The following is a 144,179-nucleotide window of genomic DNA, read 5'->3' as shown; positions in this document are numbered from 1 at the left end:
TAACATCTAATCCAAAACTCACAGTCACATCAAATCCAACTCTGGCTTGAGGCTGTTGGCCTTTCTTTTGTGTGCTGGCACTGATATATAATCTAACCTGTCAGGTGTGAAGATTAATTCAATCTTCACAAACAGATCTGATGGCAGGAGACCAAACTGAGAAGAGGAAACGAGCACAGTGCTGGAGAAAAGAATGATCTGGAAGGAAGGAGGAAGGAGGGGGGGACTGGGTGACAGAAAACAGCCCGAGGTACAGGAAGGTAAACCACCACAACTAGACACACTTTGTTGTACCCTTATGTGATTTTGTGTTTGTTTTTTTGTTGTTGTTTTTTTCATTTTGTTTCCTGCCGAGTCTGCAAAACAAGGAGAAGATGTGGAAGTGGATCAGGGAGGGGGAAGAAAAGAGAGGGGGGGGTGGACGGGGGGAAAATCCGGAGGGGTGATGAGAACGGGATCTGGGACTGAATGGAACTTTTTCATGGACACGACCCTCAGTACACCGCAGAACGCCCCCAGCGCGCGCGCCCGTGTCATTTAACCTCTGACTTGGTTAATTAACAGCGGAGATAAGGCGCTCGTGCGTCCCCACCTGGCCACATCTCACCACATCATTAGCCTGCTCCTGCGTGGGTTTGACGTGTCTCTATGTTTCTGTAATGAGCTCAGCCTACCGTTAAATCACTCTGTCCTAGCTACTTTAGTACTCATTAAATGTACCTGGGCACTTCGCTCTGATAGTATTATTCATTTTCGTGGCTGTTACCTATTATTTGTTTAGTTTTTTTTTTTTAAAGGTTTACATTGATGACACTCACCACAACGCAATGCGGTCCTTCGGGTAGTTGAGACGCTCGATGGCACCGAGGAACAGCGGCAGAGAGTGCGCCGAGTTGCGGCAGACCAGCGCGATGACGAGCCGGGGCGCGAGGAGCGGAGACTCGGGGCTCCAGCGCTCCTCCGGGAAGTAGCCCCGGCTCAGGCCCGGCAGGAGAACCAACAGCAGGGCGGGCAGCAGCGGGCCGACCCGGGGCATGGCAGGGGACAGGGGACAGGCGCTGGGTGGTGACGCGGCGGACAGAGAAGCTTCAGGGGGATGTGGAGGGAGGCTGAGGGTCCCGCTGTTGTGTTATGCCGACAGTGGATACATGGCGGAGGAGAGGAGCAGCTGAATTAAAGGGCAGGTCTGGGCTGGCTTAAGGGGAACTCGCTGCTCTCTGAAGACCGTCGTAGGCCAGCCTCCGTGAGTTTGCTCCACACGGCAAAAAAAAAAAAAAGCATCACACCAGGCAGCTGCTACCGGGTTTAGGTTCAGGTTAGATTCAGATAGATCATATAAATGACCTTCCGTATAGCCACTAAACCCGGCAATCTGCTGTCCTCCCCTTTAAGAACTGATGCAGCTGTAGAAAGCGGCCAGAGAACCATGGGCGTGTCGGGTTTCAGACTACAACAGGCCTGTACCCCTGAAGATATAAGTTCCCTATTAAAAAGAATGGGGATGGTCTACCTCAACTATACAGAGGTGTTTCAAAGTAAAACTGTTTGCCCCCCTCATAACAAGAGCTGTGGTTTGTCTTTCTTCTCAAATTGCTTTTTCTTTTTCACAAGAAAAAAAAAAGGCAAAACATCAGCAGCCTGGAAAATGAATGACCTGTGTGACAGATTATTTTAAAATTTTCTTCTCAGTTATTTGAATCCTGTGATTCCTTATGACATCATCATCCTCAGGATGAGGAGGTACCACTAAAAGCACTAATTACATCTCTGTGATGTAAAGCAGAGGTTAATCATCTCATATAAGAAGCTGGTATCAAGTGATGATTGGTAGTTCTTATATATTAATTATTGTTGTGTGTATTGACCAATCAATAAGTTGCTTCACATATTTAATTAGCTATTTAACTGCAAAACTAACATGCAGGTGACATGGTTTATGATATGACTTTGTCATTTGAACAAATACACATTTAAAGGGTTGAAATAAATGTAAACCAACATTATTACTTTATGTGGAGGTTGTGGCCCTGCACTCCAGTCAGTTGTGCTGGGCTACCGCTTCTTCATGTCTCAGTGAGACGCACATATTCTCCTGCATCCAGTATTGGGACAATGTGGTTTTCCAAGTTGGTTAAAGTGTTGTCCTGGTAAGGCATGGTGCTTGGTGAAAGTGTCTCAGATCCTGAGATAGAGGCAGAGGTTTGACAGACACTCTGCTCACAGTCACAAGGAGGCAGCCGCTCGTTTGCTGAATCATAAAAAGAGAGAGCAACAGAGCTGCAGGGATGAGTGGGACTGACAGGGAGAGGCACAAAGTGCCATGGCAGGGAGTATCTCATCACTGCAGGGGACAAAAAACACACATAGCAGTTGTTGTTTTGACCCAGCCAATAACAACAACAACAACAACAGCAAAATCACTTTTCATACACTGTACCTGACTGGATGTAAGAGGCCAGGCTGTGTTTCAGGATGGAGTGGAAGATCGTGTCGGGGTGGATGAAGACAGCTTTCTCTGAATTCACCATGGTATTGTAACATGACAAATCCTAAAACCAAGAAATCAACTACAGATGAAAACCAAAAAAGGTCAAACATTTAATGCACAAATACATAAAGACAAATACTGTACCTGCTCACCCACACTGTGTAGAAACGCTGCCAGTGTTATCTGCAGGGTCATCTCCAGAATTAGTTGAGATCGAAGAGCCAACAGTTCTTCATCCAGCTGCTGTGTATAAGAAGGTTTTCATTACATTAAGTGTTAGTTGTACAGTAGCAATCAGATGATCAATTTCTCTCCAGGAAAAGGAGCCTGGTTCAGTGAAGGGTCAGGCTCCAGCAGAGAAAAGTAAAAAAAAAAAAAAAAAAAGTAATATATTAAGTATTGAAAATGAAAGTGTGTGCCATCAGCTAGCAACATTAGTAACTTGTACTTAGTCACATACCTTTTGCTTAAGTTTAAAGCTAGTCAACAATATAGAGATGCCTGAAAGTTTTATCCAGAACCGCAGGAGTTGATAAAGTTAAGTGTATTCAACAAGCTAGATAGTTAGTCACTACTACAGTACATGTACCTACAGTTTCTACACAATGCTTCGGGTCAGGATACGGTCTAAGAGACAAAATAACCACAAGCCTATACTGCCACCATAACGGGAAAAAACAGTTTGAGATGGAGAAATCTGAGATTAGTGACAGCAGCATTTTGAGATGTGTGTTTTTCCCAAGCTCACACTGTTACACACCTTGGTCACTCTGTCTTTGACCCTACACAGCACGGCTGTGAGCTGAGCAGAGTCAGAGGAGCCACATGGATACCGAGAGACCAACCTGCAGAACATCACAGCACACATGTCAACCACCTGGAAGAGAGATGAGAGCAGATGGATGTAAAAGAAAGCACTGTAAAAAAAAAAAAAAAAAAAAAAGATTGCCTTAACCCAGACAATGTGTGCGTGTTTTTTTTTTGTTTGTTTTGTTTTTTAATGACCTTGTAGAGAGCGTTCTGGGCTTTGAGTACCAAAGGTCTCCATGCTCCACTGGGGACTCCCCATGTTTCCTGTAGCCACGCACATCCCTCTGAGCTCAGCTGTAATCTGTTCAGGCACTGCCACATCCTGCCATCATCTGGCCCGAGGCCACTCAGAGGTGTCAGCACCTCGGATACAAAACATCCCATGTTCAATTTTACCAGAGAGTGTTAAGCCACCCTAGATGTTTCCTGTAGGAGACTATCTAACTCTTTGCAAAATCCTTGTATCTGGTGTAAAAATGATGAATTCCATCCTGGTTTAATTGAAGACGGTTCATAAGATATCAGTGTCTATAAAATATTATTTATGTTTCAAGAGAGCCATTATACGAGCTTCCATCAAGGCATTTTACGCCTGAAGCCAAGTGAAGACTTCACATTCCACCACATAGCTCTTGAATTGTATTCCTGCCAGACGAGTAATGAAGTGGGCTAAAGACACTATAAAAACACCTCAGCTGTCACCTGAGGGAAGTTTTTATCACAGATCCTTCCTCTGCTGCTTCTTAGTGTAAAAAACAAACAAAAAAAGAATTGGCAGCCACAACGTTTGAGTCGCCCTCGCAGCCCTTTTTGGACCACACAGGTCGTGAAGTTAGTGTGTCAGTGGTCACCAGTTCCACCAAAAAGAGAGGATGACTTTTCATTTAATGGTTTTCCAAGAATTAAAAAAAATATAATAAAGTATCACATATAAAAAGAAATACAGAAATTAGAAATAAGTCACACAAAACTTAATTCTCTTTAACTGTTGTTTTTCTCTTATTCATTGAAATATTTTAGGACCTCTTGGAGTTTTCCTTGAACCCACTGAGGTCATAATACATAATTTAAATCTAGCAATTTTTAATATTTAATCTTTGAAAAATAATGAAATGAAAGTTGTACTAAGTTTTACCATTACAACTAACCATTGTACCTCTTTTTTAATATCTTTTACTGATATGCTCATTGATCCAAGGTCTATGATGTCATCACATGTCTCCAGGAAGTATTGCCAGGTTGATGCAAACCCATCACAGATGGGCGTGGCCACTTCCTGCACAGTGCGGTCGAGTCTTGGGATGATCACGTGCTGCAAAGACTGTAACATGTGTCCACACATGTCCTCTGGGATGAGAAGAAACAGAGCAGCAAAGACGATCAGGATGACAAGAGCTCCTTTCTGACTTCACGGACAAAAACACACACACACACACACCTGTGATTGTGTGAGCGATGTGGTCGTGCAGCAGACCGGCCTGTTGCAGCCCTGCAGACATCTGTTTTTCCAGATCCAAACGATAAAGTGACAGCTCCTCCTTCAGAGCTGTCATCACAGCTTTTACCTGCTGATTCGCTTTGGTGTAGACCTCAGACAGCAGCTGACAGGCAGAAATACACATACTAGATGTCAAGTGGAAGAAATACAAGTCCACCGGTTTACCTGGGTATAGTTATGTGTTTGCAAATATTTTTTCATCCATTTCACCCACCCTTATCCAAGCTTGCTTCCTGCTGCTGTGATGTACAAGTACGGCAATCCTATGGAAGACTTGATCCTTCAGGTAGGACATCAGTTCTTCCATCAGCATGCACACCAACACCTGAGGAGGAGCACAGAGAGACACAAGTCGAAAGATGAGAGGAGCGGTCAGGCTCCTGTGTCTGGAAAAGAACAACAACAATTCCTTCATATGTGACAGCACACAGACACACAGGGGCGTAGCACTAAATTCTGGGCCCTGTGCACTCGTAATGTCAGTGGGCCCCTATCCATGCCAGTGCACAAAGCGCAGAGTTGTTTTTGAGGTAAATTTATACAAAGCCACCAAAGCGTGTTTCCGTCGGGGACAGTTTTAAGTTTTCCGGAAACAATCTCTTTTCGGCACTATACTGGCTTTGCATTTACCTCGAAAACAACTCGTAACGTTCCATTATTATCTAATATCATATCTGCTGCACAGATAATTGCCCCTTTGGGGATAATAAACACTGTTTGAACTTGAACTTTGAACTGTTCTAAAATTAGCTTGCACAGACAATTAAAGGTAACAAATCGATTTATGGCACAGTTGCTTTCCTTAATTCTTTCTTTTTCTTTCTTTCTTTTACTGATACCCCGATTTATGTTTTTTGGGTGGCATGCTGAAAGCTAGCCTCATTCATGGGCTCACTGACGTTACACTTGTCACTGGCCGCTGTCTATGGATGGACTAAACCATTTTACGCCTCCAAGAGGGGGCCCCCAGAATGTCCAATATGTTGGGAGGACTTTGACACGGAGTTCATTCTCTTGATGTTATCAATATTGGAGGGCCCAGTTCATTCGAAAAAAATAATAATTTCAAGATTTTCATGGGCCCTCTCCCTACTTGGACCCTGGGTAGTCAAGTCCCCTTTTCCCCCCACTACCACGCCCAAGCCGACACACACAAGTAGGTGAAAACAGCAAACCCTTTATCTGATGATTAGTAGATGGTTAAACTCTAAGGACAACACAGAAAGTATTGTGGTTTAAAGTGGGCAAGAGGAGAATCAGAGATTAAGAAGGTGAGAAAACAAGATTGTAATGAGACGATGAAGACACCGATGGCTTTTCTCACCTCTTCCTCGTTGCCCATTGGATGTACGTGTGTCTGACCGTTTTCTCTGAGCTTCTTCAAAGTAAACACGGCATCAAAAAAGGCCCTGGATTCTGGTGAATCTTGGCACCAGAGCGCTGGCGGGCGGCAGATAGCAGATATCAAGTCAATAGACTACAGAAGAATAACTTCAAAGGAGGCTTTGAAGCATAGAGTGATGTATGTACCTGTGCTCTGATGTTGTGTTGCAGCCCGTAGTATATTGGCCCACCGTGTCTGTTCCCGGCGTGATACGGTAGCCAGACACACTGGGGCACTGTAAGGGTGCTGGATGAAGACAGGGAATGCTGTGGGGCAATCCCAACATGTCAATGTTCCACTTGATTTACCTGGAGCACACGGCCACACAAAAGCAACATGCACACACATTATTAAAGTGTGCTTATTGAATAGAATAATTCATCAGCATCAGAAATATGTTGATATTGGCTGTCGGGAAGATGCTGTGGTCTACTGGCGCACACCTGTGATGTGTCGGCACATGTCATCCACTAACTCACGGTGGTCTTCTATGGAGGTACAGATCTGACAGCCAGAGAGAACCAGCTCGGTCTTACACTCCCAACCACCCTCAAATACCTGGAGTGAAGTCACAGAAAAAACATGTATATACATCCAGATCAGGCAACAGGAGACAAAACAGTTCCTGCATGTATGTTTTTACCTGTTTGGCATCACGGCTCTCAACTGTAAAACTGCTGGTGACCTCTAGGTGGCGATGCGTCCAGATCCCATCTAAGTACTGAGGCACAGTCCCCTCCAACACAATCCCAGGATGTGCAACAACATCCTGGATCAGGAGGTCACGCAGGGTGTTAGAACCACAGAACCAACACATGCACCGTGGAGGTTTGTGGCTTATTAAAAAAACATGTAGAGATAGAATATATAAAATCTGATCAAATGATCTTCTCACAGGGTGCTGGATGAGAGGTCGTGGAACAGCGGGCTCCCTGTGTTTGCTCCTCATGTGGGTTAAGAGATTTGAGCTGTAGTGACGTCGATAGAGAGGAGCCAAACTCTCCATCAGGTCAGAAATGTGCTCTGTTTGTTCACATAAGGAAAGACTAGAGTTCACCAATACAGGAACAGCTTGTTTTGGACAGAGAGGCAACAAATTTAAAGCAGAAGTAAGCGATCTGGTGGTTTTGGCTAACTTCTTGTCAGCAGATGGAGTTAGTAGGGGTGGGCGGATCGATTTAAAATATCGATAGTATCGATACTAACGTTGGTATTGGGTATTGATCGATACTTGTGTGATGAGATCGATTCTTAAGTTTCACTTTCTCTTCTGTACAACTCCAGTTATTTACAAAGTGACCGACGGGCCATACAACACCGCTCTTCTCTCACTTCACTCATGCTCAATTAGCCCCTCCCCTTTCCTCCGCTCCCCCCCCCCACTTTCACTCACTGCGAGGCGAGCAGTGCACTGCTGTGGCTTCATGATTGTGCAGAGCGGAAGAGGAGTGACGTTTGGAGTTTTTTTTTTTTACAGCTAATGTTATTTTTCAGTGTAATTGGTCATCACAGTAATTTAGCAGACTGATTAATAGAATAAGACAACTTTGTCCTGTGTTTTATTATCATCATAGACATGATTAATTAAAGGAAAACTTACAAAATAATTAAATAATCATGAAAATTGAAGTTTTTATTCAAATTTGCGAATAGATTATGCATGTAGATGGTAGTAGTAAAAAGTATTGGTATTGGTATCGGAATCGGCAATACTGGCCCTGTATTTACTTGGTATTGGATCGATACCAAATTTTGCAGTATCGCACAGCTCTAGGAGTTAGCAGTCCCCGCCCTCGTCCCTACGTCACCACATTCACGCGCATCCCTTGGCTGCACACACAGAGAGGACTGCCCCTTTATGCCGTTCTCTTTCCTCATTGGATAAAGGTTGTAGGATACAAGGAAAGTTTTCTCCTTGGCTTACAGCAGAGCAGAATGACTGACAGACCAGTGTTTCAGACCAAACACTCTATATAAGTGATTGCTGTCGGAAGATAGAACAATTTAAGACTTATATTAACACAAATATTCCGCTTACTTCTGCTTTAAGTTTAAAAAATGTAGAAAATAAACAGCAAACCTCAATGCTTTGATTGATGAAAATGACTCATATGGTTTAGACTTTTTCAGCATCTCCACCAAACTGAACCCATGTTAGAAAGAGCTCATCACCCAGACGCTGCAGGAATATGTTGGTGCCTTTCTAGTAATATAGTGACAGTTTACATACAAAGTTGTTAAGTGTTTGTTTGGCAAATTGCAGTATTCTAAAGTTACTGAGCACGAATGACAACATGAGGAAGGGAGGGGTTAAAGCAGTGATTTTCAACCTTGGAATCTTGAATTCAAATGGGGTCGCCTGAAATTTCTTTTGATAAAAAATTTACTGATATATATATATTTTAAAGGTACATTGTGTAGGAATTACTCCCATCTAGCGTTGCGGTTGTAAATTGCAAGCAACTCAATCATATTTTTCATGTTGCATTCACCTGAAATTGGGTAGACGGCAGACGGACGGCAGCTGCTGCACGTAACGGCATAAACAAGCCTCTGTAAACAAGTGGTCCGTCAGCACGAGGCAAAACAATACACGTGACAATATGTTGTCATGGCGATGTCGAATCGTTTACCTGACCCACGTTTTACCGGCTTTCTCTCGACTTCTGTGACTAAAATGACATCTGGTTTGTTACCGACGGCCGTCTGCCCGACTGCAGGTGAATGCAGCATCAGTGTAACGCTCCATTCCTCCTCACTGTGTTACCGCGGTGACTTTTCACAGACGCCACCTCGATCTGAGCCGACAGCTCCGGTGTCTCCGCTGAGTTTCCGTGGTTTCCTACCGTCACGCTGCCACTGAACGTAAAAACATGGCGACACCACATGGCAGCCAGCACCGAGCTTACCCGCTCCATGTAGATATGAATGATATGAACGGCTAATTCAGAGATGAAAGGAACACTTCAGTTTGTTGATGGGGGGATTACCAGAGATGGCAAAAGTACCCAGATTCTTTACTCGAGTAGAAGTAAAAGTACCTGTGTAAAAAACGACTTAAGTAAAAGTAAAAGTACTGATCCAAATATCTACTCAAGTAAAAGTAAAAAGTACAGGCTCTGAAATTTACTCAAAAGTATTATTAAAAGTAAAAAGTATTTCCATTGCACGATTCACTGCAAAGCAAATAACCACACGATAATTCATCTTGAATCCATTTCATCAATGTTATTGTTCACATAGCCTAAGTTTACCAGCCGGACACAAAATGTATCCTAATGTACTTCACTATGGTGAATTGTAGGCATTTGTATTGTACACAGAGGTGGCAAAAGTACTCATATTCTGTACTTAAAGCAGAAGTAAGCGATCCGGTCGTTTTGGCTAATGCTGCGTTCCAGGCAGGCTTTTGAAACCGTAAATTACAGCTTCAAGTCACAACTTACGACTTTGTAGCGTTCCAGGCAACCCACTCGTGTTTTTCCAACCTGTTTTACCTGTGAAAGTCACTATAACGGCCACTCGTAACTTCTGACCCGTGAACTCGTACCAGATCGAACTGGTACGACTTCACAGGTCGGAAAAACACCAGTTACGAGTTGCCTTGAACGCACCATAACGTCTTGTCAGCCGATGGAGTTAGCAGCCCCCGCCCTCGTCATGGATCTATTGGTCCTCGTCCCTACATCACCACATTCAGGCGCATCCCTTGGCTGCACACACAGCCCTGCATGCCGTTCTCTCTCCTCATTGGATAAAAATTGTAGGATACGAGAAAAGTTTTCTCCTCGGCTCAGAGCAGAGCAGAGTGACTGACAGACCCGTGTTTCAGACCAAACACTCTATGTAAGTGATTGCTGTCGGAAGATACAACTATTTAAGACTTATATTAACACAAAAAATATCGCTTACTTCTGCTTTAAGTAAAAGTAAGAAAGTACAGGCTCTGAAATGTACTTTCAAAGTAAAAGTAAAAAGTAAAAATGAATTTTTGCCGTTAATGAAACCTACATCATTTGATAATTTTGTTAAACAAAAAAAGTTCAGACAGAATTATCAAGATTGAACTGACCAGAGGCAGTGTTTCCCAACGTTTGGGCCGCCACAGACTCTCACAAAATAATAACAATAAGAATTTTTAAACAGCGTTTCACCACCTCTCATCTCTGCCAGTCAGTCCACCTGCCGTCTCTCTCGCACCACACGTACACGCGCGCACACGCGCGCACACGCGCGCACACGTACACACAGACATGGGCACATGGACAGGTTGCGCTTTGCCGCTCGTAAACGATAAATGCGCTATATTGCGCAGATTGTACAGTGTCCGACCCCCCCGTCGGATAATCCAACCACCATAGCTTCCTTCCTCCATGCTGCTGCCTCCATGTCGCTGCTACAGTACAAGTTGGTAACTCGGTTCTCTCTCTACCGCCCCCCCTCCCTCCTCCCTCTTGTTCTCCCTCTCTAGTTCGTCACGTCTTTTACCGGTGCTTTTACGTCGTGTCAAAAAAAAAAGTAACGAGCCTGTTTTTACAATGTAAGGAGTAGAAAGTACATATTTTTGCGTATAAATGTAGGGAGTAAAAGTAAAAAGTCGTCAGAAAAATAAATACTCAAGTAAAGTACAGATACCTGAAAAATCTACTTAAGTACAGTAACGAAGTATTTGTACTTCGTTACTTGCCACCTCTGGGGATTACTGATGAATAAAAAACAGACTTTTGAACCAAATAATTGATTTTCGTGAATAGATAACAGGAGAAGTTACACAATGTCCCTTTAACTAATTCTTATTCTTTTTTGAAATTATGATTAAAAACACCACACACAGTCTTTAACACCTGTATTCTATACTTTCACTTTCTCGAATATAAATTGAGTTCAAATCAAATGCAGCATCTAAAAATATTATATTCTGAAGGAGCATGCTCTTGTTGTGAAGGAGCGCCTCAGGAAGTGACGCAGTCACCACCAGTGAAGAAGTGAGAGCACACAGGAAAGGTCAAGCTGACAGAGTTTTTTTCTCCTTCCCCTTTCTCACCTGCGTTCACCGTGGACTTATAGTATTTTTTCGCCTGAAACACGGTCGTTTTTTGTTTGACGAGGGTTATTGTGCCACTCCAAATGTTTAAAGCTATGGTCTACGATTTGGAGCATTGGTAATTATTATTAACATTGTTTATACAGTGATTATGGTCCTGTGGTCCGATATACACAATATAAATAGCAAAAAGAACCAAAAAAATCCATTCAGTCTATCAGCCGTGGGCCTGCATAGAAATTGACCAATGGGCGCCGCGCGCCCCGTCCGGCTCCCACTGGCTCGTACCCTCCATCCAATCCCCTCGTCTCTCCTGCTCCTCCTCGACCCGCCTCGTCCCCACCCCCTCCGCTTAGAAACTACAAGTAGTTTGTAACCGCTCTGAGCTGCTCAGACACAGACACATGAACCCACCAATTCAGCCCCTGCTGCCCCCCACCCCCGGTCGGTCTGCCGAAAAAAAGCCCCACTAGGATTCAGAGAAGCACATACAGAAGCACAGAATGTGTTGCTGCCCTTATTACCGGTACCGGTGTCGCGTCGAGTCTCCCTGATCCTCTCCCCGACACACAGCTGCTTCCAGCCGCAGCCTGACCGGGGTGCTCTGCACCCTGCACACCGCGGCCCTGCTGAGCTCCTGGTCTTCCTCCTCTCCCTGTCACACAGCCGCTTCCAGCCGCAGGCAGCCGCAGCCTGACCAGTCTCTCTGCACTGCGGCGCCGCGGAGCTCCAGGCCCCGGTCTTCCTGCTCCTCTTCCCCAGACACAGCACCCTGTGGCCGGTCACCCAGCGCGAGGAGTCTCCCTGTAGCATGAGGCTGTGCTAATGGTTGCTAATGGCGGCGCTGCTCGTACCAGCGGTCGCCGTTGCCGGGGACGGCGACGACGGTACTGGTACCGCCTCGTTACCGGCAGCTGGTGCACAGCGGTGGCGCCAGCCCCGATGCCGCCGCTGTGCACCAGCTGCCGGTAACGAGGCGGTATTAGTGGACTAGCGCCGAGCACAGCCTCATGCTACAGGGAGACTCTTCGCGCTGGGTGACCCAGGACAGGGTGCTGTGTCTGGGGAAGAGGAGCAGGAAGAGTCGGGGCCTGGAGCTCCGCGGCGCCGCGGTGCAGAGAGACCCAGGCTGCAGCAGCGGTGCTGAGTTTATGTTGAACAGGTAATCTTTTTATTCGTTTTATTGTGGAAGTTGTGACTGTGAATATGACATTTTACTCTGCATTCAAAGCCGCGTTTGGTTTCTGCAGGCAGCAGGCTTGTTGCTTGCTCCGCTCTGCTCTGTGAGGGGAGGGGGGGAGGCGTGTCGCGAGGAGGTCCCGAGGGGCGGGCCATACGAGCTCAGAGGGGAGGGGCGGGGGTGTGTGAGAGGTGCTTTTTTCAAATTTTTCTCATCCTCTTTCAAAATGTAGACCATAGCTTTAAGTGAATGAACAAAGTGAGTATCGCTCCATACTGTGTTATACTGTGTTTACTAGCACACTTAGCTAAATATCGTGTGCTTTCTGCCGCCGGACGGTAATGGAGGTCCGTGGTGTTTACATTGTTCATGAATATACTGTGAACGCTGGTAGCCGAGTGTTGTGTGTGTGTCCAGCAAGCTAGCTGTCGGAACGTAATGTCGTTTGGGTCGTTAATTTATCAGCTGTCGGCCGCCATGTGTGCCGAGTGTTGTCTTTGTTTATACCCTGCTTCGCCAGGAGAGGGAGCTATTGACCACTAGTTAACCTATACCTGTGCTCCTGTGGATTTAAATGCATTACTGTTGCATATAAAGAAAAGACACTTATATATTCTGATTGTGTAAACATTTATTATTCCTTTTATTATTTAAATACATTTATTATAATGGCTATGTGGTTTGTTACTATTTTGCAGAACTATATACAACAACATTGAGTGCACAATAAATGCCACCATCAGCGAACCTGCAAGCCTCATTACTGTGTCCTGACCGGCACCTCATCTTGACCGCTGTAACAACCTTAAAAGAGCTAGCGCTACAACTTACCTCTGAAACATTGGTCCTTCGAGCCGGATTTACAGCTTTCAAGATGCTATCAGACGAAGAGCGCTTCGCTGATGCTAGACCCAAGCGTCACACACGTCGACCTGCCAAGCTCCAAGATTTCAACGTGGACTACGTGGAGAATCGTCATCGAGGCTCATCATGGTGGAGACCGCCACCCTCCTCCCCTCCCCCTGAGCTGGCTTCCCCCCTCCCCCAGTACGGTCTAGTGAACCTGAGTCACCATCACTCACCTCAGCCTCCCTCTGGTGGCTTCCCAAGGGATGCTGCTCACCTAGAGACGCCTCAGCTAGCCCAGAGACACCTCCAGAGGAGAAACCTAGCCATGGATATCTTACCTGGAGCTCCCACCTCACAGCTGTGGAGCTCTTATCGGGACCCTGCCTTCCATCCAGATATCCAACGCATACAGGAAGAGAACACAGGACTACTACAGTCTCAACAGGCCTTTCAGGCTACATTAAAGGAACTGTGTGAAGCTCGAAAGGAGATGAGAGAACTAATAGGTGAAGCCCGCTCATTGAGGGAGGATATGAAACGGTCCACTGACTCTGCCTCAAGTCACAGTAGCTACAGACATATTGGGGCCAGTGCTGCAACCTCCCAGCCCAATCCTACGTTTCTACAGCCTGATGAAGAATCCGAGGAGGACTGGCCTGCTCCTCCACCCTGGCCTGAACCGGAGGATAACATGCTGGCGGGTATGAGTGATCTCAACTTAGGGCCACGGGACATGGACCAGAACCTCCCTCCTCGCAGTCAGCCAAATCAAGCCCAGTCGACCTGTTATCCCCCTACTTCAGTCTCTTCACACCATCCCCCCTACCCCACTTATCTTCCCCCCTATGACCAGGCCCTGCCTCATCCCCTGCTTCAGCCCTATCAACCACACCCTCACCCTGCTCCTGTCTACACAGGCTCAAGACCCTCAGTACTGCCCCAAGTAGCCCCTCCCCCAACAGCCACCAGGGTGACGCCCAGCTCTCTCCCCACCAACCAACCTGTAAAGCCCCCTGTGTCCGAACTGGTGTACAGAGGCCCCAAGCCCACAATCCCAAAACTCACTCAGCCAGACCCGAGTGAGTTTGCTCGGCTCCGCCTTGCATTGGAGAACCTGCTTCCACCAGACTCCACAGAACTATTCAAGTACCAGATCCTTGTGGATCACCTGAGACTGGAGGAAGCTAAGCTAATAGCCGACGCCTATTTAAATTCCCCCACCCCCTACACTGACACAATGAGATCCCTGTACGACAGATTCGGCCAGCCTCACCAACTAGCCTTGAGGAAAATAGCTAGTGTCCTGGAAGCCCCTGAGATTAGACGTGGTGACATCCCAGCCTTCCAGAGGTTCTCTCTCCAGATCCAGTCCTTAGTCGGCTTACTCAAGACCTTAGGCCCAGAGGGAGAGATCGAACTGAACTGCGGCTCCCATGTAGTTCGTCTCCTGACCAAGCTTCCCGCTGAACAGAGAGCTGACTTCCGTCGCCATCAGTTCAAGCAGCCTGGGACCTCACACACCCTGCACGACCTGTCAGAGTGGCTCAGCTACGAGTCCTGGTGCATGAGCTTCGACAGCCAAGTCAGCGCCAGAACCAACAGGGAAAGACAGCCTCCTAGACCGGATACTCGCTCTGGGAAACACACGGTGACGGTTCTACATGGTCTCGGAGAGCCGGCTGGCAACGTCTCTGCGTCCAGTCCTGTGAAAAGGACACCACAGAAGAAAGCCTACTGCGCTTACTGTCAAAGTGATGAACATTACCTCAGTCAGTGCAGCGAAGTCGCCAAACTCTCAAAAGAGCAGCTCAAGGAGTGGATTCAAGTTAACAAGCGATGCTGGCGCTGTGCGCGAAACCACCAAGCAGCTCAGTGCACGCTGAAGAAACCCTGCAGCATCTGCCAAGGGAAACACCTCCTCGCCCTTCACGAGATAAACCTGAGGCCTGAGAGAAGCAATAAAGAGCCTGCAAGGAAGGAAGAGAGCTGCCTGACCAGCTCTGCCTCTGACTCCCTCTACCTCGACCGACCTGGAGCCAGCAATCGGGTCATGTTAAAGGTCGTCCCGGTGCTTCTCCATCACGAAGGGCGTAGCTTCAGCACCTTTGCTCTGCTGGATGATGGCTCAGAGCGGTCCATGCTGTTACCAGCTGCAGCCAAAGCACTGGGAATGAAAGGCGCCCCAGAAGATCTCCCTCTGCGGACAGTCCGGCAGGACATACAGGTGCTCCATGGACATAAGGTCTCCTTCCATGTTTCCCCCCCTGCAAACCCCAAGGTCAGCTATAAGATCGACGATGCCTTCACAGCTAGCCGACTCAGCCTAGCCCAGCATACCTACCCCATAGGGCAACTTCAGAAGAAGTACAAACATCTCCGTGGCCTCCCCATACCTGCCTTGAAGGACGCCAGACCATCACTCCTTCTTGGCTCTGATCAGTCGCACCTCATCACACCTGTGGAACCAGTCAGACTCGGACCGCCTGGTGGCCCTGCAGCAGTCCACACCCGGCTGGGCTGGACCCTCCAAGGTCCTGTCCGTTCCATGGGGCGGCCAGCCGACGCCGTGCAGTGTCTCTTTACCTCCTTACCTCCACAGATGGATGAGCTGTACCGCCACGTAGAGAGGCTCTGGCAGATGGACGCTGTACCTCACCGACCAGAAAGAGAAGTGACTAGGTCAAAACAGGACGCCAAGACCGTCCGCACTGAGGTCGACGGGGTGAGGAGATATGCTACCCCACTGCTACGTCATGCAGCCATGCCTCCATTGCAGGCACCCAAGGAGTCAGTCATGGCTCTTTTGCGAAGCACGGAGCGACGACTCCTGAAATATCCTGAGCGAGCAGCGATCTACAGAGCAGAAATGCAGAAGCTCATTGAGGCAGGCGCCGTTCAAGAGGTCACCAAAGAGGAACCACCTGCTGAGTGTTGGTACATTCCCCACCACTTAGTTTCTCACAATGGGAAGCACCGGCTCGTCTTTAACTGCTCTCACCAACACCTCGGCCAAACTCTGAACCAGTACCTACTGCCTGGCCCCACCCTTGGAGCTTCCTTGGTTGGCGTACTATTGAGGTTCCGGGAGCACCCCATCGCAGTGAGTGGAGACATTAAAGTCAAAGTCAAAAGTGTCAAAGTGTCTTTATTTGTCCCAACAGGGAAAATTGGTTTGCAGCCGGGAAGATCCACACATTCAAACACATACACAAATAGACAACACCAAATAACATGTAACATATAACGTATCATCATGGGCAGATTAAAAGGACCTACTGCAAGATAAAATATTATATAATATATTATATAATATATATTAAAGGGATGTTTCATCAAGTCCGCCTTCTTCCTGATGATCGCCCACTACTGAGGTTCCTTTGGCGTGACCTGAAAGTCGATGAGCCCCCAAGAGTGTTTGAGTGGAAAGTCCTGCCCTTCGGCACAACCTGTAGCCCCTGTTGTGCTACGTATGCACTGCAGCGCCATGTTACCGATCACAGCCAGCCTGAAGACATCGTGAGGTTCTCTGTCGACCAGTGCTTCTATGTCGATAACTGCCTGCAAAGTGTACGTACTCCAGAAGAAGCCAAGCAGCTGGTGGATCGGCTTAGAGATCTTCTGTCTTCAGCAGGCTTCGACCTCCGACAGTGGGCCTGCAATGAGCCGAGCGTCCTGAATCACCTGCCAACAGAGGCCCGATCACAGAGCCTAGACCTGTGGTTGGCCCAAGACAAGGCCAACCCTCAAGAGTCCACCCTGGGTCTCAGCTGGAACTGGGAGAGAGACTCCCTGAGCTACAAGCACCGACCGGTGACCTACGACGCTCCGACCCTAAGAAACATCTACAAGGTCCTAGCCTCCCAGTACGACCCCCTAGGTTACCTCCTGCCTTTCTCCACCAGGGCAAAGCTCATCATCCGGCAACTGTGGGATAAGCAGCGTGGTTGGGATGACCCGAACTTACCTACAGCTCTGCTCCAAGCCTGGTCCAACTGGGAAGATGAGCTCCAGCTCTTACCTCTACTTACCTTTCCTCGAGCATATGTACCTGCAGACTCTGACTACGACGCTGTCTCTCGTGAAGTGCACATCTTCGCCGACGCTTCGGAGCAGGCTTACGGAGCTGTGGCCTACCTGAGGACAGCGACCAAAGAGGGCCGGATTCACCTTTCCTTCATCCTCGCTCGTTCCAGAGTAGCCCCCAAACGTGTACATTCCATCCCACGCCTGGAACTGTGCGCCGCTCTGGTCGCAGCACAACTCGCCAGTCTCCTCACCAAAGAACTCACCTTGGAAGTCGCTCACATCACTCTGTGGTCTGACTCTACCACGGTGCTCACCTGGCTCCATTCCCAGTCCTGTCGCTTCAAGGTGTTCGTCGGAGCAAGAGTGGCTGAGATACAGGAGCTAACGGAGGACTGTACCTGGCGCTATGTGGACTCAGAGCAAAATCCCGCAGATGACTTGACAAGAGGTAAAACTCTGCACGAACTGAAAGACCCAAACAGATGGTCCCAGGGACCTCCCTTCCTGCTGAGAAACCCAGACAGCTGGCCAGAGAGGCCCAACGCCGAGCCCCCCGACGATCAAGCAGAGCTCAGAAAGACTGCCTTTTGCGGAGCTACAGTCACCTCACCTTCAGACTGTGGCCCAGGGGATAAAGGATCCAGTTCCTGGCAAGAACTCCTAGAGGACGCAGTCACAGAGCTCCAGGGAGCAACCCCCTCTGACACTCCACTCACAGCTGAGGATTATCAGCAGAGATGGCAAAAGTACCCAGATTCTTTACTCGAGTAGAAGTAAAAGTACCTGTGTAAAAAACGACTTAAGTAAAAGTAAAAGTACTGATCCAAATATCTACTCAAGTAAAAGTAAAAAGTACAGGCTCTGAAATTTACTCAAAAGTATTATTAAAAGTAAAAAGTATTTCCATTGCACGATTCACTGCAAAGCAAATAACCACACGATAATTCATCTTGAATCCATTTCATCAATGTTATTGTTCACATAGCCTAAGTTTACCTGCCGGACACAAAATGTATCCTAATGTACTTCACTATGGTGAATTGTAGGCATTTGTATTGTACACAGAGGTGGCAAAAGTACTCATATTCTGTACTTAAAGCAGAAGTAAGCGATCCGGTCGTTTTGGCTAATGCTGCGTTCCAGGCAGGCTTTTGAAACCGTAAATTACAGCTTCAAGTCACAACTTACGACTTTGTAGCGTTCCAGGCAACCCACTCGTGTTTTTCCAACCTGTTTTACCTGTGAAAGTCACTATAACGGCCACTCGTAACTTCTGACCCGTGAATTCGTACCAGATCGAACTGGTACGACTTCACAGGTCGGAAAAACACCAGTTACGAGTTGCCTTGAACGCACCATAACGTCTTGTCAGCTGATGGAGTTAGCAGCCCCCGCCCTCGTCATGGATCTATTGGTCCTCGTCCCTACGTCACCACATTCAGGCGCATCCCTTGGCTGCACACACAGCCCTGCATGCCGTTCTCTCTCCTCATTGGATAAAAATTGTAGGATACGAGAAAAGTTTTCTCCTCGGCTCAGAGCAGAGCAGAGTGACTGACAGACCCGTGTTTCAGACCAAACACTCTATGTAAGTGATTGCTGTCGGAAGATACAACTATTTAAGACTTATATTAACACAAAAATATCGCTTACTTCTGCTTTAAGTAAAAGTAAGAAAGTACAGGCTCTGAAATGTACTTTCAAAGTAAAAGTAAAAAGTAAAAATGAATTTTTGCCGTTAATGAAACCTACATCATTTGATAATTTTGTTAAACAAAAAAAGTTCAGACAGAATTATCAAGATTGAACTGACCAGAGGCAGTGTTTCCCAACGTTTGGGCCGCCACAGACTCTCACAAAATAATAACAATAAGAATTTTTAAACAGCGTTTCACCACCTCTCATCTCTGCCAGTCAGTCCACCTGCCGTCTCTCTCGCACCACACGTACACGTACGCGCACACGCGCGCACACGCGCGCACACGTACACACAGACATGGGCACATGGACAGGTTGCGCTTTGCCGCTCGTAAACGATAAATGCGCTATATTGCGCAGATTGTACAGTGTCCGACCCCCCCGTCGGATAATCCAACCACCATAGCTTCCTTCCTCCATGCTGCTGCCTCCATGTCGCTGCTACAGTACAAGTTGGTAACTCGGTTCTCTCTCTACCGCCCCCCCTCCCTCCTCCCTCTTGTTCTCCCTCTCTAGTTCGTCACGTCTTTTACCGGTGCTTTTACGTCGTGTCAAAAAAAAAAGTAACGAGCCTGTTTTTACAATGTAAGGAGTAGAAAGTACATATTTTTGCGTATAAATGTAGGGAGTAAAAGTAAAAAGTCGTCAGAAAAATAAATACTCAAGTAAAGTACAGATACCTGAAAAATCTACTTAAGTACAGTAACGAAGTATTTGTACTTCGTTACTTGCCACCTCTGGGGATTACTGATGAATAAAAAACAGACTTTTGAACCAAATAATTGATTTTCGTGAATAGATAACAGGAGAAGTTACACAATGTCCCTTTAACTAATTCTTATTCTTTTTTGAAATTATGATTAAAAACACCACACACAGTCTTTAACACCTGTATTCTATACTTTCACTTTCTCGAATATAAATTGAGTTCAAATCAAATGCAGCATCTAAAAATATCTGAGCTGATGCATCTTGATTGATGTGACTGCATGTGATCGCGGGGTCACCAGAAATTTGTGATGTCAAAATGGGGTCACAAGCCAAAAAGGTCAAGAGTACCCGTATGCAGGGACATGGGCGCCGCCAGTAGCGCAGATCCATACCGGAAGTCACGACCGGAAGTTGCTCTTCTTCATGTGTATCATTTCTATGTAGATAAAAAAAATAACTCAGTAACTCAATGGTCCATAATAAAATATTGTTTTCCAGCGGATATCTTAGTTACAACATGATTGAGCTATAAAATATTTTTTTGCATGGATCGTTTATTAACTCATTGAGTGCCAACCACGTAATTTCTCGTTTTTCGTTCCCATGCGTTGAGTGCCAAAAACGAAATTTTTCGTTTTTTGCTTTTTTTTTAAATTATGAAAATAGACACTTTAATACACATTATATGTAAATTTGGGGACTCTACGACGAGGAGAACTGAAATAGATGACGATCAAAGTCACATGACAGCTCATGATCTGGAAGTTTTTATCATAACTCAGCTTCTGCAAACGGAGGTCTGCATGCAGATGCAGCGCAGCTGCGCCGCAGATGCAGCGCAGCTGCGCCGCAGCTGCTCTGCTCTCACCCGCGAGGCTGCAGCAGCTGGGAGCTGAACCAGGAAGCTCTCAGCCCACTGTCCCGCCCGGTCTTCATCTGGAGCAACACCGTGTCCTCCCCAAAGTCCTCCCGCGGTAAAATCTGATGGTCTCTGGACCAAAGCAGACCGGCACCACCGACCCGTACTACAGACGGACCGCGACCACCGGCGGGACCGGTGTTCGCGAGCCGCTGTGGCCGGCAGAGCCTCACGTTCCGCGGCGAGAGGCTGTGACACGGCACGGTGCGTCTGTGTTATTGCTGTTTAGTGGCGCCCCCCCCGCCCCCGATGGTGGTTTTGTGAATAGAACAACAATTGTTGTGTATATTTATCTTATACGAGCCCTTTGATCCAGAAATGCGAGTGTCAGAAGAGCGACAGACACAAACAGCGCACCTTTCATAAAAGACGCTCTATCTCCTTTTCTAGAAAAAAAGGAGGGATTTTGGTGAAACCCAGCCATGTTTAGCTTGACTTTTCTCAGGAACGGAGGCACGTAGAAACAAACGGTTTGTGGCCATTTGAAGGATAAAGTTAAACCTTTCAAATGAGCTACAGTATGTGTTGGTGGCAATAATATAGAATACACTATGGCTCTAAAATAAAAAGTCAAATATGGTCTAATTTGCCGGTACACTTGACTAAAACTTTGGAAAGGAGCGCGGCACTCAATGAGTTAAGTTATTGAGTTATTTAAAAAACGCTGCTAACGGCTAACGGCTAGCGCCGAACGGCTAGCGGCTAGCGGCTAACGGCTAGCGCCGCTCCTGCTGACAGCAGACCAGGAGAGAGAGAGAGAGAAAAGATAAATGAAATGTCGTTGGTTGGTGCTTTGGTTAGGGTTAGGCAATGAAGAAAGGAGTTGGTTAAGTTTAGTAAAAAGAGCAGGTAGAGGCTAGACAGGCCAGAGAGAGACGAAGAAGAGCAACTTCCGGTCGTGACTTCCGGTATGGATCAGCTGGGCTAATGGCGGCGCCCATGTCCCTGCACACAGGTCCCTCTCAAAAAGGTTGGGAACCACTGGGTTAAAGCCTGAACACTGAGCACACTGAGAGGGAATATGAGGATTACAGTAAATTGTTGAGTTTCTATCTGTGTGTGTGTGTGTGTGTGTGTGTGGATTGTATTCAAGCAGATGTAGTGTATTATCCACCTGAACTTTTTGCTTTAACATCATGTATTATGTTCTTCTGTTTTTCTTGGAACTGAAGGAAAGTGTTTAGTAACGGTAATAGATGAGACATGAGTGACCCTTGTGAGATGCACCCTAGGTGAATGTGTTTTTGTTGTTCAGAGCCTTAAGCTGATGTTCAGCCTTGTCCGAAGCATGAACTCAAGGTCGTAAAATTAAGCAATATTACCCGAGAGGGTGTGCTTTAACGTCATTTGAGCACGACGGTGATGCGGTCAGGACCGAGGCGCTTGCACCGAGGTCCGCAAGCATCACCGAAGTGCTCAAATTACGTTTAAGCACACCCTCTCGGGTAATATTGCGATTATACAACAATTACCAACAAAATAAAGCGTATAATTAAATAAATATTCATGTTGATGGACATTTTGCTCTCAAAATGTAAAGTTTTTTGCGAGTGTGCTTCCCGTTTCCATGGAAATAAATGGGGTCTGACTAATAACTGAAACACAATCAGTCACGTCAGTAGACTCCTATGTGTAATGGAACCTAGTTTACCTCTACAGCAAATAGTCCGAACCTTAGTAACGACCTAGCAACAGAAATGATTTTCTAGTCCCAGATGAGTGAACTCTGAGCTGACGTTCATGTTTTAACGCGGTCTCGGACTTTCCCGAACTAAATCAACACTGCACGAACTCGACCAAGTTATAACAAAGATGCCGTTTTTTTCTTTTCACAGATGTAGCTTCTACAACCGCAAACTCTACATGTAAATGAAGTTATAGCGCCGTGTCGCTGACACAGCTGATAGAGAAAGCCAAACGATTACTCCAGATTATATAAAAGCCCAAAAGGCGCAAGCGAGAGAGAGGGAGAGAGAGAAACATACAGGTAATCACCTCCGTTTTATCCAATGAAAATATTCAGCTCCAGGCCATATTTTAAAAAAACATATTCACCGCGATCACAACTCGTGTCTCTCCGACTTTGTAACGTTACACACATGGGAGGGAGACAATCCTCTCGGCTGTAACGGGGAGGTTTACAATATATTAACAAAAAATAAAATAACATAATTGTTCTATAAATGTGACTTTGGCAGCTGTCAGGAACAACCTACAGGAGGTCAATGTAGTTTGTGATTTATTTTCACGAGTAATAAATGACGTTTCTGAAAATAAAAGGGGGAAAAATCCATGTTGCCATGGAGATGTGTAAACAACATGACATGGCGAAGTAATATTTTCAGTGATGAGTCAGCCGTGCTGTAATGCTGATTTGAGCACGTTCTAAATGTCTTATTGACCAATCAGATTGCTTGGTCGGAACTACTTGTTGTATAATTATATATAGGTTAGATCCTGTCTTGTGTTTATGAACACAATACATTAACTGTGTATGTTAGACAGATACAGCTAGGCTATTGTTTGGATTTACAGAATGCTTCCATTAATGTCGAACAGTTAATGCCTAATATGGTAAGCTATATCCTTATGTTGGGAGAAGGTGGAGTTTTGGAGTTAGAAAGTATATAAAGATTGTGGTTTTGAGCCATAGAGAGAGATCTCACATTGGCACCATGAGATGCTCCAAGATTCGACATTTTTTGTACACTGATTCTTCTTCTTATTAATAAACTACTTTTTGAATGCAAGTGAAGACGTGTCGGCGGTGATCCCTTCTTTTCATCAACACATCAATATACCACACAGACCAAACCAAAAACAAGTGTAACAAACTCCATTAAAAAAGTGAGATAACTCTCATCTTGAAAGAGTAACATGCAGCTGGCCTGTTGGTCCTGTCATTAGAGCTCTGTTAACATGCTCCAAAATGCTTCACACTGCTTCTGTTTCCCTCCAGACTTACCTGAGATGTAGCGCTGTTCTCTGGAGCTGAGGTGATGGGTGAGCTTCCCTCCCATTCTCCCCTCATTAATCCCTCTCCTCTCGTTTCTCCCCTGTCACGCTCAAACCTCCTATTCCAATCAGTCGTGATGGTTTATTCTCACCCTTTGCATCACCCTTTCCACACCTCTTCCTTCCCTCGCACGCCATTCCACTGTGTTGGACTCAACAAATATGATTCGTGTTGACAGTCAATAGCCGAGACAAACGTGGCAAAACAACAACTAACCCCGCTGATGCCACCATCCTCTGGTTTATTTGCAGCAACATTTAACAATGGAATCAGGACAGGAATAACAGGGAGAGAGAGAGAAGACCTTTCTCAGTAGCTCTGATATAGTGTTGCAGATTTTAATAGGCAAATATAGTCACATCAACAGCATCCGGGTCAGTGTATCTTTTGGTCATTGGATTTTCTTTTGAAGAATGTGAATTAAAAAACAAAAAAAAGATTGGTTTATTTGAGTTTCATGTTGAAATACAAGAAATAAAATGAAACAACACAACAAACACAAAGAATTCTTCTTTTTGAGTGTCAAAGAGCAATTAACTACATTTTAAAAACAGTTTGATTTTCTTATTCTATTTCATATAACAAAAAATAAAATCACTAGACAACAGAAACTAAAAAACAGACCAAAAACAACCTTTTTTTTTCATGTTCTGACACCAGAAGTTGTCATTTTCAAGACTGTGGGATGGACTGGATCAGTTATGACTTTTTCCACCTCTAACTCCAGATATGTTGGGGACTCCCATCAAGTTTCTGCCATTTTCAGCTCAAAATCTCCTCAAATCCTCTTCTGCACCCACTTTTGTGTGATATTATGCACACAGATTTCTGTAGATGTCAGGCCTTGTTTTGCCATGTCTAAAATCATATCTGAGGAGGGCTCCAAAGACCTTTTTTGGCCTACAGGTAGGTTTTTGGTCTGTTTTTTAATTTCTGTTGTCTAGAGATTTTATTTTTTTAGGGTCCGGGCAGCTAAGCTGCCGGGACACTATTGTATTCCTAGGAATTCTTCTTCTTTCTTTCTTTAGGGTCCGGGCAGCTAAGCTGCCGGGACACTATTGTATTCCTAGGAATTCTTCTTCTTCTTCTTCTTCTTTAGGGTCCGGGCAGCTAAGCTGCCGGGACACTATTGTATTCCTAGGAATTCTTCTTCTTTCTTTCTTTCTTTCTTTCTTCTTCCAAGGAAGTCATACTTCCCATGGGCGAAAACTCACCAAACTTTGCACAAAGGTTCAGTCCCATGCCAGATTCACTCACCTCCAAGGACATGTGCCCCCCCCTCCTAGGGGGGGCACAATAAGCGTTTAAATTTAAAAACTTTAAAAATTCCTACCAAACCAACGGTAGATGCTACAGTGTTGAAACTTCACCACAATGTCGCCTCAATACTGCTGAAACTTTTGTCCACTTAAACTTATTACAAATTATGAAGTCCATCACTCTGTTTTTTTCAATAACTGTAAAACTTTTAAAATGTATCTCCTCCCACAATTTTTGCTCAATTGACACCAAACTTGCTACAGAGCATCTCCAGACCGTCCTCCACAAAACTTGTTTCTCGGATTTTTGATTAATCAAAAATTGAGCCTACAATGCATGAAAACGTTTGACTGTAAACAGTACTGTAAACATATACCATCAAATTCTTGATAAATACATTTTCAATCTTCCTGAAAAAAAATGACAATATTCTGGAGTCATGGTTGATGAAGTTTAGCAAATATCAGAATTTTAATTCAAAAACTGAATTTTCTAGAATATTTTGAATTCTGCTCTCATGGGAACAACTGCAATCAATGTGAGTGTGGAATTTATAAACATCATATTTTCTCTTATGAAGCAAAACACTTATCATTAAAAACAAATCACCAACATTTCCATGCTGTCAAGATGCAATTTATGTATTATCAGATTTTTGTTTAGATGACTGAATTATTGACATTTTGACCATTTCATCACAACAGCTGCCCGGGCACTGGCTCACCTGAGTGGATAAATGAAGCTACACAGCAGGTCTCACTACCAGCTAATTAGCTCAGTGGGTTAAGAGCTGGTTCTTGGTGTCAGAGATTGTGAGTTCGAGACCCAGCAAGGGTGATGATGACAGATCAAGATGTCACATGTCCTCAAGCTGTTTTGCTGTCTAAATGCAATTTATGTATTAACAGATTTTTGTTTAGATACTTTTTGAAATCTGCCTTGACAACAGCTGCCCGGGCACTGGCTCACCTGAGTGGATAAATGAAGCTACACAGCAGGTCTCACTACCAGCCAATTAGCTCAGCGAGTTAAGAGCTGGTTCTTGGTGTCAGAGATTGTGAGTTCGAGACCCAGCAAGGGAGATGATGACGATGATGATCCAAATAGCTGGGACTGGACCATGTGCGAAAGCTCTTAACATCTTAGGCTCATAGTAGATGTTTGACAAATACATATCATTATTTTACCTCAAAAACTGATTTTTCTTTTTACTGTGGTTTCAAATCTGCCTACACGACAGTGAATGGCTTACTCAATTTGTGAAGCCACTGTTGTATGCCACTTGTCAAGTAGCTCAGTGCGATAGACAACAGTCTTTGGTTCCCGAGGTTGTGGGTTCAATCCTCAACTAATGCAAATTGAACATTATAAGGACAACTGTCCTGTCTTCCTATTCTCCTGTTTGTTGCTCAGAATTGCCTAAATTTGCCCAAAAGTAGCCCGGACCCGACCCATCGCTGCGCAGCAGCTATAATTAGGGTCCGGGCAGCTAAGCTGCCGGGACACTATTGTATTCCTAGGAATTCTTCTTCTTTCTTTCTTTCTTTCTTCTTCCAAGGAAGTCATACTTCCCATGGGCGAAAACTCACCAAACTTCACAGAAACATCCGACCCCATGCCAGATTCACTCAACTCCAAGGACATGTGCCCCCCCCTCCTAGGGGGGCATCATTGCTAGCAGAGCAGCAGAGCAGCAGAGCAGCAGCAGAGCAGCAGCAGTCAATCTACCAGGAATCCTCGCAATCCTGAGAAGTTTAACATACAAAACTTCACCCTACGGTTGATAAATGTACGCTTATACTACAAACGGGTAGATTCCTGAAAAAAAAGTGGAGATTGTGAACTTAAGTGAATTAAGAAGCCAACAACCACCGGGCTACGACTAGGCTCAACCAAGAGCCAGGCCCAGGCTCAACCACCACAACCACCACCAGCAGCAGCAGCAGCCAGGCCCAGGCCCAACCACCAGCAGCAGCAGCAGCAGCAGCCAGGCTCAGGCCCAGGCTCAACCACCAGCAGCAGCAGCAGCAGCAGCCAGGCCCAGGCTCAACCACCACCAGCAGCAGCAGCAGCAGCCAGGCTCAGGCCCAGGCTCAACCACCAGCAGCAGCAGCAGCAGCAGCCAGGCTCAGGCCCAGGCTCAACCACCAGCAGCAGCAGCAGCCAGGCTCAGGCCCAGGCTCAACCACCAGCAGCAGCAGCTGCATCAGCCAGGCTCAGGCCCAACCACCAGCAGCAGCAGCAGCTGCATTAGCCAGGCTCAGGCCCAGGCTCAACCACCACCACCACCAGCAGCAGCAGCCAGGCCCAGGCCCAGGCAAAACCACCATCACCAGCGGCGGCAGCAGCGGCAGCAGCAGCAGCAGCAGCAGCCAGGCCCAGGCCCAGGCTCAACCACCAGCAGCAGCAGCAGCAGCAGCAGCAGCCACCACCACCAGGCCCCGACAGCAGCCACCACCACCAGGCCCCGGCAGCAGCCACCACCACCAGGCCCCGGCAGCAGCCACCACCACCAGGCAAGGAGCAGCCACCACCACCAGGCCCCGGCAGCAGCCACCACCACCAGGCAAGGAGCAGCCACCACCACCAGGCCCCGGCAGCAGCTACCACCACCAGGCCAGGAGCAGCTACCACCTGGTTAAAGGAGCAGCCACCACCACCAGGCCCAGGCAGCAGCCACCACCACCAGGCCCAGGCAGCAGCCACCACCACCTGGCCCAGAATGCCTCCAAAAAAGCTACCAGGGTCTAGTGAGGAAATGGAAGAGATCAAGCAATCTCTAAATTTCATGTCAGATGAAATTTCTAAAGTGGCAAAACAGCAAACACAACTGCTTGGATTAATGAAGGAAGTGCGTGAATTAAAGAAAATGATCAGGGAAAAAGAAGAGAAAATAAGCTACTTAGAAAGACGAGTTGATGATCTGGAACAATATTCGAGGATGGATGATGTGATTGTGAGCGGGCTCAACACCAGACACCGCTCATTTGCCAGAGTTACAGCTGGAGCCAGTGGCCACAGCGGCGAGGATGACACGCAGGGGGAAATACACTCCTTGGAGCAACAGGTACTTAAGTTCTTTGCATCCAAAGACATTGATATTGATAGCAATACAATTTCAGCCTGCCATGCACTTCCAAGAAAAGACAAGGCCAAACCAGCTATTGTTATCCGGTTCGTGAATAGGAAAGTTAAGATCAACTTGTTGCAACAGGCCAAAAAACTGAGAGGAACCGATGTATATCTTAACGAACATCTAACTAAGAAAAATTCTGACATTGCTAGGCAAGCCAGGGTTCTCAAGAAACGAATGAAAATTCAAGCAACCTGGACGAGGAATTGCAAAGTGTGGATTAAAACAAATGGAACACCAGAGGAAGCAAAAGTCAGCATAGTAAGAGAGCTCGCAGAGCTGGACAGGTTTGAGTGAGTGAGGGATGTTCACATCTCAGTACTACTCAAGTGAGTGAGGGATGTCTATATCTCAATGACACACAATATAACCACAACAACAGGGCTTGACAGTGACGATACCTTTCCATTTAGCGACACAAGTGATGATGAATCAGTTGAAGTACCACCAATAGACTGTGTGAGTAGTGATCATCAGAACTTTGAACAATTGAACTTATAAACCTTTGAATACACGGAACATAAAATGTATGAAATGGAGAATGGCATTGACCCAGAAAATCACCACTACAACAACATCAACTGCAACTGTGAGTACTATACAGATGAACAATTTATAAGAAAGAAAATAATGGACAATACATTTTCAGTAATACACTTCAACAGCAGAAGTTTGAATAGAAATTTTTCTAAAATCAAGGACTATGTAAAAAAATTCCCCACCTTTAATGTGATTGCAATTTCAGAAACTTGGCTGGACAATGAGAAGGAAGTTGATGTTAACCTGGAGGGCTATGAGCTATTCACCACCAACAGAGTCAATAAGAAAGGAGGAGGAGTGGCACTATTTGTAAATTGTGATTTAAAATGTAAAAAAATAGAGAGTATGTCAGTACAAATTGAAAATATTATGGAGTGTGTCACAGTAGAAGTAGACATGGATAAAACCAAGAATATAATAATAAGTTGCATCTATAGAACACCTGGATCCTGTATTGAGTTATTTAAAGAAAAAATTATTGATATGTATGATAAGATGAATGATAAGAAAACGATTTTTGTTTGTGGGGACTTTAACATAGACCTGTTAAACTCACATGACCACAGTAAGACAAAGGATTTTATTGACACATTGTACTGTGTAAACTTATTCCCTACCATTTTAAAACCAACTAGAATAACAACTGACAGTGCAACGTTAATAGATAACATCTTTACCAATACAATTGAGCAAAGAATAGTAAGTGGACTGCTTCTTAATGATATAAGTGACCATCTTCCTGTTTTTACAACGGTGCAGTATTCATATGAGACTCAAACCCAGACAAATCCTGATTCTCACAAGAAGATTCGGTATAGAACACCCAAAGCCATTGAAGCTCTTAAACGGGACTTAGGGGAGCAGAGATGGACAGACATTTATTTAAATAAAGATCCAAACAAAGCATATGAAGAATTTCTGTCTGTTTTTACCACCTTATATGATAAACACTGTCCCATAAGAACAAAAAAGAAGAAGAAATATGATGACAAACCCTGGATTACGAGGGGATTAGAAAATGCGGTAACGCTTTATATTAAGGTCCTTGTAATAAGCATTAGTTAATAGGTAATAAGGCCCTTATAAGTGATTACAAGATGCTTATTAACATTATTATGCATTTATAAGACTATATATGCATTAATAGACTCATTATAATATAGTTAATAGCAGACTATAAGAGATTTATAATAACTTATAATAAACTTAGTTAACTGTTTGTTGATGCTTATGAACATTAATAAAATCCTTATGAGTATCTTATAATTGTTCATAATAACATTACAAACACATATATTGACTCAACTAGCCCAATCATTATGTCTTTATTAGTCTTAAGGTCTGTGTAATAAGCGTTAGTTAATAGGTAATAAGGCTCTTATAAGTGCTAACAAGTATTAATAGTCTCATTATAATATAGTTAATAGCAGACTATAAGAGATTTATAATAACTTATAAGAAACTTGTTAACTGTTGATGCTTAAGAACATTAATAAAATCTTCATGAGTATCAATCTAACCCAACCATGATGTCTTTGTCATGCCTTTATTAATCTTTTTTTTGTTTGATTTATTAACATTATACTTTATTGCTCATCTACGTATTATAAGTTTACTTGTTTACAGTAAACTGTGCTTTTTGCAGGTACTGGATCTAAAGCGAGAACAATGTCTTATTAAGGCTGATAAATCTTTTATTATGCATTTGATTTTGGTTTTCAGAAAGGTGCGTCGGAGGAGAAGAGTAGAGTTTCTTCTCACTTGAAACAATTTACCCTTTCGCTTTTATTTTGAAGGCAAACAGCAAAACCGGAAGTTCCGGTTTAAGCTAGCAGCTGATAGCTTAACACATGCCCATGTGTAAAATGGAGGTAGTTGCCCAACATTTTTGCCCCCGAGTAGAATTCAAACCCATTCTGGGCCTCGAAAAGAAGCAGCTGACAAGAGGAAGCGTTGTGAGACGGAGGATGACTCTTCTGGTAAGTTTAACTGCTGCTAACTAGTTAGTACAAACTCAAACATGCATAGCTAACGTTAGCCGAAGCTAGTGTAGACCTAGCCGCCTCAAGACTGTTGCTGCCCTACGGAAGCGCTTCTCTGTGTATCAGTGAGAACGTTTTTATATTAAAATGTAGTTTATTTTGTCTCCAGCTAGGCTTATATACATACAATGTACATTGTCGAAATATATAACTTCTCTCTTTCGTTGTGCACCGTCTGATATGTTCTTGACACTTTTCTGTACATGATAGCCTACTTACTGCTGTGTACATTCAGCACAGTCATTTGAGTTTGAGTTTGAGTTTAATGAAATGTGCTACATTAAGACTCTATTTAAAATGCTTGAAAATTAAACTGTAAAGTGTTATTGCAGGATATATCGAGACTTTTATTTTTTATGTTTTTACATTAAAAAAAAATGTCATTATGAAAACTCAGATGTAAATTTCCTCTATCCTCATTCTCTCCCGACCCCTCCTCAGACTCCTCAAGCTCCTCAACCTCAGATGATGGCAAGAAGAAGAGGAAGAGGGAATTGCTTTTGATGCAAACAAGAGTGCAAAAGAGCAGCTGCGTTAAATGTTCAATGGAATTAAAAATAAAAAAAAATAAAAGTGTACTTTTTTTTCAAAGACCTGTTTTAGGTTATTTTTATACATTTTAAGTACTATAAAAATCATGTTGCACTTTGCAAAATTGCACTTTTTTGAGTTAAATTATTTGTATAATATGCCTAAATGTTTTAAAGGGGCTTTCTACCTGTTTTAGGTGATTTAGATTTTTATACATTTTCAGTAAAATGTCTCTTTACTTGACAGCAATGAATAAAACAATGTTGGGCTTCACTGTTGAAACATTTGTATTACTATGCAATCTTTTCTTTACATTTCATCAACCTTGACCACATGTATTGTTCATTACAGATGTGGAAGTTGTGAAAATCATTGTTAACCATTAATGAATGCATTACAAAAGATTTATTAGACTTAATAAGGCATTGTTCTCGCTTTAGATCCAGTACCTGCAAAAAGCATAGTTAACTGTTAACAAATGCATAGTTAACTGATAATAAGGGCATAATAATGCACAATAAAAGATTTATCAGCATTAATAAGACATTGTTCTCGCTTTAGATCCAGTACCTGCAAAAAGCATAGTTAACTGTTAACAAGTGCATAGTTAATTTATAATAGATGAGCAATAAAGTATATATTAATGTTAATAAATCAAACAAAAAAGATTAATAAAGGCATGACAAAGACATCATGGTTGGGCTACACTCAATGTGTTTGTAATGTTATTATGAACAATTATAAGATACTCATGAAGATTTTATTAATGTTCTTAAGCATCAACAAACAGTTAACAAGTTTCTTATAAGTTATTATAAATCTCTTATAGTCTGCTATTAACTATATTATAATGAGACTATTAATACTTGTAAGCACTTATAAGAGCCTTATTACCTATTAACTAACGCTTATTACACATACCTTAGGATTAATAAAGGCATAACAAAGACATAATGATTGGGCTAGTTGAGTCAATATATGTGTTTGTAATGTTATTATGAACAATTATAAGATACTCATAAGGATCTTATTAATGTTCATAAGCATCAACAAACAGTTAACTAAGTTTATTATAAGTTATTATAAATCAATTATAGTCTGCTATTAACTATATTATTATGAGTCTATTAATACATATATAGTCTTATAAATGCATAATAATGTTAATAAGCATCTTGTAATCACTTATAAGAGCCTTCTTACCTATTAACTAATGCTTATTACAAGGACCTTAATATAAAGCGTTACCGAAAATGCTTGTAAAAAGAAAAATGTACTTTATAAACAGTTTCTAAAATTGAGAACGAAGGAAGCTGAAAATAAATATAAAAAATATAAAAATAAATTAATAAGCATAATGAGATTTAATAAAAAGGACTACTACCACAAACAACTAGAAGAGCATAAAAATAATACACAGGGTATATGGAAAGTGCTTAACAGTATAGTTAATAAAAGTACAGGAAAATCAAATTACCCAAATTATTTTATTAAAAAAAATCAATCAATTACAACCAAAACAAGGGAGATTGTAAATGATTTCAACAAGTATTTTGTGAATGTTGGTTATAATTTAGCCAAGGAAATTGTGAACCCAGTAGTAAAAAATGATGTAGACGAAAGCACTATTAACATAAACCCAAATACCATCTTTCTTAAAAAGATAACTGAGAGGGAACTAATTGATGTGGTAAAAACATTTAAGAATAAAAAATCTACTGACTGTATTGATGTTGATATGGCATTAGTAAAAGATATTATAGATAGTATAGCTAGACCTCTGACCCATATCTGCAACCAGTCATTCCAAACCGGTATATTTCCCAACCAAATGAAAATAGCAAAAGTCATTCCAATATACAAAAATGGAAATAAACATCAATTTGAAAATTACAGACCAATTTCTCTACTTCCACAGTTCTCAAAAATCTTAGAAAAATTATTCACCCATAGACTCGATCATTTCATAGAAGCACAAAACTTACTAAGTGAACATCAATATGGGTTCAGATCCAATCGATCCACCTCAATGGCTGTAATGGAACTTACAGAAAAAATATCATCAGCAATAGATAAAAAGGAATACACAGTAGGTGTGTTCATGGACTTACGAAAAGCATTTGACACCATCGATCATAATTTGTTAATGAGGAAGCTGGAAAGATATGGGATCAGGGGCATAGCATATACATGGCTAAAAAATTATTTAGACAATAGAAAACAATATGTGCAATTAAATAATGAAAAATCTGACTTGTTGAGGATCACATGTGGAGTCCCACAAGGTTCTGTGCTGGGTCCAAAATTATTTATTATGTACATTAATGATATTTGTAATGTGTCCAAGTTATTACATTTTGTTTTGTTCGCTGATGACACCAATTTACTTTGCTCTGGTAAAGATCTGAGGCACCTTCTGGACACAGTGGAGAGAGAACTAGGAACGATAAAAAGATGGTTTGACATTAATAAGCTCTCACTAAACCTAAATAAAACTAAATATATAGTATTTGGATACCGAAAAAATTTAGATCAAATACAAATTATGATAAATAATATTGAAATAGAAAGAGTTAATATAAATACATTTTTAGGAGTTATTTTGGATGACAAACTAAGTTGGAAACCACATATAAATCATATAAAGAACAAAATATCAAAATCTATTGCAATATTAAATAAAACAAAATACATCCTCAACAAATGCTCATTACATTTATTGTATCGAACATTTGTTGAGCCATACATTACTTATTGCATAGAGGTCTGGGGGCATGCGTATAAAACAATTACAAAACCAATTTTCATATTACAAAAGAGAGCAATAAGGATAATCAACAGGGCCGATTATCGAGACTCAACAAACACATTTTTCATAAACCTACAGATCTTGAAATTTAATGATCTTGTGGACTATAAAACTGCTCAAATTATGTATAAAGTAAATAATAATCTGCTTCCAGATGGTGTCCAGAGGATGTTTCAGACCCGAACCAGTAGATATGAACTAAGAGGGACTCATGTGTATACAAAAGCAAAAGTACGAACAAATGTGAAACAGAGATGTATATCAATTACAGGAGTCAATCAATGGAATAATCTAGAATTAGAAATCAAACTGTGCAACACACTTAATAGATTCAAAAAGTTATTTAAAAATAATATTATTAATAAATATAAAACTGATTTATAAATACCAGTGTGCTTATAAACTGCTGTATGTAGAATATGCGTTTTTTGTTTTTGTTTTTTGTTTGTTGTTGTTGCTCTGTAAAAAAAAAAAAAAAAAAAAAATGTTTTAAATTGAGTGAACGAAAAATGTTAATTTAAGAAGGGTAGGCAAAATGAGCTGATGCTTCAGCCTACACCTTTTCGGTCACAGTAAATTGATTTGCTTGTTGTGTTTTTTGTTCTGATTTATTTTGTTTTGTATTTATACCTTTATATTTGTCTACTGTATTTGTTTTTATGAGACCGAAATAAACATACTAAACTAAACTGATGATGATGATGATGATGATGACAGATCAAAATGTCACATGTCCTCAAGCTGTTTTGCTGTCTAAATGCAATTTATGTATTAACAGATTTTTGTTTAGATAACATAATTTCTGACTTTTTGACCATTTTTGAAATCTGCCTTTACAACAGCTGCCCGGGCACTGGCTCACCTGAGTGGATAAATGAAGCTACACAGCAGGTCTCACTACAAGCCAATTAGCTTAGCCAGTTAGGAGCTGGTTCTTGGTGTCAGAGGCTGTGGGTTCGAGTCCCAGCAAGGGTGATGATGATGATGATGACAGATCAAAATGTCAGTTGTCCTCAACACGAAACACAAGACAATTGTCCTAATGGTGGCACCACAGCAAGCTTCTAATTTTAAAAATCCAAATAGCTTGGACTGGACTATGTGCGAAGGCTCCTAACATCTTAGAGTCACAGTAGATGTTTAACAAATACATATCATTACCTCAAAAACTGATTTTTCTTTTTACTGTGGTTTCAAATCTGCCTACACAACAGTGAATGGCTTACTCAATTTGTGAAGCCACTGTTGAACTGCCACTTGTCAATTAGCTCAGTGCGATAGACAACGGTCTTTGGTTCCCGAGGTTGTGGGTTCAATCCTCAACTGGTCCAAATTGGACATTATAAGGACAACTGTCTTGTCTTCCTATTCTCCTGTTTGTTGCTCAGAATTGCCTAAATTTGCCCAAAAGTAGCCCGGACCCGACCCATCGCTGCGCAGCAGCTATAATCTTCTTCTTCTTCTTTCTTTCTTCTTCCAAGGAAGTCATACTTCCCATGGGCGAAAACTCACCAAACTTTGCACAAAGGTTCAGTCCCATGCCAGATTCACTCAACTCCAAGGACATGTGCCCCCCCCTCCTAGGGGGGGCACAATAAGCGTTTAAATTTAAAAACTTTAAAAATTCCTACCAAACCAACGGTAGATGCTACAGTGTTGAAACTTCACCACAATGTAGCCTCAATACTGCTGAAACTTTTGTCCACTTAAACTTATTACAAATTATGAAGTCCATCACTCTGTTTTTTTCAATAACTGTAAAACTTTTAAAATGTATCTCCTCCCACAATTTTTGCTCAATTGACACCAAACTTGCTACAGAGCATCTCCAGACTGTCCTCCACAAAACTTGTTTCTCGGATTTTTGATTAAGCAAAAATTGAGCCTACAGTGCATGAAAACGTTTGACTGTAAACAGTACTGTAAACATATACCATCAAATTCTTGCTAAATACATTTTCAAACTTCCTGAAAAAAAATGACAATATTCTGGAGTCATGGTTGATGAAGTTTAGCAAATATCAGAATTTTATCTCAAAAACTGAATTTTTGAGAACATTTTGAATTCTGCTCTCATGGGAACAACTGCAGCCAATGTGAGTGTGGAATTTTTAAACATCAGATTTTCTCTTATGAAGCAAAACACTTATCATTAAAAACAAATCACCAACATTTCCATGCTGTCAAGATGCAATTTATGTATTATCAGATTTTTGTTTAGATGACTGAATTATTGACATTTTGACCATTTCATCACAACAGCTGCCCGGGCACTGGCTCACCTGAGTGAATAAATGAAGCTACACAGCAGGTCTCACTACCAGCCAATTAGCTCAGCGAGTTAGGAGCTGGTTCTTGGTGTCAGAGGTTGTGGGTTCGAGACCCAGCAAGGGTGATGATGATGATGATGATGATGATGATGATGATGACAGATCCAAATGTCACATGTCCTCAAGCTGTTTTGCTGTCTAAATGCAATTTATGTATTAACAGATTTTTGTTTAGATAACATAATTTCTGACTTTATGACCATTTTTGAAATCTGCCTTTACAACAGCTGCCCGGGCACTGGCTCACCTGAGTGGATAAATGAAGCTACACAGCAGGTCTCACTACCAGCCAATTAGCTCAGCGAGTTAGGAGCTGGTTCTTGGTGTCAGAGGCTGTGGGTTCGAGTCCCAGCAAGGGTGATGATGATGATGATGACAGATCAAAATGTCAGTTGTCCTCAACACGAAACACAAGACAATTGTCCTAATGGTGGCACCACAGCAAGCTTCTAATTTTAAAAATCCAAATAGCTTGGACTGGACTATGTGCGAAGGCTCCTAACATCTTAGAGTCACAGTAGATGTTTAACAAATACATATCATTACCTCAAAAACTGATTTTTCTTTTTACTGTGGTTTCAAATCTGCCTACACGACAGTGAATGGCTTACTCAATTTGTGAAGCCACTGTTGAACTGCCACTTGTCAATTAGCTCAGTGCGATAGACAACGGTCTTTGGTTCCCGAGGTTGTGGGTTCAATCCTCAACTGGTCCAAATTGGACATTATAAGGACAACTGTCTTGTCTTCCTATTCTCCTGTTTGTTGCTCAGAATTGCCTAAATTTGCCCAAAAGTAGCCCGGACCCGACCCATCGCTGCGCAGCAGCTATAATCTTCTTCTTCTTCTTTCTTTCTTCTTCCAAGGAAGTCATACTTCCCATGGGCGAAAACTCACCAAACTTTGCACAAAGGTTCAGTCCCATGCCAGATTCACTCAACTCCAAGGACATGTGCCCCCCCCTCCTAGGGGGGGCACAATAAGCGTTTAAATTTAAAAACTTTAAAAATTCCTACCAAACCAACGGTAGATGCTACAGTGTTGAAACTTCACCACAATGTAGCCTCAATACTGCTGAAACTTTTGTCCACTTAAACTTATTACAAATTATGAAGTCCATCACTCTGTTTTTTTCAATAACTGTAAAACTTTTAAAATGTATCTCCTCCCACAATTTTTGCTCAATTGTCACCAAACTTGCTACAGAGCATCTCCAGTCCGTATATTCTGGAGTCATGGTTAATGAAGTTTGGCAAATATCAGAATTTTAATTCAAAAACTGAATTTTTGAGAACATTTTGAATTCTGCTCTCATGGGAACAACTGCAGCCAATGTGAGTGTGGAATTTTTAAACATCAGATTTTCTCTTATGAAGCAAAACACTTATCATTAAAAACAAATCACCAACATTTCCATGCTGTCAAGATGCAATTTATGTATTATCAGATTTTTGTTTAGATGACTGAATTTCTGAAATTTTGACCATTTCATCACAACAGCTGCCCGGGCACTGGCTCACCTGAGTGAATAAATGAAGCTACACAGCAGGTCTCACTACCAGCCAATTAGCTCAGCGAGTTAGGAGCTGGTTCTTGGTGTCAGAGGTTGTGGGTTCGAGACCCAGCAAGGGTGATGATGATGATGATGATGATGATGATGACAGATCCAAATGTCACATGTCCTCAAGCTGTTTTGCTGTCTAAATGCAATTTATGTATTAACAGATTTTTGTTTAGATAACATAATTTCTGACTTTATGACCATTTTTGAAATCTGCCTTTACAACAGCTGCCCGGGCACTGGCTCACCTGAGTGGATAAATGAAGCTACACAGCAGGTCTCACTACCAGCCAATTAGCTCAGCGAGTTAGGAGCTGGTTCTTGGTGTCAGAGGCTGTGGGTTCGAGTCCCAGCAAGGGTGATGATGATGATGATGATGACAGATCAAAATGTCAGTTGTCCTCAACACGAAACACAAGACAATTGTCCTAATGGTGGCATCACAGCAAGCTTCTAATTTTAAAAATCCAAATAGCTTGGACTGGACTATGTGCGAAGGCTCCTAACATCTTAGAGTCACAGTAGATGTTTAACAAATACATATCATTACCTCAAAAACTGATTTTTCTTTTTACTGTGGTTTCAAATCTGCCTACACGACAGTGAATGGCTTACTCAATTTGTGAAGCCACTATTGCACTCCCACTTGTCAATTAGCTCAGTGCGATAGACAAAGGTCTTTGGTTCCCGAGGTTGTGGGTTCAATCCTCAACTGGTCCAAATTGGACATTATAAGGACAACTGTCTTGTCTTCCTATTCTCCTGTTTGTTGCTCAGAATTGCCAAAATTTGCCCAAAAGTAGCCCGGACCCGACCCATCGCTGCGCAGCAGCTATAATATTTATATTTGAAATAGAACATGAAAATCAAACTGTTTTTTAAAATTTAGTTAAAGTAGTGGGGCAGATAAGCTCATATATGGAAGGAATTGTGCGTTTTAATGACTAAAGCATGAAACTTTCAGCATTTCATCTACATACCCCAAGGTTTAATTTCAGACGTGGAACCACTTTGGTGGCTGACCTTTAGGGGTCTTTAGGGGTCTTTTCCCACATTATTCCATTATTCTCCATTGGAAACCTATGAAAATCTGGGAAGTAAATCTTTACCAATAAATTTCTTCACCATTGTGTTTAGGAAGGTGTGTAATATCATGTAATAAAATGTTGAAATTCAACTCCAGTGGGAAACCCCCTAAAAAACTACTCAAAGTTGGGGTACCGTAACCAGATTTTGCGAAAATTCCGAAATGTTAAATTTGGCCTTAAGTATCTATTGAGGGGTCAAACTAGGGGTTTTTCGTGATTCTGAGTTGATCGCAAACATTAGTTTTTCAGCCAAAACACTCCTTGTTGGAAAAAAACAGCCACACCCACTTTTCCTGCTCATCGGAACCCCCCCACCACCAATAGAATGTATTACAGAGAAGCCATTCCTTAGCGTGGCAGAGGTTGTGTTACATATGTGAGGTTGTGTTACATATTACGCACAATTATTTTGCTTATCTGCCCCAGTAAAACAGAAGTAAGCGATCCGGTCGTTTTGGCTAACTTCTTGTCAGCCAATGGAGTTAGAAGTCCCCGCCCTCGTCCCTACGTCACCACATTCACGCGCATCCCTTGGCTGCACACACAGCCCCTCCTCATTGGATAAAGCTTGTAGGATACAAGGAAGTATACAAGACGTTTTCTCCTCGGCTTAGCAGAGTGACTGACAGACCCGTGTTTCAGACCAAACACTCTATGTAAGTGATTGCTGTCGGAAGATATAACTAAGACTTAAATTAACACAAACATTCCACTTACTTCTGCTTTAATTGCTCTTTGACTCTCAAAAAGAAGAATGCTTTGTGTTTCAATTTGACTTTTTGTATTTCAAAATGAAAATCAATTAAACCCAATTGTTTTCTGTTTTTTAATTCCTATTCATCAAAAGAAAATCCAATGACCAAAAGATACACTGACCCCCCCCATCTGATGCAACAGTTAAAAGAACTGCAGGCAAATATTACAGTAAAAGTGGAAGAGCAGGTATCTTTGTCCTTCACCCTCCTCTTTTCGCGTCTCATCACTCATCACGTCTCATCAGATCCTCATTTGTCTCTTCTTGTAACATATAGCTTTTCATTTTCACCACTGTAAAAATGTCAGAACCTCTCTGAACCGCGACCTCCTCCGCCTTCATCGCTTCGACCCTGTCTCGCAACAGAAGATGAGTTAACAGATGGAAGGAAGTTGAATCTTATGCTAAATGAGTGTGTGAAGGAGCTGGTCATGTTTTACACCCCCTCAGGTCACAGTCTGCACATCTGCAGCTGAGAGACCATATGGACTGTGTGGGAGATGTCACTGACCTGGCAGATATGGAGGGATGGTAAAGAGGACACAGGGGAACTGCTGTGTTTCACCCATTCTCTAGTGCTTCACCCTCTCATCACCTTGGAGTCAAGCCATAAAATCCATTTTGCGAGTATAATGTGACCCGTGTTAAGTGGCGCAGCCCCGAATCAGCTGCTGTAATTGGGCAGACTGATGACAGAGCTGTGGAGTCAAGAGAGGAAAATTGTGTGCTCCAGCAAATGAACCAATCGTAGGAGCAGTACACTGCAGAGGAGGGGGTGACAGATAGAGGTAACACTCAGCTGTCAGAGGATTATTGGAGCTGAGAAAGAGGAGAGCGGAGACAGAGCTGACAGAGCAGAACAGGCAACACGCTGCTCCGTGAAAGCTATAGGAAATGCATGCAAACACATGCAGAGACACCTACTGGTGCGTGACGTGTTCCATCTTGTCTGAGCCATGCAGCGTACAAGAGGCCACTGCTCTGGCATTTGGCCAAATAAATCACCAGATTAGCTTTGTGTTGCAGCAAATCATTTACAGTTAAAGGCTAGGTCCACATTTTTTCCTTTATCATTACTCTACGGTGTCACACAATGTTTTGTTCTTTTTTTCTGTCCCAGCCGGAAACCTGGTGCATAATATGCAAGGCTGTTGTTACTGCTCATACCTACATCTATTCTGTCAAGTACCCATGAAAAGACAAACATGCATATCTATACACATATCAACACACTGCACCTCCAAACATGTGCATATTTAAAAAGAAAAACATAGGCCTAATGAAAGTATATTTTAAAAAGTAGATAATTAAATAATTTAAAGTAAGTAAAGTAAAACATTTTAGTATTGCGTGTTTTATGTTACCATTTGATGTAAACTACATAGGCTACATGATTCAGCTGATGCTTCATTGATTTTTTTTAGTAAGGTTCTGCCTTTCACACTCCCATATAAACATTAAATCAATTTGTGCTTTTTCTGTGGAATAATTTATTTAAGGCTTCAGTAGCTCCGGCTACTCAAACAGATTGGAGGTTACAGCCTCTAGTACAAAATGAGCTCCCTTTGTGTTGCACAGATAAGAAACTGTCCAGTGCATGACGCAATAATAGTGTATAAAAATTGACCACACTTTGGAGGGTGCCCACTTATTTGGACCAGACCACCTTTAACTGGACTAACTTTTTTTTTTAATATTCATATCTCTTATGAATGTATAGATTAGAATGTATCGACAAATTTGTGCTTTGATGCCTTGCCGATTGGCGTTAGCAGAAGTCTTTTAGTTTAGTGGCTGTCAAGGACAACACAATAAACTAAAAGACTTATTTCAACTGACGGTGTAAAGGATTATATTGCATGTCTAAGATTAATGGTGACATACTTAGGGTCATATCCATCTATATCTGTCTCAGCATCACTTTCATCACTTTGAATCTCTCCACATATTTACCAGTAAGTCTGACATACCAAAGGCTGAGACTGAAGACCTGTTAATAGTAGTACATTTACAGTTTTGATTGTGTGTGTGTGTGTGAGTCTCTGGACAAAGCACCTGGTCAGTCTGAGAACTCAGAATAATCAGGTTGCATGTGACCGATCTATTTCACTTGAGGTCACATGATTCAATGAAATATGACTCAACTGTCAAAACCGATCTGTTCTACATGTGCTCCGAATCTGAGCAGCTCAAACTGTTAAAGGGCAATGAAACTGGATCCATTTAACATAACTCAGACTTGGCTTTCAGTACTGTATGCAGGGTGTTACTTTCCCATTCTTGCTATTAAATCCTAATTCAGACAAAGATACGATAAGGTTTTAATTGAATGTAATTGAATTGAATGTAAAAAAACAAGTTCTGTGTAGTATGTGCACATTTAAAAAAAAAACTTCAAAAGTAAACCACAAAATATCACTAGAAGCCAAATACACCTGACTTTACTCATGCTCGTAAAATATTCCATTCAGTGAAAGAACTGCTGCACCGCCGTGAGGGGAAATGGGTGAAGTAGTAAAAATCACAGGCTAAGGCACAGGAATGAATTTGGCCTCGGGTCGTTTGAATATCCCATAAATCACAGGGTTGTGAAAGTCAGACTGACACTGCAGGTGATGTATGGCTACATCTGGTGTGGGCACATGCACATCGGCTGAGCTTCAAGTTTGAGTCTGTAAGCAGATCGGCCCTCAACTCGCTCCTAGACTGATGTATGGCAACAGCACATGCAACACCAACACCAAAACGCATGGATGGACACACACTTTATGCAGTCTCTCCTCTGACACGGTCTGACACAAAACCAAACTGGCTTCACAGATGAAAACTCCGACCACCAGCAGCCGCTCCATGAGCTGCCAATCCCCTCTCCCTGAATCCCCTCCCGGACCAGAGGCAGAAGGCCTTGCCTCGGCTCCCTGGTCAGCCGACTCTCCAGACCGGTGTGAGGAACATGAAGAGAGCCTGTCTCTGTTCTGTTTGGATGACCTGGAGCCTTTATGTAAACAGTGTGCAGCTGTGAGCCATGCAGGACACAGGGTTTACCTCTTAACTGAGGCTGCAACAGACTGCAAGGTAAGGAATCATGTATCACAAAAACTAAGACTCCAACACATTTTCATTGACTAAAAACATTCATTTTGCTATAAAGAATGTCATTATTTGAGCCCTTGAGAATATTATTGTAAAGGAGTAGGGAAAATAAAGTGCATAAAGACCAGAAACACTTAATGATTAATGTACTTTTCTTGTGACAGACTCTTGGACTTAAGAGCTAGTTTAGTTAATACTGCATCTGTTTACTATCGATCTTCAATCCTCTGTTGGTTCTTAAGTCTTTAAATCTGTCATGATGAAAATATTATGTGACCGATTCATCTACACGTTTCTCGCAGTTTACTTACTCTACTTTAAATGCATGAATCATCCTTCTAAAATGTATCTGCTATTTTTACTTAAGTCAAACACTCTTTTTCCAACGTTTTTCTTGTGTATATAGAACTCAAGAGACTCCTGTCAGAGTTGTATTTGTCCATGAGTCATGGGCAGTTCAAGCAAAAGTATTTTCCCTTGTAGTTTAAACTGAGTTTTGACCCTCAGTAAATAAAACTATACAATAAAAAAAAAGAATAATTGATGAGAAATCAGGGAAAGCAAGTTTTTTTTTGGTAGATGAAAACTTTTTTTTTTATTCTTTCCTACCCCATTAATTATCTTGACCTCATGAGTAACAGACCTGGAACAGGCCACCCTTCACTGAAAGCCTTAAAGACTCATACTGACGGATCAGAGCAGCTGGCAGGAATTCACTGTTTTTCTCAAGGACGCTACAGCAGGGCGGACGAGTGCCAACAAGAGCGCTTGAATGCCGGTTTTCCAGTTAGAGTCGCCCTGCTGCCGCAAAGCCAAACCAAACAGTAAGCACACAGACATCAAATGACAGCAGAGCTCTCGACAGCGAACGCTTCTCCAAGATCTTAAGCCTATTCATTTCACCATGACTAAGGGGGCCCTCTTGTGTCTGTTACTTTTTCATTTACATGCCTGCTGTGACCACAGTTAGAAGACATTTAGACAGAAGGGCAGTCAGGCATTTTTTCTGCCTCTGTAAATATTCATTTTCCTGCTCAAACAGATGCCGCCTTGTGTTAATCCAAGATTAGTTTATCCGAGCAGCATTTAGAGTAGGTTTTAGAGGCACCATGCTGAAAGCTAAGCTGCTAATTACTGCTGCTATCCTCGTATCATACATGTTAAGATCTCACATCACATGATATTTGACCTACACACACACACACACACCAAAATGCTGATGTGTGATGTGTGTGTTGCGCATATGAATACTGTCTGTATACATGGGAATATGCTGCATGCAACTGTATTAGTCGTATGTTGTTAGCCAGTGTTTAAACATTATTTAAGCAAAAGTATGAGTAGTGCCACACATTGCATAGTAATATTATTTATTTGTAATATCAACACACACTTAGAGTATCATGTTGTAGCATGTAAGGATTGTAACTGTTTTGTTCAGTATCTATGTATCTTCCTGCCAAGTGTAACTTAAAACTGCTCTGTCACATTTAACTTTAGTATTAATATGTACCAAGTCATGTGCACTGATGGATTTAGTTGTGAAGTCATATGGAGCATGTGCAGGATGACTGATACCAGGTGAAGTGCAGTCCTAAGCCTCTGTAATGTTTTCTGTATGTTCTCAAATGTAATTCTGCCTGTAACAACTAGGAGGAGCTCAGACCACTGTTAAATGGACTCAAGAAAAAGCTGCTTCACGTTGAGAAAGTCACACAGACGTGTGAATATGCATCCAGACACAACCAGGTAGAACTGCTGAACTGAACTGTTTGTCACTTACAGTATGATCTCTTCTTCTCCCATTATCCTCACTGTTTCCTCACATTGCCCATCTTCTCCATGCAGGCTGAGGCCAAACTGACCGAGGAGCAGATGAAAAAGGAGTTTGAGAGTCTTCACCGGTTTTTGAGAGAGGAGGAAGCAGCCAGGATACTTGAACTGAAGAAGGAAGAGGAGGAGAGGAGGAGAGAGGCTGAAGAACGAGTGGACAGACTGAACCAGGTGATAAAGTCACTGGAGGAGAAGATCCAACTGGTTGAAGAGGAGCTTGACGCAGGAGGAGATGGAACTGGGTTCTTACAGGTCATAGCAATCAAATGATATACTGTACATAATCAGTCAATGAGGTGTTGATGTATAAATCAATAAACACATAATGCTTGTCTTTTACAGCGGTATCAAGACTTTATGAATAGGTAAGTGACTTTTCTTGTTGATTTTTAACTCACCAGCATAAGATGCAACACGTGTGACTGTTGGCCTGTCCATATTTATTTCCTGCAGTGCCTGGATAAGTCACAGGAAACCAAAGAAGCTTTGCAAGCCTTTGATAAATGTGGCCAAACACCTGGGTAACCTCCACTATGCTGTCTGGGAGAAGATGAGAAACATCACCCCCTACAGTCAGTTTATTCCCTTGCATGTGTTCCCCCTGTTCACCGTCTCCTCACTCTCTCCTTCAGTTGTTCAAACCTCCGTTGTTTCTTCCAGCGCCAGTGACCCTGGATCCCAGAACAGCTGGTCAGTCTCTGAGGGTGTCTCCTGGGTTGAACAGTCTCCAGATAACTCCTGGGCCCTCGCAGAGTATGGCTGAGGTTGTCCCTGTCCCTGTCCCAGCCAACCCGGAACGTTTCCACCCTTATTCCTGCATTCTGGCAAGAGAGGGCTTTGACTCAGGAGTGCACTGTTGGGATATTGAGGTATTTGCATAATGTTTATATACCAAAGCAGCTTATATCAGTAGCACAGTTTCAATTGCACTTTTGCACAAAATATTGCCCGGATTACCATTGAGACAAATTTTAACTATCATGAGACAGAAGATGTGCTTCTATTAACCTGCTTGAAATTTGACAATATGAATCTAACAATGAGTAGGTATAGATTGATAGGATGGATGGAAGCACATGATCACTCAGATCATTTGTAATTGTGTTTTGTTGACTTTTGTAAAAAAAAAAAAAAAAAAATGCTTGTTAGTGATTAAAGGTTGAATATGGAGAATGCTTATTAAAAGCCATTAAAAATATATATTAGCCTAAGTCTGAATTAAAGCAGAAGTAAGCGATCCGGTCGTTTTGGCTAATGCTGCGTTCCAGGCAGGCTTTTGAAACCGTAAATTACAGCTTCAAGTCACGACTTACGACTTTGTAGCGTTCCAGGCAACCCACTCGTGTTTTTCCGACCTGTTTTACCTGTGAAAGTCATATAACGGCCACTCGTAACTTCCGACCCATGAAGTCGTACCAGATCGAACTGGTACGACTTCACAGGTCGGAAAAACACGAGTTACGGGCTGCCTTGAACGCACCGTAACAGTCCTCGTCCCTACGTCACCACATTCACTCGCATCCCTTGGCTGCACACACAGCCCTGCATGCCATTCTCTCTCCTCATTGGATAAAACTTGTATACGAGAAAAGTTTTCTCCTCGGCTCAGAGCAGAGCAGAGTGACTGACAGACCCGTGTTTCGGTCCAAACACTCTATGTAAGTGATTGGTGTCGGAAGATATAACTATTTAAGACTTATATTAACACAAAAATATCGCTTTCTGCTTTAAATAATTGTAGAAATTTTGACGGGTTTACCAGTCAGTAGCCGGCGTTAGGGGTCAGTCCTCCGCTGTTTTGCTAACCCTCCTCCCGGTCGTGTGCATTTGTTTTCAATGAAGTCTTTTGTAATCAATCGGTGGATCGATGGATTATCATATACATGTCACAATGTGTTTATTAATGTAGTCTTATCTGTCATAAACAAGAGATTACGGTTTATGGGGCACGTTTGTGTCGCGGACTCGTGGTGCCACCGAGACGAGAGCTGTGACGGTCCGAGGCTTTGATCATACATAGGTTTGGTTTTCAGCCACGATGTAGAAGGGAGCCTCCACTCTCAAGTTACAAGTCATTTATCTAACCCTAACCTCACAATTAGTCCGAAGCTGCTTAATGAAATAGGTAAATATCCTGCATCGTTCTTCTCCTCTGGTCCTCTGATCAGAGTGGCATCCCTAATACCTAATACGGTCTGGCAACCGACTGCAGGAATTATTTTTCTTTTCAGTATGCAGTTCCTATCAATAGATGGTGGTAATTGCTAAGACACATTTCTTGAAAGCTGCTCACCTTTTCTCTAAACTGTGAACACAAACCCCAATTTTCAAGCTACATTCATAAAACCTCAGACTCTTCTTGCAAAACCAAACTTTCACCTCAAAACAGTTTAATCTGTTCTCAAAACTGAACTCTGTTGTCAAATCGTGCCCCGAGTCAATCAAAATTAAAAACACTACTGAGCAGTCACTAAACACTACATAGAAAAATAGAAAACACAATGCTCAGCACATGAAGCTGTAGAAATAAATGTTTATTGTTCACTGTAGGCTAAATGCATGTTGCAAAACAAAAAACCTGTGCATTTAGCACTTCTCTCCTTCCCTTTCTTTCACCTTCCTCCTTCCCTCCCCACGTCCATTTCGTCCCCTTTTCCTTCCTTCTTCTTTTTTCTTCCCAGTTCATCCCTCCTTACCTCCCTCATCCTCTCTTCCTTCACTCTGTTGTCTCTCATCTTCTCCTCTTCTCCCTCCATAAATGCATGTTGCAAAACAAAAAACCTGTGCATTTAGCACTTGTATATAGTACTGTAAAAAAACAAAACAAAACAAAAAAACACAAATCCTGTGCATTTTACACGTAGCACTTGTACAGTACAAAAACAAACAGAAATCTTGTGCATTTAGCACTTGTATGCAGTAAGCCTACGTAAAAAATAAAGTACAAAAATATACAAATGAGAAGTGCATAACTCAGCCACAGCATCATTTCTCTGTTCTGTACTGGATCAGGCCACAGGACTTCATCCTCAACTGGCTTACTGTATATATGTTCCCTCACATCATTAGCCACAAGTGTGATCAATTTTGAGTTGTTATGTTCAACTGGTGAAACTTGTGCTTTAGTTGTGTTTGACTTTTGCCACTTGTGCTCAGCATTATGCAACACAGGTGCATCACAATGAAAATGTGTTGGCAAGTTGTGTCTAAACAGGTGAAAAGTGCTGATGGTTTTGCCAAAAGAGTGACTGATTCAATCAGTGGGTTCAGACAACTGATAATTTGGTTCAGACAATAGGGTTTAGTGTTTTAGAAATTGAGAAAAACTGTAATAAAGAATAATTGTAGTGTTACAGTAAACGTCCTACCTAAGGCTAGCTACCAATTTGTCACAAATCTGTTATGATAAAAATTTAAATATATATATATATATATATATATATATATTACTGAGTACTGTAGAGATAATAATATGAGCCAAAATGTACATGCATGCCTTTCTGAGTCTTGAAGGCATTTGTTCTTACATCCACTTTGCCTGACAGACTCTCTGTTGACTTTAACAGGTTGGTGACACCAATAACTGGACGCTTGGTGTGGCTGCTGAGTCAGTATCCAGACAGGATGAGTTTGAGGCCTGTCCAGAGGAAGGACTCTGGTGCATCAGCCTCAGAGACAGCAAGTACCAAGCTCTGACCACTCCCTCTCAGAGCATACATTATGACAACTCACAGCACCTCAGCAGGGTCCGTGTGAGACTGGACTGGGACGAAGGGACGGTAGAGTTCAGGAACACTGATACTGATACACATCTTTTCACATTTAGGCATCGCTTTGCTGAGAAGGTGCACCCATATTTTGAGAGTATCTCTGTGTGTGGGGGTCTTACTGTGTTATCAGAGAGCGTGCACGTCAGCGTGGGTCCCGAGTATGTCCCTGTAAATGGCATTGTTATCACTGATGATCAATTGATAAAGAGCGAACCTTCCGCTGAGGGAGACGTTAACGCTGCATCGCCATCGACTGATGCCAGCAGCAAAATACCAGAAGACTGCACAAGTGTGACAGAGCAGAAAAATACAGCAATTTGTTCTCCGGGAGAGGAAATGAAAACCAAACCTCCGAGATCCACGACAAAGAACCAGCTCAGTAAAGCTAAACCAACTAGAAAGGGAAAAACAACAGACAGTAAACCAGCAGTGAAAAAACAGAGCAGCAAGACCAGGTTCAGTTTGACCTACCATGTTTCACTGAATAAAACCTTAAACATCCTCAACAAAGAATCTGCCAATCACAAGCAAAAGGAAATGGATGTTGATGATCTGAAACATTCTACTTGCAAAGAATAATTGTATAATAATAAATTATACTACGCAATTTTTTTTTTACATTTGCATTTGTGTATGTGGTAACACTTTATTTTAAGGGGTCCTTGTTCCTGTGTATCTACCTAATTAATTACAGTGTAATTACCTATGTAACCGTATGTAATAACATGTACTTACATTGTAAATACATAGTGTATTTTGGTGTACTTACAGGTCCTTGTTACACTTGTAATAAGAAATGCCAAAGTGGCCTCTCTCTTTGCACAAGCATGTCTTATTACAAGTGTAACAAGGACCTGTAAGTACACCAAAATACACTATGTATTTACGATGTAAGTACATGTTATTACATACGGTTACATAGGTAATTACGCTGTAATTAATTAGGTAGATACACAGGAACAAGGACCCCTTAAAATAAAGTGTTACCGTGTATGTTTTTTGCTTTATCTGTGCCAGTGGTTTGGCCCTAGTTATACTTGAGTCAGTCCACTTTGTTCCACACTAAAGTAGCTCAACAACTGTTGGACAGATTGCCAGGAGATGTTGTGCATGCATCCCATGATCCTTGACTTTTTCTCCAGCACTGTGTGGAGTTCATATTTGTGGTTGTGAATTTTTTTTATTATCTCAGCTCTCAATTAGATGATTATGAAACTTGGTTCAAACATGTCTGAGACTAATAACCAATGAGTTTCACTCGAAGGTAAAGGCTGAATTTTCTTTTCATGTCTTCTGAGGTAAAACTATTGATGTTGTCCTTAAATTACATTTACTGGGAGAGGTTTTAGAGTTTTCTTTTTTAATTAAATGTATTATTTACTTATTACAGGATATTGAGTAACAAAAAACACTAATGCAATAGGTATAAGAAAATGTATTAAGCTCTGTAAAGAAATAGTTTGTTTGATAATAACAACAGCAGGTTATTATAGGGATATAGTCGTTACTAAAATCCCTAGAAATACATCTGCGTATATTCTTTCATTCTTTTTCATATCCTCTTCAGCAGGCTCTGTGTTCCACTTGTCCTCCTCATAGACACACTTTTCCCTCCACGATGGCATCATGCAGTTCATGAGTAACAGGCTTGTAACACCCAGCACGACTGTCCAGAAAATAAATATTTTCCCTGGGGTCTTGTGGCTTGTATCCTTCTCTCTGCAGTCGCATCTTCTGAATTTTGAAAGTACCTGAGGGCGAAGGTTCAGAAAGAATTTGACACAACAGCAACAGCAACTTTTTAAAATGCGTATGTGGTTGCATGTCCTTGTATTGCTGTCTCACCTGTAGTGTCAACAGATGGCATGAGTCGAAGGAAGACTGGGCGTGCGTAGGATGGCAGGGCTTTCTGTACAGCAGTCAAGAATGCATCTAGGTCAAACCGGCCTCCTGCATGAGCTATCGCTGCCATCCCAGCCTTTCCTTCCACACCTGCACACAGACAGGCAGGAAACGTAATAAGCATAGAGGACATAATGTCACGCCCAACACTGAGCTGTTAGGATCCCGAATCTCATTCCCACCTGGTACAGAAACCCCGTAGACGGCTACATCAGTGTGTCCCAGCAGGCCACTGAGGACTCCCTCCACCTCCGTGGTGGAGACGTTCTCCCCTCGCCATCGAAACGTGTCTCCACTGCGGTCCCTGAAATAAATGTATCCATAGTCGTCCATCACCAATATGTCACCTAAAAAGACAGACAGAGGGAACCAGACAGAGACAGACAGGAATGATAACAACCATCAGTGCCATTGCATCATCCCTGCAGCGGGTTGTAGAGCAAGTAAGACCAACTTTACGTCTGTAGTGATGGTGATTCACCAGGACTGTTTTGACTTTGTTATTAAATGATGCTGAGTCACTGTGCCCTCTATGTCAGACAGGGCAATATAACAAATATTGTGTAAAAATGGCTATTATGGAAGATTATCAGGAACAAAAACTACTTTACTTTACTTTACTTTACTTTATTGTTTTATTGTACGTGGACAGTCCCAATTAATCAACTGCATTAAATACAGTAAAAAGGGCAGCTTTAGCCAGCATGGCTAATATCCTGCTGTAGTCCCCGGCCAGATGACAATGGGCATCCTAAAAAAACAACAACAACAATATATTACAACACAATGATTAAAAAGAATCAATAGGGAAAGGATAGAGCAGGTAGGCATCAGTACAATCATGCAAAGACAGCACATACTGTAGAAACATACAAGAGCAGCACATGCAATATACCAGTAATCACACACAATAGGCTACATCAGCACATACTACACATTCTGGGATGCAGACAGACAGGGGTGCATGCAGACATCACATAGACAGATAAAACACAGACAGGCAGCATGATCATGACGCAAATAGCACAATATCTTAGTGGGTACAGGTGTAATTATGAGCGAGCCATGTTTTTAGTTTGGATGTAAAAGTACAGTATGTATGTATTTCTTTAATATGGGTGGGAAGTGAGTTCCAATTTTGTAATGCTTTAACAGAAAATGATAGCTGGCCAAATGTACTTTTCCTGAATGGGACTGTTAAGTCACCACGAGTGGCGCTTCTAGTGATCTGACTAGTGTTACTGCGTTGGTTTATGAATGAGTTAAATGGTGGAGGAGCTAAACCATGCAGGATTTTAAAGACCAGACAGATGTTCCTATATTTTATGATATCCTCCCAGCTCAGAAGCTTATGTTTGTGTAAGATGGTGCAATGATGTGAGCTGTTTGGTTTCTGGTCCAAAACTTTAAGAGTTTGCTTGTACAGCGTTTCCAAAGGCTTCAGTGTTGAGCTGTTGGTTTGTCCCCAGCTTGTGAGGCAGTATGTTATGTGCGACATGATCATGGCATTCACATATAATTTGGCAGCATTAAAGGTCATGGTATTTCGAATATATTTAAAATTTGCTAAACTAAACCTAATTCTTTGACTCACTGTTTGAATGTTAAATTGGAATCAATAGTGATTCCCAGATATTTTACCTCTGACACAATATCAATATTATGACCCGATATAGTTATGTTCGGCACAATGTTGCACTGCCTTTTAGTAAAGAGCATTCCCACTGTTTTATTTAGATTAAGTTGGAGGCAGGAGCAGTTTAACCACTTCGAGATCTGCTCTAACGCTGACGTAAGTTTAGCAGCTGCCAACTGCTTTGTTTTAGCATGCACATACATTACAGTGTCGTCCGCATATAACAAGGTTTCCACATCAGGACAGACTGATGGCAGGTCATTAATATATAAAGAAAACAGTAGTGGACCGAGGATTGACCCTTGTGGTACTCCAGTGTACAACTCAAGAGCTGGAGAGAGTTGGTTGTTAACAACAACATGTTGACATCTACCAGTCAGGTAAGATTCAAACCACCTGCTAATGGGGAAAAATTGAAGGAAGACAGTTTGCACAGGAGCACCTTATGGTTGACTGTGTCGAAGGCTTTGCGCAGGTCTAAAAACACTGCCCCAATAACACCTCCTTTGTCAACCATAGCTCGGACCTTGTCTATGAAAGTAGGATGAAGTAGGATGTAATATTTCCTGCATCAAGGGAAAAGCAGGGTCATCGTCTCCATTAATCACCAGTCATCATTTTTCCACTCATAGGAACCTGCAATGCAAAAGCTCAGAATCTTACCAAGAATATTTGTCTTATTTCCAGTCAAGACAAATCTCATTTTACTTAAAATAAGACTCATCACATAAAAAGTAGCTTGTTTTTAGACACTTTTTACTTCTTTCAAGCATATTTTCACTTGAAATAATCTGATAGTGGAGCAAGTTTTTATTTCTTATTACAAGCACAAGAAAAACTTGCTTTCACTGGCAGATTTTTCTACTTATTTCAAGTGAAGATTTGTTTGAAACAAGTGAAAATGATCTAAAAACAAGTTAATCTTTTGTGATGAGTCTTATTTTAAGTGGAAAGAGATTAGTTTTGACTAGAAATTAGACATTTTGACAAGAAATAAGACAAATATTCTCGGAAAGATTTTGAGTTTTTGCAGTCTGGAGTTTATTCCGACACTAAATATCCGTATATAGGAAGGGTAACTTCACAGAATGGTTCCCAGTTTGTCATGGGCAATAGTGAATTACTCTCATTCACCTCTAAGCAGCTTACAGCCTCCACTTCTATTGTTTTATACAGTCCATCGTCAAAACAGTCCTGACTGAAAGTAATGGAATAACACATACCTGAGACATAAGCAGAGTCTCCCATCTTGAAGACATTGTGAGCTATTTTCTTTTTGGTAGAATCCTGATTAGCGTATCCATCAAACCTCCTGAGTGGGTCTGTGTGGTTGATGCGTCCCACTAGCATACCTGGCTCACCTGTAGAGAGAGAGCCACGGGAGGAGAGTAAAGAGATTATTGTATTTCATTTATAGGATTTTTTTTTTCTTGCTAGTTTGCAGCTCTGTGCGTGTGTGTCCTCACCAGGCAGACATGGTATACAGAGTCCCTGTGAATTCCTGAGCAGCTCTCCGCTCTCCTGCTGCACCCTCACCAGTCTGATGGGGTAGAAGCCTGGGAGGATGCGACTGTTGAACCCACAGGCCCCCACCTGGATATGTGAAGACAAGTGTATATACAGTAGTACTGTACGTATAATACAGGATACAGCTGAAAGAAACTTCTCTCCAATCTGTACTTAAAGGTACATTGTGTAGGAATTCCTCCCATCTAGCGTTGTGGTTGTATATCACAAGCAACTCAATGGTATTTTTCATGCTGCATTCACGTGAAATTGGGTAGACAGCAGACGGACGACAGCCGCTGCACGTAACGGCATTAACAAGCCTCTATGTAAACAAGTGGTCCGTCAGCACGAGGCAAAACAATACAAGTGACAATATGTTGTCATGGCGATGTGGTATTGTTGACCTGACCCACGTTTTACCGGTTTTCTCTGGACTTCTGTGACTAAAATGACATCTGGTTTGTTACCGACGGCCGTCTGCCCGACTGCAGGTGAATGCAGCATCAGTGTAACGCTCCATTCCTCCTCACTGCGTTACCGCGGTGACTTTTCACAGACGCCACCTCGACCTGTGCCGACAGCTCCGGTGTCTCCGCTGAGTTTCCGTGGTTTCCTACCGTCACGCTGCCACTGAACGTAAAAACATGGCGACACCACATGGCAGCCAGCACCGAGCTTACCCGCTCCATGTAGATATGAATGATATGAACGGCTAATTCAGAGCTGAAAGGAACACTTCAGTTTGTTGATGGGGGGGATTACTGATTAATGAAAAACAGACTTTTGAACCAAATAATCGATTTTCGTGAATAGATAACAGGAGAAATTTCACAATGTCCCTTTAAATCATTAAAGATAATGCATATAGACATACTGTTATGTATTAGACTATGTTTGGGGCTATATGAATAGTCGCCTGTAGGTGGCGCCTGTGCTATGTACCTGGTTGAGTTCTGTGTAATAAAGGAAGACCAGAAGAAGTGGTTTAACAGCAATAAGTGTGTCAGTGTTGCTCTGTGTTAGCATATGTAAAAGTGTTTGCATATAGACAAGTAGCAGCGACATAACATAAATTGGCGACGAGTTGTGTAGTCCGGAAGACTTTTTCTCACTATCTGCAAGTGAACTGCCAGTGTGGGTAAAGTATGGACGTAAAAGATCAACCACGCGCTGCACTGCACGGCACGGCTAGCTAATGAGCTAATGTGAGCTGTTGAAAAAGGATGAGCCATTCTTCCTCCGACGGGTCAGTAAAACCCACCGAAAGACACACCATGGCTGGAATAATCGGACATGTGGATTCTTTTGATGAGACCAGAGAACAATGTATATTGAACGTTTTGAACATTATGCCCGGCTAATGAGATCCGGTCCGCAAAGAAAGTGCCCGTGTTGTTTAGTGTGATGGGACCCAAAACGTATGGACTACTGCGCACTTTGGTTGCTCCTTCCCATAGGCGGCCTTACCTATGTTTCAACCGTTTCAATTGAAACGGGCCCCAGCCACCAGGGGGGCCCCCAGCTGCCAGCCACCAAGTAAAAGACAGTACAATAATTCATAGGTTTCACCTTATCATACACACACACACACACACAGGCCTACATCCACCACACACACAAACAGCTCTGTCCACCGTGCGGTTACACACTCGACCCCTGATCCGCTCTACAACGACTGATGCGCGCATCATGCCACACCGCGACTGTAGCCTACTAGCCCCTCCTGGGGTCATCCCTATGTTCCCACAGCCCTATGTTCCCTCAGCCCTATGTTCCCTCATTTCTAACTTTTGTCGTCACTGAAAATTAGGCCCTGTGTTCCCTCAGCCCTATGTTCCCTCATTTCTAACTTTTGTTGTCACTGAAAATTAGGCCCTATTCCCACAGCCCTTTGGTCCCACCATTGGTTGGGTTTAGGCAATGAAGAAAGGAGTTGGTTAAGTTTAGTAAAAAGACCAGGTAGAGGCTAGACAGGCCAGATAGACAGAGTCCAGATAGGTAGAGAGAGTCCAGAGGGAACATAGGGCTGAGGGAACATAGGGCTGAGGGAACATAGGCACGCTCCCTCGCTCCTAATTAATAATACGGCAGGAAATAGCTATCAATAACAACGTAGGCTATTACCTTTGAAAACGGCCCGCAAACTATCAATAGACCCTCGTTTTCCTTCTCCCAGTATTATTCCTTTTCTCTTAGTGTTTGTTTTTCCTGCTTTCCTCCTGACGTGCGCCCAGTTGCGTAACCTGATGATTGACGTCTGTCAATCACTTTCCTCCTCTTTCCTTTTTTTCCTCGGGTTAAAATGCCTCCAAACAGGCGATCTATGAGTACGTCCTAACTTAACAGAGAAATAAAACACAGCGAGAGCACAACTAAAATGTGATATTATTGGCAGCTTATTTACAGATTGTAATAATGGAGGAGACAGCTGTCTGTCTGCTGCTCCAGCACCGCAGCACCGACAGGATCAGCGCCTGTAGACGTCTGTCTGTCCGCATGTCTCGTCCTTTCCTTATCCGTGGTCGTGGTGCTGAAATAACGCGGAGCACTTTGCTCTCATTACTTTTGTTGCCAATTTAAATTCAGAATATTGTTAAAGCCTGTAGTTTGTCTGAAAATGTACATAATGATTTTGCTTTTTGATGAAAACCAACTTCAGTCCTCGTTTTTTCTGCGAAGTCCTGGTTTCTTGCCCTGATAGTGATTGTAACACTTAGGCTAATGTGTTGTGCGTACCTGGGATGCATGGATAGTGCGTTTACTGCGTCCTTTCAGGGTTTAAAGCATCAGCGACACATGGGCACATAGCTGGCAAATAATTTTATGTTTAACAGGGTAGGGCCTCATATGAAATATTGAAACGGGCCCCCAGATGTCTAAGGCCGCCACTGCTCCTTCCAAGCCTGGGGAGCTGGATTATGACTTTGTTGTTGCCGTTTTGCAAGCCCATTTCGCTACGAAACCACTAGTGATAGCGGAAAGATTTCGGTTCCACAAGCGGAATCAGGGGGAAGAGGAAACGGTGGCACAGTATGTTGCAGTATTAAAAGGACTGTCGGAACATTGTGAGTTTGGTGCGTATTTGGAGGACGCACTACGGGACAGATTCGTGTGTGGACTAAAATGTGAAACTGTGCAGAAGCGTCTTTTGACTGAGAGAGACCTCACGTTTCAGAAAGCGGTGGATTATGCAGTGTCGGCAGAGACGGCGGCAGAGACGGCGGCACGCGACGTACAGCAGCTGAGCAGCTCGCTTAAAGTGAACGCGGTGTTTTCACAGAGAGGGGACAGATGCCGCCGCTGCGGGAAGACAAATCACTCCGATGATGACTGCTGGTACAAGGATCGTGATTGTCACCAGTGTGGGAGGAAAGGCCACACCAAGCGCATGTGTAGGAGTAAAGACAAAAGCAACCAAGACAGAGAACGGAAACTGAAAGTGGAGAAACCGGAACACTAAGGTAATGCAAAGAAATACAGAGATAAAGATAAAAAGAAAAGAATTTATCATGTAGAAGCAAGAGCAAATGAAAGTGAAAGTGAGGAAACTAAATCTGACACAGACTGTGAGTTGGGACTGTATTCCTTGCCTCAAAAAGGTAAATATTCACGTATCTCTGTGCTGCCTGTAGTAAATGGAAAGAAAATGGAGATGGAATTGGATACAGGGGCTGCGGTTTCGTTGATTCCTTGGGAACAGTACAGAAACACGCTGAGCAAATTGCCTCTACAACCCACTGATGTCATGCTAAAGACGTACACTGGAGAACCTCTAGCACCAGAAGGGGTCATCAAAGTGCAAGTAAAATTAAATAAACAATGTGCTAACTTGCCTTTGTACGTAGTGAAAGTAAATGCACCTCCATTGTTTGGCAGAGAGTGGCTGAGAGGGATTAAACTGAACTGGAAAGACTTAAAGACTGTGTATGCCACTGAGCAAAAAGAGAAAGAGAACCTGGAGACAGTGTTAAAGAGACATTCCGCTGTTTTCTCTAAAAAGCTAGGCACAATGAAAGGAATTCAAGCAAGATTGACTTTGAGACCCGACAGTGTACCCAAGTTTTGCCCTCCACGCAACGTGCCTTATGCTCTTCGACCACGAGTTGAAGCTGAGCTGCAACGCCTAACTGATCTGGGTGTGATTTCACCAGTGGAGCATTGTGATTGGGCCACGCCTGTGGTGCCAGTCAGCAAAAAGGATGGTACAGTCAGACTGTGTGGGGATTTTAAGGTCACCATCAATCCATCCCTCTGTGTTGATAAATATCCCCTTCCACGCATCGAGGACCTTTTTGCCTCACTGGCTGGAGGTCAACATTTCAGTAAACTGGATTTGTCAAATGCATATCTACAGATGGAGGTAGAAGAAGAGTCGAAGAAACTGCTGACTATCTCTACTCAAAAAGGACTTTTCCGTTTTAATCGTTTACCATTTGGTGTAGCATCATCACCTGCTTTGTTTCAGAAGGCTATGGACCAAGTGCTACTGGGACTGCCATATACTCACTGTTACCTGGACGACATCCTCATCAGCGGTCCTGATGAACAGACTCACCTCAAAACGCTGGATGCAGTCCTGGGCAGGCTAGAAGAGTTTGGCCTGCACCTCAAGCAAGAAAAGTGTCTGTTTTTCCAAGAGTCTGTGGAATATTTGGGCCATATCATTGATGCAGCTGGTCTCCACAAATCCCCAGACAAGGTACGTGCAATTGTGGAAGCACCAGCACCACGTGATGTCAGCCAGCTACGTTCATTTCTTGGGATGTTGAACTATTATGGTCGTTTCATTCCTGACCTAGCAACTGTCCTGCAACCACTAAATGAGCTACTCAACAAAGAAAAGAAATGGCAGTGGACGTCAGCCTGTGAGTCAGCGTTCCAGAAAGCTAAAACACTGCTTGTTTCACAGGAAGTGCTGACCCACTACAACCCTGAGCTTCCCCTGCATCTTGCGTGTGATGCTTCACCCTATGGGGTTGGTGCGGTGCTCTCGCACATCATGCCTGATGGTACGATGGTAAGACCTATTGCCTATGCATCACGAACTCTCAGTAAAGCGGAACAAAATTATGCTCAGATAGAGAGAGAGGCACTAGCGATAGTCTTTGGAGTACGTAAGTTTAATCAATATCTCTACGGTAACAAATTCACCTTACTCACTGACCATCGTCCACTGACCTCCATCCTGAGCCCGCTAAAAAGTACACCAACCATGGCTGCAGCTCGGATGCAGCGGTGGGCGCTTCTTCTGTCAGCGCATGATTACACTATCCAGTACAGAAAAGGTTCATCACATGCTAACGCCGACGGACTTTCGAGGTTACCACTTCCTCATGTTCATCACGAGACGCCAGGTGCAGTAGAGGTGTTCTACACTGCACAGCTGGACACACTACCAGGTCTGATCCCATTTTGTCGCGCATCCTAGAAATGGTCTCAACTGGCCGTTTTCCAGCTGCAAAAGACACAGATGTGGAGCTGTCACCTTACCTGCTGCGCCGGCATGATCTCACAATTCAGCAAGGTTGTCTCATGTGGGGTGTGAGAGTGATTGTGCCCCCTAAACTGCGCCCCCGAGTGTTGAAGGAGCTACACACAGCACATCCAGGTGTGGTGAGGATGAAGTGCTTGTCACGCAGTTACGTGTGGTGGCCTGGCATTGACTCTCAGATTGAGCTACAGGCTAAATCCTGCCACTCATGTCAACGAGTACAAAAAGAGCCTGGGCTGGCACCTCTTCACCCTTGGATGTGGCCCTCCAGTCCTTGGGAAAGGATACATGTGGACTTTGCGGGTCCATTTGAAGGACATATGTACCTGGTCGCTGTGGATGCACATTCCAAGTGGCCTGAGGTGCATGTCATGGACAGTACCACAGCCAGTAAGACTATTCAAGTGCTTCGGGGCCTTTTCAGTCACTATGGCACTCCTCACATTCTTGTAAGTGACAATGGACCTCAGTTTTGTTCAGAAGAATTCAGTGCATTTCTGAAGTCAAATGGAGTCAAGCACATTTGCTCCGCGCCATATCATCCTGCCACCAATGGCTTGGCTGAGCGTTTTGTGCAAACATTCAAACATGCTTTGAAATCCTCTAAAGGTACAGCGCCAGTGCAACAATGCCTGGATACATTTCTCTTGACCTACCGCAACACCCCCCACGCCACTACAAAGGAAACGCCGGCTATGTTGTTCCTCGGACGCAGGCTGCGCTCTCGCCTGGACTTCCTGAAACCCAATGTTGCAGGGATTGTGCACAAGTCACAGGAGACACAACAACTACAGCGCCAACTGCACTCTAAAGACAGACAGTTTGTTGTTGGTGAGTCGGTGTTGGTTCGTGACTATAGGAGGGGGGAGGAAAAGTGGTCACAAGGGGTTGTAACAGAAAAGACTGGACCAGTGTCATACAGGGTAAATGTGGGAGAACAAGGAGTATGGAAACGACATGTGGATCAAATGTTGACACGCCCTGATCCAAAGCCTCAGTTCACCACAGTGAACCCACCTGTAAACCCCCCAGTGTTACTGCCTCAGAGTGGTAGTTGCCCGCAACTTCACACTACAACAACACACTCAGAAAAGAATGATGATCAAAGTTCTGATTAGGGCTGGGTATTGTTAAGAATCTCACGATTCGATTCGATTTCGATTCGGTAGGCCACGATTCGATTCGATATCGATTCGATTCGATATTGTTTGAAATGCTTTGATATCGATTCAGTATCAAGTAGAAATACACAAAAGATATTTTTTTTTATTATTATTATTTATTTTGTTTCATCCCCTAACTCGGGAGTAATAAAACATTAGCTCAATAATACCAGTACATGGTGCAAAAGTAAGACAGTGCTGTATTAGCACTAAACTAAAGTGCAGCAGCAGCAGCAGCAGCAGAAGCAGTAGCAGTCAATCCGTCAGAAATCCTCACAATCATGAGTATTTTTCCTTCAGTGTTTTGATTATTTTGTTAACAAGTGTCATCTGCGTCATACAAGAACTGAATTCTGACTGAAAATGTGTAATTAGTGAATATAGCCCAAGATCCAACTGAAATAGGCCTGCTACCACCAGGCTAAGCTTAAGCTCAAGTAGCAGCCAGCTCAGCAGCAGCCAGCTTCCACCAGGCCAGGCTTAGGCCCAGGCTCCAGCAGCAGCCAGCTTCCACCAGGCCAGGCTTAGGCCCAGGCTCCAGCAGCAGCAGCTTCCACCAGGCCAGGCTTGGGCCCAGGCTCCAGCAGCAGCCAGCTTCCACCAGGCCAGGCTTAGGCCCAGGCTCCAGCAGCAGCAGCTTCCACCAGGCCAGGCTTAGGCCCAGGCTCCAGCAGCAGCAGCTTCCACCAGGCCAGGCTTAGGCCCAGGCTCCAGCAGCAGCAGCTTCCACCAGGCCAGGCTTAGGCCCAGGCTCCAGCAGCAGCAGCTTCCACCAGGCCAGGCTTAGGCCCAGGCTCCAGCAGCAGCCAGCTTCCACCAGGCCAGGCTTAGGCCCAGGCTCCAGCAGCAGCAGCTTCCACCAGGCCAGGCCCAGGCTCCAGCAGCAGCAGCTTCCACCAGGCCAGGCCCAGGCTCCAGCAGCAGCCAGCTTCCACCAGGCCAGGCTTAGGCCCAGGCTCCAGCAGCAGCAGCTTCCACCAGGCCAGGCCCAGGCTCCAGCAGCAGCAGCTTCCACCAGGCCAGGCTTAGGCCCAGGCTCCAGCAGCAGCAGCTTCCACCAGGCCAGGCTTAGGCCCAGGCTCCAGCAGCAGCAGCTTCCACCAGGCCAGGCCCAGGCTCCAGCAGCAGCAGCTTCCACCAGGCCAGGCTTAGGCCCAGGCTCCAGCAGCAGCCAGCTTCCACCAGGCCAGGCCCAGGCTCCAGCAGCAGCAGCTTCCACCAGGCCAGGCTTAGGCCCAGGCTCCAGCAGCAGCCAGCTTCCACCAGGCCAGGCCCAGGCTCCAGCAGCAGCCAGCTTCCACCAGGCCAGGCTTAGGCCCAGGCTCCAGCAGCAGCCAGCTTCCACCAGGCCAGGCCCAGGCTCCAGCAGCAGCAGCTTCCACCAGGCCAGGCCCAGGCTCCAGCAGCAGCCAGCTTCCACCAGGCCAGGCTTAGGCCCAGGCTCCAGCAGCAGCAGCTTCCACCAGGCCAGGCCCAGGCTCCAGCAGCAGCAGCTTCCACCAGGCCAGGCTTAGGCCCAGGCTCCAGCAGCAGCAGCTTCCACCAGGCCAGGCTTAGGCCCAGGCTCCAGCAGCAGCAGCTTCCACCAGGCCAGGCCCAGGCTCCAGCAGCAGCAGCTTCCACCAGGCCAGGCTTAGGCCCAGGCTCCAGCAGCAGCAGCTTCCACCAGGCCAGGCCCAGGCTCCAGCAGCAGCAGCTTCCACCAGGCCAGGCTTAGGCCCAGGCTCCAGCAGCAGCCAGCTTCCACCAGGCCAGGCCCAGGCTCCAGCAGCAGCAGCTTCCACCAGGCCAGGCTTAGGCCCAGGCTCCAGCAGCAGCCAGCTTCCACCAGGCCAGGCTTAGGCCCAGGCTCCAGCAGCAGCCAGCTTCCACCAGGCCAGGCCCAGGCTCCAGCAGCAGCAGCTTCCACCAGGCCAGGCCCAGGCTCCAGCAGCAGCAGCTTCCACCAGGCCAGGCCCAGGCTCCAGCAACAGCCAGACCCCACCAGACCAGGGTTAGTGCAGGTTCCAGCAGAAAATGGGACCAAAGCAGCAAAAAAACACTGTGGAGGAGGAGTATGTATCGCTCACACAGGTAAATGACTTGCTGAATCAGCAGAAAGACATGTTCACTGCTCTATTACAACAACAACAAGATATATTCAAAAGTTTTGTCAAAGTCATTATGGACTCAACAAACTCCAGAGTGGATGCAATAACTAAAGAAGTGCAGGATCTGAAATCTAGCATACAATACACACAAAAAGATGTTGATGAACTGAAAATCACTCAAGCCAAACAGTCTGATCACTGCAACACAATTCAAATGGACATCATGAGGTTATGTGAGAGTTTGCAGGTCATCCTGGACAAGCATGAATACCTCGAGGGTCAATCAAGGCGGAATAACATCGTGATTGATGGAATACCTGAAACCCCAGGGGAATCCTGGGCGGACTCAGAGGAAAAAGTAAAGGACATGCTGAAGCAGAAGTTGCAGCTACAGAGGGAGATTGAGGTGGAGCGTGCACACCGCACAGGTAAACCTGAAGCGACCAGAGAAAGACCAAGATCTATAGTTGTTAAATTCCTGCGTTTTAAGGATAAGGCTGCAGTCTTGCAAAGGGCCAAGAACCTCAAGGGCACGAAGATATTCATCAATGAGGACTACACGGACGCTGTAAGACAAAAAAGGAAAGAACTGATGCCAAAGATGAAAGCAGCACGTGAAAGAGGAGAGATAGCCTATCTCAGACATGACAGGCTGATCATCCATCCTCGCACCAGCACCCCATGTTAAGTGGGGTATGAATGAAGGTATGCCTACATAAAATACACTTTTAACACATTTAGGACTAATTAACACAATCATGTCACAACACAAACAACCAAAGAGAGGCCTAAGTATTGCACATATTAACATAAACAGTCTTAGGAACAAAATAAATGAAGTCACTGAAATGTTATTTGAACATAAATTGCACATTCTTGCCATCTCGGAAACTCACCTGGACTCTTCCTTTGAAGATACGGAGCTAGAGATTAAAGGTTACAACATTTACAGAAATGATAGAAATAAATATGGTGGGGGAGTAGCTTTTTATGTTCGGGATCACGTGCCTGTGAAAATATGTACTGATATGATGCAATACAACATTGAAATATTATGGTTACAAGCATATCTACCTCATCGAAAGCCTATACTGTTAGGATGCTGCTACAGACCATCCAGCGCTAAGAGTGAATATCTTGATACAATCTGTGATATGTTAGATAATAATGCTGTTGTGGGTCAGGATATTTACTTCATGGGAGATTTTAACATTGACTGGTTTGCTAATAACTGCCCTTTGAAGAACAAGATGCAAACTGCCACAAATACATGTGGACTTACTCAAGTTATAAATAAACCTACGAGAATATGTGTAAAGCAGGATGGCACTAAAACATCAACGTGCATAGACCATATTTTTACAAATTGTCCAGACCTGTGTAATAATATATTGTCTGTGCCCATCGGCAGCAGTGATCACAACCTGGTCATAGTTGGAAGAAACATTAAAGTAAGTAATCCTGGACCCAAAATTATTTTTAAAAGGTCATATAAACGGTTCAATCAAGATGTATTTGTTAATGATGTGAAAGAAATCTGTTGGTCTGAAGTCTTAGCAGCCAATAATCCTGAAATTGCTCTATTGAAGTTTAACAATTTATTTTTGCCTCTAGTGGAGAAACATGCACCACTACAGAAGTCCACTGTCAGGAATGCCAAAACACCCTGGTTAGATAAAGAAATTAAAGATGCTATGAGAATGAGAGATCAAACGAAAAAAACTGCAAGTATAACAGGAAATATATGTGACTGGGACCTCTATAAGAAAATGAGAAACTCTGTTACCAAATTTAACAGGAAAAAAAAGAACATTTACTTTGAAAAACGAGTTAAGGAGGTAGGAAATGATAGTAAAAAACTATGGAACATTTTAAATGATCTGACAGGGAGAAAAGACAAAACGAATCCATCCTTTATGGAGGCAAATGGCAAGTTCATCACCAAGTCAAATGAAATTGCAAACTATTTAAATGATTATTTTATTAGCAAACTAGAAAAAATAAGAGGAAACATGTCTAATCTAAGTAATGATATATCTCACCTATTAATAAGAAATAAAATCATGAATGGAAAAAACCCCAAGTTTAAACTGGAGAATATAAGCACTAACAAGGTAAAGGATTTCCTAAAAAATTGCAAAGACAAACCATCGGGTGTTGATGGCCTTGACAGCAGGCTTCTCAAAATAGCTGTTGATCAGATAGCTCCTGCATTAACCCATATAATTAATTTAAGTTTTATGTGTGGTACATGTCCACAAGCATGGAAGCAGGCGAAAATAATCTCACTGCCAAAAAACAAGAGAATGCCCTTTTCCAGCTCAAATAGCCGTCCTATAAGTTTATTACCAGTATTAGGAAAAATAATGGAAACGATTGTATTTGAACAAATTAATAATTATTTATCTGCTAATAATATTATCTGTAACTCTCAACATGCTTATAGAAGGGCTCACTCCACGGCAACGGCGCTGACTAGCATGTCTGATGATTGGCTTAGAGCAATTGATAACAAAAATATGGTTGGTGTTGTATTTCTGGATTTCTCAGCTGCTTTTAATGTAATTGATCATCACTTACTACTAACAAAACTGTCCTGCTATGGCTTTGAGCAATCTGCACTTAATTGGTTTTATAGCTATCTATCAAACAGGACACAAACAGTATTTTTTAACGGCAGCTACTCAGAAACCAAAACCACGACATGTGGAGTACCTCAAGGGAGCTGCCTTGGTCCTTTATTATTCAGTATTTTCACAAATGATTTACCGTATGTATTAGAGAAGGCTAACACAGTTATGTATGCGGATGACGCAACCATATATACATCAGCATCTACTAATAATGTATTAGAAACTATTATGAATAAGGAACTAGAAAGTGTGGCTGAATGGGTTAAAGAAAACAAGCTGGTCCTGAACATATCTAAAACCAAGTGCATGATTGTAGGCTCAAATCATAATATTGATAGAAATCCTGTATTAAATATTAAAATCAAAGATATCACTATAGACCAGGTACATGAGACCAAATTGCTGGGAGTGACAGTTGACAACAAATTACCATGGAAAAAACACATTAATAATATGATTGCAAAGATGGGTAGAGGTATATCAATTCTAAGAAGACATGCAACTTTTATAAATATAAACATCTTGAAAACAGCAATCCAATCGATAATATTATCACATCTCGACTATTGCCCAGCAGTTTGGTCAAATGCCACTGGAGACATGTTAAATAAACTACAATGTATACAGAATAGAGCTGCCCGCACAATACTTAAGTGTGACTACAGGACAAGGATAATTTCTATGCACAAGAAACTTAACTGGTTACTGGTCAAAGACAGACTATTGTACTCACTGTTTGTTGTTATTAGAAATATATCTGTCCTAAAAACACCTGTTATCTTGTTTAAAAACCTCGCTTTTAGTGCAGAGAGTCATAAATATATCACCAGACATGCAGCTGTAGGAAACTTTACATTACCTAAAGCAAGATCTAACGCCATCAAGCGTACGGTGTTGTATAGAGGTATGAAAGAATGGAATTCACTGCCGAAAAATATCAAACTCACCACGAACACAAAGAAATTCAAAATATTAATAAAACAGCATTTATCAAAGTAAGACAACATGGTATATTTATATATGGAGTATATTTCGATGGATATAGGATATGTGTTATTATAATGTATATTCGGTAGAATGAATGTATATACAAGTATGATGTGTGATGTGTAATGATGTATACATATATGATATGTAGAAATGTGGGTAATCGGATTAGTATGTGAACAATTAATATAACGAAGAATGAATGAAGCACAGTTAAGAAATGTAAACACTTATTCTGTTTTTGTTTTGTTAGGTTAAGCATATCGCTCACTTGTTTTTTTTTTTTGTTTTAAATTTTTATAATGTTTATGTTTTGTGTTTTCAACTGTATATTTGATACTGTTGGACCCCAGGAAGAATAGCTGTGGCGTTGCTGCAGCTAATGGGGATCTTAATAAACAAATAAACAAATAAACAAATAAACTTAAATTATGTATATATTTCCACTTGGAAACTGTAAATAAATAACTCACAGCATTTGGGGAAAAAAAACAAAATATGAAAATATAAAATCAGCACAATAATACCAGTATGGTATACAAAAGTTTAAAAAAATATATGGCAGTGCTGTATTAAATATAATGTATTTATACTTAAATCATGTACAGTATTTCTTTCTTTCTTCTGAGCTAACAGTAACATGGCATCCTTGAACAATAACACATAATGGGTCGTTCAGACCAAAAGCGTCAAAACCGTCGAAAGACGCTCTTGACGCTTTTCCGCGACGCTGGTGGTCTGAACACCCTGGCGTTTTTGACGCGCGTCAAAGAAGTTGACGTCGGTTGTGGTTGGTCATCCATTTAAAGGGGCCGCGACATCTACACTCTGATTGGTTGCCGCTGCTCCGCATCATCGCTCATTAGCATAAAGTTCAGGAGATTTCAACTTTCTCCTGACGCTCTCGCCGCCAAAACGCGACGCCAACGCCTTTGACGCTCTTCAACGCTCCTCGACGCTGGTTCTCATTGAAAATGAATGACTTCCGGCCACCGCGACGCTCTCGACGCTTTCGGTCTGAACGTACAGTAAGACCCAGGTGCCTTAATATCTGGTTACAAACTAGATGTGTATACAAGTAAAACATCAGCACAATAATAAAACCAGTACAAGAGTAAACAGATAAATGTGCTGTATTACATGAAATGCAATCTACTGTAGGCCTATGTAAATGGGACGGCGACTTCTGTCATATGTTTGCGTGTTGGTATGGCGTATCGTGGTTCGATGGGTTCGAGCGTGTTTACCATCTTCTTAAAACCCTCGTTTTCGACGACACTGTACGGCCGCAGGTCCTTGCATATGAAGACAGCCACTGACTCTGTTATCTTCTGTGCGCGGGCAGAACCTGGCGCCAGTTTGCACATAAGGGCTCTGTCGAGTTGTGTTTGTTTTGAATCCGCGGATTTAGCCATGGGTTGCTGCAGAACGTCTGCATGGTGTCGGCTCAGGTGATTCCGCAGGTTCGTCGTGTTGCTACAATATTTCAGAACCGCCTGGCAAATTTTGCACACCACCTTACTTTTATCTCTTTCTTTTGTTCCAGGTTTACACGGGAATACAAAATGAATCCACACGTCTGCTTTGTGGTTTGAAGGTGCTGGCTTAACGCTGCTGCTGCTACTCACTCCGGTCGCCATATTGTTATGGTTTGATTTAGTGCGGCCGCCGTCCGTACAGCGCGAATCACACGAGGATGTTGCTCACAGCGCCCCCACTGGCCAGGGCTTGAATCGATTCATAAGATTGCTGAATCGATATCGAATTGCAGGGAAAATAATTGCAATGCATTGCTGAATCGATATTTTTACCCAGCCCTAGTTCTGATGTCACTGAATCACCAAAGATCAGTCAGTCTAGTGAAACACCTACAGAGGTAACACAGACAGTTAGACGTTATCCTGTGAGGATTACTAAACCTCCAGTTCGTTATCGTAATGAGTGAACACATTGCATAGTTCAAATACAGATGTAATGTGAGTTCTGAGAAATATTGTTTTCAACATACAATTTACAAGTTGAATAACTCCCGTGTTATTGGAAGTAAAAAAAAAAAAATGATTGTGGTGCTAAGAAAAGAAAAGCATATCTGATGTTGTGTTAAAGAAAAATATATTTTGTTATTGACAACATATCGTAGTGGGGAGGAAATGTTATGTATTAGACTATGTTTGGGGCTATATGAATAGTCGCCTGTAGGTGGCGCCTGTGCTATGTACCTGGTTGAGTTCTGTGTAATAAAGGAAGACCAGAAGAAGTGGTTTAACAGCAATAAGTGTGTCAGTGTTGCTCTGTGTTAGCATATGTAAAAGTGTTTGCATATAGACAAGTAGCAGCGACATAACACATACCTTTCCATCTATGTTGATCAGGCTGCAGTTGCACTCTGTGGCGCCATAAAATTCACCAATTTTTTGGATTCTGAATCTGTGGACGAACTCTTGCCACACACAGGGGCGAAGGCCGTTACCGAGGGCGATACAGACCCTGTGAATGGCCTCGGATGGCCGGACTGGCTGGGCTAACAGGTAACGGCATATCTCGCCTATGTACTGGATTACCTAGACATGTACACAAACACGAGGACAAAGAGCAGGTCAATATGATATTCTTTATTACTTTTTTCAAAATAGAGATCAGTCAGTGTTGATGAAAAGAAAATCAATAGTGACACATTTATGACAGCGAGTACTCACAGTGCAGTTGTGTTTGACACAGTCATCCCAGAAGCAACTGGCTGAGAACTTCCTCCTGACTACAACAGTCAAACCAAAGAGCAAACACTGGCCCACACCCATAATGGTACCTGAAGGCATCCACATGAACACACACACAGCATCTGTTTAGTTCTCTCTAAAGCTTAACATCTTTGACTAGTGTCAGTCAGGATATTGATCCAGTCATTATGATGCAAACATGAGTAACAGGAAGAAGACACAGTATATAATACTGTATATAGTATATATAATAGCCTAATGACTTTAATGAAAAAGCGGATAATACATACGTAAGTTACACCCTTTCGGTCACAAATCAAGTTTTTAATTCTGTTCTTGTTAGCCTACTTTGTTTGGACCAGAATACATTTTCATCTATTCATCCATTCAAATTTAAAACATAACAAAATAAATTAGGGAGGTGAAACAGTGATATACCTGCAGAGTGATACAGGGGAAGGCAGTTGTAGATGATGTCGTCATGTCGCAAGCCAAACGAGTGGAAACCAAAGGCAGCGATGCGAAAATACCTGACAAGAAAGATCTCATTATGAGACACTGATGGTCCTGACTCGGCCTGAGACACTTTACTGTTAGAACAATTCTGTCACTCTGATGTTATAACTTTCCTGTTTTTAATTATCCCTAATGTCAGTATGAGAATGGAAAAAAAAACAAGACAAAACAGGAAATTAAACAGTCTTGATAAAATCGCTTAGGCTTTGGACCATTACCATTGCTCTGGTTTCCGCTAAGTGTCATTTAAACATGTGTAAGTTTCCTCCCTAAATAAACATAGCAGAGTCAGTTCAGATTATGACAGATAAACTCACCGACTGTGCACCACCACAGCTGCCTTTGGCATTCCTGTCGTACCAGAGGTGTAGATGTAAAAGAGTCTGTCTGCAGGGACAAAGCCATAACACTCAGGTGAGTTTTTACAGGGAAACTTAAACATTCTTTTCACGCTAATGCTTTGTCTTTTGTTTATTTGACAGTGTTTCAAGTGTGTGGTGCTTGCATCATCACATTTCTGTTTCTGATTCCATAGAATGTATGACAGGCTGTGCAAGCAAAGACTTGAAAAGTAATAACTTAGGAATGTCATGTGATAAAATAATACAAATAAGCACTCCAATAAGAGAAAGATTATTGCACAAATATGGCAGTTTAGGGTGTTTAGATATTGAAGTCTCTTAGATCAAATAAAAACAAAAGTCGCTTTCACACTTAATGTACGTGATTCTATATTTCTTGATGAATTTAGCTGATGATTTGATTGACAGTAGTGTGTGTTTCTTGTGCTATCAAGCAGATTAAGTCTCATGAGAAGATAAGGGAGGGAAGTCTGGCAGTTTTCTCTGACAGGCAAAGACTTGCTAAGCAGAGGGAGGAGGTGTTGCAATCAAATCTTTTTTATATGTAACATAAGAGCATGTTTTGGCAGCAAGGACGTATCGACGGCCTCGTGCACAAACAACAACACCACAGGGCCTCACCGTTGAATTCTTTCCTGAGTGTGTAGTCTGTCGGGTGCACGGGTGAGGCAGCCAGCAGGGCGTCCAGGCTCTGAACACGGCGGCTGCCCAGCTTCACCTCATTCTGCTGCTCACCACTGCCGAACAAAACCATGCTGGGCTGCAGGGAGCTGCTCACTTCTGACAGCGCTGAATGTTACAAATATAGAACAAATACAATGGTACACAGACAATACATTCATCATTTGCTGCACTTTTTATACTTCTTACACTGCAAAAACTTAAAATCTTATCAAGAATATTTGTCTTATTTCTAGTCAGACAGACAGACAGACAGACAGACAGACAGACAGACAGACAGACAGACAGACAGACAGACAGATAGATAGATAGATAGATAGATAGATAGATAGATAGATAGATAGATAGATAGATAGATAGATAGATAGATAGATAGATAGATAGGTTTTATTTGTCATTCTTATGCATCACATAAAACAAAATTATGTTTCACACATCCACTGTGTGAGATCAAGATCAGTGCATTAATTTCAACAATAAATAAGTAAAACATTAAACATTAAAAACAAAAAAACAACATATAAAATGAATGATCATAAATAAAAGAGAATAAAAATGATCATTAGATAAACACTCTAAAAAATCAGTTTATGCTACTTAAAATAAGACTCATCACATTCAAAAAGTAGCTTGTTTTTAGAGACTTTTCAACTTCTTTCAAGCATATTTTCACTTTAAATAAGTAGAAAAATCTGGGCAAGTTTTTCTTTCTTATTACAAGCACAAACATTTGCTTTCACTGGCAGATTCTTGTACGTATTTTAAGTAAAAATTTGTTTGAAACAAGTGAAAACTATCTAAAAACAATACATTTTTAGGTGATGAGTCTCATTTTAAATGGAAAGAGTTTAGTTTTGACTAGAAACGAGACATTTTGACAAGAAATAAGACAAATATTGAGGTGACTTGATTTTGAGTTTTTGCAGTGTATGGGTTAATATCTTCTGCTAATACAACATTCTGTCTCTCTGTGGTCTATGACCTGCTCCCACCTTCAGTCAGCTCTGTCCCAAAGACCATGGCCCGAGCACCTGACACGCTGAGACAGTGCAAGAATGAGTTTTGTCGAAGGTTGTGGTTGATGAGCGCTGCCTCTACACCAACCATGGCAAGACCCAACCACAGAGCCACTACTAAAGGCTGGCTTTCCATATATAAAGCCACAACATCGCCCTCTGCCCAGCCTTGTGCCAGCGCCCAGTGTGCCACAGCATGGCATCGCTCCTGCAGCTCCCTGAAACTCCAAACCTAATAGAATAAACATAGAAATAACTGTTTTGCGTTTCATTTTCAATTCAGCAAAGGTGCTGATGCTGCTTTTTTTTTCTTTAAAAAAAAAAAAATCTGGGATACGTCCTCACCTCCCCTGTAGTTTCATAGATCAAGGCAGGTTTGTTTGGGTGCTGTTTCACCATTTGGGCAAACAGGGCAGGGATGGAACTTTTATTTCTCAGATTGCGATACATGGAAAACCTGACTCGCACTATAACAGCCAGACACCTTAGGGAGGAGTAGAGGTTAAAAATAAAACTGGAGAAGAAACCAGCAGGAGAAACACACACGTGCATCCATGTCCGTACAACCTACTCACATCAGGTCTCTTTTAATGGTGCGTAGAGCTACATGAAGGAACTTCCAGGAACCCCTCCAGGCCAGGCAGAGCCCCAGCCCCGCTGGCAGGCTGCAGAGCCAGGGCAACGACAGCAACTTCACAGCCCCCAAAACACTGAGGCACACTATGACACCACTCATCAGATACATAATGTGATCTGTGGGAATACAAACAGTGGCTTCACTGCACCAAAACAAACAGAAAATGGCATTATGATGTGGTGAGCGGAGGCTTACCTGCACAGGAATTTCAATCCTCATCCAAAAAAAAGGAGTTTCCAGCAGCAGGCAGCTCTGAAGCTCTGAAGCTCTGAAGCTTCTCTGCAGGTCCTGAGCAATGCCAGTTCACTTTTGAGTGGCTCAGTGTGGCCAGAGCAGCTCAGTCAGATCAGATGCGCCCAGCACGGCCGTTGAAAGTGAAATGCCTGATAAGCTTGAGCACGCAGCAGCAGAGAGCAGCACAGGTCTCAACTCACAATCGCATGCGTCGGTGAGGTAGCTGCTGCTGCTGCTGTTGGTCTGAGCAACAAAGAGTGATTCACTAGCCCACGGCCAAAATGTCAGAGTCTGGGTTATAAAATCATCAATGTCTGATAGAGACAATTTGTTCATTTTATGAACAACACTCAAAAATCACAGAATAGTTGTTGTTACTCGTTGTTATATAACTTGCTTAAATATCATTAAAATACTTTCAGTGCAGTGAGCAGATCGTCCAAGGAAATGTTAAATACTTCAGCTGTATTCTTTTTTTCTCATGTTTGTGTCATATTGTGTGTACAAATAAGACTTTTATGTTCTTTGGCACTACACCCACCTTGAGTTGACTTGTTGCTGAAATGTGCTATTTAAATAAGTTTGCCTTGCCTTGTGTGTATGGTAAAATTTCAAGCGAGCTGTCAATTAAAAGTGGTCGAATAAAGATCACCTTTATTTCCCATTAAAGTATAGATATATATCATTGATACAAAAAGTACCTCAAATATGACTTGTGAATGAATAAATGTGAATAAATCTGCTAATAAACCACAGACAGACGTTTAGATGAAGTAGAAGCTTTAATAAAAATTTGTGTTGCATAATCTTTAAAGAAAACAGTACCAGTACAACAAAACAAAGTAGAAAAATAGGCTCATATACCTTCAAGCTAGAACACATAGTATATTCTAACAATATTACATTCACAATATGCTGCACATTGCATGTAGCTTTTTCACATAAAAATACATTTTTCAATGCATGAATCAACATTATTGATGGTCGCGAAATAGTGGGGGCCCGCTTAAGAACCAAAGAACAGTTTAGTTGTTAAAACAAAATCATACAGTAATCTGAACACATTGAAAAGGAGAAACAAAACAACACCAGTACAACAACAGTCATATGAATGTTCTGTAGATCAGTGTCTTTTGACCTGATCTACATCTATAAACAGTAGGTTTAGCTCAAGTAAACTGTTCCGGTTCTGTACGTGGGACTTCTCAAGTCTTCTTGATTACCCCATGCACCCTCTGGGTGAACATGTGCTGGACTATCATACTGACAAACTGAAAGTGCAATAGAATAATAAAACTCAAATCTGTACAACTCCCAGTAGACCTCACTGAAATGTTCCAAATTGTCATTTTAGGAATGTGATACCTTACAGTCTCTGACAATGTATTGAGGCACAGGTTAACGGCTATATAAAAAAACAAAAACATGAATGTACTCTTATTCCATAAACACAGTTTGATTGCAGGAAGCTGCTGGCTTATCAGAGGGGTGGGTCTGTTTTTGTGAACTGTCCAAATAGTCTTTTCAGACCAGATCTCTTGTCTCGATTTACATTTCTATTCTAACAATAAAAAACTTCACATGATGGTGAAAAAAGGCACAGCTCGATATCAAACCAAGATAGATTCTTAAGAAATAGCCACAAGTGCTTTGAAAAATCACTTATTTTGTTCAAAAAACAAGAAACAACATGCTGCAGATTCCCACATGAGGTTTGCAGGAGGAACATGAGGGACCACCACAGGCAATCCATGGGTGATTTGCTTCCACATTTGTTTCTTACCATTACCACATACTGTTAATACAGTACATAGGAACATCTGTTGTGTGAATCTCCCACCAAAAAAAAGCCCCCGCCCCCCCCCCCCCCCTTTTTTTTTTTTTACATTAAACCTCTATATAAAATACAGCACAAATTGTTGCATTAAACATCAAGAGCATTGCTCATATTTTCTTGTAGTCTACATAGACTTTATATTCTGCACTTGAAAATAAATAATGTAGATCTTTATCACTTTTAATCACTTCAAAGGGAATACAGCTTATATGATGACTGTGATATGTTCTGGCAGAACTGATGAGCTACTAAATTATTTTCACTTTCACTTACTGAGTTCCTGGACAAAGTGCAGTGAAGAACTGTATATTTTTGCCCACTTTAACAATAACATGTTACAGGATTACACATCACATCTATATAAAAATTCAGTCATTATCGATACTACTTTAGAGGGCTGTATAATATTTTGTATGAAGAAAAATAAAATGGTGTCAAGCAACTGCATGGTTATGCTTGGTTACAATGTTTGGTTGGATTCAGATGAATGGTTTTAGTCAGAATAACTAATCCCATTAACTCCAATTGGGTCTGAAAGGTCAGAGATTTAACTACTGACTACTGGTGTGTTGAATGTAGCGGTTTCCAGCCTTTTTGTCCTGTGACTCTTTAAAGCCAAGACATACAGTACTGAAGCCTGCTGGCACAGATCATATACTGCATGTCCATGGGCTTTAAGAGTTCAACCAGGGAGAGATGTGTTTGTTTGATGAATAAAGAGGCCTGAACTTATTAAAGTCCCCATGTATTTCACAAGAAACAAAGGAGAGAAAAATACTCCCAAAACATTAACTTTGTTAAAATTCCTCAGATTTGAAAAACCATGTGTAAAAAAAGTGCACATCATTTTAATTTTGATTATGATAATAAACACAGTTTAAACTGACTTTGAGGTAAATATGTGATGACTGAATCTTTATTTTAGGTGATTTGAAGCTTTTAGATCAGGGCTTAACTTAGCTCCCTCAGGCCAAAGAAGTGAAACTCTGTCTCTGGGGGTGGGGAAATAAAAGACGCAGCTAGCTCTTCATATCTGGGATTCACCGGTCTGGTCCCCACTCCGAGAGGCCTGCACAAACACAAACAGACAAGTGTTATTTGAAAGATGGTAAGATGATGTGTATTTGTTACTCAAATAAAAGTAGCAAAACCTCAGTGTAGAAATAATCCTATTATTCAGTAAAAGTAAATATAGTTTCAGCTAATTATATTAGTACTAAATAATCAGTGTTTTTGAAGCTGATTGTCTGTTTTGTATGTTAAGTTATAATCTAGTTTTATTATTATTATTATAACCTTTATTTAACCAGGTTTGTCCCATTGAGATCCAAGATCTCTTTTGCAAGAGAGACCTGGCCAAGAATGGCAGCACATAGTTTCAACACATAGTCACATTAATTAAAAACATAAAACAAACAAACAAACAAAACAAAAAAAAAATGAATTTTCAAAATTTGTTAAAATAATTTACAAGATTAGTCAAACATTTGCACTCATTTAAAACATTTGCACTCCTGAAGCCTGGATGTGATGGAATTTATCATGGACTTGAATACATTCAGAGATACCAGACTTTGGAGTTTGAGCTCTGACTGCAAACTGTTCCATGTACTCGGAGCAGAGAATCTAAAAGCTTTCTTCCCCAGTTCTGTTCTCACCTTAGGAACAGTAAAATGACAAAAGTCCTGAGAGCGGAGACTGTAGGCCCTGTTAGTCAAGATTAGAAGGAATGATAAATAAGATGGAATCATCTCAAGAATGGCCTTGTAAATCAGCACATACCAATGGCCGAGCCTGCGCACATATAAAGATGGCCAATTTACTTTACTGTACAAGACACAATGATGAGTTAGAGCTCCACAGTTTGTAATAAACCTAAGAGCATCATGATACACACTATCCAACATGTGGAGGCATTGAACGGAGGCATTCATATATAATAGGGGTGTAACGGTACACAAAAGTCACGGTTCGGTACGTACCTCGGTTCAGGGGTCACGGTTCGGTACGGTTTCGGTACAACAGACACTAATTGAATGTAAAACTAAAATCTGTCTTGTGTTATAAAAGTTAAAAGAAAAAAGAATACAAAATAAAACAAGTGCATTAGGAGTGTTATAATGCCATTCATTAATTCTAGAGGGAAAAAAACGTGCACTTGACAACTGGCAACTATTATTCGAATTATTAAATTATTATTATTATTTAAAAAATATTATTAAAAAAACAAAACAATAAACTGACATCAATGTTGGTTTACACAGTTAAATTAGACTAGCAGTTACTTTGGTGATGTTTCTGGTCCTGCCTGTGTTCATAAAACATATTAGGCATCTACACGCACATCCCCCAAAAAACTGAAGACTAGGTGCTGGATCACCAAGAAAGACACAGGTAAGGAAAAAAGGAGACCGCTCACTAGTTAAAAGCTCCCGTCTGACAGTTTAATGTCACTCACGTTTCAGGCGTCAGCCCTTCATCAGACAATGTGTCTGATTATATATAGTGTGCGGTCTCCTTTTCTCCTAACCTGTCTGTGTTCATGTCAAGAGGCTTAAAAGCTGCGGGATAAGTTGTTGCACACAACTTGTCTTTTTACTTGCACCAGTGATTGACATATCGGGTTGAACATGCGCTACGTGTTTGATACGTTTCTAGCGACGCAGCGCGCATCCGTGAAACATCGCCGACGGACTTTGTCCGGTGGACCAGTCGCGAGCATGGATGTATTATGGTCGCGAGCCGCCGCCGCCGCCGTTTGTTTCATTGAGAAGCCACAGTGACATGAATGAAGCAGACAGCTCTCCTCCTCTAACTTCACTCTCTCATCACTTCTCTTCTTCGTCTGTTATGACGGTTGTAGCAGCTTCGAGGCTGATTACCGCCACCTGGATTCGAGTGAGGACTCGACTTTTTTTTTTTTTTTTTTTTAATATTCATTCAGACGTATTCGTCGTGTGACTGTGTGCACCGAACCGTGACCCCCGTACTGTGACGGCACGGGACGAATACATATACCGTTACACCCCTAATATATAACACATCACCGTAATCAATAATCGGAAGAAAGGTTGACTCCACCAGTTTCTGTTTCACCCTAAAAGAAAAGCAAGACTTATTTCTAAAATAAAGTCCAAGTAAAAGCTTCAGCTTCTTTACAGTATACTGAATATGTGCCTTAAAAGACAAGTGGTCATCAATCAAAAACCCCAGATATTTAAAAGTAGATACAAGTTCACACTAGTAAGTGTGTGGCTGACTAAATGTGGTTGTGACCTATAGTCACAGAAGACTAGAAGTGAGATCAGCTCATACTTACTTGTGACTGGCTGCTGGAGGGATTGGTGGTACTCAGGTCTGAGTATCTCTTCTTGGGTGTTGTGCAGATACAGGAGAGGAAGTGAGCGTACTCCTCTCTCACCTGCAGTGGGCAGCAGAACATCAGGAAACTAAATCCACAGCTGGAAACTCATGCTGATGTACACAACTAGTCTTCTATCATCACTCATTCTTGTCTTTGTATGTGTAACAAACGGAACAATTTTATCTCTTGTGTAAATCTCTGTCTGTCATAGCCTGACGCATTCAGTCCCAGTTACACATACAGACACACGCACACACAGACACACACACACACACACACACACACACACACACAGACACACACACATAGAAGTACCCACTTAGCTACTGGATCCTACCTGTTTAGACAGGAGGCAGTGCATGATGAACACCAGCGCCCCTTGCAGGCTGTTGAGAATAGTGAAGATGTATGCGACCCCCATGTTTGGTCCTGACTGCTCAGTAAACAGGAAAGCCCCAAACACCCACATAAGCCCCAGTATACACATCTGGGCTATAGCTGTCACTGTGAACGCTCTGCAGAGGAAAAAGGGGAGGAGAGAGGGAGGGGTTGGGGGAGGGGAATCACAGAAAGGGCAACAGATAGAGAATGAAAGAAAAGATTAATGCGAGCTGAAACACACCGATGACTCAGTTACCGCTGCAGTGTCTGGAAAACCCCTGAAGAGAGGAGGATGTAGAAGAAAGGTCATGGATGATCAAGAGAGCAAAGTTGAGGTAACAGATGAGTACTCTATATAAAAAGGATTGTTAGAAAGAAACCAGAGAAGCACAGGTTTTGAATCAGGCTTCTCATAATTAATGACTGTTTCTTTCTACGCTCACCATTTCACCAACATTTATCACTCAGACAAGGAGAGAGTTGTGGATTGGAAGAAAACCTTTTTCCACAGACAGAAACCACATAAAGGGGGAGAGAAACCCACATGCTGTTACAGCAGTACGCTCACATCATATTCCCAATTCCCAGAACTAAGCAGCACATCTGATTGTTTATACAGTGATGTCTACAACTGGAGTAAAAAGTGAGACCGAGTTGATGGCGGATGGCAGTGTTAACCTATTAGAGAGCAGAGTCGGGGCTACGAAAACATTCCCCAAGTTTTTCCCTCACAAAACTCTCACATTCCTTCCATCCATGCATTTCTCCCAGCTCCCAGATCTGCCCCATTGGACCAAAATACATCTCAAGTCTGTGTCTGGTTGTGCAGGGGACTGAGTGAGGTGATATTAGAGAGGACACACATAAAACAACACAAAAAAATACACTGTAAAACACAGGAAAACCATGGACTGACCTGATTTTGTGTAGTTCGGAGAGATCTGGGTTGAGGCTGGTGAACTTCTGGGCGAGCTTCCAAACAGTGATGATGAAGAAGTAGACGTTGAGAATGATGATGAAGCACACAGGGCCAAAGTAACTCCAAATGAGGCCGTCGTCTGTAGACAGCCAGCAACTAGGTAAGAGGAAAAAAAAACATCATGTCAATGATAGATATTTAACAGCAGGTCTGTAGAATCCACTGATGCAACCGCTATCACATAAGCTAGTGTGCTGACACAGTTTTTTTCTTATATTTATGCAGATAACAATGCCATGCAGCGCTGCATGGCATTGTTTTCTTATTTCTTATCTTTTACTGATATAAATGCTGATACTTTGTCTTCTTTTATATTTATGCAGGCTGCTATCTGTTTTCTTATTGTTGTAACTTCTGCTAATACTATGCTTTTTCAAACTTATGCAGGTAGCTTATACTGTTATCGTTTTGTATGGTATGTCTGTCCATCTTTAATGTGAGGACTATGGATGGAAATTAGCTTTGAGCTAAATCCGGCACTTTTACATTACGTGATGTGCGCATCACAAATTGTTCATTAATGTGCACTGTCCTTGTCAAATAAACAATCAATTAAAAAAAAAAACATGTTTGTATGGCTGTCTTTGTGAGGACACTCATTGACATAATGTTTTCCCTAGCCCCTTACCCTAACCTTAACCATCCAAAACAAATGATAACCTTAACCTTAACCTTAATCATTACTCTTAAACTAACTTAAACCTAATTATAATAACCTAGTTATTGTAAAGTCTTAACCCTCATGCTTTCTTCACACACTTACTGCTTGTCAGTGCCATATCCCTGTGGTCTGCTGATGGCCGATATGATGACGATAACAAGAGGTGTTCCGTAACCGGTGAGGAACAGGTAGAGAGGCCGTATGGTGGCATTGAAGACCCGGACCACCATACGGTACAGCTGCATGCCTTCCAACAGCATCCAGGTGAACACCCCCAAGAAGAAGTAATGGAGCATCGCTGCAACAAACCTGCAGCCGCCCTGTGGTGCGACATGACAAGATCAGAGAGGAGACAAGTCAGATTACATTAAGACCAAGGTTGGAAGAAGTTAGAGGCTTTATTTAAGGGATATGTCAAATCAAAGTCCCACATGGCAGAATGTTTTGAGCACAAACATAAGCAATTAACCCTATGTAAGTCAGTCAAATGTAAGATATACATCTATCAGCCCTCCATCTATCCATACAGTGTCACTGGATGCAGGACATACGTATGTTGTAGGTTGAATTGGAGCTAAATCACATCACATCAATATTGGAATAAAATATTTAATAATATATTGTAAATTGGTCACATGTTTAGTGTGTGAAATCGTATCAGCAAACTAAAATAGAACTAGAAAAAGCATTTCCAAGAATGGAAATGGTGTGACTGCTGATAGCAACTGAACGCTGTTGCAGAATTAGCAAATAGTGCAAGCAGTGATCACCATACAAATGTTTGCCCAAGGTCGGAATCGAACACACAACCTCATGGTCATTAGACTTCCACTCTGCCTCTAGGCCACGGTGCACACAGAGTTAACATCAAGAAAGCTTGAGAGTCAAGCTTGAATGACTTAGAATGAAAATTTCTGTGAATTTCAGGCTGAGAGCAGCAGTTTCAACATGAAGCAAGTTATCAGAAGTCAACAGAGGACGACTGGGAAAATAATTCACTATAATTGTTGTTGAGGCAAGATTTGAACCAGCAACCTTCAGGTCTCCAGACCAGCAAGCTAACCACTAGGCTACAGACAGAGACAGTATGTGAGAGGTAAAGAAAACCTTTGATAAGAGGATCACTGGCTTCTGCTTAAAAAAAAAAGTAAGGAATCGTGGCAGAAAAAGTTAAATATTTGAAAAAGTATAAATAGTTAAAAAGAGAAAAGTAATGCCGATAAAGTTCAAAAAAAGCTGCACGTTTTGATATATGAATTGTTGAAATAGCACAACACCTAACACACTAACCATATGGCCACAGAGAACCTGAGTTACAATGAGCTTTATACTATGAGGAATCAAAGACTGTCCAATGACAGCTGAATAATTGGAATCAAAAGTCAAGCAATGATGTGAAATGACTGAGGCAGGAATCGAACCCATGACCATATGATCACTAAACCTTTACTCTGCCACTCGGCTACAGAGAGCACACTGCTGTCAAGACTGTTGTCATTCATTGTAATGTGATGATGTGCTGCAAACTGGTATGAGTAATCAAGGAGATAACAAACACCTGTAACCAATTGAAGGCGGGGGAGGAGAGCAGAATTCAACATAACATAACAAGAGTTCTTCCCTTGGATTCGAACCAGTGACCTTGGGGTTGGCAGGCAGTTACACTAACCCCTACACTACAGTGGAGTTGTGGAGAAGAGAGGTTGAGACTTTGATGAATGTGAGATTTTTCAATGATTCTTAAAATAAAGAGAAATTAGTATAAATTAGCCACACCAGGCAAGAAGAGGACTTTTTTGTGACCTGTGACTATTTTTTGGTGAATTAAAATGAATTAAAAAGCACTTAACAGCAAGTTACAAAGTTCAGCTCCTTCTCCTGCTGCTGTGAAAAAAATACATTGAGCTGAATGAGAGCAGAGAGCTCCCTGGCTGCATTTAAAAAATATTTAAAATTATTATCTAAGTCTCTTTGCATTTTTGACCAGAATTTTAGCCAGAAGACAAGTGTGGCTACAAAACTGGAGAAAATAATTTGTCTAGAGTTTAATTTGTGGCCGTGCTGACAGTTTAGCCAGAAAAACTCTAGAATGTTTTTTTGCCTCTATCCACTCTGACACCACTCTGGCTCTGCTCGTTAGACGCAACACACACACATTATAAAGCTGAAAAAAATCAGAAAAAGTTAAATATTTTAAAAAGTATAAAGAGTTAAAAAGAGAAAAGTAATGCCGATAAAGTCCAGAAAAAGCTGCACGTTTTGATATATGAATTGTTGAAATAGCACAAAGTATGAAGGACTAGAAGAAGACCGTAAAAAGGCGGAAGAAAATGGCCAAACAGAAGAACAATAGTGTGACTGCTTCAGCAGTCACACTAATTAAATTTAAATACTCTAAAGTAATACAGACTTTTCTGACACATAATTATTTTCCACCACTGGATGAAACACAGATGTTGTGTTGTTCCATTGTCTGTCTTGATGTTTTTGTTCTCCATTACTTGCCTATACAAACAAATGTCTCATTTGGAAATTTTGGAATATTTAGCTTCGCTGTCTGTGCCTCCTAATGATCTTTTCAGTATGTTTCATTTTCATTTTTGCGACTCTAGATAAACAGAGGGATTTTTCACTGTATCATTAGGGCCGCGGGCAATCGCACCGGGCACTGGTCCCAACAGCTATGAAATAGCTGCAGTGTGTGGATTTTTTCAGCATTCACACTATTGTTATTCACTCAACCTTTCAGCATTCACACTATTGTTCTTCTGTTCGGCCATTTTCTTCCGCCTTTTTGCGGTCTTCTTCTAGTCCTTCATACTTTGTGCTATTGCAACAATTCATATATCAAAACGTGCAGCTTTTTTTGAACTTTATCGGCATTACTTTTCTCTTTTTAACTATCTATACTTTTTAAAATATTTAACTTTTTCTGCAAATTAAACTCTAGACAAATAATTTTCTCCAGTTTTGTAGCCACACTTGTCTTCTGGCTAAAATTCTGGTCAAAAATGCAAAGAGACTTAGATAATAATTTAAAATATTTATTAACACTAGAACGGCCATGGCGGTCATTTTGACCGTTTTGATATTTATATGTGCAATAACTTTGTTGAAAAAAAAACATACAATCCTGCTGGTACCTGACTTTTCCTAAAAGTGTCTGTATTTTAATTCAAAATGTTTTTTAAATAAATCACACAAAAGGCAAAGAAAATATGGTAACTTTTACCTATTTCGGCCATACGCGGTCATTCTGACCGCACGGATTTCCCCGCGATTAATGTTACAATTTTGGTTGCTCGGCAACTAGCCTACCATTGTTTATGTCAAGTGCCGGTCTCGAGTGATTGTATTTATCAACATTGGAGTGACTTCAGACAATGGCTGCAAATAAAGAGAAGAGAAATATGACGGCTGCATGACGCACCAGGTGAGCTCCGCTGTCCTGTCCTGATCACCAGCTGAGCTGCATAATGTCCCACTGATAGATTCTGTCCTGTATAGGGCTGTAAAGTCGACTGGTCGATATTTCTGGCTCATCTTCATCTTCCTCATATCACATGCTCTCCTCACTGTGCTGTCGGACCCATGTCTATGGTCGGACCTGGCTCTGTCTCCGTTGCGCACGCTATAGCGCTTCATGTCAGAGCATTTTCACGTTGTGTGCTCCAGTCCGTCCGGTCCCGACCGGGTTACGGACACGTGTCCGGGTTACGGACACGGAGCACGGAGCAGAGACCAGGTCCGACAGTGCAAGGCTGTCCCTCTCTGAAGCAGAGGATCAAGTCTGCGTCACTCCCGTCAGTCTTCACAGACAGTCCGCAGACTTGAAAGAGTTTCTGATCATATCGTTGTCAGTTTGTTCCAGGCGACAGAGTTTGTTCTTTGTTGTAATGTGAATTAGTTTAAGTTATTACCTTTTTGAAATATATGTGTTGGTGTTATGTTGTTTAAAAAAGATATCACAACACAATAAATTAATTAACTTTTCAACTTGGTATTTTTTGTGAGAGATGACAAGGTTTTGAATCAAACGGTCATTTTGACCGCTTATGGCCGTTCTAGTAGGTTTGGAATTCTGGCACTTCTAGTGTTAAATGCAGCCAGGGAGCTCTCTGCTCTCATTCAGCCCAATGCATTTTTTTCACAGCAGCAGGAGAAGGAGCTCAACTTTGTAACTTCTCCACAACTCTGTCTGTAGTCCAGTTGGTAAGGTCGCCGCTTGCCAACCCCAAGGTCACTAGTTCGATTCCTGCCTCATTCATGTCGTACTTTCTGCTAGAGACTTCATTCAAATTCTGATTTGTAGACAAACTTCTAATGGCTCATTTGTGATGCTTTTTTAAGCATCATTGAAAAATCTCACATTCATCAAAGTCTCAACCTCTATGTCATCAGAAGTGTTGGAATGGCCTAGTGGATAAGGTTCCTGCCATCCAACCACAAGGTCACAGGTTCAAATCCAACCTGAGCAGTCTTCTTAGTGTGTCAGCCACTTTGAACTTTAACCAATACCACTTGGTCTGGTCACATGATCAAACTTGATAATGCATATGCGGCGCGCCCCCACTTATTCTCTTTACCTCTTTCAATCTTGGTTTGTGTTAACATGTTTCTTGTTTATACCACTGCACTAAGATTGATTTGCACTGGAACTACAGCTTTGGGCTCGTTAACTTCAGAGTGAGACAGAGTGCAGTTCATCAACAGACAACAGTCTCTGCAACTGTGTGTACACTGTGGCCTAGAGGCAGAGTGAAAGTCTGCTGACCATGAGGTTGTGGGTTCGATACCTACCTTGGTCAACCATTTGAATGGTGATCACTGCTTGCACTATTTGCTAATTCTGCAACATTCACACGCATTTCCATAGGGTAGGGTGGCTGCTTGCCAACCCCAAGGTCACTGGTTCGAATCCAAGGGAAGAACTCTTGTTATGTTATGTTGAATTCTGCTCTCCTCCCCCGCCTTCAATTGGTTACAGGTGTTTGTTATCTCCTTGATTACTTGTACCAGTTTGCAGCACATCATCACATTACAATGAATGACAACAGTCTTGAAAGCAGTGTGCTCTCTGTAGCCGAGTGGCAGAGTAAAGGTTTAGTGATCGTATGGTCATGGGTTCGATTCCTGCCCCAGTCATTTCACATCATTGCTTGACTTTTGATTCCAATTATTCAGCTGTCATTGGACAGTCTTTGATTCCTCATAGTATAAAGCTCATTGTAACTCAGGTTCTCTGTGGCCATATGGTTAGTGTGTTAGGTGTTGTGCTATTTCAACAATTCATATATCAAAACGTGCAGCTTTTTTTGAACTTTATCGGCATTACTTTTCTCTTTTTAACTATTTATACTTTTTAAAATATTTAACTTTTTCTGCAAATTAAACTCTAGACAAATAATTTTCTCCAGTTTTGTAGCCACACTTGTCTTCTGGCTAAAATTCTGGTCAAAAATGCAAAGAGACTTAGATAATAATTTAAAATATTTTTTAAATGCAGCCAGGGAGCTCTCTGCTCTCATTCAGCCCAATGCATTTTTTTCACAGCAGCAGGAGAAGGAGGTCAACTTTGTAACTTCTCCACAACTCTGTCTGTAGTCCAGTTGGTAAGGTCGCTGCTTGCCAACCCCAAGGTCACTAGTTCGAATCCAGGCTGAGCAATCTTGTTATGTGATGTTGAATTCTGCTCCCCTCCCCCACCCTCAATTGGTTACAGGTGTTCGTTAAGAGACGCATTAATTGCTTCTGCCACCGTTTGCAGCACATCATCACATTACAATAGCAACATGCTTATGTGTGTGCTCTCTGTGGCGAAGTGGCAGAGTAAAGGTTTATTGATCATGAGGTCATGGGTTCGATTCCTGCCTCATTCATGTCGTGCTTTCTGCTAGAGACTTCATTCAAATTCTGATTTGTAGACAAACTTCTAATTTTTTTTTTTAAAGACCCACTCCCGTGAAAATCGTGTTTTTTGAGCTTTTCACATGTTCCTGTGGCATTTTTCTTGTGTTAGAGCACATATCAGCAGAAAAGGAAGTGCAAAATTGCATTTCTGAGTTTTTCTGCCTTCAAACTGCTGTGAACCAATGGCAGACTCAAACTGGCAGTTTCAGGGAGACTGGAGCTGACGTGTCACAGCTCCAGGGGAGGGCACTAGTGCTACTAGTGCCCGTTCTTCATCTGGCTCAGAGGTGAAAGCCTTGGGAGCTCGGTGTAGCTGTCAAGGTATAATAGGTATAGCTCACCTGGTAGAGCAGCTTGCACTGTGAGCAAGGACTATGCTCCAGTCTGGGATCAAATCCCAGTGTGGAGTTGCTTTCACACTAGCCTTGTTTGGTCCAGACTTTAGGACTTTTCCGTTTGGTCCAAACCAAAATTTCATGTGTAAACACTCCCCCAGACTTTTGTCGGACCAAACAAGCGGACCATGGTCCCCCAAAAAAGTCAGGGCTCGGTCCGGTTCGAAGTGAACCATGGTCCGGTTCACTTCAGGTGAGAACGTAATCGGACTTTTAATAGGACCAAATACAGGAAGCAAACCAAAACAGCAGTGTTTCCCACAATAAATTGCGTCAACCACGAATAGATTTTTCGGCTTTTGGCTCGACCAACGCAATATCGTTTCATTCATTCATGTCCGCATAGCACTCTTTCTCCGTTATTGCCGTACACAGAGAGAGAGAGAGAGAGAGAGAGTGTGCGCTTGCAGGACAGCAGGGCGCGGTGAAAGCCTGCCACAGTGTCAAAGCTGCTGCTCCCCATTGTTGATGAATAGGAAAAAAATGACAGAAAGTGATTTTCCCTCACAAATTTTCTGACCAATAGCTGAACGACCTGTAGACCACGTGTCATTTGTTTACAAAAAAGGTGCGTTTTGACAAGGGACAGTGTGAACACAGACCGGACCAAAACTTAATTGCAACAATGTATCATTTCTTCCCTCTGGGAACAAAATGCGCTGAATCTGTAATTGTACAATGTCCAGCTGTCAGCAACCGGGGGGTGGGGTGCAAGGAGGTGGCTGGGCGGGTGCAAAACAGCGCAGTCTCCGCCCACCCCCCAGAGGTGAATTGCTAATGTGCATGGCTAATGAGCGGGTTTTAAAATGGCCGAAAAGGGTCGCGGGAGTGGGACTTTAAGCATCATTGAAAAATCTCACATTCATCAAAGTCTCAACCTCTACTCCATCGGAAGTGTTGGAATGGCCTAGTGGATAAGATTCCTGCCATCCAACCACAAGGTCACAGGTTCAAATCCCACCTGAGCAGTCTTGTTAGTGTGTCAGCCACTTTGAACTTTAACCAATACCACTTGGCCTGGTCACATGATCAAACTTGATAATGCATATGCGCCCCCACCTATTCTCTTTACCTCTTTCAATCTTGGTTTGTGTTAACATGTTTCTTGTTTATACCACTGCACTAAGATTGATTTGAATTATTTTCCCAGTCGTCCTCTGTTGACTTCTGATAACTTGCTTCATGTTGAAACTGCTGCTCTCAGCCTGAAATTCACAGAAATTGTCATTCTAAGTCATTCAAGCTTGACTCTCAAGCTTTCTTGATGTTGACAGTGTTTCCAACAGGTGCAGCTTTGGGCTTGTTAACTTCAGAGTGAGACAGAGTGCAGATCATTAACAGACAACAGTCTTTACAACTGTGTGTGCACTGTGGTCTAGAGGCAGAGTGGCCAGTCTACTGACCATGAGGTTGTGGGTTCAATTCCAACCTCAGTCAAACATTTGTATGGTGATCACTGCTTGCGCTATTTGCTAATTCTGCAACAGCGTTCAGCTGCTTTCAGCAGTCACACCATTTCCATTCTTGGAAATGCTTTTTCTAGTTATTTTTCATCTTCCAGACGCTTTTTCGGTCCGCTACAAATTATATATCAAAACGTGCGTCCTGATCGGGATCGCTGTGCTATTACTTTTCTCAACAGTGTACGAATTTTTCGCGACGTAAGTCGCGAAAAACTGCGCAAAATTTTGCATTGAAGTTAATGGGACGGGCGGGAAAAAAAGAGCGAAAAAGACCAATCATTGGAGTTTAACAAACGTCTACTGCTCAGGCATACTTTCACCTAGAGACTCCATTTAAACTTTAAACAGTAGACACAAGTCTTGTGTATTGGTGTATTACTCCACGTTTTGATAGGTCATATAGTTTTTGATCAATCCCCGATCAATGACCATGATCATTTTTGGAGAAATTATGAGATTATAATGTGTGTGTATTGCACGGAATGTTCGTGTCAGAGTGCGTGACATCATCGGTTAGAGTGGGAGAGATGCCAGAAAAACTCCAAACGGCCACAATTTACACTCTACACACATAATTTCCGCCACGTTTGTAGACGAGCTCATCCTCGATCTCATCATCTGCTCAAAATATCAGAGTGACTTACAGAATTTAAACTCTGAGCCTCTAAGTGCGGCCACGTCTGTCTCTGCTCCTCATTGACTCCAATACAAATATTTTCTGAGAGAAGCAGAACGGCCTGATGTTTTAAAACTGCCAGCGTCGCCAAAATATTTACTGTAGAAACACCAAATCGTACCAAAATTTTCAGTAAGTCCTTAGAGGAACGTTGATCTGTGTTTTGTTCTGATAGGAGTTACCATTTTGTCATGCTAAGCCTAAATGTGAGACCGGTGCAGAGGCAGAAAATGGCTCTTTTTCTCCACGTTTCTGTCTGTCTCAGCCTGCGGGGGCCCCTATCGCCGTGGTAACCTCTGTGATCCTCAGGCCAGAGCTCGTTAACTTCATAAACAATCCACCTGGCGCTCGTTTAAATGTTTATAAACACCGACACAGCTAAATCAGACTGACACAGGATGCAGCTACTAACTAACTATGTGTCAAGTCAGTCACACACACACACACAGACTCTAGAGCCAGCTTCATGTGATTACAGTCACACACACACAAACACACACACATTCATGTGATTAAAACACAGTTAACGTGCAACAGAATTTAAACTTAAACCATGATTTAATCTGGTTTTAAAGTTAAACCTTGTTGGTGTCAAATGCGTCAAATGCCTCTCGTGGGAGCAGCTGATAGCGTCCCCCCCCAGCTGAAAGCAGCCCACCCCACCAGCCAGAGGGTCCAGGACCATAGGGACTGCAGTGGAGGAAGGCTGCCTTAACACCCTGCACAATGGCACCCAGTACACAGAAGTTAGACAGGACCAGTCAGCCCATCACCTGGTCCGTTCAACAAATCAGTTTATGCTACTGTGATTTATGTAGCCTAGTTAAATACTACAGTAATCATCATAGTGTATTGGCAGGAAAGACCATTTAAATCTGTATCAAATATCGATTAATGAATTAATCGATAATTTGCATGTTGGTCTTGGTTAAGTACCACCTTGAAAAAATAAACAATGTTTTGTTGCTTAAGCTATTCAGTCATTCAATGGTATACTAAAATCCATGTGAAAAAAATGCTTCTCACTGTTCTCAGGTCAAATATTTATATGCGATTAATATGCAATTAATTAATTACAAAGCCTCTAATTAATTAGATCAATTGTTTTAATTGAGTCCTGGCCCGATTACACAAGATACACACACACACACACACACACACACACACACACACACACACACACACACACACACACACACACACACACACACACACACACACACACACACACACACACACACAGTTAACCTAATGTGGTTACAGCTCCTCCATATCAGTGCTTATAGAAAGATGATCATGTGTCTGTCTGATCAGCTCTGTCTTGACCTTAAGATCGTGGGTTTGATTCCCATGTTGACAGAGATGGCACAACCGGCAGTAGCCCCGTGGCCCATTCAAAATTTCCCGAGAGGAAATTTTCTAGTTCACTTTGCTGTTGCAGCACAACAGGAAGCTAAGTGAAACAGCTAGGTCATCTCACTGTAAACACTTTAATGAAATTACATTCTTGTTCACAATGAGGTCAACAGTCAGATCACTGCCCTCTGTCTAACTGAAGTCATGATTCGCTTTCACAAACATACCTCAGGTTTAGTTTTGTCAATTCCGGCCAGGAAGACGACGTCAGCCACAAAGAGGCAGATGCAGAGGTGCAGGTGGATGGTGGTGCGGGTGCCTTGAATGGAGCGGCAGAACTTGAATGTCAGGATGCTCAGGATCAGACACAGTATGGAGATGATCAGGCCTATCTTCGTCAGCAAAACGAGCTCAAAGGGGTGCTGGAAGAGAGGACACGGCAGATCCTGACATTAATGACTACACACATATGGGAATCATTTACACAATTATGTGAATGTGTTTACAGGGACATGTATACAGTAGGGGAGCGAGGGAGTAAAGCTCATGCAGCAGGTTTTGTTTGGATAGGCACACATAAACTCCTGAGGGAAATATCTATCTTTTACATACATTTTATTGAAAACACAAAAATGGAAACAAGGTTAAAGTGATAGTTCACCCAAAATTCAAATTTCACTCATTATCTACTCACACTCATGTCGACTAAGGGCTGTGAGAAGTTTCAGAGTCCTCCGTTCCTTCTCGGAGTTACGGGGGCGTCCATATATGTCCTTATAATGGTTGTGAATGGATACCACTTTTCTTCGTCCAAAAAGACACACCAAAAAACATCCAAATACCTCCATACTACTCGTCTGCAGAGGTGGCAAGTAACGAAGTACAAATACTTCAAATTTAACGAAGTACAAATACTTCGTTACTGTACTTAAGTAGATTTTTCAGGTATCTGTACTTTACTTGAGTATTTATTTTTCTGACGACTTTTTACTTTTACTCCCTACATTTATACGCAAAAATATGTACTTTCTACTCCTTACATTGTAAAAACAGGCTCGTTACTTCTTTTTTTTGACACAACGTAAAAGCACCGGTAAAAGACGTGACGAACTAGAGAGGGAAAGAGGGAGAACAAGAGGGAGGAGGGAGGAGGGGGCGGTAGAGAGAGAACCGAGTTACCAACTTGTACTGTAGCAGCGACATGGAGGCAGCAGCATGGAGGAAGGAAGCGATGGTGGTCGGACTATCCAACGGGGGGGTTGAACACTGTACAATCTGCGCAATATAGCGCATTTATCGTTTACGAGCGCAACCTGTCCATGCGCCCGTGTCTGTGTGTACGTGCGCACGCGTGTGCGCGTACGTGTACGTGTGGTGCGAGAGAGACGGCAGAGATGAGAGGTGGTGAAACGCTGTTTAAAAATTCTTATTGTTATTATTTTGTGAGAGTCTGTGGCGGCCCAAACGTTGGGAAACACTGCCTCTGGTCAGTTCAATCTTGATAATTCTGTCTGAACTTTTTTTGTTTAACAAAATTATCAAATGATGTAGGTTTCATTAACGGAAAAATTCATTTTTACTTTGAAAGTACATTTCAGAGCCTGTACTTTCTTATTTTTACTTAAAGCAGAAGTAAGCGATATATTTGTGTTAATATAAGTCTTAAATAGTTATATCTTCCGACAGCAATCACTTACATAGAGTGTTTGGTCTGAAACACGGGTCTGTCAGTCACTCTGCTCTGCTCTGAGCCGAGGAGAAAACTTTTCTCGTATCCTACACAATGGCGATTCTGGGGGGTGGCCTGGGGTGGCACTGGCCACCCCTGAAAACTCATTGGCCACCCCTGTGGCCACCTTAAGTTCGTCAACACAAGAAACAAGAGGAACGCTGTCACACACTCCTCTACACACAGTCACTGTAGCTGTGCCTCGCTCCGCTCTCTCTCTCTCTCTCTCTCCCTCTCTCTCTCTCTGTCACACACACACACACACATACGGGCGCATAGGTCGCGCTTGACCGCTAATAAACGGTAAATGCGCTATATCGCGCTAAATGTACAGTGTTGAAATGAACACACTTTATACAGAGTGCAGTCAAACACCAGGCTAAAGAGAGAGGAACAGCAGATCCTCTGACTGCGCAGTCAGCTGCAGGTGAGTGACAGACAGGTGACTGTGAACCAGCGACACCAGTGAGGCACAAGTTAACGTCCGTTTGTGGTCAGACCTTCCGTCACGGGGTCGGGGACGAGCTGCTGCATAACTGACACACATCAGGCTACTGTAGCCTAGGCTAAGTCCTCCTGTTAATATGTTTGCTGTGAAATAGGACTAGACTATATAGCTGTGCAGTACCTATTCTTAGTAGACCGGAAAGCAGCAGATGATAGAAGCAGGAGACAGGAGATTTTTATTTTGTAGAGAATTGAGACTTGACTTGGATTTGGTAAAAAAAAAAAAAGACTTGTGAACATCTCTGGCCCCCACTACTTAACTTTAGTTTTCATTCTTGCATTAGAGCATGGCATTTAATGTTTTAATGTCATGCTGTAATTTTCTGTCATGTTTGTACATTTACTAGCTATACATAATGAATATTGCACTGAAGCTTGATTTTAAGAAAATCGTGAATCAAATCAGAATTGTAATATCTGCCCGAACAATTGCAATTAGATCTTTTCCCAAAATCGTTCAGCCCTAGATGCACTTAAGAATATCCATGTTCTGTGTTTCTAAGAAACTTGTTCTGTAAATTGTTTACTTGTGATCAAAAATCTGAAGCTCAGTGCTGATGCTTTTCTGTAAATACTATAGTTTTCTAATAATAATAATAACAGCAACTTCTTCCAGTTTTAGGCTTACAATTACAGGTTAAAGTCCCACCCACTCCATAGGCTGCATACAGATAATTTTTATATGGTTGAAGAGACAATGGTGTAGCTACTTGCTCATCCCTAGCCATCTGGCCACCATCTGTGTCACCTGTATTGTTACCTACGTTTGCTTTACTAATTTAGGCAGCATCTTGTGATTAAACAAAAACACACGTGTGCTGGCAAAAAACAAACCAAAAAATCAAATTCCAGTATCTCCAACAAATTTAGATGTAAGATAAATAATAACATAAACCAAGCATGTTAAGAGCAATTTCAGTTACTTTCTTACTTTCTTACAAGCATAGTTTATCTTTTGCTTACAGATAGGCCTTCACTTTTTAATGAGGCCTATCTTTAAATATTAAGCTTTAATTTGAGTTTTTGGGTTTCTTCTGTTGCCTAGATTGCTGTGTTTATTTAATCACTAGATAGGGCTTCAATTAGTAAAGAACACACAGGTAACAATACAGGTAATACAGATAATGAGCTAATGACTGATGAATGTTATTCTATAGGATGAGTTAAGAGCAGGTGAATTTTGCTACCCTGATACAAATTGTGAAGAGGTGAGGACTTTTATCCACTACAAGGCTCTTAGAAAAGCTGTACCCTATCCTGAACAATTACTGATTAAAAACCGACATGTTAAAACAACCAGAGAGTACCAAGAACTGTGAAAAAAAATACTGTTTTTTAAAAGTTTTTTTTTTTTTTTTTTTTTTTACCAGTAAACCTTTCTTCTTGACATTTATGAGACAGGAAATCATGGGCGAGAGAGAGGTAATGTGACATGCAGTAAAGAACCTCCAGCCAAGATTTGAACCGCGGTCGGCTGCGTATATCACAATAGTTTTGTTATGCCATGGCCACCCCACACTAGCTTTGTGTCCCATCTTGGCCACCCCAGTAAAAATATCCTGGATACGCCACTGATCCTACAAGTTTTATCCAATGAGGAGAGAGAACGGCATAAAGGGCTGTGTGTGTGCAGCCAAGGGATGCACCTGAATGTGGTGACGTAGGGACGAGGACCAATAGATCCATGACGAGGGCGGGGGCTGCTAACTCCATCGGCTGACAAGACGTTATGGTGCGTTCAAGGCAACTCGTAACTCGTGTTTTTCCGACCTGTGAAGTCGTACCAGTTCGATCTGGTACGAGTTCACAGGTCAGAAGTTACGAGTGGCCGTTATAGTGACTTTCACAGGTAAAACAGGTCGGAAAAACACGAGTGGGTTGCCTGGAACGCTACAAAGTCGTAAGTTGTGACTTGAAGCTGTAATTTACAGTTTCAAAAGCCTGCCTGGAACGCAGCATTAGCCAAAACGACCGGATCGCTTACTTCTGCTTTAAGTACAGAATATGAGTACTTTTGCCACCTCTGTGTACAATACAAATGCCTACGATTGACCATAGTGAAGTACATTAGGATACATTTTGTGTCCGGCAGGTAAACTTAGGCTATGTGAACAATAACATTGATGAAATGGATTCAAGATGAATTATCGTGTGGTTATTTGCTTTGCAGTGAATCGTGCAATGGAAATACTTTTTACTTTTAATAATACTTTTGAGTAAATTTCAGAGCCTGTACTTTTTACTTTTACTTGAGTAGATATTTGGATCAGTACTTTCACTTTTACTTAAAGCAGAAGTAAGTGGTCCGGTCGTTTTCGCTAATGCTGCGTTCCAGGCAGGCTTTTGAAATCGTAAATTACAGCTTCAAGTCACAGCTTACGACTTTGTAGCGTTTCAGGCAACCCACTCGTGTTTTTCCGACCTGTTTTACCGGTGAAAGTCACTATAACGGCCACTCGTAACTTCCGACCGGTGAACTCGTACCAGATCGAACTGGTACCACTTCACGGTCGGAAAAATACGAGTTTCCTTGAACGCACCATAACAGTCCTCGTCCCTACGTCGCCACATTCACGGCGTTCCTTGGCTGCACACACAGCCCTGCATGCCGTTCTCTCTCCTCATTGGATAAAAACTGTAGGATACGATAAATGTTTTCTCCTCGGCTCAGAGCAGAGCAGAGGGACTGAGAGACCTGTGTTTCAGACCAAACACTCTATGTAAGTGATTGCTGTCGGAAGATATAACTATTTAAGACTTATATTAACACAAATATATCACTCACTTCTGCTTTAAGTCGTTTTTTACACAGGTACTTTTACTTCTACTCGAGTAAAGAATCTGGGTACTTTTGCCATCTCTGCTCGTCTGTAATGTCCCTCTTGTATTGAAGCCCCAACATGAGAAATTGTTCCGAAAAAAATTAAATAAGTCTATATTTTAAGCTTGTTTGTAGCGCAAGCTCCCAGTGTCTCAGTTCACTGCTCTTCCTGTGTCTGTGCAAATCTCGCGTGATTTGCATTGACCGGCGGAACAATTTCTCATGTTGGGGCTTCAATACAAGAGGGACATTACAGACGAGCAGTATGGAGATATTTGGATGTTTTTTGGTGTGTCTTTTTGGACGAAGAAAAGTGGCATCCATTCACAACCATTATATGGACAAATACTGCTGCGCGGACCCCCCATAACTCAGAGAAGCCACGGATAACTCTGAAAATTCTCCCAGCCCTTAGTCGACATGAGTGTGAGTAGATAATGAGTGAAATTTGAATTTTGGGTGAAGTATCCCTTTAAGAGTGAAACAATATCTAGAAATAAGAGGAGGTCTTTTGGTTTAATTTCTATGAGTGAACCCTGGTTATTATTTTGTAAAGTCAGGATTTTATTTATGGTGTGCGTATTTATGTGTGTGTGTATGTTTGTTTGTGTGTGTGTGTGTGTGTGTGTGTGTGTGTGTGTGTGTGTGTGTGTGTGTGTGTGTGTGTGTGTAATTACCTCCATGGGGTACAGGGCCATGAGCACTGCAAAGCTGCTCAGATGTTCACATGTACACACAGTATATGAGGCATTGGAGTGCTGTTGATAACAACCATCTGTGGACCAGGCGCCTCTCTCGTTCCAGTACGCACAGATGTAGTTCACCTCGTCGGACTCCTCGATGTCCTAATGCACAAAACAAAAGCAACATGTCACACACAGACTGTGATTCATATTCCATCACCGATAAAGAACTTGAATAGTACGTTTACAATAAGTTACTGATAGAATGAGGACAAGACTACGGGACAGGCTGGACTACCTCTAGATGCCTGAGTGTGATGTTAACAGAGCGGTTCAGATGTTGAGTGGAGGGGTTAGAGACCACAACAGACACGACTCTGGAGGAGACGTTGAAGGTGGGGGGGTCCGCACCATCTTTTTTATAATCTGTGAGCTCCTCAAAAGAGCCGTCGATTGAGGGGTCAAGGTTCTTGTAGCTCAACAATGCAGCAAGAGCAAAACCTTTAAAAGACAATAAGAGATATGATAGTATTTCATCCACATGAAAATTGTGATCTATTTGTCAGAAGAGCAGGAGAAGAGCTTACCAGGATAGGTTCCTGCACCGGTTGCCGTTGCCCAGTCAGTGTCAAGTTCTGCGTTCTCATTGGTCAATTTGATTGGTCCAGTGGGTGGGGTCTTTCCCTTTTCAACAGCGATCGCTACCTCTGTTCAAGCAAATTACTCATTTCTTATTTTCTCACACAAAATATTTCCACTGTCATTCATTCATTATTATCACTGAGGGACAAGAACACGTACCTGTCTCAGAGGTCTCCAAATTGGAGACCCCTACTTTAAGCTGAGGACCAATGAACATAATGGAGTTTTCCATCGTACTGAGCAAGTTGCTCACATCTTGGCTGCTGCTCAGGGGACCAGGGGACAGGATGGCATCAGTCGCTGTGAAAAGTTTCTGCCCAAGATATAGCACAAAGAGGGAGACATTATGAATATTGCCATTGCTCTCTGAGCCCTCTATTAGTTATAGTCTTTGTTGAGATACTGACTGTCAGTATTAGGAGGAAGGGGAATCAAGGGAGTAGAGAGTGGTGGGATCTTTTTTGGACCTATTCAATAATAATAATAATAAACTTTATTTATATAGCACCTTTCAAAACAAATGTTACAAGGTGCTGTACAACAAAATAACAAAAATTAAAATGACAACCAGAACAAGTAAATAAAATCAAATAAAATCAGGAAAGGCTTTCCGATAAAAATGAGTTTTGAGGAGTGATTTAAAACACAACCATAGAGAACACAACACTGAAGAAGCTGTCCTCCGGTAGATCATTCCAGAGCCTTGGGGCCCGAACTGAGAATGCTTTTTCCCCCTTTGTCATCAGTCGGGCCCCAGGGACAGCTAAAAAACCTTTATCTGAGGATCTCAGAATGCGAATATATAAGGAACTACAGTATGTTCAGGGGATCAGAGACTGAATCATCTCAACTCTTCTGTTCTATTGTTCTATTGACTTCTTTTTTATTTACTTTATATTAATTTCTTACTCCCACATGGGATCTATTTCTTATTTCCTTTTCATTGTGTGTGTGTGTGTGTGTGTCTTTCATATCTGATTTTCTAACCTCCAGTAGCGCCTCTCCATGAGCCTTCTGATCGCCAGCGGCACTTGGATTTAACAGATCCAGACAGCTGGTTCTCATCATGGACAGAATGTCTGCCAAGCCTCCAAGTGCCTGCAAGACAGAGAGAGAGAGACAGAATAATGACACTATTCAGCTTCTCCTAAATTTAAGTTCCTATATGCTAAACCCTGCAGGGCTGTTGGATGGTTTGGTAAATGGAGGTAATGAGTTGTAGTTTTCTTCAATGGACACTGGTTTAAGAGCAAAAACAATAAAAAAATCTATATATAATCTTAATATAATGTTTTATTAATGTTGCTGTTTGTCTATTTTGTCAACAATCTTGTATTTAATCATGCAGCTTACCGGTGCAGGCCGACCCTCATCACTGAATTCATCACATTTGAGCTCTAGATGGAACAGAACGGAAAATGACATTATCATCAAACCAAACGAGTTCCATCGCACTATGTGGTAAATGAAAGATGAGTGTTGATAAAACAGCAAGATTGCAAAGCAGCAACACTGAACACAAGTCATCTATCTCTGTGGGCTTGTGAGAAATACAGATCAAACAAGTCACTGTGGAAAGTAGAGTGAAGGCAGAGCAAGTATTCACTGCCGCAACAGGAAATGGAGACCAATAAGATAAACAGACAAGATTCATATTCTGTGTGTCTGAGTATGAGTGTGTGCCAACTCGCTCAACATAACAACATGTGTCAGAATTCTTAAGTATAGCCTTAATGAGAGGATTTAAAGGTTGTGAAATGCACACTCAATGTAAAATATGTCATTCGATGAACAGTGTATGCCCACACTAACCTGCACATGGCAATGTTTTGTTGTCATAATTGGTGGATCCTTTTTGACACTTGCACCAGTAACTCCCCTCGGTGTTCTTGCACGTGCCTCTCTCTCCACAGATTTCCTCTCTGTTCATTTCAGCTTGCTCACATTCATCTATATCTGTGTACAAACAAGGGTGCAGACACATAAGTAATGACTGACCAGGCAGATTCACATCTGAAAATAGCTGGTGGTGCCTTTAGTTTAAAATGGAACAAACATGTCTGCAATGTAACTGGGCCACGGTTGTGTGTGTCTGTGAGTAATGGCAGTAGGATCTTAAAAACAGGTTCGGATGTTCCTGGTAAACAGTGTCGTGAGATTTTGACATTTCAAGTTAGTTAAGAGCTACAATTAGAGCCAGCATGAGACAGGAGATGGCTTTGTGGTTGAGGTCAGAGGAGGTGGAGTCGTAATAGCTGAATCTTGATGGAACAAAAACACGCAGGAAGACCTGTTCATAGCCAGCGGACGGTAGGCAATGAGAAAAATGTACAACTTCCATGTGAGATCAGTAAGAGTATTGTCCGAGCAGTTGTTTCTGTACTACTATGTACTGAGTAGCTCCAGATTTTTTTCACATGACATGACCAATGTGCTGCTGCTATAGTCATAATGAGTCTGATATGACCAGAAGCTTGTGGTGTCCAACATTAGCTCAAACCTTATTTAAGTATTATGTCTTGGTAGTGGTGTGCCAAATAGCAATATACATGTAAGCTGTTACCATACAGTAGGCCAACACTAAATTATCCATACAATTTAGAGACAACATTAGTGTTGTGAATTATTAAGAGTTAATGGAGTGATACATGTAGTTAAATGGCCCAGTGCTGCAGTAGTCAAATCAAATGACTTGGTCAAAACTAACTGTTGTATAAAGGTATATATGACTCAGGATCTCACACCATACAAATTCCACAGTACAACATGTAGCAGCTGGTTATACAGGCTATCAGATGGGTTGTATTAAAAAGTGACAAATGTTGTTGGAGGCTTGGTGTGCCAATTTTCACTGATTGCTCATCGATGATTCTATTGAACTCATGTTGTTTTGTTATTTCAGCACAGCACAACCCCACTTTAAGGGAAAAGACAAAAAAACTACAAAAAAAGGCACTGCTCACCTTTGCAGTCTTCAGGTTCATTGCCGCTTTTGATGTACCCACTACGACACGTGCACTGGTAGCTCCCAGGCAGGTTTCTACAGTCAGATGTGTTGCCACAGATACCAGGAGACTGGATACACTCATTTAAATCTGTCAGAAGTTCAGAGGGCAGTTAAGAATGATCGGACAGAGTCACAAGTTACAAACACACACACACACACACACACACACACACACACACACACACACACACACACACACACACACACACAGGCACTGTTCAGCTGTCATATCAACATGCCCAAAAAATGTTTTGGTGCCCAGGCTTGGACTATAACTTGAGAGGTGTAGCGAATATGAGCACATTTGTAATTCACTAGTACCAACAATCACAGCTGTTACCTCAGGCCATTGAATTATCCTTGTATGATTTAATATATTAAGACACCGATCTAATTATTTCTGGATTTTATTCCGTCTTTGTTACAATTTAAGAGAGATAACAACATTAATGTAATGTGAATTAAGAGTTAACTGAAGCAGAGTCATACATGTAGTTAAAAGGCCCAAATCACTTGGTCAGAGATTTAGATTTAGCCTCAGGATCTCAGCATATACCATACAAAATCCCACTGTATAACATGTAGCAGTTCGTTATACAGTCAGGCTGTCACATGGGTTGTATCAAAAAGTGACAAATGTTGTTGGAGGCTTGGTGTGCCAATTTTCACTGATTGATCATTGATGATTCTATTGAACTCATGTTGTTTTGTTATTTCAGCACAGCACAACCCCACTTTGAGGGAAAAGCGCAGACAGACAAAACAAAGGCACTGCTCACCTCTGCAGCCTCTAGGTTCACTGCTGTCAAAGATGTACCCACTATGACACATGCACTGGTAGCTCCCAGGCAGGTTTTTACAGCCAGGTGCATTGCCACAGATACCAGGAGTCTGGATACACTCATTATAATCTATCAGAAGTTCAGAGGGCAGTTAAGAATGATCGGACAGAGTCACAAGTTACAAACATGCGCGCACACACACACACACACACACACACACACACACACACACACACACACACACACACACACACACACACAGGCACTGTTCAGCTGTCATATCAACATGCCCAAAAAATGTTTTGGTGCCCAGGCTTGGACTATAACTTGAGAGGTGTAGCGAATATGAGCACATTTGTAATTCACTAGTACCAACAATCACAGCTGTTACCTCAGGCCATTGAATTATCCTTGTATGATTTAATATATTAAGACACCGATCTAATTATTTCTGGATTTTATTCCGTCTTTGTTACAATTTAAGAGAGATAACAACATTAATGTAATGTGAATTAAGAGTTAACTGAAGCAGAGTCATACATTGTAGTTAAAAGGCCCAAATCACTTGGTCAGAGATTTAGATTTAGCCTCAGGATCTCAGCATATACCATACAAAATCCCACTGTATAACATGTAGCAGTTCGTTATACAGTCAGGCTGTCACATGGGTTGTATCAAAAAGTGACAAATGTTGTTGGAGGCTTGGTGTGCCAATTTTCACTGATTGATCATTGATGATTCTATTGAACTCATGTTGTTTTGTTATTTCAGCACAGCACAACCCCACTTTGAGGGAAAAGCGCAGACAGACAAAACAAAGGCACTGCTCACCTCTGCAGCCTCTAGGTTCACTGCTGTCAAAGATGTACCCACTATGACACATGCACTGGTAGCTCCCAGGCAGGTTTTTACAGCCAGGTGCATTGCCACAGATACCAGGAGTCTGGATACACTCATTATAATCTATCAGAAGTTCAGAGGGCAGTTAAGAATGATCGGATAGAGTCACAGGTTACACACACACACACACACACACACACACTCACCTTGGCACTGTCCACCTAGGCCTGTGAAGTTATTACTCCCTCTAATGTTGTGGTACCCACGCTTGCACACACAGTAGTAGCTCCCATTGGTGTTGACGCAGTCTGCGTTGTGGCCACAGTACTCTGAGGCAAATTCACACTCATCTACATCTGTAAATGTGAATATGAAATATGAGAAAAGATATAACATTTGCAGTGACATTGTCTCTCATTGAGTAATTAGTATTTTGTCACTTTAAATCTTATGAGCTCTTCCAGCTCCTCTGTCCACCAAGCATTTCTTTGAGCCAGTTGCTTGAAACTGCGGTGATCTAAGAATTCTACTACTGTTGTTTTCACCGCTATCCGACCTGGACATGAGCAGTGCTAAAGTGCCTAAAATGGAAAAAGCTAGTGTGTCAGCTACTTTAGTAGAGGGATGTGTAAAATCAGGGTATTACCAACACATTGTTTTTTGTATCTGCTGAAGCCCGGGTCACAGTCAGAGAGACATTTCCCCAGCATCAACATTAACCCTGTGGAGACAGAGAGTGAGGCCAGTTAGTGCAGTTTACAGTCAAAGCAAATGAGGAAGACACAATAACCACGTGAGACTTTGTGCAACCAGGGGGGCCCCTATTAGAAATGCAGTGACCATTTCAGCCAAGTAAAATCTTTCGAGAAGTTACTCTCAGGTTGGCCCATGGTGCTACAGTAATTTACAGATCAGCACTAACACTTCTTGACTCGGCACATTAGAGTGTCTGCACACCCCTGCACTAATTGCAAGATATAACAAATGTCCCATGATGTTTTGCTGTTTTTCTTCCAAGCTATTCCTTTACTAAAAGCAACACCACACCCACTGTATAGATATAGATATTTAAATGGATAGTAGCATTTTTTTTTAAAGTGGGATCTACAAATAGCCCCTAAGTACTTAAATTGCAGTACTGTAGAAGACTCTCTGCACTCCTCCCGTTAGCAACGCCAGCCCATAACCCTGCCTGGTTTTTCCTGAAAAAAAAGCCACAGTTCCATTGTTCACTATAATATAATTTTTTCCAGCAAAGTGCAGGAAAAACGCAGTTTTTATTTGGACCTAACCAACTCACGTACTGTATCCCTCCGCCCAGGGTTAGCGCTCGCCGATCAGCAGTTGGTCCAAAAACTGCGATTTTCCTGCACTTTGAGGGGCTGGAAAAAATTATATTATAGCGGACAATGGAACTGTGTTTTTTTTTTTTCAGGTAAAACCTCTTTTAGGCCACGAAAATAGGCTGTTTCTTTGGGTCCATTCACAACACTGTATGTTAAGGGGAGCACAATACAACAAAGCTCCCCAGCCATTCTCAAATTGAGGTCATTCATTGTGAATAACTAAACCCCCGCTTGCCCACAAAGTGGCCCCCAAAAAGCAGTCTGTATGAACCACTGTAGCTCTCTGAAAAGTTTGTAAATTGATTCTTCGCTGAGGAGGGTAACTGTCGTCATCTTGGATTCACTCCACACCACTAAACACTATATTTATATGTATTGCCTTCTCATAGCTCCAACCTCCTCTGGATGATTGATTTGAGTCACTACATGCAGAAAATACAAAAAGAGAAATAAAAAGAGAGAAAAGTAAACTTTGTGAGTGTTTTTCTCACCCTCACTTTGCGTGGCCATTGCAATCCACTTTACGTGCTGTGACCTCAAGATGAATTCATTCAGCCTCCCATTCCATTTGTTGGGCTGTGAGCTCACATTGCTTACGCAAACCTTAGTCGCATTTCTTTGACTCAGGAGTCACGGTTGAGGCAGGAGTCAATGTGTCGCCCCCCTGCCAACCCCCCCTCACACACACACATACAAACACACACACATATGGTGTTTGTCAAAAAATACTCCCAGCTCCCAGTGCTTCCCCTCCCTCAAACACAATGAACCCTCTGTTGTTGTGTGATGAGCCTGCAGCTCCCACAGTAACGCCACTTAAGAAAGGCCAGGCAGAGTTTGACAGCGGCAGCGAGTGTATGAAACACTGTGACTGAGTCTGAGTTTATGACTAAATCACTGCAGACAGGAACAAGGCCGGACTTTATGCACAGCTGACTTCCATTCACCAGTGAGCACAGTGGTGAATAATAGTTAGTCTGTCACAGAAACTGTCCTGTCTGTATCTCACTTCTGCCTAACTTATCTTTTTCTGAGCTGTAAGACGCGTTGCTCTCTGTCTGTTTCTCCTCCTGTTGCATATTTGAGCTCGACAGAAAGTGGAAGTCGTACATTCAAACGAAGCGTTTGCTACTCTCGCTCAGCAGTTCTCACACTTCCATTTTGCATATACAAGTTGTTGCTACTGTTCACTGTTCTGGCTAGTTTTAACAGTTAGGCTAACAATCGCAGGGTTGCCAACTTTTGGTCCTGGGCTGGAGTGAGATTCTGTTGGCGGGGGGGGGCTGTCTATAATAATAATAATAGTTATGTTTATTGTAGTTTTTCTCTCTGTCTCTCTCTCTCTTACACACACACACACACACACACACACACACACACACACACACACACACACACATTATACCTGCAAACTGAGTAGGCTAGAGGTGTAATAGGTGACAAAATATATCCCTCTAGGGGGGGTCTGGGGGCACCCCCCCAGGAAAAAATTGTGATTTTAACATGTATTTGAAGCATTCTGGTGTACTCTGAGAAGAAAATAAAGGGAAAACACAACATTTGCTACAGATAAGAGGGAAAAAAGCAGATCTGTGGTTCCTATCATTGTATGGCTGGAGTGTATGAAACTGGTCTAGTGAGGAGCTGTGGCTTTTGGCCTGGACCAGCCTATTGAGCCTATTAATGAAAGGACAGAACAGACATGTCCTGTTCAGTCTTCTATTACAGCCTGATGATACAAGTCAGGTCCTGAAATGTGTGTTTCTCTTCTGTAATAAACATTCTACATACCCATTCGGAGTTTGCAGGTATGGCCCACGTGCATGCATGCGCAGTTGCGCACACACGTACACACAGACGTACACACAGACGTACACACACACACACACACACACACACACACACACACACACACGTCGCACTGTCAATGACATCACAACGCACAAATGACCCCTGATTGGTTGGTTATAACAGTGCTCCTGGACGAACAACTTGGACATTGATCCTGGGCTGTTAATTACTTGGTGATATCAGATCGTGCTTGTTGGCACACCATAACACAATGTACCCTAACCCTCACTCATGTGAAAGCAGCTGCAGTTTCAGATAATACAGTTAGCCATTCAGTTATTTCCTGAAAACTAGTCACTTTATTCTGATAAGTAAAATTTAATCATTTGTCGTCAATATAAGTCTCATGTTTATTGTTCAACACCTGTTTCAAACTCATGTCATGGGCATTTTTGCTACAGCTGATCTAAGGAAATGCAGCACTGAAAAAAAAACTGTTCCTTTTTTTGCACGTGCGTCTTTGTTGCTTGGAAACCTGGGTGTGTGTTCAGTAAACAGAGACAATATCAATGAAGATTTGATTTACTGGCAAAAAAACAACAACACAGCAAACACACACTATTTCAGACTTGAAGTAGAATAAATCAGGATGTAAGTGTTGAGTTCGTGTTTGTGATAATATCATTGTCATTAATAATTAAGATTAGCTTGTCTTGTCCCGATAACCATCTTAAACCTGCATTCATTATAATTACTTCATGGTGTGTATGTGTATGTGTATGTGTATGTGTATATGTGTTTGTTGTTGCTGTTACCAAGGCCCAAGGAAACAAGACCTTCATGGCGGTCGGTGGTGAGGAAACCAAACTGTGATATGATCATTGAGTGGGATAGCCTATATGTGACAATTTTTGCGACAGATTTCAGATAATACAATATTATCAATGTACAGTGCTATATGGTAGTTCATTTACAATTTAACCTATAACATCTCTACCAAGGGGAATACTGTCACCTGTGGTATACCGGTTGAACCACTATGGCTTTTTATGGTGATGCGGAAATCTGCCAGATGTAGATAGATAAACCACAAATACTCCCATCCCCATCGACACCATTGTGGCATATTCAAAAAGGTGACTGTGGCTCATCAGACTCTGTTCCAACCAATTCAGGCTTTGGGTTTATTTAACTCTGAGAGCTGGAGGAGCCGCTCTGACTGACCACGGTCTGACCAGGTCTGACCTCTGTCCACACATCACAGCAGTAAACACAACTGGACAGCGTTCACCTTCTGACAGCGTGAACATTACACATGTTGAATTAAAGCTTTCTAAAAATGTCACACCCTCTGTTATCAAGTTTACAAGCTGTTGCCTGTGATAATAGTGACCGTATTAGCCAAAGCTGGAAACAAATACAATTAATTATTTTCTTTTTCCTTCCTTCCTCTACACCTACGGCTATAAAGCTGTGTAGCAATTGAGTTAAAAAGGTGAAGTTCCCAACTTAAGTTTTACACAATAGCTAAACTTCCCTTTATTTTGTGCCTTTTTCCCTCTAAAGGTTAACACACCCATTCTGTCTCTTTCTCTCTCACACACATGAATTGCACTTCCATTGACTTACCAAGAAAAAGCAGCTCCTTATTTCCAAACCCCATGTCCAAGGCAAAAAAAAAAAAAAACAAAGCAGTGAAATTCAATAAAATTACTGGTTGATGTCCAGAGATTAAAGCTTAACTCATCTCACAAAAGTTCAGAAAAGATATTGGATAGATTTTTCAGACTTTGGTGTAGTAGGTTGACAAAATCCACGCAGTAAAATGAAACAAAAAATGAATATGGAAAAGATCTTTTAAAAAAAAATCCCTTTTGTTCAGTATGTGTGTCAGGAAAAGTAACAGTGAACCTTCACCAGCCTGGTTCAGACTCAGACTCTGAGCATGCCTCTCTCTCGCTCCTTGACACTCCCCGCCCCTCTCTCTCTCTCTCTCTCTCCCTCGCTCACTCTCTCGATCTCTCTTGCTCTCCCCTCCCTCTCTCTCTCTCTTTTCCTCCTTTTCACTCATTTGTGTGGCCTTGTCTTCCACACCACACACTCGCCTCTTTTCTTCCACTCCATATCTTTCCATGTGAACACATTTCTCACACTGGCACCGTATCACATTGCAGGCACAAACCCGTCTTTCACATTTTCCTCTACGCTCCAGTGGGCTCTATTTCAGGAGCTATTCACAACACTCTCATGAGAGACAGAGAAGAGAGGATAAGCGAGGCGGGAGAGGGTGGGGGTGAGGGTGGGGGTGGGGGGCGATGACTAACACTCGGTCTAAACAGCTGCTGCTGTACTTGAGTTTTGCCAGTAAGTAATCTTATATCCGCTCCCCTACTCCCCCAATTCCTACTCCATCTCCTCCTACGTTTTCCTCTCTCCTCCCTTGATATTTAGCCCTTCACCAAATTCAAGTGACAAGTCTTATGAATATAATGATTACAGATTTACTGAAGAAATGATTTGCATTTCTCAAGCAGTGGTTTCAGACAGTGGCAGAAAAACAAACAAGCTTCCTCTGTATAACCTTAAAGGGATAGTTCAACATTTTGGTAAATAGGCCCATAATCCCTACGCTCTGGACAAATTGTGACCTGCACATTCACCACGCTATGAGATAATAACACAACCACAAATACCAGACGGACTTGTTTTTGAGGCAAATGCAGTATCTCATATGGTGAATGTGCAGGTCAGAACTAGTCCACAAGAGCGTTTTGGAGTTGTTGGATTGTGTATTTGATGAGGGAAACCAAGAAATCCCATGAGCCTCCGTAGCGTAGCTCCGAGCAGCTCACGGCTCGGCTCGGCTGTTCTAAAAGTAGCTTGCACCGACAATTAAAGGTAATGAAACCACTCCAGTGTTAAAGGAGTCACCAATGTTAAAGGATCACCCGGAAATCACATTTTTCCTTGTTACAGTAAAACATGTATATTGGTGTTGGACCTCAGTGGAAACTTGCCTGAAAATCTGGAGTTTGAAAGTGGCTGAGTTTTTTCGTTTGGGCTCTTTGTTTAAGCCAGAGTAGCTCATGAGGCTGCACACCGCAAAATTACCAGATTCTGACTCTGCTCCTATGGTGACGCCACCGTGGAGACTGCTTTCATAAACACACCTCTCTTCCACCACCCCGACTTCTGCCGCGCCGCCATTACTTAATGTTTTATTTCCCACTGTAGCGCTGTTATTTTGTCACTTTATTAAGTTTTAATCATTTTTCATGCGAGAAAGTAAGGGTTTGGATCCCAAATGTGCGGTTAGTTTATCCAAATGACGACTGTTTAGAAGTTTGCTCCGACGTTGGGAGAAGTGAAGCTCCAGCAGCTGCAGTGAGCACCAGAGGAGCGGAGAAGTGACTGTCAGCAACCCGTCTGCAGTGCTCGTTTAGCCGGCCGAACGACATCGTCATGCCGCCGGAGGAAACGATCGTTAATATTATTACGTTTTAATTTAATATTTTTTCATGCGAGAAAGTAAGGGTTTAGTTCCCCAATGTGCGGTTAGTTTATCCAAATGACGGCTGTTTAGGAGTTTGCTCCGATGCTGGGAGAAGTGAAGCTCCACCAGAGGAGCGGAGAGTGACTCGTCAGCAACCCGCCTGCAGAGCTCGTTAACCGGTCAAACTACGTCGTCATGCCCGGGGGAGGAAACGATTGTTAATTAACTTACCCGCAGGTTTGTAGAGGTTTACCGACGACTGGTTAAATTCTTTTTAGGAGATAAATGTTGGTCTCATTGATGAAATCTAACATTGTGGCAGTCGTATTAGTTTGTTTGAATGAAAAGTGAAGCTTCACACAGAGCAGCAGCAGCTTTGCCCCGGGGCTCTGTAGCCTACGTACAGAAATCACCACATTTGCATCAATAAATACATGTTTTACAATGAACCGATTAAATTTTGTTTTATTTTATTACAGTAAGTTATATAACATGGTGACGGTACACAACAGAGAGCAGCATAGTATGCGGTTTCCAATGGGCTCTATGCACAGCTCCACCACTTCCTGAATTTAAGGCAGGTCCTTCATTTCCTGTCTTACATTATTGGACACACTGATTAATCCAGGTGTGTCTGAGTAGTCACAATGGTCAGACACACCTGGATTAATCAGTTTGTCCAATAATGTAAGACAGGAAATGAAGGACCTGCCTTAAATTCAGGAAGTGGTGGAGCTGTGCATAGAGCCTGCATGTCGCCCACTGGGCCAGCCACCATTCCTGTCCTTCCTGCGTCCAATCAATGCGCGCCTCATATTAATACAATGAACATCCAGACCAGTCAAAACCTTGCGCTTACTCGCATGAGAGAAAGTTGCCGTATGAAAAAGTGTCAGAACAAGCTCTATGTTTGATTTTTTAATTTTTTTTTTTATGTTTCTAATAAATTTTAAGAATCGATTCAAAGCAATTCAAGGGGGACTGGATACGTAAAAAAACAGGTGATGACTCCTTTAAGTTCACTTTCTGGGTGTGACAGTGGTGGTCCTGTCACTATGCCTCCAATTGATCATTTGCCCTGGCTACTTGGCCAAGGAGATGTCCCTTTTGGGTGACTGGCAAGCGCGCATGACTCTTACCCGGGAGGTGTGGGTTCAATCCCCGCCCGGGCCCTCTTCACCTTGCCACATGGGAATTGAGGGGCTGCCATATTGTAGAATGTTTTGATTGGTTGCTTGGTTGCCCTGCCGCTTTAAAATGTGACGTGAGCGGAAGGAGCAGGAAGAGATCCCTGGGAGAAAGCGAACCAGCAGCCTCGTGGACTGACGCAGAGAGAGATCTGCCGAGAAGGAGAAACCCCTCAACCTCCAGAGTCTCATCTAAACCCAACAAATGAACTGACTAAAACCCTAACCCTAACCCTTGATTAGCTTTGGGTAGCTAGACGAAGATGCGTGAGTTGGTAGAAGACCAGCTGCTACACAGTGAGGAAATATGAAAGTGGATATTTCTTAATATCACCTTTAACCCCAGGGAACCCCGTTCTCTGTGTTTTTAACATGTAGAATGACAAATAAAGAATCTGATGTGGGCCTGGGTGGGCTTCGGACCCCAGACGCCCAGGTAAGAGTCACGCGCGCTAACCACTTGGCCAAAGGGACATCCCCTTGGCCATGTGGCCAGGGCGCATGATCAATTGGAGGCATAGTGAGAGGACCCTCAACTGTCACACCAAGACAATGTGCATCTTGGCGCTCTGATTTGAGTAACACTAAGTTACTGTTGCAGAAGAGATCATCATCCCATCCAAATACAATGACAATTGTTCCACAGACAAGTTCTGTAAAACTTTGACGCACCACTACAGTAGAAACAACCAACAAAGATGTAAAATGCAACATCACAGTAGGCTACAACAAAGCATGTGACACAGATAACGGGCAGAAGTTACAGTATTTGGTGGTTGATATGCAACTCCTTTCTATTACCAGTGAGTAACACAATGTAGCCACAACATAGCTGTTGCAAACAGCCTCAATAATCTTCATTACAAAGCTGATCATTTATCATCAGCCATCATCATACACAGTGAGAGAAAAGCTATAGCTCATTTGACCTCTTTTCCTCCCTTCAGTCTCTCTTGGAGAGGGCCAGACATGAGGAGACAAATGAGCAGACACATGGAGGCAGGAAGAGGATGAGAGAAGTTCATGTCCCTTCAGCATCTAGTAAACAAAAAGCTAAATAAAAGCAGATACATCTTGGTAATAAGGCGCCGGTGTGCGTGTGTGTGTGTGTGTGTGTGTATCTGTGTGTATGTTTGTGTTTATGTGTGGCATGTATCCACCAATCTCTCTTTATTTGTTTATGTCTGTGTCTCAGTGAGCGTGTGAGGCTGTGAAAAACAACATCATCTGCAAGTGTGCCATTAAAGAACTTTGGTGTTTCCATATGGAGAGGTCCGCTGTGTGTGTGTGTGTGTGTGTGTGTGTGTGTGTGTGTGTGTGTGTGTGTGTGTGTGTGTGTGTGTGTGTGTGCAATCACGTTGGATGCCACTGAACATTCATCCCTCATGCATTTGATGGACGTCTGCCCATTGTGACCATCAGTCATCCAAGAGGAAAAACTTGCATGGGAAAAATGTGATCTGTCATGGGGAGTGTTATTTATTCAAAGGCTAACAAGTAGCAGTGAGCATTCTAGTTATGAGGAAGCTGAACTTGTGGTCACAGTAAGCCCTCGGTTTACTTTCTAGTTGTGACATGCATGTGTTCATGAGAGAGCATGACACACATTAACTGAACTGGAAACCCCGACCTGACCACCATTGGATCCCAATGCAATAGGAAGTGGTTGATCAATGTGCTCACTTACGTAAGCAACTGGCTGGAACTACAGACTGTAGGCTAAACAAAGATAAACGTAGCCTGTGAGACTTCACCTTCTGATGTTCAGTTTTGAAGCTCAGAGTGGGCCATCCTGCCATCCCGCCGTCTCTATGTTGCCAGTAAAGAAATTGTCAAAGGGGAGCGGCACATGTGAAGCTGACACTTCAGTGCATGCCAACTAGGCAACTAGTTGTTGATAATATGCTCTGTGTTGGTATATTAGCCGCCTATGGACTGGTGGTGTTGAAAATTAGCACATGTGCTAAACACACCCAAGCAAAGCATCTGGTCTGTCCACTGGAACAGTCTCAATGTATTTGTGATGTCCATATCAAATAAATAAACATAACATAACATAAGTGGCATGCTGTATATTATGCAGAACATTAAGCCTCGATAAAATGTAATCTAGTGAGTTACAGAAAATAAAATCACTCCACGTACCGTTGTCATAGTCATAGAGGCCAAAACATATTCAGCACCAGGCTGTAAACATTTTCATTTCTGCTGTAAATCTGGATATTTTAACAAGGAAGACAGTTTCAAGCGGCTATTTGAAGAAGTGGTTTGGTACTTTGTTGTACTGTTGGATTCATTTTACAGCCAATTGGCTGCAACACCCCAGACATGAACACATGGGCCCTAGTTTCGTCGACCAGGTGAAGTCTAACATCAGCGCAGCTTCGCCACGCCAACGGGGTGTGGCCCAGGTCCATTTCGCAAGATTGGTGGGCCGCGCAGTCAGACTTAGACCAGCGCAACCCCTCCCCTCGTCCCTCCCACCGGCGCAAACGGCAAAGAGGGAGGAGACAGGGCGGGAGGGAGACAGGAGGAGGAGAGAAAGGCGTGGAGTGGGTTTGACACAGCCGAGTCAGATCTTCACCAATCAAAGGAGCTCCTCTCCTCACCTTTAACTGCGCGGCGGGTGATGCGTGCTGCAAGTTTGTCATTTTATACTTGGACATGGACGGAGGAAACAGCGACGCCAGAGGCCGAACCTCTCCCAGGAGGAAACAGCTGTTTTGGTCCGGAGGTCCGAGCTCAGAGTGACCAATAATGAGTTTACTAATATACTTAACCAGGATTGATCTGATACACTGAGAACCCCTACGCAATCTAAGAAACAACAACTAATAAACTAATAAAGAAACTCACATTTATTCAAATCCTGTGTAACCAAGATGAGAGGTGTAGGCTACACTAATCACAACATAAACAAAGACCATGTGGATGAAATCAGCGTAAAGGACGCTCTCTCTCTCTCTCTCTCTCTCTCTCTCTCTCTCTCTCTCTCTGTCCGTCTCTTTTTTTCTCTTTTTTTTCTGTGATAGAGATGCTGAGTATACTGTAGTAGGCTATATACTGACTATCTGATACCGAGGCTGTTGTGGTGGACTAAGAGAGATGATGATTTGTGTTTTGTTTTTCATTAAGGCTGCGTGATGCGGTCGCACGCGCTACTGAATTAATAAGTAAATAAATAAATACAGCGATCATCACGAGGGCAGAGTGGTATCTCAACACGGCAGCGACATGCAGTCATCCACCCTCACAGTCCTGCTTTTGGGACATCCACAGCTGCTTTTCAGTGCCAGTTCGTCCCTGCTGTGTTAATTCAGGTGGAGTTTCCATTACGCGTGCCACAGCCTTTGATCTCTGCTTTGATCTGACGTCAGATGTGACGGGACAATCTATATAGATATAAATTCACGTGTTGATTCCGTTAGTTGCATTAAATAGTGGTTATTGTGGATATTTATTGCATTGAAATGTGTCTGGAACTGTGGAGATCTGCCTGTGAGGTCTTGGTGACGTGTGTGCACTGCAGGTCAGTCAGCCAAACTTGCACTGCACCTGCTGCGCTCCGCCCTGCGCTGAGATTAGACCTGGTTGGAGGTGGCGAGCTTTCAGCGCAACCTCGGCGGGACATTTTCGCACAAAACTTGCACTGCACCAAGCTGAATCTGTGACGCCTCCCCCTGCTGCGCGGCCACGCCTATCTCAGCGCAGCGCGATCTGCCAATCTTCCAATCTGACTTTGCGCTAGGCTGCGCTGGTCGAAACTTGCATTAGACCGGCTGCGCTACCTTGCGCCACCTGCGCTGCGCCAGCAAACTAGGGCCCATGTTGTGCAGATTTGTCTTTGAGAAATAAAATAAGGTTTATTTTATCCTTCTAGTTTGTGTCCTGATCTAAACCTTGGAAACACCCGTCCACGTGTCCTCAAACTAAAAACCTTCTCCAACTTTGTAAGATCCATTCTTCATGATCATATGTTGCACATATGTTACACAATTGTGTACATACATACTGCACTAATCCTTACAAGCTTTACATCACGAGATGGACATTTCCAGGTGGTGACACAGGCACTTCAAAATGATACCGTAAAAGAGGAACTTTGTTCTCAAAGCCCCTTAGTGCTTCTTTATAAAAGTTGCCTCACACAAGTTTCGTCTTTACTCCATGAATGTGAGTCATATTCAGCCTGTGAAAACAGATGTGCTTCATACTCAGTTTACAAACAGAAAGTCTGTGTTACAAACTGGGGTCAGAACATGGCATTGTGGGAATTGTAGGAGACAATAGACTTATGACTGTAAATCAGACTATCTCTTGCAAATTCCTAAGACAGTACTTCTTTGTTATTATTTGAAGCATAAAATAGCTATATGCAGTGTTTTTACACTTCTTTGGTAATCACATTATTTGCCATGTTATGGTTAAGTTTGCTCACTTGTCAAGCCCTCAAAGTACTGTGTGAAAATTCATATCAAGTACTGAGCTCACTTGTCAGAAGATCTTTCTCTAATGGAAAGTCAAACCACAGATGAAGACAGTGTGATAGGTCTGAAAGGATCGCAAAAAGCTGGTAACATAGCGATATGAGACAGAACAGGACATCAGAGTTTCTAGATAATCAATGTGGCCTCGTTTTTAGTTGATGTTGTTTTAATCTGTTTGAAGGCTTTATCAAGTCAAGCATCACTTGAGCTCTGCAACAGCACAAACTTCAATCAGAAATATCTGATCAGATTAACATCAGTGTGTTGACTGTGAAGTCAGGACACAAGGCAACAGTAATGCAGAAATGTGACCCATAGTTTGGCAGTGTGTGTGTGTGTGTGTGTACTGTATGTGCCTGTGACTGTAAATTAAAGCAGATATCAGTGGAATGTTTTTGTTAATATAAGTCCTAAATAGTCCTATTTTCCGTCAGCAATCACTTACATGAAGTATTTCAGCCTAAACACGAGTCTCTCCGTCACTCTGCTCTGCTGTAACCCGAGGAGAAAATTTTCCTTGTGGGATACAAGTGTTATCCAATGAGGGGAGAGAACGGCATGAAGGGCTGTGTGTGCAGCCAAGGGATGCGCGTGAATGTGGTGACGTAGCACGAGGACCAATTGATGCCTGACAAGGGCGGGGGCTGCTAACTCATGGTGCGTTCAAGGAAACTCGTACTTTGTGTTTTTCCTTCCTGTGAAGTCATACCAGTTCGATCTGGTACGAGTTCACGGGTCGGAAGTTACGAGTGGCCGTTATAGGGAACTTTCACAGACAACAGGACGGTAAAAACACGAGCTACGGGTTACCTGGAACGCTACCAAGTCGTAGTTGTGACTTGAAGCTGTAACTTACGGTTTCAAAAGCCTGCCTTGAACACAGCATTAGCCGAAACGGCCGTGCCGATGATATCTGCTTTAATATATAATTAGTCAAGATGTTTTATGTATATTACAACTGTACAATCAAAGAATAAGCAGTGTTTCATGTCACTACTTTTTAAAATAAGGGTCACAGCCCTTCCCCTGGGTCATGGGAGAATTTAAAGGAATCTCTAAGGGGTCACAAATAAATGAGCTGGAAATCAGCTGTCGTCAGCAACAGACAAACTCTCAGAGAAATATTTCCCTGCAGTCCCTCAGCTGCCCACATATTTACTGTTACTTTGCAAGAGATATTCTTTGTTTATTCCTCAATCTCTGGACGAGGATAAAAGAATTCATGGCCATGGCGTAGTAGCGTGTGTGTGTGTGTGTGTGTGTGTGTGAAAGCTGCTTCACTGTTGCATCACTGGTGGAAAGTTTCAGTACTGTCTTTTAAAACTTTAGGATACTGACAGATGCACAAATGTTAGTGCCAGGAACCACTGGCACACACACACACACACACACACTCAGACAAACAGGATCTTTCCATATGGAAACGCAGTCAGTGGATCATAATCACACAGTTGCAGTTGCTGTTTACATCCTGAGACTCGGGCATTGAGACAGACGAGCAGTGGAAAAGAGCTTTGGAGCTTTCAATGGTTTTTCACCAACTCTGGTCAACTCTCATATTTTTTTTTACTTTCCAACAGAAGTGGGGAACATCTACAGTAAGTAGATTCAACTTTCTGTGTCACCATCCACTCAAGTGCCACATCCCCTCTCTCTCTCTTTCTCCCCCTCTATTTCTCTCTCTCCACACAAAGTTTTTGTCTTTACTTCTTTTTCCTCGCAAGTGTCATCACCCTGCATTCCGTCCAGCTCCTACTGCTTTCTACCCCGTCACAAGGATGTTGTGTCTATCTCTGCTGTCCCGCTCCAATGGTCTTAACTCTTCACTTAATACAACTTTGTGAAACCAAAGAAAACTCAACACATTACAGAGAGTTCATGGCTGTGCAGGCTCTTGCTCTCAGTAAGAATGTACAGAATTGACTCAGCATTCCTCATGCTCATGTCTTTTCTAGTTGAATTACTGTAAATGGGCAAAAAATGAATCATGTTTTCCTATGTCATTATTATTGATGGTGGGTCGCTACAAAAACATTATTAATCCTAATAATAGCAGTCAAAATTGCAAAGAAAATAGCTTGTTATATGCACTATGTTTTGTCGTTGATAGCATTTTGTTTTACATTCTACACTCTGTAGCACTAAAAACAGAGGAAACAGGACAGCATGTTGCTGTACATCATGTCATGACAACCATGTGTTGTGATGTGTTGTGTACATGTTGTACTAGGCTTGCTGTGCTGCTGCGGCTTTTCGATCTGAATCTGAGCGAGTCCCTCTCTCTTCTGCTTTTATACCCTGTATTTTTAACCTGTAGCTTTGCTCAACCTCAGCTTTTCCTCCGCCCCCAGTGGCTTTTTTTTGGTACCACAAACACCACTGACATAATGTCAAAAGGAAGAAGTGGGCTAGTAAAAGTGTGCTTACCCTATGTGTGATTAACGGAGCCGCTTTTGTGGTCTGAGTTTCAGGTGAAGAGCTCCGAGCTATGATGATGACAGAACATCCTGACACTGGCTTGTGTTTATGATGCCCAGCATAGCAACAACCAGCAGCAGCTTCTTTGTGGCCGGATAGATCTGGCTGTGTTACAACATGCAGCCTTACTATTAACTTTGGAAAGCAGTTATAGAAAAAGACACGGTAGAAAACATATGAAAGTCATGATTAGTCTTGCTGAAGGAAATCTGTGGCCGGCAGATGCTGAAAAAGGTGTGAAAATGATGCACAGCTTTACAGCAAAGGAGCCAAAGTGAGGACGCTTGCAGTGCATGTGCAAGATTCAAGTATCAGACGGACATTTATCTACAATATGTTCATCCCTATGTGTCTCTATTCTATCTTTTTACAACAGGTCTTTCAAAGTTTACACAAGTACATTGGTTACATAAGTACAAAACATCTAAATTAAAAACCTATTTCAGAACCTCTTTTTCATCTACACGAGAACTCATGTCACAGGTTTTGATGGATCACAACCATATAGAGGTCTCTGATGTGTTTGAAGTACAAAAATAAAAACAGTTATTTACTTCCGACTGGCAGTGAGTGACACAGAGTAAGTGATTGTGCCAATGCCAGTTCTTTTCTGACAAGATTTTAGGTTTGTTTTTACCCGCCCCCATCCATACAAGTCAACAGGATTGGTCATGAAGGTTATATGACACGTGAATGCCTGGCTGTCCGAATCGATTATTTTACTGCAGTGTTATATAGAAACCCTGTATGCTCTTGTTACAAATGTTTAAAAAAGGGGGGGGAAAATCACATTGAAGTGAATCTTTCTGTATAAATATTTATGATTATGAAAAAACCTTTTTTTACACAGTAGAAAACATATGAAAGTCATGATTAGTCTGCTGAAGGAAATCTGTGGCAGATGCTGAAAAAGGTGTGAAAATGATGCAGCAAAGGACGCTTGCAGTGCATGTGCAAGATTCAAGTATCATTTATCTACAAGACGTTCATCCCTATGTGTCTCTATTCTATCTCTTTACAACAGGTCTATCAAAGTTTACACAAGTACAAACATCTCAATTAAAAACCTATTTCAGAACCTCTTTTTCATCTACACGAGAACTCATGTCACAGGTTTTGATGGTGTGTTGAACAAGTATAAAAATAAAAACAGTTATTTACTCTGTGTTATGAATGTCTCACTCATTTTAGCTACTCTCTACCTTTCTCTGTCTGCTGATTTGCATCTATCCAGCTCCAGGAGAGAGAAATAGTCCTTCAGTTGACCATTATGCACCCCATAGTATTTCCTTCCTCAGGGATCTGTTTGCCACTGGGCCACCTTTAATGAAGGCCTTTCCTGTCAGAAGTTAAACCCTATTTTCACACACTCACTTCCTCTTTCATTACAGCATATGACTAAACCTTTTATTGACAAAGTCCAATCAGTTTAAGCAAAGTAAGCAAAGTGTGTGGCTTTATGCTGACACAACAGGCTGCTCTGTATCGCCCCATCAGCCTGCCTTCCTGAAAAAAACCCCAAAAAACTCTTGTTTCTGCATACCACTGCCGCACCTCAGTGTATCTGAGTTCACCGAGTGGAAACCATAGCAACAGACTTGACAGGCGCCCCTCTTCCACCTGTCACATCCTGAGGAAGCTCTCACCTCATTGGTCCCTTCCTGAATGATCTGGTTTTCCCATATTATTACTGCAGGGACATGACGCAAGTCTTTTAACAAAAGCAATAAGAAAATTTCATCCCTCTTTGTATGCTGACTTGATACGGCCCAAAAAACTGACCTTTTGTTCTTTCTAGCCTCTTAAGCAACGTGTGGTCCAGAGTAAATGTAGCGCTGTTGTGTACTCCTAGTAATATAAACGTAATGCTTCTAAAATTGTGACAAACTATCTGTGTGAGTGTGTGCACAATTCCTATTTCTGGAGCGTCATCTGAACTCTTATGAATCTCCTTGTTTATATCAGACTCCATTAGAGAGCATATGTCTACGTCTGGTTAATATGTATACAAAGGCCCACAGAGAAGAAAAGGGGCGGTTTTAATGAATTACGGCTTCCTCTCTGTCACTGATACTCCCTCTGTCTTTAACACCTCAGTGGTTCTTGACCTTTTTAAATTAGAAACGTATGTGTGCTTCCCTCCCCTACCATCCTCCGTAGTGCATTTGTTTTGTCTCCTTCATCTTCTCTCCGTCTGTGAAGTGAGGGGGTGGAATGAGGTGACAGAGGGCAGATGTTTCCTTCCCAGCTTTGAAGATGCTTGTTAAGATAGAGGGGGGGGAATAGTGGAAAGGGTAAAAGCCTGTTACTCGTTGGAGGTATTTCACAAGGGAGGCCCCAATGACACGCAGGCTCACTTCTGTAACGCTCTCTTTCCAGCCTTCTGCTGCAGCCACAAACCCTAAATGTCGAGCTAACACCTCATTTAAGTGGAGCTGCTCGACATTCTTTTTAACCAGTTTAACCTCAGTGCCTCATTTTGCAACACATTTGTCTAATCAAACTGAACTTTGTCTGTTCCTGAGTCTACAGTTCATATGGGCCTGCAGTGATCAGCCAGATTTTTTGCTTTGTTATTATTATCATTATTATTCTAATTAAGGATGACATGCAGTCATTTGGAAAGCAATAACTTGCTTGACTGTGCAACACAACTGTCCCTAGTTGTTAAGGGTGTGAGGGCTCAAATTGCTTTTCTTTGGCCTGAAGACAACGTGTGTGCTGTAAAGCTGCATATTGCCACCATGTGGTTAAAGTGATGCTCAGATGTGACTTCAGCTGGACACGATTTCATTATGCACATGGGGAAATTTAAACATAAAGGGACCATGTGAAAATTACTGAGGGTGGGGGAGGGGTGTCTAAAAAAACAAGGACTTTCTCAAAATTATGTGTTGATTTCAAGTTCCTCATGTAAAATAAAAATAAAAATAAATCTTTTTTAAAGATCTTTTGTGACCTATTGTTTTATTCCGACTGGCAGTGAGTGACACAGAGTGACTGTGCCAATGCCAATTCTTTTCTGACAAGATGTTAGGTTAGAAACCCTGTATGGTCTTGTTACTAATGTTAAAAAAAGTATAATATAAATATTTATGATCATCAGTACTGAAAGGGAAGACTGAAAAACACCATTCCATCCTTTAGCCTAAAGAAAAGGTACATCAACCTCCCACTTCTCTGACTCCCCTTCCCTACTAATAAGTTTTGTACAGTCCCTAGTTTGGATGTACAATAAAGAACAATTTTGTAATATATCAAAATCATCTTTATTGAGTTTGCAAAGGTTATTTTCGGTAAATCAGGTTTTGTTTTGGTTTTGCGCCCTTCTTTTAGTGTTGAAAGTGCAACAGTGTAAACTCAGCAGACAACATGAAGGGAGGAAGACATGGAGCAGAGGCATTCCAGCAGAAGAGACAACTCCCACACACACTGTGAGAGCTCCAGAGAAAGACACCAGACAGGAGCAACAATGGCAACAGTGTCAATTTTCTATAAAAGTACAAAATTAACCCTCTATGCACAATAACAACAAACAATTGAAACTGCTGTATCAATATCTTTCACCTTTATACATATATATGAATTTATTAAATATAATTTCATCTGTTCTCAGTATTAACCATGATGGATCCAGGCCTGTGGAAATTGTGAGCGCTGTATAAGTCAGACACAGTGTGATCACACTGGATTAAGCTGTAAAATAAAAAGAGAAGAAACACAATTAGCGGATAAAAGAAAGAGGAGAAAGTCAGACCTGTCTGAAGTATAGAGCTCACCCTTTACGATGACTTTGGCTGTTGCCTCACTGGTGCCGATGTGATTGGTGGCAACACACTTGTATGTTCCACTGTCACTCAGCTTAACGTGGGCGACCAGCAGCCTTCCATCCTTGGTGGTCTGGGCTCCTGCGGGCATGTTCCCCCTGCCCACCCGGCTCCACACGAACTGGATGGGGGGAGAGCCGTGGGCCAGGCACTGCAGCTGCAGGGCGTCACCGGGCCGCAGCCTCACCTGGTCGGGCAGGCAGGTGGCGTACGGAGGAGCTGCATGGAGGAGAGGATGGTGGCCGTCAACCAAATAGAAGTGCAAAAATGTAGGTACAAACCCTTGTCGCTCCAGGCGTACCTTTTTTAGAGACAATTTTGTACCCATTGGTGCCGGTACATTTTTGTACCTTTTCAAAATGTACCAGTTTAAGTACAATTCTGCACCTAGCATCTAACGGGTATATATCAAGGGGGCAGTTGTTGGTCTGAGAAGTGAAGCTCACTTCCGCGTTCAAAAAACTGCAATCACCTCGGCTTCCTCTGGGGGCTGGTGTCAGAAAGCAGCATTCTCCATAGACCCCCATGTTAAAATCGCCGACTTTACATCCTCAATAAACATGATCAAAGCGTGGTGTCAGAACGTTTTTTGGGCTCAATTGATAGTTTCTACCCCCGCACACACTCTGAGGGGGTTTAACTCTACCGTTTTACTGTTATTAGGTTAAAACTCTGGCCAATTAGGGCGCGGAAACGTTGAGTGACAGGTCCGAGCAGCTCCGTGGACAGCTGCTTCGAGGCCAGTGGGCGGGTTCTCGGCCGGCCAATCCAACATGGCGCTGTTCAGGCCACCATATTTGAGTCACGAAAACGACTCCCCCAAACCAATGGGTGACGTCACGGACGCTGCGTCCATTCTTTTTACAGTCTATGGCAGGGGTCTTCAACGTTTTCCAGGCCAAGGACCCCCAAACTGATGGAGAGATGGAGCGGGGACCCCCTACTTATATTGTATAAAATTGTGTTTTATATTTAACGAGTCCTGTATTGCCAGGAAATGATAATACATACGTAGTCTATGAAAAAAAGTGGAAAAGTCAGGGGGCAGGGGCCCACTTTAGTATTCTTTCAGGGGGCCCAGAATTCCTAGCAACGGCCCTGGTGCCATATGCCAAAAGTGCCATATTCTCGACTATAAATCACGCTTTTTTTTAGGAGTTTAGTCAAAGGGACTTATATAAAAAATATATGCCATGCCATGATCACAACAGGTCACAACTATGCTTGTGGTAACTGAATGCTGCTACTGCACCAATGAAAGAATTACTAAACCATAAAAAGACAGAGAAAACAAAGCAGTGTTTCCCCTACTGTTTTTTTCTCTGGCTTTTTATGCATTTATTTTGAAAGGGCAGCTGGAGAAGACGGGGGCGCGGAGAGAAAGTGAGAGGGGGGATTGACACGCAGCAATGGGACAGTCGGAGGGTCGCTGCAGCGGCCGTGCTCTACCAAGACTCGTGACTCACCTCCAACCGTCAGCGCCGCGGTCATCGGAGCTGATTCTGGGAACATTTACACCAGGCCCGCCGTGTCATGTCTCGGTTCCACGGAGCGTTTCAGTGACGGCCTGACGCTGCTTCATTGTCGCTGCGCTATGAGCAGACGTGGCGGCGCGCGTTAATGTCACCGTCGTATGAGTGTGTGCTGTGAATTAACGAGTGTGTATGGAGAATGAAAACTAAAGTCCCATCGTTGTGTAGCTGACGGTTCAGGGGCCAAGTGTCACACAACACCACTGACAGCGGTGTGTGTGTGTGTGTGTGTGTGTGTGTGTGTGTGTGTGTGTGTGTGTGTGTGTGCGTGCGCGCGCCCGCCATCGGGCTGATTTTAGAGGGGGGTGGGGGGGAGTGAGCGAGAGAGAGTGAGAGAGAGACGGTGCGCCGTGTTTGTATCAGATACAATACAAAGTCTCGCCTGACACCTATATTATAGGAAAACAAAGGACTTGTATGTAAAAATCCGATGTTCAGCAGCAGGGAACGCCCCTATGGATCTTTTTTTCATAACTTCCATATCTTTTGTCATATTTCTTTTCCCTCAACCAAAACTTTCGCGACCCCCCCTGTTGAAGACCTCTGGTCTATGGTATATATGTAACTGGTGTGTGTTTGCTCTGCAACCCACCCTGAGCAAGGATCGATCCCACAACCTCCCGCATCGGAGGTGATGATGCTAACCGCTTCGCCAAGACATTGACAACCACTTGACAAATTGGTTAGCACGTCTTTTATGGGTGAGTGAGTTTACTTCCAGTACCGCTACCGCCACAACCTGTCACTTCTCCTGACTGGTACCTCGTGACTGTGGAACACCTGCGGACCTCCATTACATATATTTAAAAAAGAATTACTAGTTGAATGTTTAATTATTATCCCAATGTTAAATCATTATTTAATCACAATTACTTAGGCTACTAATTTTTTCTAACACACTGTCTCTGATAATGTACCTTTAGGGGGTAAATACGTGTACCTTAGGAGTACATATATGTACCTTTTGCCATTCTGGAACATTTATGTGCCTTTTCTACCCCCAAAAGGTACACATAGGTACTCTAGAGTACAATAATTGGCCCTATAGGCTACAGTAGGACAGAGCTGTACTTTTAAGTAGGCTACAGAAATGTCCCCCTTCTGTAGCCTATTTTTCTCTGTGTGTGATGAACAACATGGATGTGCAGTGTCTGTCTCTGTCCACTCACTGTCCACCTCCATCTGCGTGTACGCCTCGCTGTAGCCATGCACGTTGGTCGCGTTACAGATGTACTGCCCCGAGTCTTGGCGCCCCACGCTGGTCAGTGTCAAAACACCGCCAGCCACTGTGTGCTTCCATGGCAACGGTGCCCGGAGCTTGGACCAGGCAATGACAGGTGTAGGAGAACCTGGAAAGAGGAAGAGAAAGTAAGGATGAAAATGAGAAGTGAGAGCACCACTGGGACATTTTTAAGCATGCTGATATCTCACCAGTGGCCTGACACTCCATTATGACAGTTTGTCCCTCCACTACTGTCATCTCTGTGTTGCTCACTGTAGCTACTGGTGCTCCGGCGCCGCCTTCAACAATCACTTCAATCTTGACCTCTGTCACCCCTTCATTGTTCTCAGCCTGGCAGATATAAACTCCTGAGTCCTCTGGACGCACCGCGGCCCACTGGAGACGGAGATGGCAACTATAATGTTACATTTATTCACTTCAAATGTGAAAATACACTGCAGCATTACTTAAAGGGATAGTTCACCCAAAATTCAAATTTCACTCATTATCTACTCACCCTCATGTCGACTAAGGGCTGGCTTCTCTGAGTTACAGGGGGTCCGTGCAGCAGTATTTGTCCATATAATGGTTGTCAATGGATAGCAACTTTCTTTGTCCAAAAAGACACACCAGAAAAAACATCCAAATACCTCCATACTGCTCGTCTGTAATGTCCGTCTTGTATTGAAGCCCCGACATGAGAAATTGTTCCGCCGGTCAGTGCACTGACACAGGAAGAGCAGTGAACTGAGACACTGGGAGCTTCCGCAACAAACAAGCTTAAATATAGACTTATTTAATTTTTTTGGGGACAATTTCTCATGTCGGGGCTTCAATACAAGAGGGACATTACAGACGAGCAGTATGGAGGTATTTGGATGTTTTTTGGTGTGTCTTTTTGGACGAAGAAAGTTGGTAATCATTCACAACCATTACATGGACAAATACTGCTGCGCGGACCCCCCCGTAACTCAGAGAAGGAACCGAGGACTCTGAAAATTCTCACAGCTCTTAGTTGACACGAGGGTGAGTAGATAATGAGTGAAATTTGAATTTTGGGTGAACTATCCCTTTAAAATATCCATAATTCACCTGTATAGTGTTGACATCATTTGCTTCCACGGTAACCAGCTGCAAGGTGGAGCCCTGGCGTTTCCATGTCGTGGTGGGGCGTGGCCTGCCTGTGGCACGACACTCCACTGACACCGAGGCCCCGATCCTGACTCGCAGGGGCCCCGCTGGGGTCAGCCGCACTTTAGGAGCATCTTAGAAAGGGACACGGGGATGTGACTGATACATCTAGCTATGCAGTTCAGTTTTATTTGTATGGCACCAAATCATAATACACATTATCTCGAGGCACTTTATAAGACCTAACCCTGAAGAGACTCTACTTTGCCTCCTTAGGGCAACAGGAACAAGTAGTAAACACAACACTGACCTGTCCGTCTTTCATAGTAAGATGAGATAGTTACTTCACACACCCACTTGGAGTTGTATTTGTGGACATATATCAAATATCTTTGGGCTCTGTTTTGCCTCAGAGAAATATCTCTTTTGCTGCGAAATGTGTCACTTTGTTCACCATCTAATACCCAGCTGTGTTCACCTGTTGTTGTCTATTCCAGCAGAAAAAGACCCAATGAAATAATAAACAATAAAGTTACACTATGCTGAAACTCACTATATAGAGCTCTGTTGGGTGATAATTCTCTCTATGTTCATCACTACAGAGACACCTTTCACACTGTTTTCATATGGTCACACGTACAGTATGCATAGTTTAGGTTAAAAGAACTTCAACCAAACACAAAACAATATCAGGTGTACTTATACACACACACAGTGCACTACAGCTGGAGGCGGGGTTTGTGGGAATTAATATTGCTAATTTTGTCAACTCCTTTTAAACCTATAATCTTTGTCCATCAATCAAAATATTAGTGTTGGTGATATTTAGTCACCTTCATCCTTTTTATTATTAGTCAGTTTTATGTTTATTTTTATTCATAAGATGATAAATTGGTTGCCAGTCCAATCATTTTTTTCAGTCTTGTATTGCTGTTCCATACTGTGTCATTCTCATACACTAAATATGTGAAGAATATATTTTAAACAATAAAACAGATTAAATCAAATCAATACAAATTAAAAATAAAAACCTTAACTGAAGAACAAAAATCTAATAAAAAATTTAAAAATCTATTTCTCTGATTTTGCTTTTGATAAAAACAGATTCCAGCTATGCAAGTGCACTGACATACAAAGCTGCTGAAGAGATACTAAGATATAAAGACAAGCTCACGTTTGACATTGAGCACAGCTGTGGCGGTGCTGCGGCCTGCAGAGTTGGCCGCCACACAGCGGTACTGGCCCTGGTTCCCAGGTCGAGTGTTAGCCACCGTCAGCACAGAGCCATCAGGGCCCGTCTTAGCATTGTCTGCAGGAAAAAACAGAATGAACTCCACAGTTTGTGATAATGTGACAGCAGGTCTTGTGTTTAGATGTTTCTCCTCCTGACCTGGTAGTGCATGGTTGTTGGCTTTCTTCCACTCCAGCTGGACTGGCTGTGCACCGCTGCCCACTTGGCACCTGAAGCTGACAGACTCCCCTTGGCGCACAGTAGCAGCCCGGGGCTCCACGGTGACCACAGGAGCCTGGCCAGCCACTGCACAGACAGACACACACACACACACACACACACACACACACACAGAGATGTGTACAGTGCAAGTCTGTGGACCTTTAGACAGGCCTGGGTAAAATACAGTGTAAACAAACGCCACCCCAAAGCAAACAACTTGAGCAAATACATGGATTGAACAGAATCAGATGACAAAGCAAAAAAATAAAATAAAAGGAAAGAAAATGAACCAAAAGCAACTACAAGGTTCTGTTAAAAGAAAAATACATATCTCTCTATGACATGATATGTCTGAGAGGAATATGTATTTTCTTTTATAGATATATATATATATAAAAAAAAAAGGCTTTTATAATATATATATATATATATAATATTAAAGGGTGGTTTGAGATATGGTGGTCCTGCTGATTGTTCCGGTTTTGTGATTGTGAGTTTTCTACTTTGTTTGTGGGGTTTTTGATTATCACCATTATTCTGGATAATCTAGGAAATGCACTTTCATGGGAACTTTTTAGTATTGAGTTGTTCTAATAATAATTTTTTTTAAAAACCACTAACCCTAACCCTAACACACACAAGCAGCAAGGCAAAGGGATTATCCAGGGTAATGGAGAATCACAGTGGTGAAGTTTTAGCCATGTGCACACCAGTTTTGAAGTATGTAGCAATGAAGAAATGTTACACACATCTCATGAAGCAGATTTACAGAACAACCATCAAGGCGAAATACACATCTGCTATAGCAGCTACATTACAACAGATGTTTCTCTGTTGTTAAGATCAAATCAGATGCATTACCTGTACATAATAGAGAAAACAGGATCACAGCCCCAGATGATAAATCCATGATGAGCAGAGAACAATCCCACTTTCTCCCCAGTGTGCAACCTCTGTCTCTCTCTGACTGCCCCTGTCTCTTTTTCATACAATCACTTTCAACCTTCAACCCCTGGTTTACCATTACCCCTCTCCCTTATTCAAACACTCTCTGCAAGGAACAGTCACGTATGAAGAGTCTCACTGCAACACTGTGTTTGGCACTGATGTTACATGTAGAGGAGTTATGGGACTATGTGGATGAAAAATACAAAAGCTGGACTCATTTGCAAGCGTGTCAAACTGCTGCACATTGGGGACAATGATTTCATCACTTCAGTCTTCAGAGTATTATTCTGCTTTCCAAGAAAATGAGTTCACTCTCCATGTGTCTGTATTGACCACAGCAGTGATAGCAGCTGATGAAAGTGAATTCAAAGGGCACACAGAGCACAATTGCCCTTTGTTTTTGACCTGATGTTTATCACAGAGTTTGAGATTTCAAGCATAATTGAGTCTGAATAGACTGAAAAATGCTTTTGAGGATGAAAAATGAAATACTTAAATGACCAACCAGACACTGCAGCTTTTAAGGGGGGTGTTTGTAATTTTATACAGTTACATAGCACCATTCTGTGGCTGGGAAGCTATAATGATATTCTACTTTTAATTACGTCATCTCATTTATGCATTGCATTAACAAATAAAATTACAATATATTGTAATAATTACATTTGTAGTGATGCCTTTGTTCACACTAAGAATCAGCAGCACGCAGAGATAAGGACAAATTATTTATCAGTTAGATTTGAAGCTAGTTCTCTGTTTACCAGGAATCAGGACTTGTTGATATTCAGCACTGATGATAAAACTAAAGGAGCTACTGTAGAAGAAGAAAGAAGTAAAAGCAAAAAATGAGAATTCAGGAAGCTGTAGAGTAAAGGTTATTTTGTGAGCCTGGTTATAATGTATTTACCATCACAGAATAATCAGTAGCACACAATCCCAAAACGACAGAGGGTACAAAAATCCAATAAGCAACAATGTGTTTATTAATTTTGATTTGGTTGTAGCACAGTTCAAACATTTCAGTCAGAACTCACAATTAAAATGTTTATTGCAGCGAGTTGGCTGCCTGAACTAGCTTGCATGCTTCACTTCATTTTCTATCACAATTACATTTTTTAAAAGAAATGTAAAAACTGAAAACAGAAACTATTCTAATATCTAGAAATTACTACTTTTTTTTTGTCTTTTTTGTCTTATCATAATTGTGTAAAATAAAATGATGAATCCACATCTGGTTCATGGAAACATACAAACCCTAACCCTTCACAGTGAAGCAGTATTTTTAATAGAAAAAAGTGACAATTCTTTTTGTATGTGAATAAAAGAAATAGTGTTTACATATTTGTGAAAATAATGAAAGGATGAAAAATCTAAAGGCAGAGGACAGGCTCTGCACCACAAAGTTTTAGAAAGACGTGTTTTTTGGGGAATCGCTGGAGAGTCTGTTCAAGGCTCAGCTGGACGTCAGCCTACAGTCTGACTTTGTATAGATGGAGCAGCAGGACGAGGTGCAGGGAGGGGGTAGCAGCATCAGGTGGAGGTGATGCCCCACCCACCATGTTGCCCAAGATGTTTGGGTGAGGCGAGTTCACCACTGTCCTGCCAGTCACCAGCAAACTGCAGAAACAGACATTCAGTACATTCAGTGGGTAGCTACATTGACTGTGTTATAGTAATATTATACATTTTTGTGAAGTTCAGTGCATTTTACATTGAGAAAAAGTTGTTTTGTTGCAGCCACATTCACTGTATTTATGTTCGCTTACATAATCTAATCATCATAGAACAAGTAGCTGTGCAATGCTTTTTTATTTCTGAAAATCCTCTCCACAAAAATAACTAACAATGAACAAAACAAATAAATGACTAAAAAACATAAAGTGCACAATCAATAACCTGCTCTTTTTTAAACCTGACTACATCTTAGTGTGAATGTTTTCTTAATGTTTAGGTTTAGCTGCTACAGTGCAGTATGTAGCATGTTAAAGGACTACACACACACACACACACACACACACACACACACATGTAATGGCATACTACATGCAAAAACTGGGAAAGGCTGTTGCCATGACTACTCAATCAGGGAGTGTGTAACTATAGCAACAGTGTGTAAGTATGTAGCTACTCACATGGAGACGGTGAGAAGATGGTTCCTCACAAGCTCCAGTCAGGAGTGTAACACAGGGCTGGGTAAGGGTTAGCAGATTACACACACACACACACACACACACACACACACACGGAGAGAGAGACTTTAGAATGTGACAAACATGAAAACATGGCCACAACCTGAACAGGAAGGGACGGCCCTCCAGCTACAGGACAAACTGACAGATTTTATGAGCACATGAGTCAGACCAGGTAACAGGCGCTACATACGTAAACAGACAAAAGACAGGAATGTGGGACATGAGGCTGAAGCTACAGTCAGTACGTTTACATGCAGAGCTTAATCGAGCTATGCTCAAAATTCGATTTTGGCGTCAAGTCGGACTTCTGTCCTTGTCTCAATATACATGCAACTGAGAAAATCGAATAACTGACGGGGTCCGCCCCCTCATGCGGCGTCACCCGTTGTTTCAGCAGGTTAATACGCCCCCTGTCCTGTTGACTTTTCTGTCACCTCGTAAAAAACTGAATATAAACAACTTAGTAAGCTTACTAATAAATTCTCAACTGCAGTTCCCGACCAGACGCACCAGTCTGGGCCGGATTCGCGCTGAGAATAGGATATGGGCTTCCTTTTTTCCTCTCTCTCTCTCTCTCTCTCTCTCTCTCTCTCTCTCTCTAATAAAACAATCTGGCTGGTTGCGCTGTGTATGTGTGAAATGCATTGAATCTGCGCTGACGTTGGGTTTTTTTTCTTTACTTTGCGGGGTTCCGGCGGCTTCTCTGCTCCACTTTGTGCCGTCTCTACGGTTGTGGAGCATGCGCACATGCGTTGTCCAGTTATACTCTGACTAAGGTGTATACATGACGGAGAAAATCGAATTCCAATCGCATTATCTGGGTGTCTTAATCGGAGTTCTCAACTCCGATTTCAGTCGGACTAAGGTGTTTACATGCACTTCAGTTATCCAGTTATAGTCGGATTAAGGCAATAATTCCGTTTTTTCAAGTGTCATGTAAACGTACTGACTGATACAGTCTGAAATGACCTGTCCCAGTTGGCTCAGATTAAACCCAGGCTGACATGATTTTATACACCTCTCTCTCTCCTCTCTTGGATTTACCAGTGGCAGAACCACCAGAGCCACCGCCAGAGGAGACTGCGAGGTTCCTCTCAGACGCACAACTTTTGGTCAATCTGTTCTATCGGTTAAGGGTAGTAATATTTGGAATAATGTACCGTGCACAATAAGGGAAAGCACCACTTACAACAAGGTCCACCTCAAAAACTGGCTTAAAACAAACCAAGTCTGTAATCATGACTAGGCGGGACCTTCGCGGAGCGCGACACATGTGCCGTGCTCTGTGTCCGTCCGCCTTACTCTATACTTTTGGCTGTCATGATTTTTGTTTTCTTTGTGCAGTGCGCGCCTACATATACGTACGTATGCGTGCACTGCACTTGCCTTGTTTTTTTGTGTGGTCATTCGTCTGGTTTTCTTGTTATTGTGCAGTGCATGCCTACATATACATATGTATGTATGCATGCACTGCATTTGTCTTATTTTTATATACTGCAATTTGTCTCTGTAAGTATGTGTGTGAATGGCACTTATACACCTGCTGCTACTGTAGTCTCCAATGTCTTGGTCCACCCCAGGCGGCGGGTGCAGGCCATCACATTCTGGATACATCCATTTAGACTTGCACTTTATCTATTTAAACTTGCACTTGCACTTTAGAAACTGGCACTTTATACCAGGCACTTTATAGATCACATGCACTTTATGTATAGGTATGAATGTGTATATGATTGTGAATCACTGTATAATTCTTGTGTATTTCTGTGTGTTTGTTTATTACCTGCCAAGGGACTACGGATGCAAATTAGCAAGTTGCTAACTCTGACGCATTTACATTTATACACACGTACGGATGTTCATGTGTATTGTCCCTTTTAAATAAATAAATAAATAAATAAAATAAATAAATAGTAGCTACATTGTCAGGGAAGGGGGCCACAGATGTGTGTGCATGTACCTGTACCTGAGTTTGGTGTGGCTGGGGAGGAGGCTTGGCTCGTCTGTGAAGACCCACTAGCACCATACACATTGGCCTCCTCCTGGAACTTCATGATGTTCTTTTTATATCGAATCCTCTTGTTTCCAAACCAGTTGGCCACCTCAGAGAGTTAAAGCAGTAAAAAATGAAGAAAGTAAATCATGAGACAAGAGATTCATCTTGATTCATTACACTAAACCACATCAAAGTACTAAATCTGTGCTTCATTCGCTTTATAGGCTACTTTATACTCCAAAGATTCTCCTACCTGAGCGACAGTGATGGAGCACTTCTTGGCCAGCTCCTCCTTGGTTTTCTCACTGGGGTAGGGGTTTGCCAGGTGGGAGTAAAAATATTCATTCAAAATCTCAATTGCCTGCTTGCTGAAGTTTCTTCGTTTCCGCCTGTCAGAAAAGCAGCCATTGCAACATGCAGCTGTCAGGTGACGGGAAATGTGCTTCTGCACGGTGTCATACTGTAAACACACTGTGACACACACTGGACGACTACGGCTAAGAGGAAAAGAGATAACCTGGCATCCAGGAACCTGGAGCGTAGGATCATGACAGCTTCACATGTGCTCTGCTTTAACTGCGTCTGGATGGCGCTGAACTTGCGGTGGATGATTTCCAACATTCGCTCGATCTCTTTGGGTGAGATGGGCCGTGTGCGGGACTGTTCCCTCAGCAGGTTCATCACATGGCCGGTGAATTCACTGCAGGCCTGCATGCAAGGAGGGGGAGGTAGATGAGGGGAAATATCTCAAAAGATAAATACTAAATTCAGAAAAACAGTGCAGTGTAATTATTCCATAGTTACTGTGCATATTTTCTTATCCTAACAGCTTAGCTGAAAATTTCCAAAATATTAAACCTGTTGATATTTCTCCAGCTCAGTGTGGTAGATCTGTCGTATCTGATGGAGCTTCTCTCTGTAGTCTGCATGTTCGTAACTTCCATCGTCAGGTGAACCTCCAGTCGCTGCTGCTACAGCTGCTGCCACCGCAGAGGCCTCGGCCCTCTCTGGACCCGACACCCCCTCTGCCAACAGCATGTTGTCCAGTCTCATGATTTGAGGGTCTGGAGGGACTTCTTCTTGGACGCTTCGGATGCTCAGAGCTGTGGAGATGGACAGACACTGTCAATAGCCACATCTCATATTGATTGAGTCCTTGTTTTTTTTATTCTACCTGGGTCATCCATTGATCAACTTTTAATACGCTCAAAGAGTGAAACTCATACAATAAAGGCTGAAAAATGAGAAGCAAAAAATAACTATTTGCACACAGCCAGGTCCGTCGCTATGAATTCTGGGCCCCCTGAAAGAATACTAAAGTTTTTATCGCCACTTTGGCGACATTATCATTCTTAATTAATTTTTCTGTTACTTAGACATTCTTGACAGTGTCTGACGCAATACAGCAATTTTTTTTCCCATATCAACCACTCGATAGAGTTACTGGACCAGTAAAAAAAAAAAATAATAATAAAAATAAATGTATAAATAATATATATATATATAATATATAATATATTATATAAAATATATATTAACAAAAACTGATAATATAATTTACATAATAATAATTTATTATTATGTAAATTATATTATCAGTTTTTTTTTTATATTTGCATCTCTATGATATAGACCATACACAACCCACTAGCAACCCAAGTTTTAACTGCTTCAAAACACTGAAATTCCTGTTGGTAAGTAACATGGTTTTGTCTTTCCCATGTAAATGGATAAATAAGATTACTTTATCATTAGCACCTAATTCGCTTGTCACTGCTTTTTAAGGCAGAAGTAAGCGGAATGTTTGTGTTAATATAAGTCTTAAATAGTTATATCTTCCGACATCAATCACTTACATAGAGTGTTTGGTCTGAAACACAGGTCTGTCAGTCACTCTGCTCTGCTGTAAGCCGAGGAGAAAACTTTCCTTGTATCCTACAACTTTTATCCAATGAGGAGAGAGAACGGCATAAAGGGGCGGTCCTCTCTGTGTGTGCAGCCAAGGGATGCGCGTGAATGTGGTGACGTAGGGACGAGGGCGGGGACTGCTAACTCCATCTGCTGACAAGAAGTTAGCCAAAACCACCGGATCGCTACTGCAGTGAAGTTAGTTTGAAGTTGGATATTTGACAGACATTCGCTCACTCACTCGCTTCTCAATACATTAAAAATCCATATAAAATATAAGATGTGTTCAAATGCAATAAAAACAGGTGTGTCTCATAGAGGAGGCTTAGCTCTACCATCCTGTGTTGATTTTGAGTCAACAGGTCACATGACCTGGGAGTTATTGAGCTATAATGCTCATATTTACTGTATAAAATATATAAAAAATTCATATAAAATAGTAAATGTGTTTAAATGCAATAAAAAGAGGTGTGTGTCATAGAGGAGGCTTAGCTCTACCATCCTGTGTTGATTTTGAGCCAACAGGTCACATGACCTGGGAGTTATTGAGCTATAATGCTCATATTTACTGTATAAAATATATAAAAAATTCATATAAAATAGTAAATGTGTTTAAATGCAATAAAAACAGGTGTGTGTCATAGAGGAGACTTAGCCTACCATCCTGTGTTGATTTTGAGCCAACAGGTCACATGACCTGGGAGTTATTGAGCTATAATGCTCATATTTACTGTATAAAATATATAAAAAATTCATATAAAATAGTAAATGTGTTTAAATGCAATAAAAACAGGTGTGTGTCATAGAGGAGGCTCACCTCTGCCATTCTGTGTTGATTTTGAGCCAACAGGTCACATGAATTTTTTATATATTTTATACAGTAAATATGGGCGTTAGAGCTCAATAACTCCCAGGTCATGTGACCTGTTGACTCAAAATCAACACAGGACAGAAGATCTAAGTCTCCTCTATGACACACACCTGTTTTAATAGCATTTAAACACAAATAATATTTTATATGAATTTTGTATGTATTTTATACAGTAAATATGAGCATTATAGCTCAATAACTCCCAGGTCATGTGACCTGTTGGCTCAAAATCAACAAAGGATGGTAGAGCTAAGCCTCCTCTATAGCTGGGTTTCCATCCAAGTCGTATCGAATTTAAAAGCGGATTTTGTGAAAATGCACAAAAAGCAAAGCGAATTTATGCCCGTTTCCATTCATTAGTGTTTTGCGATTAGGAGGAGTGCACCGTGAGATTACGTCATAAGAGAGCGTGACTGTATCCAACAGTTGACACTCAGCTGACACTCAACATCATGGACAATTTACTTACTTTCCGGACTATAGACGCACCTGTATAATCCGCACCAGCTACATTTTAAAAGAAAATACATATAGCCTATAGGCCGCACTTGAATATAAACTGCAGGTTTTCATGTTGTAACATGAGATATTTACACAGAAAGACAGTAGGAACTGTGACAGTCTGCTCGCTTTTCCGCTGTTTTGGTTATGCTCCTCTCCTCCATGTGCATCTGTTTACATACGAAGCCGGTGAAAAATCAATAAGTTACATAACGATGTTACGGCGTGTGTTTGTGTAGTCTTAACCGTCATAAACAAAAGATTATGGGTTACGGAGCGCGTTTGTGTTGCAGTGCAGAGAGGAGAGCTGGGAGACCGGGGCGTCGCTGGGTGAAGTCCAGCAGCTTCACCCACAAACTCTGCCTCAATTCGCATAATCTGTTTCCATCACAAAAACTTGCATTTCCTTTATTCGATACGCTGACAAATCCACCCCCTCCAAGCGTATAAACTTTTATGCGCATTTACTGCCTTTATTCGAATTTCTGGCGTTTCCATTCAAGTATTTATGCGCATTTTCACAAAATGCGCATAAGAAAAGGTGGATGGAAACCCAACTTATGAGACACACCTGTTTTTATTGCATTTGAACACATCTTATATTTTATATGGATTTTTAATGTATTGAGAAGCGAGTGAGTGAGCGAATGTCTGTCAAATATCCAACTTCAAACTAACTTGTTTTTATTGCATTTAAACACATTTACTATTTTATATGAATTTTTTAAATATATTTTATACTGTAAATATGAGCATTAGAGCTCAATAACTCCCAGGTCATGTGACCTGTTAACTCAAAATCAACACAGGATGGTAGAGCTAAGCCTCCTCTGACACACACCTGTTTTTATTGCATTTAAACACATTTACTATTTTATATGAATTTTTTATATATTTTATACAGTAAATATGAGCATTATAGCTCAATAACTCCCAGGTCATGTGACCTGTTGGCTCAAAATCAACACAGGATGGTAGAGCTAAGCCTCCTCTATGACACACACCTGTTTTTATTGCATTTAAACACATTTACTATTTTATATGATTTTTTGAAATATATTTCATACTGTAAATATGAGCATTATAGCTCAATAACTCCCAGGTCATGTGACCTGTTGGCTCAAAATCAACACAGGATGGTAAGGCTAAGCCTCCTCTATGACGCCCACCTGTTTTTATTGCATTTAAACACATTTACTATTTTATATGAATTTTTTATATATTTTATACAGTAAATATGAGCATTAGTATTATAGCTCAATAACTCCCAGGTCATGTGACCTGTTGGCTCAAAATCAACACAGGATGGTAGAGCTAAGCCTCCTCTATGACACGCACCTGTTTTTATTGCATTTAAACGAATGTAATATTTTATATGGATTTTTGATTTATTTTATACTGTAAATATGAGCATTAGAGCTCAATAACTCCCAGGTCATGTGACCTGTTGACTCAAAATCGACACAGGATGGTAGAGCTAAGCCTCCTCTATGAGACACACCTGTTTTTATTGTATTTGAACACATCTTATATTTTCTATGAATTTTTAATGTATTTTATACTGTAAATATGAGCATTATAGCTCAATAACTCTCAGGTCATGTGAGCTGTTGACTCAAAATCAACACAGGATGGTAGAGCTAAGCCTCCTCTATGACACAAACCTGTTTTTATTGTATTTGAACACATCTTATATTTTCTATGAATTTTTAATGTATTGAGAAGGAGCGAATGTCTGTCAAATATCCAACTTAAAACTAACTTCACTGCAGTGGATTGCTTACTTTTGCTTTAACTATTTGATTAAATGTTTTACACCCACTTTGTGATGGAGAAATAAAATAACCTCATGAAACCAACATGAGGTCAGGTCTGTAGTTCGGTGTACAATGTTTTCTCTCTCCTTCAAAATAAAACTTTGGCATTTTTCTCTTTGCATAATATAGCATAATTTGAGGTATGTTTTGTGCAACAGGTCGGTACAAAGTGGGATTTGATGGAGTCTGCCTTTTCAAGCACTAGGGTTTGTCTCAACCAGCAGAGGGCACAGTAAGTCACAGTACATAAACCCACATATTCTTTCCAAGTTACGTTTAGGATCTTTCATAAAATAAAATGCGCCTCACTGATCTGCTCAAGAAACCAGTTCTCCGACTCACATGCTTTAGGCTTGCTCTATCTTGGTCCAGTCTCTTCCAGTAACCACTAACTGATCTTCTGGTGGAAACATTATAATCATCTATAAAGAAATGTATCTATTTATCTGGTTTACCACTGGTTCAGACACACGACTGAAGCAGACAGTGCAGCTTAAGTTCAGGGAAACCCAGTTTAATAATAGCTCAGGAAGAGCCAACAATTAACAGTGACCTCTGTGTGTGTGTGTGTGTGTGTGTGTGTGTGTGTGTGTGTGTGTGTGTGTGTGTGTGTGTGTGTCTCGTTGACTTCAAGTCTAAAGCAGCATCTGTTCATCTGTTAATTGGAGTGAGCGAGGAGAGGACAGAAACTACAAAAACACACTGACAGGGGGCGGGATTTAAGAAAAGAGAAACAGTATCTGTTGCTGTGGTAGCAATGCCACTTTCACTTGGCATCCCCACATAAAAAAAAGACACACATACACAGGTATTCCAGCTTGCACACACACACACACACAGCCATAATTAACAGCAGTTAGCAAGGAGCGATTAACAACTCTGCGAAAAACGAGGGCCCATTTGAGACGTCGTTAATTTACGCTGTTATGCAAATTAGGTGGCAATTAAAAGTCAGTTCAAGGAATCGACTCACACAGATAATCCCATAACGATGGCAATGACAGCCTCCGCATCTGTCTCCCCTTTACAGTGCACGCACATGCACGCATGCACACACTACTTTTTTACCGCTCTGTCAAACAAGTATCAAGCGACAAAGCAGATTTACAGAATGCTTTATAAGACAGCAACACACACACACACAGAGACACACACACACAAACTTGGCAATACAGTCGACATGTGTTTGCTTTATCTGTATGTGCACATGTATAAAGTGAATCCCGTGGCTCCACTACAGTGCTTACTTCTGTATCTAGAGGTATGAGCAAAGAGGGAAGGTTTCCAGTTCACAAAATTGAGCAGCTCCATGACACCCACTTTCCCCTCTTTTATACACTGACAGACATTTCTAATGTGACAAAGAAATCTAAGAAGGCTAAACATTAGAAACACTTCTTAATATACAACACAATTCAAAAACATCAAAACTAAAGCCTACAAAATAATATAATAATGATGAATATAAGTTATAATAGAAACACTCATCAAAACATTTCAGCAGAACTTTCACATTGTGACGTTCACGTAGGTAGGATGTGTTGCTGGACTAATGACTTTCACCTAATAAACTCTCATACAGTAAGTCAGAGAAGGAGCCATGGCTCATTGATGTTAAAGGGATAGTTCACCCAAAATTCAAATTTCACTCATTATCTACTCACCCTCATGTTGACTAAGGGCTGGGAGAGTTCTGTAAATTTCACAAGCTGTGCGCGTGTGAAAAAGCTGGATAACAGACGACAAGTTGCACAGAACCTCCGTACCACCTGCTGCCAACCTCAGGCTCCCCTGTTTCAAGTGAATGACGTGAGTTAAAGGGATAGTTAACCCAAAATTCAAATTTCACTCATTATCTACTCACCCTCATGTCGACTAAGAGCTGTGAGAATTTTCAGAGTCCTCCGTGCCTTCTCTGAGTTACGGGGGGGTCCGTGTAGCAGTATTTGTCCATATAATGGTTGTCAATGGATACCAACTTTCTTCGTCCAAAAAGACATCAAAAAACATCCAAATACCTCCATACTGCTCGTCTGTAATGTCCCTCTTGTATTGAAGCCCCAACATGAGAAATTGTTCCGCCGGTCAGTGTAAATCACGCGAGATTTGCACTGACACAGGAAGAGCAGTGAACCGAGACACTGGGAGCTTCCGCTACAAACAAGCTTAAAATACAGACTTATTTAATTTTTTTCAGAACAATTTCTCATGTCGGGGCTTCAATATAAGAGGGACATTACACACGAGCAGTATGGAGGTATTTGGATGTTTTTTGGTGTGTCTTTTTGGGCGAAGAAAGTTGGTATCCATTGACAACCATTATATGGACAAATACTGCTGCACGGACCCCCCCGTAACTCAGAGAAGGCACGGATGACTCTGAAAATTCTCACAGCTCTTAGTTGACATGAGGGTGAGTAGATAGTGAGTGAAATTTGAATTTTGGGTGAACTATCTCTTTAATTGATTCATAATTAGTTTGTTCCAGCCTCCGAGGCTGCCCACTTACTGACACTGGGCAAATATCCACACAGACACTCACACACCGTTTGTGTGTACATCAGGAGGTGAGCAGCGGTGCAGTAAATCCAGCTCTGTGAGTCCAGTTTGGGCCTGGTGAACCTGTCCGACTCCTCACTGAGAGTCTGTTTACACTGTAGTGGCTGACTGACAGACTGACTCTGGAGATTATCAACTGTCTGCCAAACCAGAAAACAGACAACCACTACAGCCTCCATGTCCTACTCATCCATCAGTCTGTCCATCACTGACCTTACTCTTCTGACGCCATCTCTCTGCTTTGAGCACTGTTACGCCTTCATGCACAAAATAGGGGATGTACAAAAATAACAGTGTGTTACCTGAGGATTCCCATGACAAAGATGTAAGGAAGGAGGGGAGAGAGGAGGAAATAGGAAAGATGCACATAGGCAGAAATACCCAGAGGAGGGGGATGTGGTGGTGCATGACCTGAGCAGTGTTTTGGACTGCAGCTGTCATGTGACGTGTTGTTAACACTGATTGGTACAGAAGTAGGCGACAGAAACCTTTTATCACACAAAATTTGTTAGCCTACAAATTAAAAACATTGCATGGTAGAGTGTTTGGCTAGCTGCTTCACACTGTTTCTCCTGTCTTTTTGCTGTGCTATGAGAGTTTTGATTTCACTTTCATAAAAGCCAATTAGATTTTTTTTTTCATCAAAAATGTCTTCTTTTTTTGTGAGTCAATATCTCATACACTGTCCTGCAGCCCTAAACACTCTATATCTATATCTAGATCTATAATAGTCACCAATTAATCCACTGTTAACTTTTGTGTGAGTGACCCTGCAGAAACTAAAACTCCAGTGTTTCCCCCAGAAAATTTGTTAGTTAAGGTGGTGTCTGACCTGTCGACGGGGGGGGGGGGGTGGCGCGGATCTGTTGACGGGGGGGGGGCGGATCGATCGTCGGGGGGGGCAGGGGGGGACGCACCGCGCCGTATTAAGTTTTTTTTATTAAGGGCGGCGGCGGCGAATATCGCTACTTTGTTGTTAAGGCGGCCGCCTTAACAGGAAAGCGCTGCGGGAAACCCTGTTTAGGTACAAATTGACTTGGGGTTTTGTGCCACAGTTCTGTAAATTTCACAAGCTGTGCGCGTGTGAAAAAGCTGGATAACAGACAACAAGTTGCACAGAACCTCCGTACCACCTGCTGCCAACCTCAGGCTCCCCTGTTTCAAGTGAATGACGTGAGTTAAAGGGATAGTTAACCCAAAATTCAAATTTCACTCATTATCTACTCACCCTCATGTCGACTAAGAGCTGTGAGAGTCCTCCGTGCCTTCTCTGAGTTACAGGGGGGTCTGCAATGCAGTATTTGTCCATATAATGGTTGTGAATGGATACCAACTTTCTTCGTCCAAAAAGACACACCAAAAAACATCCAAATACCTCCATGCTGCTCGTCTGTAATGTCCCTCTTGTATTGAAGCTCCGACATGAGAAATTGTTCCGAAAAAAAAAAAAAAAAGTCTATATTTTAAGCTTGTTTGTAGCGGAAGCTCCCAGTGTCTCGGTTCACTGCTCTTCCTGTGTCAGTGCAAATCACCGGCGGAACAATTTCTCATGTCGGGGCTTCAATACAAGAGGGACATTACAGACGAGCAGTATGGAGGTATTTGGATGTTTCTTGGTGTGTCTTTTTGGACAAAGAAAGTTGGTATCCATTGACAACCATTACATGGACAAATACTGCTGCACGGACCCCCCCGTAACTCAGAGAAGGAACGGAGGACTCTGAAAATTCTCACAGCTCTTAGTCGACATGAGGGTGAGTAGATAATGAGTGAAATTTGAATTTTGGGTGAACCATCCCTTTAATAATGAGTTCCTGTGCAGCTCAAAAACCTTCCTGTGCTTTGTATGGAAGAATCACTGCTGTGCATCAGGATCAAAATATAGTATTTAGATCTTCTTGGCTCTAAATGTTTGCATCAACAATCCTGACACTGCTCTATTTAACCCTGTAATTGACATGAAATCAGAGCTACTTCCTCATATTAATCACCCAGATTAGATGATCCTGTTGCTCCAATGAATTTCTCAGTCAAAAGCGTCTGTTGTTATGACGCCCCTCCAGCAGTAGTAGCCTCTAGCCTTTGCACCATCTGAGCATTTGGAGGAGATCATCACCAAAAACCACCAAGGCAGCCAGCAGAGGATGAGTTTTAGAAAAATCCCACCACAAAGTGAAGGCGCGAGAGTGCGACACACTGAGCACAAGAGCAAGCGAGGGAGAAAGAGAGACAATGCATTAATAACAAAGAGCAAGGGGTGAATGAGCAGTAGACTAATACAAAATCATCTTATGTGTCTCCAATCTCTCTCTCTCACTCTCTGTTGCAGATGTGTCATAATAAGACTCAATGTCAAAAATACAAATCACCGTGAATTACATCTCCATAATATAATGACATTATTTTTATTTCCCTTTTACAACCCCCACACTGGTATTCACTGTCCCTGCTAGTTTGATGGAGTTGCTTTAAGCCTGACACTGGAAGCACAACATGACACAGAGTATGTAAACTGTGGGACCTATCTCAACTACAATCACGACTTTACTCAAAGAGCGTTATCTTATCAGCATGCAAACCTTTATTTCTTCACTGGCTTGTGTGGAAAAATAACAAACGGACAACTCACCTGTCTTTTCTTTGATCTCACACAGCACACTGAAGAGGGCTGCTTTCATTCTGTGGCAGTTTACAGCGTGTTTCCTTGTACGGGAATGAAGAGCAGAGAAACAGCTTGTTACACTATTTTGTAGCTTCTACAGACCACATGTTACAGTCACTGACACACAACAACAGTAGATATTGAATAAAGCAAGTTAGTGCTGTACTGAGTGTGTAACCAGACCTGACTGAAAACAGGCCTGAGCCTGAACGCACCTCGCCTCAGTGAGGAAAGAGACAAAGAAGAAATGAAGAGAGGCAAACATTCACTATCTGCAGACATTATAAGTATTAAAGAGTGAATTTAAAGGTCCCTGTATTGTAAAGTATAAAAGCTCTTCACTTAGACAAGGATGACACTACACACTGACAGAGTGCAATTTTTACTCTAAAACTGCGGGTGTTTCCTAATGTAGCAGATGAACCTTAAAGATCTTTGACTGCCAGTTTTTCTTTGTGTCATATCATAGTAAATTGAATATTTACTGACTGACTTCAATGGCCTGACCAAACGGGATATCTGAAGATGTCACCCTGGGTTGCAAGAAGATTAATAGTTGAATTTATCTAATTTATCTTTACTTTATTTCATTTCATTTCTTTATTTATTGAATTGGGACAGTGCACATTCATCAACACTGACGCATTAAGCGTAAATGTGCCGGACTTAGTAGTGTTGGGCGATTTTGACATTCTCAGATCGTCCCAATCGCCCTCCCTGGAGATCGCCGATAGACCTATCTATCGCCGGGGTCCGGGGGGGGGGGGTTGGCGGCGGCGGCCGTTCCACGTGTTCGTTCGACCGGGGGGGGGGGCGGCGGCGTATGAGTATCGCTTTTACCGTGCCCTGCTCAGAGCGATAGATATAACATATCTATATTGTTATATCTATCGCTCTGGCCCTGCTGTCATGCATGCGCGCTTCTCTGTGTGTGTGTGAGGGCTAATAACGGAGAAAGAGCGCTATGATCAATGAACGGAACGCTATTGCGTTGCCGAAAACCGAAAAATCTATTCATGGCGGACGTAATTTATTTGTGGCATATCAGTGAACACGTCGTCGGGCTGTGACATACAGGGCTGGCGTCGGCAGCCTAGCATAGACTGTAAAAAGAAGCCTAGTCACAGCCACAACACCAGCTAAACGTGTTTCCTCAAATTTGAGGCGGAGTGGCCACCCTGTTTACCACAGAGATGTTGTGTGCGGTCATATGACTACCTGGCTCCGTCTGATTGGACGTCGCCAGTGGCTGCATTTGATTGGTGAAACACTGTCATTTGACAGAGTATAGAGAGCCTAAGCGGAAGCAGGAAGTAACGGCGCCATGGGACCTCAACTCTGAAAAACTCGCCATTCAAATGAATGAGACTGAAAATTTTATTTCGTGATCCGATTGAATTGCGCCATGAGAAAAAAATATGTCCTCTACCTGTTTAAAACATCACGTTTCATGCCGAGAAATCAGCCGTTTATCATAAAACGGCAACAGAAGAATGTATTTTGTGTAAAGACCGCTCTACGGACTACAGATCTGTGTCCCACAAAAAATACGTCACCAACTGACACGGGAAAGGGCGGCATTTGGTGTGTGACGTTACCTACGCGACTTGTAGTCTTTCTGGTTACGGACTCTTCGGAATTTTATTCTACAATAGCTTTACAACAAACTGCTGATTTCTCGGGATGAAACGTGATGTTTTAAACAGGTAGAGGACATATTTTTTTCTCATGGCACAATTCAAACGGATCACGAAATAAAATTTTCAGTCCCGTTCATTTGAATGGCGAGTTTTTCAGAGTTGAGGTCCCATGGTGACCGTTACTTCCTGCTTCCGCTTAGGCTCTCTATAGTTGGAAGCAGCAACCCAAGCGGCTTCATTAAAACAAAACAAACAGATTGCACATTAGATCAATAAAAAAGTAGCGAGTATGTGTGTGTGTAAAATCGGCAAGAAAACAAAACATCGCCGATCGTCCTTCCAATCGCCGATAGACGATTGGATCGCCAATCGGCACAACCCTAGGACTTAGCACAACTGCTAAATTTCAGCCGCTTAGTGTAACTTAATTTAACTTAACTTAGTGTAAGTGCATGCATTTCCCCACTAATGTACACACATTTGACACAATATAAATCACAGTGCTGTCTTGTAATATTATCTTGGCACTGTAGCACCCCATAGGAACTTCAAGGTGTAATAGGGGCATGTGCATTGTGACATAGGGATCATAAGTCAGAGTTAGAGCTCTATGATTAAACGTCTATGATTTTTGTCATTCTGCGTTAATGGCCTGTCCATCAGAGGTGGTTCTAAAAACAAGAAAACATCTGTTGCTAATATTAGAAGTTGAAAAATATCAGATGTGTGGGGTTAACATTGTTTATATTATATTGTATATATACTGTATATATTGTATATACATATCAACCATGCGAATCATTACTGGAACAATACGCTCAACACCACTCCCCTGGCTCCCCATTCTATCAAACATTGCACCCCCACACATCCGGCGAGTAGCATCTACCCAAAAGATGCTTCAAAAGGTTGAAAACTCCCCCCACCTACCAATCCATGAAGACATTCTAAACCCACCCACTGCTCGACTCCCATCCAGACGCCCCATCTGGAAGAACACTCCACCAGCTGACTTCACCACCCAATCAGTCTGGAGAAAGGAGTGGGCGTCCAAGGAGGTCCCTAATAAACACCTGGTGTCAGACCCTACTCAACAGGTCCCCGGCACCGACCTCCCAAGGAGACAGTGGTCAACCCTCAACAGGTTCAGGACTGGACATGGCCCGTGCTTGGCCAGCCTTCACAGATGGGGCAGCAGCCCTAGCCCACTGTGCTCTTGAGGAGCAGACCATGGAACACATCATCGAAGCCTGCCCTCTCCAACGACTGAGAGGAGGATTGGTCGCCCTCCACACAGCAAATCAGGAGGCAACTGCTTGGCTAAAAGACTTTGCATTCGCTAAATAAAAAATAAAATTGTTTATTTGGGGGCTTGGATTGGTACTATATTTAACAGAGGGATACTGTGATGTCTTCCTCTATCAGGCTGTACCTCTGTTATTACCTGGCCTGGGACTCTTCCAGACTCTCATCCGTGATGGCCATGATCTGCTGGAGGATGTGGCCGATGTCCTGCTGCGGCTGGCAAAGGTAATGATGTTTCCCCATGGCGACAGGATCACCTGCATCCCGCTGAGACAGTCCAGTTAGTCCAGCGTGGCCCTGGTCCCCCATAGCTCCAATGTGGCTCTTGTCCTAGTGTGGAGGGAGAGGTGGAAGGAGGAGGTCTACAAAGCGGGAGCTCTCAGCACTTAGATTACAGAGAAGCTGAAAACTTTTTCAGGAAAACACACACAGGTCTCAAAAGTGAGAGCAGATGTTGCTTCAGACAGAAGGAGGTCTTTCCACACGACAGAGTAGCAATCTTACCATTTTCTTCAACAACAGGGTAAAAATAAGTCAGCTATGGCTTTGCAGACTCTTGTTCTTCTTTGCCATGGGAGGGCACCGTTCACTATACAATATGATTGTGTTGCTTTGTAGAGAGTGAACAGGAGGAGCTGGAAGAACTGGAAGAGCTTCAAGAGGAGAATAAACTGGTGGTGGACACACAAGGAGAGTGGGTCAGGTCTTATGAGAAATAAAACAGCAACAATTACCAAAACTGGGTGTTTACAAAGCAAACTCAGTCCTGCCTCGGATGACACGATCCTTTTCCAATTCTCTATCTCTTAGATAGGAAAAAATAAACCACACAGCATTCCCCGGGTGGTGTTAAAGGTTATTATCTGGGAGTTTCTCTGGTGTCGCCGTCTCTGCCTGCTCTCCTCCTCCTATTCATGAGTCCTGCTCGGTCATTAAAATTGTGGGCCGCTACGAGACGGCCTGGTGAAGGTCTTCTTCATCCACCAGGTTCGGTGCAGTGCTTCCACACTGCGGCCTTTGTGCCATAAGATGGAGCTCAGTCAGTCCTGCTTTCTTTCCTCCACAAACACGGCGATGGGCTCTGCGGCTCCACTCCTCCCTGGGAAACACCACGGAGCGCCACTGTCCACTGTCAATTCACACAAGATCAGTAAAGGTAACTTCCGCTCAAGTATTTCAAATTAATATCACGGGTCTAGCTCCGTTTGGCGCATAAAAATACAATTCCACGTGTTTTCAATGTGGATAATTAGATCTAAGGAGGCATGAGTGCTCTGGTCAAGTCAACCATCAGTGCTGTATAAACACATGTCAACTTTTTATGAGGACATTAGACATGGATAATAATTTCTGTCCAGTAGCTACACAGCCAAATGATTTTACAGCCTTCTTGGGTGGGGTCTCTGATCTCCAAGAACTTCATTAAAACTAACCTTTCTGAAATAATAATTGTGATATTACTGTGTTTTTCTGTCTTGTTAAACAGATAAAATATAAATAGTATATGAAACAATTGTCAGTGTTTTGGTTTGTTACTTTTATTCTGAAAACAATATTGATGAAGTTCCGGTCTTGTTGTTGGTGTTTTCTGCCCTCTTGACGCAGCTCTCCAGTGTGTGTCGGCGGGCTCCGGGGATTGCAGCAGTTTGATTTGAAACCGCGAAGAGGCCGTCGTCTTACCATGGAGACACTGTTGTTCACACAGCTGCTGACCACTTCTCTGTTTTTAAATGTGAATGAAATGATCTGTTCAGGATATTGAACGTTGTGGCTTCTGAAATGTTACATAACTTCACCACTGGTTCTTTTATTTGTGGCTGGATTTAAGTGGTTTCTCATGATAATGTCAGTAGGCCTAA

At 42.4% G+C, this 144,179-nt stretch overlaps 7 protein-coding genes across 9 annotated transcripts in view; 1 reads left to right on the top strand and 6 right to left on the bottom strand.

Annotated features, from left to right (window-relative positions):
- colgalt1b (collagen beta(1-O)galactosyltransferase 1b) overlaps positions 1-1,268 on the bottom strand; it is a 15,604-nt gene extending 14,336 nt beyond the window's left edge. The window contains exon 1 of the mRNA XM_085800715.1: positions 819-1,268. Within this exon, the coding sequence (XP_085656841.1) occupies positions 819-1,036 (218 nt within the window). The 5' untranslated portion in view covers positions 1,037-1,268. The remainder of the gene's footprint in view (positions 1-818) is intronic.
- A 795-nt stretch (positions 1,269-2,063) lies between these two features.
- On the bottom strand, positions 2,064-7,202 carry LOC146991285 (protein Niban 1-like). Its single transcript, XM_085788814.1, has 13 exons — positions 7,076-7,202; positions 6,824-6,949; positions 6,624-6,738; positions 6,327-6,488; positions 6,121-6,236; positions 5,011-5,121; positions 4,737-4,899; positions 4,455-4,645; positions 3,494-3,661; positions 3,249-3,365; positions 2,633-2,731; positions 2,438-2,549; positions 2,064-2,341 (listed from the first exon to the last, which is right to left on the bottom strand). Exons 1-13 carry the CDS (start codon positions 7,184-7,186, stop codon positions 2,064-2,066), a joined length of 1,869 nt encoding a protein of 622 aa, XP_085644940.1. The 5' UTR covers positions 7,187-7,202.
- A 35,166-nt stretch (positions 7,203-42,368) lies between these two features.
- On the top strand, positions 42,369-49,143 carry LOC146991284 (E3 ubiquitin-protein ligase TRIM39-like). Its single transcript, XM_085798535.1, has 7 exons — positions 42,369-42,746; positions 44,418-44,513; positions 44,613-44,849; positions 44,940-44,962; positions 45,051-45,169; positions 45,258-45,466; positions 48,164-49,143. The coding sequence occupies exons 1-7, from the start codon at positions 42,492-42,494 to the stop codon at positions 48,944-48,946; spliced, it is 1,722 nt and encodes a 573-aa protein (XP_085654661.1). The 5' UTR covers positions 42,369-42,491; the 3' UTR covers positions 48,947-49,143.
- A 590-nt stretch (positions 49,144-49,733) lies between these two features.
- Positions 49,734-72,134, bottom strand: LOC146991283 (long-chain fatty acid transport protein 1-like). Of its 2 annotated transcripts, XM_085798314.1 has the most exons (14): positions 71,903-72,134; positions 71,646-71,823; positions 71,416-71,554; positions 71,047-71,302; positions 69,995-70,162; positions 69,329-69,398; positions 68,934-69,025; positions 68,475-68,584; positions 68,130-68,339; positions 53,372-53,498; positions 53,129-53,266; positions 50,452-50,616; positions 50,213-50,359; positions 49,734-50,118 (listed from the first exon to the last, which is right to left on the bottom strand). In XM_085798314.1, the coding sequence occupies exons 2-14, from the start codon at positions 71,813-71,815 to the stop codon at positions 49,961-49,963; spliced, it is 1,950 nt and encodes a 649-aa protein (XP_085654440.1). In that variant the 5' UTR covers positions 71,816-71,823; positions 71,903-72,134; the 3' UTR covers positions 49,734-49,960. The 2 variants fall into 2 exon arrangements, with proteins under 2 accessions (XP_085654440.1, XP_085654527.1); XM_085798401.1 differs by lacking the exon at positions 71,903-72,134 and having other exon boundaries at positions 71,646-71,850.
- A 570-nt stretch (positions 72,135-72,704) lies between these two features.
- LOC146991282 (adhesion G protein-coupled receptor E5-like) lies at positions 72,705-105,048 on the bottom strand. Its single transcript, XM_085798187.1, has 17 exons — positions 104,741-105,048; positions 100,621-100,695; positions 100,181-100,330; positions 98,309-98,440; positions 97,158-97,301; positions 96,699-96,742; positions 96,333-96,443; positions 95,505-95,658; positions 95,291-95,410; positions 95,002-95,204; positions 94,698-94,865; positions 89,191-89,385; positions 79,266-79,483; positions 78,440-78,598; positions 77,480-77,657; positions 77,098-77,199; positions 72,705-74,847 (listed from the first exon to the last, which is right to left on the bottom strand). Exons 1-17 carry the CDS (start codon positions 104,772-104,774, stop codon positions 74,806-74,808), a joined length of 2,229 nt encoding a protein of 742 aa, XP_085654313.1. The 5' UTR covers positions 104,775-105,048; the 3' UTR covers positions 72,705-74,805.
- Positions 105,049-118,307: 13,259 nt separating this feature from the next.
- Positions 118,308-125,008, bottom strand: sid4 (secreted immunoglobulin domain 4). Its single transcript, XM_085798061.1, has 8 exons — positions 124,783-125,008; positions 123,859-124,005; positions 123,643-123,777; positions 122,430-122,602; positions 121,547-121,733; positions 121,285-121,464; positions 118,536-118,802; positions 118,308-118,452 (listed from the first exon to the last, which is right to left on the bottom strand). Exons 1-8 carry the CDS (start codon positions 124,943-124,945, stop codon positions 118,448-118,450), a joined length of 1,257 nt encoding a protein of 418 aa, XP_085654187.1. The 5' UTR covers positions 124,946-125,008; the 3' UTR covers positions 118,308-118,447.
- A 1,376-nt stretch (positions 125,009-126,384) lies between these two features.
- On the bottom strand, positions 126,385-142,644 carry LOC146991280 (pre-B-cell leukemia transcription factor 1-like). 2 transcript variants are annotated; one of them, XM_085797831.1, is made up of 8 exons: positions 142,460-142,644; positions 139,343-139,416; positions 129,916-130,160; positions 129,575-129,765; positions 129,311-129,446; positions 129,028-129,163; positions 127,002-127,033; positions 126,385-126,486 (listed from the first exon to the last, which is right to left on the bottom strand). In XM_085797831.1, exons 1-8 carry the CDS (start codon positions 142,627-142,629, stop codon positions 126,400-126,402), a joined length of 1,071 nt encoding a protein of 356 aa, XP_085653957.1. In that variant the 5' UTR covers positions 142,630-142,644; the 3' UTR covers positions 126,385-126,399. The 2 variants fall into 2 exon arrangements, with proteins under 2 accessions (XP_085653957.1, XP_085654052.1); XM_085797926.1 differs by lacking the exon at positions 126,385-126,486 and having other exon boundaries at positions 127,012-127,058.
- Positions 142,645-144,179: the final 1,535 nt, after the last annotated feature.

The sequence above is a fragment of the Trachurus japonicus genome, chromosome 1 (assembly GCF_045865225.1).
Source record: "Trachurus japonicus isolate A0001 chromosome 1, Traja_1.0".
NCBI lineage: Eukaryota > Metazoa > Chordata > Actinopteri > Carangiformes > Carangidae > Trachurus > Trachurus japonicus.
Note: the sequence above shows the minus strand (reverse complement) of the source record. Positions and strands in the feature narration are given on the sequence as shown.

What these genes read in the sequence shown, in the direction of transcription:
- LOC146991280 (XM_085797831.1), bottom strand. Translation starts at nt 142,629, where the DNA reads ATGGGGGACCAGGGCCACGCTGGACTAACTGGACTGTCTCAGCGGGAT. An exon ending in CTGGAAGAGTCCCAGGCCAG is followed by an intron (nt 139,417 to 142,459) that starts GTAATAACAGAG and finishes TTCCCGTACAAG; the next exon opens with GAAACACGCTGTAAACTGCC. An exon ending in TCCAGGTTCCTGGATGCCAG is followed by an intron (nt 129,447 to 129,574) that starts GTTATCTCTTTT and finishes CTTTTCTGACAG; the next exon opens with GCGGAAACGAAGAAACTTCA.
- sid4 (XM_085798061.1), bottom strand. Translation starts at nt 124,945, where the DNA reads ATGGTAAACCAGGGGTTGAAGGTTGAAAGTGATTGTATGAAAAAGAGA. An exon ending in GTTTTCTCTATTATGTACAG is followed by an intron (nt 124,006 to 124,782) that starts GTAATGCATCTG and finishes CTGTCTGTGCAG; the next exon opens with TGGCTGGCCAGGCTCCTGTG. An exon ending in ATGATGTCAACACTATACAG is followed by an intron (nt 121,734 to 122,429) that starts GTGAATTATGGA and finishes CTCCGTCTCCAG; the next exon opens with TGGGCCGCGGTGCGTCCAGA.
- LOC146991284 (XM_085798535.1), top strand. Translation starts at nt 42,492, where the DNA reads ATGAAAACTCCGACCACCAGCAGCCGCTCCATGAGCTGCCAATCCCCT. An exon ending in ATGCATCCAGACACAACCAG is followed by an intron (nt 44,514 to 44,612) that starts GTAGAACTGCTG and finishes TTCTCCATGCAG; the next exon opens with GCTGAGGCCAAACTGACCGA. An exon ending in TATCAAGACTTTATGAATAG is followed by an intron (nt 44,963 to 45,050) that starts GTAAGTGACTTT and finishes TATTTCCTGCAG; the next exon opens with TGCCTGGATAAGTCACAGGA.
- LOC146991282 (XM_085798187.1), bottom strand. Translation starts at nt 104,774, where the DNA reads ATGGGGTTTGGAAATAAGGAGCTGCTTTTTCTTG. An exon ending in ATACAAAAAACAATGTGTTG is followed by an intron (nt 100,331 to 100,620) that starts GTAATACCCTGA and finishes TCACATTTACAG; the next exon opens with ATGTAGATGAGTGTGAATTT. An exon ending in ACTGCCTCCTGTCTAAACAG is followed by an intron (nt 77,200 to 77,479) that starts GTAGGATCCAGT and finishes TGCCCACTGCAG; the next exon opens with GTGAGAGAGGAGTACGCTCA.
- LOC146991283 (XM_085798314.1), bottom strand. Translation starts at nt 71,815, where the DNA reads ATGTATCTGATGAGTGGTGTCATAGTGTGCCTCAGTGTTTTGGGGGCT. An exon ending in GTGTCAAACACAACTGCACT is followed by an intron (nt 68,340 to 68,474) that starts GTGAGTACTCGC and finishes GTACATGTCTAG; the next exon opens with GTAATCCAGTACATAGGCGA. An exon ending in CTACGGGGTTTCTGTACCAG is followed by an intron (nt 50,360 to 50,451) that starts GTGGGAATGAGA and finishes GTCTGTGTGCAG; the next exon opens with GTGTGGAAGGAAAGGCTGGG.
- LOC146991285 (XM_085788814.1), bottom strand. Translation starts at nt 7,186, where the DNA reads ATGGAGAGTTTGGCTCCTCTCTATCGACGTCACTACAGCTCAAATCTC. An exon ending in CATGTGCCGACACATCACAG is followed by an intron (nt 6,489 to 6,623) that starts GTGTGCGCCAGT and finishes CGTGTGCTCCAG; the next exon opens with GTAAATCAAGTGGAACATTG. An exon ending in CAATGGGCAACGAGGAAGAG is followed by an intron (nt 5,122 to 6,120) that starts GTGAGAAAAGCC and finishes GCTCCTCCTCAG; the next exon opens with GTGTTGGTGTGCATGCTGAT.